Here is a 121,843-nt window from a genome sequence, read left to right as displayed (position 1 = left end):
CATGTACCTTCCCTTTAACATCACAGAGCTGCTCAAATTGCTTAACAAATTCTACAATTCACAAAGCCCCTTTGCAAGAGAAACAATCATAAACATAGTGACCTAAATCCAATCAGATACAATAAATACCAAGGACCAATTTCACAAAAAGCACTAAGCACACCAAATTATGCTCTTTAGAATATGGTTATTGGGCAAAATATGTACCATCCATGATTAGTGTCCTGTATATCTAAGTAAACTTAAATCCTCTTTAAAGTCACACTGGGTTGAAAATATATCCGTGAACCTAAATGTGTTTTAATTGAATCTCTATTCGACCCTGATGATGAATCTATTGGATTATTATAAAGTGCCTGTCCTCTATTTGTACAGGTACATTTTATTACATTATGAATGTAAATGATTAATAAACCCAGTAAACAGGGGTTGGGTTTAGTGTATAAAATTGTAATATTAACTCAAATTGATGAAAGTCTAAAGCTAGTCGCTATTGACCAACTGAGTGCACAATTTGACTTTAACTGCAACTACAGAAACTTGTTTAGATTACTGAGTTGTTCTTGGTATAATGGTTGTATTTGTTACCTCAATGGTAGCTATATCAAGTGTAGCTTAGTTTACAAACAGATTACCGTAAGGGTTTCTACTTTTTTATGTGCTTGGTGTATCCATACGTTGCCCAAACAGTAGCCAATTATTCGAGGCCAGTTATTTGGAAAAGACTATATACATAAGCCAAAGGGTAGTGTTGATACAAAAGTTGTCAGGGGTACCACTGTTGAGTGCCGGTGTGTTGTGAGTCGTCTTGGAGACCTAACAATTTGCCTATAGTCAATCAAGCACAATGTCCCAAAGCTCTCTGTGGGGTCGGTTAGCTGTTGAATATTCATATAGGTACGTCACTCTTACCCGGAGGTATGAATAAATAACAAGTTAATGAGACGTTAAATCGGTTCATTTCCCTTCCTCTATGGGTCAAACGAGACTTGGAAATAAATACATTTTTAAGTACACGAGTTTGTTAAAACCCCAGGCAGGAAATCTAGCCCATTTTAAATCAAATTGTGTGCTCCCCACTCGTATTAGGCCTCCTGTGTAAATGTACATTATAACACGAACCCGTTATGTACCGTAGCTGCTCAGCTATTCATTGGCCAACGAGCTTCCCTAATTTGCATAAGGTGTGATTGGCGTTTACCGTGGCCTGCAAAACAGGCTTCCACTGCGTCGGTTTGCATCGATGTTCGTCGTCAGCGTATGCCTAGCGATATTAGCATTCAGTCGGGAACACTACTGATAAACGGGCTAGCTCTATACAGACATCCTTAGCATTTACCGGTAAGAATTATTTCATTTTCATATATTTTTTTCCGAAATGATAAAATGCAGCAGATAAGGCTATGTTTAATCTCAATGTGGGTGAGAATTTACGGAGAATATTGAACCTTGCACATGAGTGACGTTACATCGTATGGCAAGCGGCGTACAGAATAACACATTGATTGATGTTAATATTTCACGAGTTCGGCGAATCTTACACCTCAAAGGAATACATCTTAATCTTGTTAATCACTAAGAAAGAAACATGATTACATCTTCCTGTTGATGACATATTATTCGAAATAATGTAAGACGATAACATTTTCAGCTGTCATCGGTGCAGAACATTGTGTAGGAGTAGGAAATACTAGATTTAGTAGACGTGGAACTATTGGATTATGGCTTTCTACGCACACAGCAGACTACGCCAGCGCTGAATAGAGGAAGCGTTGGCCAGCTTGCATTCTCTTTCTTATTATTGATCTCGAAGAATTCCATCTTGAACAGCCGAAAGGTCTCGGCATAATGTGATGTTGTCGCGTATAGCGTGCTATGGTTGTTTCAGTCGGCCAGTTTCATCTTTACATCGCCAAGTGCATAGTATTATAATCAATGGAGTGTGAGTTGTTGTTGGTTACTTCTCTGTTCGCATTCCTCTACACAGAATAACGGTGTTGTGGTGAAATTCTTGAAAAGACGATGTCACCTTGGCGTTTTTGAAAAGACCGCCATTTACAATCCTAGAGCAAAACATAATTTTATTACCTCGTTAAGTTAATGTTTGTCGGGTCATAAAAAGTGAGAGACGGTGTTGGAATATAGAATTATGCCTATACAGTCTACAGTTTTTAAATTGTAAAACAAATGGTTAATGTCCTGACGTTTCGACCCTAGCAGAGTCTTTCTCAAAGGAACAGTTTAATGGCCTGACGTTTCGCCGTCTAGTGTTTAAATTGCTGGCTTTTGGGCGAGTGTTTTTCGTAACGTATTGATTGGTTTTACATCCAATATTTTTTCTCTTGCTAGAAGCATTTAAAATTCCCGTTTAGTCTAGCTCAATGGTTTTTAATTGCTGAAGTATTATTCTGAAAATAATGTGTGTATTATTTCAGTCTCGCATTTGTTTTACATTTTGATTCATTTTTTCTGCTCAGAACTTTTAAAATCCCCGTATATTCTAGCTGAATGATTTTTAAGGTTGCAGTATTATTCATTTGTACAAAATTTGTGAAGTGTGAGAGCCTTCTATTTGGGTGTTTTACGTCTAGTTGAGCTATTTTTAATTTGCAATTTTTTTGGTGTCAATCTGCACCGGTGACCTGTAAGGGTCCAGTTTCACCCTTGACGCCATTTAAGCGTCTCATATCCATGGAAACACAATAACGCTTAGAGGTCAAGTTGGATCCTCATATTGTCGGTCACAAAATAGCTTGGTTTGGACTCAATCTGGGTTGGCTATGACCGAACGAATTATAAAATGTTAATTCGACGTATAACCGAGTTGGAAACAAAATGATTTGAAGAACAAGAATTTGCGGCATAAGTTATCGATTTACTCATTGCCACAGGTTTTTGTCAGTTTGGGTATTTGTTTGTCTGTTCTATAAAACATTGGAAGAGAAATTTATATCTACTATAATGTTATGCCTTTTTACTTCGTTCTGCTCTGCTGTCTGCAGTTGCGCGGCCATAAAACAAAATCACTATTGTTTTTATATTTTCACAATTGGATACGAGAGATAAAATGTATGTATTCTTCATGTGTAACCTACTTCACCTGTATCCATTCGTACTGAATTTACTATTTTAGTTTATTGTGAAAGAGACTCGACTAAACACGGCTAGTGCGTGTTCAATGCTTCATTCACAACGTGTTTAGACAGTCAATAGTGTTAAATAGCCAGAAGCCAAATTGGGACAATAACAGGGTCACTATGGGTGCGTTCGTTTAGCTACCCTGGGTCGACCCCGGTGTGTGGCGAGGTTTTTTTCCAGGACGAACGTGGGTAATTATCTGCCCACTTTCGTCCTGGGGAGAAAAAACGCCACACGACGGGGTCGACCCAGGGAAGCCAAACGAACGCACCCTATGTGATCTCTCAATGGGTATTCTTATGGTAAACGGGCATGGCTTGTAGGTCAACAGTGTATTATTCATCACAATCATGAAGCATGTGGAGTCGATGCATTGACGAGCAGTGTAAATCGACGTTTTTTGAGATATTGCCAATTCAATTGAACCCAAGGACGTGTTTTCTTAACGTGGTTTGCTGGTTTAATTTCGCACTGGTGAACAATAGGTTTGTAATGTGATGATTGATTATGACTTTCTCTATGTGTTGGAAGGAGCATCGTTGAGTAGAGAGGGGAACACGTTTATTTCAGCCACACTCAACAACGCAAGCGCCAAAAACAGGATGGATAAAAACGGTTAATAACATGAAATAGCACAAAAACATTATTTAAACAGAAAAACACGATCAGCGAACATACAACTGACTTAAATAAAAATGCTGAATGATAACCGAATTCCTTCTTGAAATTTATAGTCAGACCTATCTCTGAACTGAAAATCACTTGGTCGGGAGTGGCCCTTTTATGCGAGTTCCAGAATTACAAAATTCGTATTTCGAAAACAACAGCTGGTTAAAAAAGATAACGCGGTAGACAGTAACGTTAATTTTCCGTAACATTGTTGATGTTTTCAACCTCATCAATAGTGTCTGAATTAATTGATTATTCCACTCTCTGACGTATGCTTGACTTGCAACTTGATGAGCACTATGGTTAGATCAATCGAAATAATCAGTAATTCTGGCTAATTGCCGCAAAAAGATCCGGGGAACAAAGCATGTTTTTCTGAATTAATTTCAATCAGAAATAAGTGTGGCTCTTTCGAAACCATGGCTTTAGCTTAGCTCAGGCTCGATAGTTATTGTTAAAACCTGTGATTTCGATGGCCGGCTTCAAGCACAGACGAAGCCTGGGCGCAAGCCACAACTGTATTGCTAAAAGGCCCCAAGTTCCCAAACCCTTAAACAGCGCCCTCCTGATTGTCACGCCTCAACGAATCCACGCAAGCGCACTGCGTTGAAAATAATTTCGAATGGTCAAACCGGCCACGTGTGTAGCATGCACAGATTCATACAACGTGCGTGCAGTTCACTTCGCTAAAGTTAGCTCTCGAGCTCAGCTGGCATTCTAGCTGGGTGACAGAAAGTAAGTAGGTAAATTAACTCTCTCACAAAGTTCTGTCTATAACGTGAATGTTTTTAAAAACCCTGTGCATCGTTTGTGAAAGTACAACAACTCTGGATATACGGGCATTGTTTTACTGTCGATCGTCTTCTCTGTCGTTGAAACGACTGCGGACGGAACGAACAGTTCTATAGAAGTAGGTTTGTTTCTCAATCTGCGTCATGCAACCATGCTGTTCCCGGCAGTCTCGACGAAGAAAATCCTTTATTATTTGAGTTCACATAATTCTTGGGAGTCGTGAGGGTTAAAAGATTGTGTTTCCGACCTGGCTCTATGCTTCAGTTCGTCGTTTTCAAGTTGCCTGTAAAAATATTTGGCACTAAATCTTAGCTAGCTAGCCTCGATCCAAAATGTATTTGGAGGAGGGCGGCGCGCGCGCGCGATAATGAATATTATTATTTTGATACAATGTTGTTTTTTGTAATGGCGTGCACCATGTTCAGCGATGTTGACTAATGGCGTGCACCATGTTCAACGATCAACACCACCTGCAAACAATCTATGTTATGGGTTTTCAAACGGTACGAAAAGAATGTTTTGACCTGGAGATTGCTGGCGGGGTCTTTATCAAATTGTTCAAACTTCAATGATGAACATTCCCTCTTACTAAAACAAGTTCATTTTGGGGGCAATGTCAAAACGTTGGACAGACAATTATTATTTGTTTTCTTCTATTTGTTTTACTTGATATTTATTTGTTATTTAGTTAACTCAAAATGTAATTGTACCACTCTAAACATTTAAAGCTTGCCATGGTTTGTATATTTTCCTGTTCATTACTTATTCCCTTTCTCTTTATGTAGAGGAACCTCAACTACATCATCCGTCATGGCAAGCCTTTTCCAGAAGAATTTTGATGCCGAGAAAGACTACCCAAACTTTACAGGACACAAATCTCTGTTGTCTACACATCTAACAAAGGAATTGTACACTAAGCTTCGTGATGTACAAACTGAGAGTGGATTCACCATTGATAGAGCCATCCAAAATGGAGTCGACAATGCTGGTGAGTTTTAGGTCTAAACAAGAAGAAGGAACAAAACTTGGCCATGAGTGTAAAAACAGTCAACTAAACTATCTATCTACTTATCTATCTAACATTGGGATGACTTCATCTTATTAGTTGTCTGCTGTTTATATAAAATTATAGGGTACGGTATCTTATATTATTATTTGGTTTGCGATAACACCATGTGTGTATCTACTTGCCAGGTACAGTTGTACTTAAGAGAACTGTCTTGCTATGTATTCTACTACAACCGCAAGGAAAATTTTTCAGAATTAATTTTGAACTGGTGTTTTGTGTTCTTTCTTCCCTTTTTCCTTTTACCCAGCACCTTTTTCTGGTAGTTACACAAGAAACCTTTATATTGTTCATTTTTCAGAAACGAAAAAATAAACAACACAAAGTATTATATTTTAAAGTGTGTTTATAGGAAGTTGTTTTGTCCGACCTACAGATTTCCACTTGGGAGTTCTAGCTGGTGATGAGCAAACATACACAGTGTACAAGGAGCTTTTCGACCCCATCATCCAAGACTACCACAATGGATTCAAACCCTCAGGTATGGAGACACATTGTAGCTTGCTGATGGTATATATTTAATAAACTGTTTCTTTTCTGTACTTTGGTGTCTCTTTGCTGCTTTGTGTCCTTAAAAAAGGCAGTGGACACCATTGGTAATTACTCAACATAATAACTAGCATAAAACCTTACTTGGTAACAATCAATGGGGAGAGGTTGATAGTATAAAACATTGTGAGAAACAGCTCCCTCTGAAGTGACGTAGTTTTCGAGAAAGAAGTAATTTTCCACGAATTTGATTTTGAGACCTCAGATTTAGAACTTGGGGTCTCGAAATCAAGCATCTGAAAGCACACAACTTCGTGTGACAAGGGTCTTTTTTCTTTCATAATTATCTCGCAACTTCGACGACCGATTGAGCTAAAATTTTCACAGGTTTGTTATTTTATGCATATGTTGAGATACACCAAGTGAGATGACTAGTCTTTGACAGTTACCAATAGTAACCAGAGTCTTTAAGCAAACATGTCAGTGGCGTATCTATACATTTTCATTTGGGGGAGGTGAGGGAGGCAAGAGGGAGAGGTCAAGCATTCTGGAGGCTTCCATTTTTGCTCTCCCCCTTTCACCTCGCCCCCTTCCCAACTCAGGATGTTCATGCTATCTATTGAAAGATGGATGATAAAGAAAGCTTGTTCATGAACATGTATACATGTCAGATGTAAAGCATATCCTGCTGCCATTTGATTGCAATTTTTGTGTGTGTCTTTTAATGTACAATTCTGTGTACAGATTTGCTATGAAGTGCAATACAATGTTTGTACTGAGGGCCTCCATGGAAAGCAGTGCTGGGCACTGAAAGGAGTTTACACTCATTAAAGATGATGTAAAATTTTGATGATGAGACTCTCTGAATCTCAATGTGTGAAACAAGATTCAGTCACAAGTTAAATTGTTTTGATTTGGGTTGAATTGCAGATAACCACGTCAAGGATTTGGACCCAGCAAAGCTTGAGGGAGGCCAGCTGGATGAGAAATACGTCATCAGTTCTCGCATCAGGACTGGACGTAATGTCCGAGGCTACGCACTTTCACCCTTTGTTTGCCGTGCTGAGAGACGGCAGGTTGAAAACATTGCTGAACAAGGTGAGTCCATTTATTGTATTTTCTTTTTTGGGGGGTTAAGTGCCTTGCTCGAGGGTGCTGGTGTCATGATCGGGATTCCAACCCACACTCTGCTAATGACAATGCCAGAGCTCGGGTCTTTGAACCTAGACTGCTCGCCCACTACAAGCCACGCCACAAGTTAAGTTCTCACTTGAATATTTGGAAATCAAACATTGATTAGGTTATGATTATTACAACCGAAAATGTATATAAAAAAAGTGAGCTCTAAGGCAAGTAGGATTTGAAACTCTGATTGGTGGAAATACGAAATAGTAAAGGTTTGCGGTAACACCATATAATGATAATCTCTAAATGTGTTGAGGTAATAGTTCTGAAAAGAAACGTTGGTTTCAACTCGACATTTCGATCAGTATGCTCTGATTGCTTCTGGAGAAAGCTGGACTCTGATGCTGCATGCTGCAGCTCTAAGGTGCTTAAAAGCTGTTCGTACACCACAACTAATCTAAAATATTCAACCCATTCCTATTCATTTACAGCTCTTGCTAAGCTTGATGGAGAGCTATCAGGCAAATACTATTCCCTGCAGACACTGGGTGAAGCTGACAAACAACAACTGATTGATGATCACTTCTTGTTTGAGAGACCAATCTCCCGCCATTTCACAAGCGGTGGTATGGCTCGTGACTTCCCTGATGGCCGTGGCATCTGGTAAGAATTCAATTATGATATTCCAACCTCTATCCCTGGACCTAATTTCTTCCCAACTTTAGTAAATTTTGAAATAACATTTGGAACAAGTTTCAAGTCAAAAGAGTACTTTAATTATAACAAAAATAATAGAACAAAATTAGTTAAACTGAGAGTAACTCGAGGTTTGTTAAGGTTTCTCCCAGAGTTATTCAGGGTTCAACCTCTAGTTACCTGGAGTTTAACCTGCTAGTTTAACTCTCTAGACGGCTAGACTTGCAATGACAAGGTTGTGGATTCGATTACTACCAAGCTTATCACTAATTACAATGACTAGAACAAATGTTACTGAATCTAGTTACTGAATTACAATTTCTTGATTTGTACAATTCATAATCATAGACGTTAAACCAATGTTTGTATGAAAGAGATCGGCTATTGCCGGCTTGGTGTTTATGTCCCCTTGTGAGAGTTCTCTTGATGGGAAGAACTTCTAAACAAACAAACTAACAAACAATCAATTCTCTCTTATCAAAGCCTGTATGAAGCTATAGTAATGTTCCTAAGTTCAGAATTTAACTTCTATAATTGGTTTGTATCTTGTTTTCAGGCATACCAATGACAAGCGTTTCTTGGTGTGGGTGAATGAGGAGGATCATCTTCGCATCATCTCCATGAGACAAGGAGGAGACATGAAGGCTGTCTTTGAGCTCTTCTGTGAGGGACTTAGCAAGGTAAGAACTAGGTCAGATCTTTCGGTCTGCAATTCTGGAGGGCCCCAATAGATCTATATACTTGTAGTTTATGTTTATGTCTCATAAAGGCAATTTTGTGAATGCCTTTCTTCTAGGTGATTAATTGGAACTGGTTGCCTGAAAATTGCCTCATGTGACATGGACCTTGGCAATGTTTTTGGTTCTCATAATGTATGATCAATGTATATCTATTTTCCTTTTTTCTTTTGCTGTGGCCATGAGTAATGTGTTGTATAAATATTTATATTGTATTATAGATGTTAGACCTACTTCGCATTTTAAAGTGTTCACTAAAATGATTAACTAAATATGCTGTATTTGTATCACCCAGCTTTCCCCCAAAAAATCAAAGGAAGTTATGAAACTCACCAGTTGTCATTTATAATGTTTAAGATCTTTAAAGACTATTGTATTTTGTTACAGTTTGAGGGTCAAATGGGCAACCTCGCTGAGCCCAGAGAGTTCATGAGGAATGACCATCTTGGTTTCATTCTGACCTGTCCATCCAACTTGGGTACCGGTGTCCGATGCAGCGTCCACGCTCGCTTCCCACTTCTTGCCAGCGATAAACGCTACGACCTGGACAAGATATGCCTTGCTCTTAGATTGCAGAAGCGTGGAACAAGTAAGTTGATTCAATTTAACTAAGGTTGGGAAGGTAGTGCATTCTGCTCTACCAGCCAGGCTCCTAGTGGATGATACCCATGCCTACATCCTTACAGACTATGAAGGGGATAACCCCTTTTTCAGCCCCAGGAGTAGGTGGCAATGTTCCCCTGGTGGAAGTTGATAGTTTTTTTATAACTACTTTCTCTTGTGAGCAAAGAAGATAAACTAAAGTTCATTGACTTTAACTTGATTGATTTCGCTTGTGCATTTATATCTTTATTTATGTGTTCCTTCATTGTTTTCATTAATTGTTCTTACTTTACTTTTACTGTGTATGATTCAATTGACATCACATTGACTGTATTTATTTTGTGCAATTTTCTCATTTTCTTATTCAATATATCTTGTATTTGAATTCTACATTGTTGCTCTGTTTGACTTATGATTAATGTTTCTTCTTTTAAAGTTCTTTTCTTGATGACTTGTTTCAGATTGCATATTTTGTATTGTCCTAAATGTTATTGGTTGTTTTTATGCAAAAGGGCTTCTTAGTTGAATCAGGCCTAGTTGATATGTTTAAGTAATTCAATATCTCTTGTACTTTGATTCTACAGTATTATTATGCTTGTTGTTCTGTACGACTTATATTTAAGGTTTCTTCTTTTAAAGTTGTTTTCTTGAACTGATTTTATCTTTTTGTATTGTTCAAAATGTTATTGGTTGTTTTTATGCAAAATGGCTCCTTCATTGAAACAGCCTAGGTTGAATGGGTTACCATGTAGGCCTATAAATAAGTTTAAGTTAATTAATTAGTAAAATGACCTAAGGATTTTCATTATTTGTCTCATCGTTTAATTAACATCTCCTAGAGATGATAAGTTTATTCATGTCACATCGTCTTTGTAAGCCAACTCCTAATTCATCAATTTGCTTTGTTTTTCAGGCGGTGAATTCACCGAAGCCGTTGGCGGAGTTTACGATATCTCCAACTTGGATCGTCTTGGCACCACTGAGGTTCAACAAGTCCAGTGTGTGATCACCGGTATCAACCTCCTCGTCAAGATGGAGAAATGTCTGGAGAAGGGGGAGCCAATTGATGAACTCCTACCCATGTAAGTAATGTAAGTATAGCTCTTTGGTCATCTACCTGCATGGATGGATCAATGGCGTGACGTCGTGTTCTTGGTGTACGTTGTAGAGGAAGCAAGCTGGTGGTGGTGTCGCACATCTTAGTTTGCATGGTATTAACTACACCCTGGTCTAGTTGGTTGTTATGTTGGTACTTATGTGGCTTTTATAGTGTGTAGTTTTTATTCTTGTATAGTTTAGCACTAGCGTAGGGTACAGTAGCAAAATAATGAACTGGGTCCTATATGAGGATCTGCATACCTGGCCTGTGCTTACACCCATAGCACTATGTGCTTTATATTACAGGCAGAATTCCATGGTAAGCAATGAAATAGGAACTTTTGAGACGTTGGTGGCAGCAGACAAAACGGTCCTTTTGTGCAGTTCTGAGCATGCTCGCGCCAGCTCAGTATTGCGCATGTAGGACTGAGCCTCCGCATTACTGTGAAAAAAGACCGTCTAAAAGTCTCCCATTGGACCCTGGCCTGACAGAAACAAATCGTTGCAGTCAAAATGATTTTAATCTAAAAAATTTACAATCACACACCATACACTTCAAATTCAAGTATGGTAACCTTCTCATCACAGGCCAAGAATGATGTTCATTTATTTAGACTGATAGTCATTCAGTACATTTCAGTGGCAACTGGTTTCATCTTGGACCATTCTACAACACCCCCCGAGACACAGCGCGTATAGTCAAATATTAAACACCCAACCCGTGTTAGGTTTGTTTAACGATTTTCTAATACAGATTTCTAGTGGGATTTAGTTTGGTGTTCTTCTATACTCCCTGCATGTGTATAAATCCCTTTTGAATATTGTGATTCAAGTTGAATAACAAATCTTTGATTTGCGGTTTGGTTTAACAAATCTTTGATTTGCGGTTTGGTTTCCACTGATTCCAGAGTATTCAACCCTAATGAGGGAGTTTTCTCCCTCATATGATCCTTTTTTTTTGCATACTAAACTGTTGATCAACTCGATAACATTTAGTTTTGCTCTTGACCAAGCCTTGGTTCACAGAGTGAGGGATAAAATGTAAAAATCACATTAGTATCTCAGTGATTTTGACTGATTATGATTTACTTCATTCGTGAGGACCAACAGAACAGTTTATCAGATCATTAATGAAAGATTCCCACAGCTTTTCTTGCTAATCTAAAAGGAAACTGTTTTGGGTTTTATCTTTTACCATTCTACAAGATTTCAAATCTAGTATAAATAGTAATAAGGAATAGTGTAGAAGGCATGCTAGATATAAATTATTAGATGCATAATAGATATTATTAATCATGCTCAATATGAATAATGCAAATAAATATTTCAAATTCTGTCAATTGTTGTTTGTGATTAAAAAGAGAGATATGACTCTTTTTTTTTAGTGTTGTCGAACCATTCAGCTTGGTATTTCAGGCCTTTAACAAAACAAATCCATTTTCATTTTGCAAAGTGCACTTTTGTAGGGGCACCAAGGCCAAGACCAGGGCAACATAGACCATCCTCTGTTGCCTCTGTGTATAATTCCATATCTGGGCAGTGAAGATACTTAGGTTCCACACATAGGGCACTTCCTCTGGAACATCTTAAATATGATGGGAAACACCAAGGTCAAGACCAGGGCAATAGAGGCCAAAGGGGGGGTAGCCATTTTAGCCGTGGCTGGGTGCCCATTTTACTCTTTGATAATTACTATTACTTCTTTAAGGCACTGTATACTGTCCTTGTTGTTTTAGTTTTTCCCTCTTGTCTTTGTTGATTCTCATAACCTATAGACTAATGTATTTTATTCCTTCTGGTTTTCTAGGGGTATGACAGCTGAAGAAAACACCAACACCAACAACAGCAGCCGAGCAAAGAGCGGTCAAAAAAAAACAGGAGTCTGCGTAGCACTGTGATCCAAATTTAAATACACTATCCTTAATGACACAGACTGGTAGAGGGCATGAGACTCATAAACGCTAAGCAGCCAGGATGCTGCTTAGCGCAAATGGCTAGACTATATATTTGATAATATCTAATGCTTAGTAACTTTATCCACACACTTTGTTTTGGATGAGACGTTGCAGCATGACCTTTCCCAGTCTGTGATGTCCATTCTGCTTCCACTGTTAGATTATTATGACCTGGCTTAAAACTAAGTTTGACCCGAGTTTGACCTTAATTTTCGTTCAAGAAAACAACTACAAACTATTTTTAAGACAATTCAAGCTCAGATTTGAACTATGTCTCTTAAGTCGGGTTATAATACTGACCCACCTCATTGGATTTTTATACTTTTTGACAATACAGCAAAGACAAGAAAATATCCCCAACTTTCTTTAAGAAGTTTCGTTGTATATAATATTGCTATCAGTTTTTATTTTTTATTACAGAGTGACCCTTTATACGAACTCGTTTGTGTGAATATTAATACTTTAATATATACTTTTCTCATTTGTTGCTTTCTGATAAGGGTCAAACCGAAAACAAAATTTGTTGATTTTGTTCCAATTTAAAAAATAACAATACAGCTGAAAAATTGTATAGGTTAAAATGATAAAAGGTGAAATTGTAACCCAGATTATGGAATCTGAACTGTAAGCAATATGGTTTTCCTCTATCTTAAAGTGTGTCTAAAATAAAGCAAATTTGAGTTCCAGTGCTATGCAAAAAAAAGATCTTCAACTAGATTAGAATATTCATGAATATTTATGAGTTAATGATCACAAACTAAAAAACTGACAAAGACTAAGGCTGTTGCTTTGTTTGGCTGTAATTGGTATGCTTAATTCATGGGATGATGATAATTTGGGGTTATTTCAGTTAGCTCTAGAAGTGTGTACAAATTGTGTGTTGTCCTTGATATAAATTATAGATGGTCAGTATTTGCTGTGTGTTCCATCATTTTACCATCTCGGGGTTATGAAGTTTTGTCATTAAACATGGCAAGTAATTGCAGACTCTCTATTCGTTATGTAGACTTAAAACCACACAATGTCCATGAGTTGTTTTAATTAAGTTGTCATTGAGAAGGAATGTTTTTTGAATGGATAGAAACCTGGAGAATTTGCCATTCTCAAACAGGATGAAATAATTTCTGATACAAATCTTTTCTAACTCACATAAAGCTGCCGTTTGGTAACCAAAAGAAGATGATGTCCTTCATGCCATAAACAAGTACATTCCTGTAATTATACATGTGTCCCAAGCTGATAGACCATTGTACAAATAGGATAACCCATGGCTCAACATAAACCATTAGGCTTTGGTTTCGAAAAACTTTAATTAATTTATCCCGATATATGCCGACTAGTTGTACTGATAACTTAAAAATCATGGTTCACGTGATCTTTAAGTAAAATATACACAGATTCGTCTGTAATGCATCTATCTTACGGTTGGATACATACATGACGTACATTTGTTAACTAGAATTCCTCTTGCAATGTAAGCATGTGTGATTATAATAAAGTAAGCAACGTTAAACAAAATCTGTTTGGTCCTTGGCTAATGGTACTATTGTGTGACTTCTCACTTGGACTTGATTGTAAGGCTGTCTGGAGCGTGTATCATCTTAATAATACTACACGTACTAGGCTCTCATAAAGTGCTTTATCACACCCCAGGGGCGTTTCAAAGTGCTCGGTAATGTGTCCTGCAAGGTATGTGGAGCTATGTTTTGAAGTATGAGGCCTTTACCTTAGTAGTGGTTTACGAGGTGCTGTGGCGCGATATACAGCACTGAAGCGAACCCTCTCTCTTTTCAATAAGTGCACTGGGTTCTTTTGTTTGCATTATGAACAAGCGAAACCAACGGCTTTACGTATTCCTACCGAAGGACGCAGCAATAATGGTCAACAGGACTCGAACCCCACACTGCTGCTGAACAGAAACACCAGACTTTGAGTCTGATGCTCTTATCCACTTAGCCTCGACACGCCAGGTTATTATGCTTCTTTAGGTGTGCCAATTATTCGCTAATATATCATAGGACCTGATGTAGTTTTTCCCCCAAAGTATTACTTTGAATGATCACTGCGAGTAGAACAAATTAGTTTACTGATATTCCAAATGGAATGAAACCAAAAACAATATTTACTAAGCATTTTCTTAAATTCCTCTAATTTAAACTGGAAATAAACAAAATTCAAGATTCATATTGCTACTGTTTCTTTTATTCCAGCACCCATGATTGATCACAAATAATATTTAACCACTAGGCCGAAGCCTAGACCTTCGAAAGCAAATGCCAAACAACGACATGCGATGCGAACAATCCATACACATCGTTTTTAAAATTGTGAATACCCGGCTGTGGCAGTTCGCATGCAGTTATGAACTGTATTTTTGGCACGGTTAAATAAATACATGTATGTACATTAAGATACAGGTGATATATCAAATTACACATTACTAATTAATACATGAACCACACGTAAGGTATTATTTCATCTTTACAGAAGCTTCTTTCTGTTTTATTTGAAGAATCATATTCATTATTGCTTTGACAATTAAAACAGAAAATATATGCGGACAATCTGTTCAATTAGAAACAGTAGAAACACTGCACTAGCTTACCTTTTTATAATCCTCCTACTCTTAGTACCATTTTTCAACAAATTGACCGAGCATTTTGAAACCATTCACCAGCAAAGACTATCTTAAGTTGAACAACTGCATACTATGCATGCATTTACCACATGATATCAGTAGGCAGCCTATCATGAAAAATCAAATCGAATGGTCGGAAAGTAGGAGGGTTGACCTTGTACAGTGTAGTTTAAAATTCACCTATGACATCACATTACAGGCTAGTATATCTATCATTCAAAACCCTAGTGAATGACATTGAATGGTTACACAGTAGGAGGGTTAAGTTTGTACAGTCTAGTTTCATTCACAATATGATATATATCATTCAAAAACCTAGTAGATGACATTTAACGGTCAAACAGTAGGAGGGTTATAAAAGCTCCAAGTCTACTTAGACCAGAGCAGTACAATTATCATTAGTTTCACACAATGGCTGGCTCCCTAAGACTAATACGTTAATCTGCAGCTAATTCATTGCTCTGTGCAATCGCTACACATTTCAAGTTATGAGGTAATTTATTGTACTTTACATTGCAATTTGTTGGGAATAGTTTAGCGTCGAACATTGCGGATTAGAATTGTACACATTAACATAACTGTACTGAATTTCATGTTTAGACATTACATGACGATGTCATCTTACAATGACCGAGGCAAATTATAAAGTACTGTAAAGTTATACAACTAACAAGACTTAAGACCCATGTAGTCAACAAATGGACAATTCCAAAAACTTGCATTGGTAAGGCTGATATACTATTAGGAAAAAAACACACATTTATCTAGATATGGTTCAGGAGACCTACTGGAAGTTTTTAATACAAAAAAATGTGAAAGGAGGTAAAGATGTTAGTGAAAATTAATTTATTGGAAGAGAGGCTAAAAAAAGACAAAACCCTGGTAAAAAAAAACTATCATGAAAGGAACCCTTAAGAATCTAGTACAGAGATTGTATATAACTTGTCCCCAGATTTTCCAAGGAAATTTGTATAGTTTAAAAGGAGCTTTTATGTTGTATGTATCCCATACATGTAAAGCCGTACTTACTATTGGTTGAACTTGTTATGTGCCTATCTACTTTGCCATATTTCATAGGTGCATTAACTTAAAACAACATCAAGGTTTATTCTTGCTCCTGTTTTGCGTCATCTGCACCAACATAACTTTATACCCTGGAACATTTAGATTACCATTCTACAAGCAAAGTTGCGAAACCAACTTTAGTTTGTTTCACCAGCTATCATTGCTAAATATCCATCCATTCATACTTAAAAACGAAATAGTCAACTGGCACTGAGTTTTAAAACACCGGAGGAGTGTATAATTTGAAGACTGATGTTGGGAAACAAAATAACTTATCCGCGACTAAAACAGGCAGATAGTATTAAATATTCTTTTTCTCAATCTTACTTACTTACTGCAGACCAAGATTCACTACTTTATACTCACTAGCATCAGCCCACAACACATTTTCACACAAAAAAATGAACAATTTTAATTGCTAAGCAAAGTGTAATGTCATAGCCCAAATCACTAAGGTGATATTGACAGCACATCTTTACGGTAAATCTTAGTGCTTTTTGAAATAGCTGAAGATTTGTAACTTATGCTAATTGACATAATTTCATAACACAACCAACAATAACCATAAAAATATATCTTGTATTGCTATGTCGAAACTAAAACTTTAGGTAGTCAAATTTACAAAATATAACTATTTCATTCCAAATAAAAGTTTCTTGGATTCCAGAAATGTTTACAAGTATAAAGAAGCAAGATGAAAACATTGTATGTTGGGCGTAAGATAGATTTATTTTAAAAGCACGATTTCCTTCCGAGTGTAAAAACATCTACCTGCATTATCTCTCACCTTCAACTTTAATGTGAACTAATTCAGGAGGTTTAATTTTTTTTAGTCATAATCTCTGCTTTAGTTTTGAAGCATTTTAAAGATTCAAAACTCCTAATTTTTTTTAGGTCCGATTTAAATTGTCCTTTTCGGTCTATTTTTTTTTACACTGGCCAAATTCTCTGATTTACATTTTTCACAATGTAAATATTTCAATAATATACAAACAACATGAAGTACTAAGAAAATAACATGCCTTGAAATAACCCTCGGCCCCTGCCGTGGTGCCCTGTGCTTCTTCTGTGGTGCTCTTTGCAAAGTTCCAAAACAAATTTCCATTTTCCCCATATTTCCATTTCCATTTTCCCCTTTCAAGAGCAAAGTTCAAGGCCTAAACATGTAGTACTGGGGTTCGCTCGTCCCCAGCGCCTTGCCTTAACCAAAGGCGTTGGGATGGGCAAACGTATCAAGCACGCTCATTTGTAAATGCTCAGTCCCATCATGCAGCACACTCACATTGAGCCAAGCACGCATGACGTACTTCCTGAACAAGAATCTGTGCAAGCTGATTAGACCATCCCAGCCGTCCTGGTTAGATCTGGCTGCTGGGGCCGAGCGAAATACTGAGGTTGATGCGTTCTACTCAATCTCAACCAAGAGATCATCTCCTTGCACAGCTAAACCTTTCCTTGCATGAATATTCTTGACTGTTCCAGCAATAGGTGCCCTTACTACCATCTCCATCTTCATAGCACTCAGAACTACAATAGGGGCATCTTTCTCTACTTGGTCTCCTACTTGTACCCTAACATCAATCACTTCACCAGGCATTGGAGCTCCAATGGATCCCTTCACACCCTGCTGGGCTTTGGGATGGATGTTAATCTCCTAAAACAAAAATCATAGATTAAATTTAAAAAGTAAGAACTACGTCCTGATAACAAAAACCCTGCTTGGCTACCTTTAAATTTGTATTCATAACCTGTTTAGAATAATTAAGCACATACATACTACACAACATAAATAAATATCAAAGACCAGTATCTGAACTTCATGTGATCAAACATTTCAAATGGCATTTTGGCTGGTGACATATTCCGGTAATCACAATTTTATTGTGCTTAGCTACTTTTTGTGCTTAAGTAGCTCTATGAAATTGGCCCAAGGGGAGTTGGATCTGTACTTATATGACATCTTACCTTGGTAGCTATTGTATCCTTGATCAGCAATGATCTGAGTTGACCGTTGAGTTCAAAGAAGACTTCTCTTTCTCCAGTCTTTTCATCCATATCTCCCATAGCGAGCATCTTCACATGGAGTCTCTTTCCCTTCTCAATTTGAATCTAACGGAAAAAAAAACACACACAAAGATAAATTCCACTGCTAAGCTAGATTGTGAATCTACCAGTAGTGAAATTGAAGAGACATGTGTACTTTTTTTGCTGCTACGCTTCATGTCAAAACTGCGCTTCAATTTGCGCACACCACAGCAACAACAGTCCTAAAGGAATTGACAAATGCGATGAAGTGTCCTCTCATAAAGTAAGAGAGCTATATGTATTAGTAGTAAACAGAATCTCTGGTCCTAGTTGAAACTGTGTCATTAATGAGGAGACAAAAAGATAATTTAGAGTGAGAGAGAGTGTACAGCCAACTTTTATAAACATTTGCATAATTGGAGTCTGAACAATGCACCAGGCATTGCATAACAAAACGAATGCATGTTTTTAATGGAACTAAGAAATGAACTGTATGGTCAATTGCAACGCAAAAACTTACATCAAATTCTTCTGCAATATTAGGTCCAACAAAGAACAATCTCGTTGATATTGTCTCTACAGGACCATACAGTTTCCTGAAGTTGCGGAAGTCGTCATAGACCTTTGGGTACAGTGCTGATGTGACAATGTTCTGCTCAGTCACATCTGAGCCATGTTTCTCAACCAACTCCTCCTTGAGTTTGTCAAAGTCCATTGGGGGAAGCATTTCTCCTGGACGCTTATCAATCCTTGGCCCATCTTTAATGATCTGTTTGAAGAAATAACAGATTGTTTGATTAACCCTTGATCATAGCAAAGTGACTCATACTTTCCATCTCATGCCAATCATGATTGACATTCATAAAACTCAAGCACAGTCTAACTTCAAATAATTCTGATGCACTGCTTTGCTCTATACAACTCCATCCAGCTCTGGCAAATATAATTGAAATCTAATATGTAAAAGGAAATGGAAATTGATAAACCACTGGTTCTTTTTAAAACACAAATCATAACAAAAAATTTATGAACATGGTGTTACAGCAAACCTTACTAGATTGTATCTCCACTATGCAAAGTTTCAAATCCTACCCATGTATATTGTGTTACTGTAAACCTTACTAGATTGTATCTCCACTATGCAAGGTTTCAAATCCTACTCATGTACATGGTTTTTATTTTTATTTTATTTTGGGTTTTTTACCCATACACCGATGTGTGTTAGCACTGTATACTCAGTACTTTCCCGAGTCCTGTGAAAAAATATCACAGGCATGTTACTCGGGTGGGATTGAACCCACGACCCTTGCACTTCTAGAGCAGTGTCTTACCAACTAGACTACCGAGGTTGCCCGGTAGCTAGAGGCAGTTCGAATCCTATGTTTTGGCAGCGGGATGCTAAATTTGCATCGGGGATAAAGAATATTTATTTTGGTTTTTGACCATGTACATGGTGTTACTGCAAACCTTACTAGATTGTATCTCCACCATGCAAAGTTTCAAATCCTACTCATGTACATGGTGTTACTGCAAACCTTACTAGATTGTATCTCCACCATGCAAAGTTTCAAATCCTACTCATGTACATGGTGTTACTGCAAACCTTACTAGATTGTATCTCCACCATGCAACGTTTCAAATCCTACTCATGTACATGGTGTTACCCCAAACTTTGATGTTACCCCAAACCCTACTAGATTGTATCTCCACCCTGCAAAGTTTCAAATTCTACTAGTGTCAATGGTGTTACTGCAAACCTTACTAGATTTAACTGTTGTGGGGCAACTAATAACTGTATACAATGTACCTTTGATCTGAGTGGTTCAGGAAAGCCCCCATAAGGTTGACCCAAGTATCCCTGCATGAATTCTACCACTGAGGTCGGGAAAGACAATTCTTCTGCTTTCTCTAGAAGCGTTGCACCGTCCATCTTATTCTGCACCATGAACTGAGCCAAGTCGCCCACTACTTTAGACGAGGGAGTCACCTTCAAAAATCAAAGCAATTCTTATTAAAATGAATAATCAAAAAGACAGATGACTAAAAATACAATACAATGTAGATTGAATAAAGAGTAGACATTGTTATTTAAAGATTTCTCATAGCAAGCTAAATCATCAACAAAAATGTTGACCAATAGCTAAAACAAAAAATGTTAAAAACTTAACCTGTATTCCATAAGACTAAAGCTGTGTAAATAGCAGAAAACGTATCAAAGTCATAGATCAGTGATATCAGAAACTAAAAAAAAAAGAAAATATATCAGAGGTATAGATTGATCAGTTATATCAGAAACTAAATACCACAAATTATATCAAAGGTTTAGATCAGTGATTTAACAAAATAAATAATAGAAAATACATCAAAGGTATAGATCAGTGGCATCATCAATTAAATAACACAAAATGTATCAGAGTAAAGATCAGTGGTATTAGAAACTACATAACACAAATTATACAAGAGGTATAGATAAGTAATATAAGAAAACAAATAACAGAAAATATATCAAAGGTATAGAACAGGCTAAAAATATCACAAGCTAAAAAAGAGAATCATTATTAACATTATGTCATATCAGAGGTATAAAACAGTTATATCAAAAACTAAATACGAGAAAATATATCAGATGTACAGATCAGTGACATCAAAAATTGAATAACAGAAAATATATCAGAGGTATAGAACAGTTATACACTAAAAATGGAAAATATATCAAGTACACGTAGAACAGCACTATCATAAACTAAATAACAGAAAATATATCAGATAGTATTATTTCATGGAAAGTTACCTTGATAAGATCCCCCAGCAACTGATTGGCTTCTACATAAGCTTTCTTGACTTCCTTAAACTGAGACCCAAGTCCGAGAGTGAAAGCCTGGAATTGTAGATTTGTGTATTGACCACCAGGGATTTCATTCTTATAGATGTCTGCATTACCACTCTTCATTGTTACTGCACATTCAAATGGACCATAGAACTGACGTACAACCTCCCAATAAGCACTGTAGTTAAACACCTCTTCCAATGGGATTCCTGTTAGAGGGACAATCAAGTATTCAAATAGTTTATAAAATATATGCAAACATACAAAGTTGAATTTTTCTCAAAGTACTTTATACTATCGAAAGCTGCTGTTACAAATTTTTGTTTATTGCCCCTATTTTTGAGAGTGATTATCAAACGTATACCTCCCCTTTAAGTGAATAGAAAACCTATCTTAGAGGTATGCAAAGGCACCAATTATTATTGTTCATGTTAGTCCATTGTGTTTTTGTTTGTTTGTCTGGGCGTGCCTACCACAAGCTTTGGCTTTTCTGGTTATGCCCCCATTTCCAATTCTCCTCAAAACTGTTCTTTGTTATTCCTATTTTGATTATCTGTTGGAATGGAAATAAATGTCTTCAAATGAAATACAATGAAATCCTTTGGGACAAAAAAACAGATCTTGTTTCTGAGTCACCTGTATCCAATTCAGTGCCTTCCAGCGCTGCAACAACAGCTCCCATACTCGGCTGTGATGTCATCCCAGACATAGTATCCACTGCAACATCCACAGCATCAGCACCAGCATGAGCAGCAGCTAACAAAGAAGCCACACCTCCACCTGAGGTATCATGAGTGTGGATGTGGATCGGCATATCGGGATATTTATTACGTAAAGCTCCAACGAGCATTGAAGCTGCACGAGGGCGCAACAGACCAGCCATGTCCTGTTATTAATAAAAACACATAGATTTCATGAGTAAGACATCTCAATCTTATATCTCTCTCTCTTTCTAGTAGACCTAAGCATTTGCCCGTGGTCTCCTCCTCAGATTGTACCCCCTTGAGTCACTGGTACAGCTCCAATCACAGTCTGACTTTCCAGTGCTGCTGCTTGGAGTTTGGTGGTATCACAACCTAACAATGTTAAGATGTTGTCTTGGCCCACCTAGCGCATTTTTGGTCGGCCCAAGGAACGATAACTTTCCTTCCAAGCTGTTTTTCTTTCTATCATTGTTATTATATATTCCTGGTGATGAGACTAAGAAGGACCACTTTAGCTTGCAAGCCTGAGGAAACCTGTAATCAAGGGTGCTTGCTATGTGAACCAGAAAACACCAGGGCTAGCCCCTACTCTTCCATGATAAGTGTTCTGGGTTCTTTTACATGCACTACCAATCCTTGTACACAGGACCTGCAGCTAAATGTCTAATCTGAAGAACAAAGCAATGATGCTCAAGAACCAAGACCAACCGAGATTTCTAAAGAAAAACAAAGTATTACCTTGATGCACAAGATGTGTGTGCCAGCCTTCACTAACTCATCAGCTAGTTTCATATAATACTCCATAGTATACTTGGTTTTACTTGGATCAGAAACATCTCCACTGTAGCTCATAGAAGCTTCAACCACACCTCCTGAGGCTCCCGCTGCCTCAATACCAAGAATCATGTTCGGAAGATAGTTCAGACAGTCAAAGACACGGAAGATATCCATGCCGGACTTCTGGGCCAACTCACAGAATCTGACAAATTGAAAACAAACGAATCAATTTTATTCAATATTTCATCACAAGGTCGTGGGTTCAATCCTGCCAAGCTAACTGCCGACTTCACATTGACTAGAATAAAGAGGGGTCGTCTAAGTACTGAATCACAATTTCTTGATTTGTGCAACTCATAATCATAGACGTTTTAAACCAGTGTTTGTATGAGAGAGATTGGCTGTTGCTTGGCATTTATATCCCCTTGTGGGAGTTTGCAGAGTTCTCTTGATGGGGTTGATTGATTGGTTTGGAAATAAAGTGAATTTAATTGAATCGAATTGAATAAATTAAAGATCATCTAAACATACAGAGGTAACTCCCCTAAAATCCTCTAGAGATTTCCAAAGATTACCAGAACACATTAAGGGGGTGTTGACTCTTCCATTTATTCGTATCTAAAATACAATTCACAATGGCGTCACTCTACATGCACATGACCTATGACCTAATGGAAGTTAGACTAGCACTGCTAGTCTCTTGTAAACACAACAGGGAGGGGTATCATACTTGAATACGACGTTATCCGGATAGCTTGTATATCCGACAGCATTAGCACCTCGTAACAGCATCTGGAATGGTATGTTGGGGATGAGCTTACGTAGAGTTTCTAATCTCTCCCATGGACATTCATGAAGAAACCGCATAGCAACATCAAATGTAGCACCTACAGGATAACAAGAACACAAAAAGATTGGGTCTTAGTTTTATAGAGTTAACCCTCCTACTCTTGGTACCATTTCCAAAGAGTTGAACTACCGTGTATGCTGGCACAAGTGTGCTGGACCCAGATGCTGGAACTTGCTACCCTTCAACATTTGTACTTGCAACTCTATTCATCAATTCAAACGTAAACTCAAGTCATACCCATTTTTTTCATCTGAAGGATCCTGTTCAATTACATTGTGTCCTCTCTGGAACTACTGCCTCTGAATAATTTGCTTTATATATGCTTGTTTTATAATTAGTATTAAACTAACCCATAGCGCTTACCTCCCCAATTCTCAACGCTGCACAAGTTATTGAAGTTGTGAGAAACAAACGGAGATATGTTCTTGAGGTCAAATGTCCGAACTCTTGTAGCAAGAAGGGACTGGTGAGCATCTCTAAATGTTGTATCAGTCAGCAATAGTCCTTTGTGTTCTCTTATTGCCTTAGCAAAAGCTTCAGGTCCTTGCTTGATGAGGACGTCTCTAAATCCAAGTGGGGGAGCCACTCCTATTTATTAACAGGAATCAAGGTTAAATGTTTCTAGCTATTTTGAATGAAAGCTACAACCAGCACTTTGTAAAACCAAGACGAGAATTTAAGAATCTTATTCAATACATTATTGGTTTGTGGTAACACCACGTGTGTATCTACTTGCCAGGTAGAGTTTGTTCCTTAGAGAACTGTCTTGCTATATATTCTACTACTGAGAGTAGATTTATCGCATTGTTTGGGAGATTTTTTGGATTGTTTATAATCTTATTCAAGTCCGAATCAAAAGAAGACATGAAGTTCTATCTTGAAGCTCTTTATTTCTATCATTGATTGAATCGTTATTTAAAAGCATAATCATAGTCGTTAAACCAATGTTTGTATGAGACAGCTTGGTGTTTATAAACCCCTGTGGGAGTTTGCCGAGTTCCCTTTATGGAAAGATTATCTAACCAAGTCATTGCTTGAGGATGAAATGTCTGGACCTACCAAATGGTGTACTAGGAATAGGTGCCTCCACTGACGTTGGTCTCAATCCTGTAGCCAGCGGTGTAGACGGTCCATTAATCAAGGTATTACCAAAGTAACGTAAGAGTTTCTGGGCTCTGTTCTGACTGCGCTTAAAGTGTGTAGTCAGAGCTGGGTTGTCATCAATGAAGTATGTGTCGACCTTACCAATGATGAATTGATCGTGAGTCAAGACATTCTGTAAGAAGGGTATGTTTGTCTGGAGAAAAAGAATTATGAGAGAGTTATTCTTAATAAAGTGTCTTGTTCAAAATGCTCCAACAATCATCTACCTCTTAATTAGTACAGGACCCAGTTCATGGGTTGTACTTAAACAAGAATTGGTAACAATCTAATTTACATTTACAGTCACTGACAAATCCAAGCTAAGTGAAATCCATAAGTCAGCAAAGACTTTTTGATTATGATGTACGTACTTCACATTATTAATCATTTCTCACTTGCACACCTAGCTAAACATAATTGGTGCTAAGCATGTAAACGACTTTTTTAACGAAGTATATAATAACAGAATTCTGTGACAATTTATATTCTTCAAGTAGGTAGTTAAAAACATTATCGATAAATAATAAGCTTAAGACTTGAATTGTCCGACTACTACCCAGTTGAAGACTTTATCTAAAGCATGAATTACTCTCTCGTCTCGTCTGACAAACTTTGTTCTGCACATTCATTCCACCCTTCTTATGAAATGAATCGAATTGACACCTGTACTAACTTTCAACACAGCATCAATTACAATTAGTGAATGCTTAAACTTTCAAGTAATTTTCATGCAACTCCCCTCCCTAGTTGAAAGTAACCTCTACATGTACTTACTTTGACACCCCTAACACGGATCTCAGCGAGTGCCCTAAGCATCTTAGCAACAGCACTCTGATGATCTCTAGCGCTGGCAATAATCTTGACTAGCAGAGAGTCGTAATGGGGCGACACCCAGGCACCAGCGAATGCGGAGGCACTGTCTATACGGATCCCCATACCTTCACCACTACGGAACACCTATAAATAATACAAACAGAGACATTATACCCACATGGTTATCGCACACAAGCTTATGTACTTCTTAAACCAGGCAAAGCTTCAACTCTTTAGTAATAAACTTTCTTAGTTTGGGGGAAAAGAGAGGAAAACAAACATCAGCCTTAAAAAAAAACTTTAAGGAAGGAAGAGTATCAGAATATAATACTGGTGATATAGCACTAACCTCTATTCTCCCCATATCTGGTTGGAAGTTCTTAGCCGGATCTTCTGTTGTAATCCTACATTGCATGGCACTGCATTGTATCTTGACATCATCTTGAGCTAAGCCAAGGCTAGGGAGGGAGCTTCCCTCAGCAATCTTGATCTGAGATTGAACCAAGTCAATTCTGGAGGAGAACAAATCAAAATTAAACCCTTCAAAATCCAAATGTTTTGTTTGAGTCTGTTAGAATGAGGACTGCACTAGTTAACTAATAAATGCTTTACATGGGATCAAGCATACCACCGTCATCAGAGTCCAACAGTTTGGGTGTTGAGTAACTGAATAGTGTGGGACTGAGGACCGCACTAATAAACTGATTATGATTTTCATTGGATCAGGCGTACCACCAGTTTGGGTGGAATGGTGTTGAATTTTGTTAGAGTTAGGAAGGATCCTAGTAAATAACTCAAGGGAATTCATGTTAAAGGCAGTGGACACTCTTGGTAACTGTTAAAGACTAGCCGTTACAGTTGTTGTATATCAACATAAGCATAAAATAAAAAACCTGTGAAAATTTGAGCTCAATCGGTCATCGATCTTGCGAGATAATAATGAAAGAAAAAACACCCTTGTCACACGAAGTTGTATTTCGAGACCTCAAGTTCTAAACTTGAGGTCTCGAAATCAAATGCGTGGAAAATTACTTCTTTCTCGAAAACTATGGCACTTCAGAGGGAGCCGTTCTGTCAATGTTTTATACTATCAACCTCTCCCCATTACTCGTCCCCAAGAAAGGTTTTATGCTAATAAATATTTTGAGTAATTACCAATAGTGTCCACTGCCTTTAATTAGTAATAGTCTGAAGCAAATAAACTTCAAAATTGCTCAGCATACTTGTTATAATACATTCAGAGGTATTGGTCTTAATATCAAAAGCTGTCATCTTTAAAAGAAAATATAATAAAATAAAGAAACTTTTCCCAAGTCTTAAAAGGCTTGTATAGGCTTAGAAAAAAAAAATTGAATCCTTGACAGTGACAAAATATTTTACAGACACATTTTAGCCTTTGAGAAAGACTCTGCTAGGGTTGAAACATCAGGCCTTTATACATTCTTTGCACAATTTAATGTAATAAACTCACCCTGTTACTTCCTCTGTCACAGTATGTTCAACTTGCAATCGAGCATTGACCTCAATGAAATAATGCTCAGCATTTTGATCCACTAAGAACTCCACAGTCCCTGCATTCTCATAGCCAACATAGTTAGCCAGCTTAACGGCATCTGATGTGATGCGATCTCTTAACTCTGCATCCAATAGAGGTGCAGGAGCTATTTCTATCAGTTTCTGATGACGACGTTGGACGGAACAATCGCGCTCAAACAGATGAATCACATTCCCATACTTATCACCTTGAAGACAAGATATCAAACTAAATTAAATAAGTTTCTACTTTGACAACACAATCCTCAGGTTGGAGTACTCCTCCATCTTTGATTTGTATTGGTTGTTGAATGACTAGCAAATGACAAAATACTTTTTTTCCCCAGGAAATTTAAAAACATTTTGGATCACCTTTTCCAACCTAAGTTGCCTACCCTGGCAAACTCCCAATAGGCATTTCTCAGGATATAACTAACCCTCTTGAAGAAATCTCAGTTTTAGATGAAAACCTAAACTGGGGAAAACCATTTATCCCCAGGTATGCCCATTTGGCTTTGCCGTACCGGGGGCAGACCAGAGGTAAAGTAATAATAGTATGAAAGCCATCCGTTATCCACGGGCAGGATTAGTGTGAATAGGACTCTTTTAGGTTTTATTATGAGATAAGAACTCACCCAGTATCTGCACTTCAATATGTCTTGGTCTTTCAATGAATCTCTCAATGAACATTGAGCCATCACCGAATGCTGCTTTGGCTTCAGATGATGCACGCTGGAAATCTTCTTCTACATCCTACGTAATAAATCAAGCAAAATTAACAAATATCAATCGTACACAACCTGAAAATGTAAAATTCTCAACAGAAACTGTTTGGGTTTTGAAAACCCATAGAGTATTAAGGTAGAGACTGAAAACCTGATCCACTGGCGTGATTTGAATCGGGGTCCTAGAGGTTGAAGGCTAGGAAAGATGCAACTATCCCAACCCGACCACCCGCTCAGAACCACACACTGACTAAACAGATTTAATACTTTGTGTCACTCCAATCTTTGAAACTCATAGGAAAGACTGTGTACAAGAGGAGTCTAGGTACTAGTCCTTATCTTACCTCCATGTTACGCACTACTCTCATTCCTCGACCCCCACCACCATACGCAGCCTTCAACATGATAGGGAGACCAAACTTCTCTACAAATTGCCTCACATCTTCCTTGCTATGTACAGGGCCATCCGTGCCTGGAACTACAGGTACACCTAGGGAAATGAAATAAGAAGAAATATAATGACAAACTGCAGAAAATGTATTATGAATACACCTATTGACAATAACTCATTTGAATAATCCTATGGTTTACATGGTAATTACCCTTGCTTAACGGTTTCCTCAGGCTTGCAAGCTACAGTGATTAAGTTCACTTATAAGGCATCCTTGGTTTCATTACCAGAAATATATAATAATAAATAATACTTGATGAGCTGGTGCCCTTCTATACACTACTGTCGCGTGTCATGGCCTAGCAGTAAAGAGCATCGGACTCAAGCTCTGGTGTTCCTGATCAGAAGAATGAGGGTTCAAGTCCAAGTCAAGACACCTGACTAAAAATATTACCAACGTCCTTAAGCAAGACACTTAACCATGATGCTTCATCCTTCGGAAGGGACATAAAGTCGTTGGTCCCTTGTGTTGTGTAACATGTGTAATGCAGGTTAAAAAAACAGTGCACTTATCAAAAAGAGAAGGGGTTTGCCCCCGGTGTTCCTAGTTTGATGGGCAGCATATTGCGCCACAGCACCTTGTACACCATTACATGGTATAAATTAAAGGCACTGTGTGAGGGATATGATATGAGCGATATATAAGATGCCACAATTACCAATCACCCACCTGCAGCAATAGCGATTGCTCTTGCCTCAACCTTGTCTCCCATCTTGTGTACTACCTCAGGAGAAGGTCCAATGAATCTTAAACCAGCATCTACAACGGCTTGAGCAAAGTCTGCCCTCTCGGATAGGAACCCATAACCAGGATGAATGGCCTCTACATCATTCTCCTGCAAAGGGTATTAAGAAACATGTTTCAAAAGTACACAAAAATAAACAGCACAACGACAAAAAAAACTTTAACAAATAAGTCAAGTATCGATTAGAACTTAATGGAGAGAAGACAAGGAAATGAGGTTGTACTAGAAAAAGCTTATTGATGAATATTGAAATCCAGTTCATGCATATTCATAATCTTCTCACCCTTGCAATGCGGATAATATCAGGTATATCTAGGTATGCTTTGTACTGGTGGCAGTCCAGCTCCTACTAGATAAGCTTATTGATGAATATTGAAATCCAGTTCATGCATATTCAATAATCTTCTCACCCTTGCAATGCGGATAATATCTGGTATATCTAGGTATGCTTGTACGGGTGGCAGTCCAGCTCCTACTAGATAAGCTTCATCAGCCTTCCCTCGATGCATATTGCCTTTATCTTGATGGGAGTATATAGCTACTGTCCTGATACCAAGCTCAGTACATGCTCGGAATACTCGGATAGCAATCTCACCTGGTCAATCAAAACAACAATCAGTGTTAGAGACTCTTTTCTTTGGGTTTTAACAAATTTGGCATTGAACACTGTTGAACCAGACAACACTCTTCCCATTTGAGGACTCATTTGAGAACTTATGATTTATCACATATTTGTTCATCCACAAGCCAATCACAAAATGTGAAAGTTTGGCCCGAAATTTTGACCCTAGAAACTTGTTCTCAAAGACTAAATGACAACACTACACACAAGTAGACAGTAATTGCATTAATTCCTCACCTCTGTTGGCCACCATGACTTTATTAATTGGCACTCTGTTTGGATCCAGTTTCTCCGGAGCGAGAGTTGAGTAGGAGTGACTTGCACCCGACGAGGTCGAGTCACTGACTGAGTTGTTACTACCGCCATGATGACTCGCTGAGGTTCTCAATGAGACATAATGGTGACTCAGTGAGTTTGAGGTAGAAGTTACACGACTGATAGATTGGATTGAAGTACGGCTTGGTAGACGCCTCAAGCACAAGGCTAGAGATGCTTGAGCCTTCAGCATGGTGACTGTGGAGTTGGAGAACCCTTAGAGATTCTGTAAAAGGAAATAAATTTGTCTTTAATATAGTGCTTTATTTCAATCAAACAATGATTGAATATGGGATTTGAGGCATTGCATGGTGAGGTATCAATGTAATAAGTAGATATACACATGGTGTTACCGCCAACCAAAAAAGGAATATTCAAGGTTTTAACAAAAATTATAAAGAATTTGGAAAGTTTAAAAGGTCTCATTAATTTGTTACTGTGAGGTAGTGCAAGATACACTCTTTAAAATGTGATTTCTTTTCTTTGGAAGAATTAAATACAAGACTGATAACTGAGTGTTTCAAATCAATGCATTTGATGCCAAGAGGGAAAGAATTAAATCATTAAAAGAAATAAAAGAATGACTGAACCTCAACCTTGCTGTCTCTACAGACATGAGCCCAGTTTTATATCGTTGTTTGTTGTAGAAAATGTCATTTAATATTGCCACCATTTTCCTTGCATACACAACACACAGAGTAATACTTGAGATTAATTTGTCTGTAGTTTGAGCAATAATCTGTTACAAAATATGCTAAAAATAATGCCAGAATAAATTTGCAATGTGCAAGTTCAATGTTATCAAGTATTAAAATACAGTTAATCATTACACGATAGTCATCAGTGAGTCTGTTGATGCTGAATAAAAACATGTACAAAGGTCAGACATAGTCAAGTCTACGAGTTGATAATTTACCCCATCTAATAATAGTCAGTGTGGATAGACCACGCTCTGTGTTGGTTTGATCAAGTCTATGTTTTGATCTTTGCCAATGTACAGCAACCGTTGAATACTGCACAGTATCCCAAACCTATGTTGAAGACAGGATTGGTTCAATGCCATTAACCTATGCAGTCTGATGATCTGTAACTCAATACATGTTTGGGTTCTGAGCTGGACAAATAGCTATGGCCAACTCAGCCATACCATTTCACTGGAGGGAGGGGTTGGGATGTCAAATTACAAAAGAGGTGACATACTACATGCTGTAGTCTAATGGAATCCACTGAGCTTGGAAAGAATAGCCTGCATACATGATCAAATCGATGCTCTAAGAGCAGTTACAATGTATGATTCTCTTACAGCTAGAGGCTGCTATTTGAGTGGGGCTTATAGAAGCCTGTTTTTGCTTTCAGGGGAATGTGAGGTCATGGTATATTTCACATCAACTAATAGCTTTATGGGCATGTAGCAAATCAAGCTTCAGGCCTGTATGCTTCATTTATGAAAGGGAAAGGGCACCAAGGCATTTTCTCCTTGGTATGAGGAAATTGTAAATTTCAATTGAAGGGCACCGGGGCAATGACCAAGGGGCATGGAGGCAATCGCCCTTGTTGCCTCCGTGAAGTCTCAAGCCTGAAGCTTATTGAGCTATAAATGCAAATTCATCGTCCGAAGAAGGAAACCTGCAGAGTCATGTACACTGATCTTATATCCGTGGTAATACATCAAAAGAAAAATGAATTTTGGAAAACACTCAGGTGATAGAAAACGAGACCCTTTAAATCTCAAACGCAAATTTTAATTAAGAACCAGTATAGCGCTAATTGAGATTAATTATACCATTGATGTATTCATGACCCAGTCTTACATCTATAGCTAGAGGATGAACCTTACACAGTCACCAAGCACGGATTACGTAGCTTGATGCCTAACACTTCCGTCTTAGTAATTATGCGACATTGTAAATGCGCTATCAAGCCGTCCCATCATCCTGCCCCATCTTCAATAATCCTAGTAAGGACCCCATGGGAAATAAATTGTATATTAAGTAGTGTCTGTTATTGTGCAGGAGGCACTGATCAAACCATGTAGGTGCATGGAGGTTGTAATGAATTCAGTATTATAAAGAAAGGACCAGTCTTTGGTTTTTAATGAAGCTGTGAGAATCAAACTGTTTGTATGCATAATGCGACTACCTCCCAGCCTCAAATTTACCTACGACACCCCCGGCAATTGCCCTGTGCTTTAGCTGTGGAACCCTTTACATTTTCCTCATCGAGGCGCCCCCTTTCCTGAGAGAAATTGTTGCACCCCTTCAAGAGGGAAGTTCAAGGACCATACCTCTCCATAAATAAACTGGAAATAATGATGATGAAAAATGTCATCCATCTTCTGTATCTGTAACATATTGCTTCATCAATCTTCCGATTGATTGTTTGTAAAAGAAATAAACATAAATTATCTAAAAGGAATTCACTATGCTTAGTAGCTTTACTTTCGACATCCTTTTAAAACAAATATTTAAAATAAATAAAATAAGTACAAGGAAACTGAAAGGAAAAACATTTCCCTCGAAAAGGCAATCCCAAAACAACCAAAGCATCAACAAACATAAACACAACATAACATGTTTAGTTTCTAAATGTGTTTAAAAAATACTTACTTTTCATAAACTCATCCACCTTTCAGTTTTCCATTTTATCTAAAACCTCCAAAATTGTTATCCAAAACAACAATCCAGACCTTTATAGAGAAAAAAAAGAGAGCAATATTTTACAATCATTTCAATGGGTCAAGGTCATTGATTAGCAATAAAGCCTTGTCAGGGAAACAACAACAACAAACAGTTTGACCCAGCAGCTGTTTATGTTTACAATTGGAATGATGCAATCACTGCACACGCCCACTTTTTAAACCCACAATATTCACCCAGTTGGGCCACTCAGTTGGGGTAGGACCATGGGGAGCAGGAGTTGAGGTTGTTGTTTACATACTAGGGACAGGATTTGTTTCTTTAGTGTTCAGTGACCCTCCATTGGTAAACAGTGTACATTGTATCTCTTTATACTCAGTAGACACAATAATTGAATTGGCCTTTAAGAAACCCTGGTTTTACTCTGGCTCTGGCTCTACTATGGTCCCCCATCAGCCTCTCTGAACCCCCTGCTGAAAGTGTCATTTTACAAGTGGTGACAGAGCATAAAAAAAAGGTTAGAGACCAAACTGTAGCCCTGGTTTCGGAAATACCTTTTGTCCTTTACCCACAGAGCTGTTGTATCATAATCTGCTCTACCTAAACAGTTTCCGTTTTTGTTTGACAGGGTTTTTCGCTGAGTATAAACTGTGGCATCTTATATCTTCAAGAGTACAACAAGCTGGTTTATAAATTCATGGGTCTTATTTCATTGCATATTTCTGCAAGTCTTGCAGTTTCTCATGACTGTCCACTCATGGTGCAAGTCACAGTGATTGTGCAGTTTAGTAGTTAGTGGCCTCTACATGCAGGCCATGGTCACAGCATTATAAGGGTTGAGAGTGCTCAAATACAAACTAAAACCATCCCTATGAACGTTTATAGGAATTACAATTATACATCAAGGTCTAACACATGTAGTCATGGTAGTCTACTGCAACCTGTGGGCGAAGCTACTTGAGCGTTGAAGACATGGTATCTTGTGTTGCAATCCATTTCAATCAATCCGGTTCTGAAACCTATAATGTGATTGTTGATATTCTGCTGGTAGTATGTTTGTTTGCAATGCGCACTATTATAGAGGTCATCAAAGATTAAGATAATGCGGTTCATATTTACATCCAAATTTAACATGTAGCTTAGGAGATCAAAGAAGTCAACTCCAACCTCATGGTTCATTTTACCGGATATGTTTACAATGTTTTGTTTGTAGTCCTTGTGTTGAAGGGAGGTATGGTCACACTATTGTCAATGTCAATGGTTTTTTTTATTACTTTTTCATACAATTTAGTAAGATTTTTTTAATTATTTTTTTTGGTCAGTTGTTGCTTTGTATTTCTAACTTAACTTATTTTGTAATTTTTGTTGTTTTTATATTGTTTGTGTATTATTGTATTTGGCCAGTGGATGTCAAGTTTCTATGTTTTTAACGTGGACAAATAAATAAATCTAATCTAATCTAATCTAATCTGATTTACATCAGCACCAAGATGAATTTATTTAACTCAAAATGACAATCTTCTTCTTAGAAAACAAGCTTTCCCTGTCGTTTAACTGTCATTAAAAGGTAGTAACATGCACAATACTCAAAGATTTTATGTTTTTCTTGTAGCATATCATACTTGAATCCAGCTCAGTAAATTCAATATTTTTCAGCAAGAAAACGTTTGTAAACACAATAACTCATTAATTTCAAACTGCCAATGAAAAGTCAATTTTTAAACAACTTTCCTTTTCTGTTATCATGAGCAAAAATCTCACAGTAGAAACTCAATAAAGAAATAAATAGTTTGAACAAATCAACCAAGATCATATCAGTATACTGTATAAGTTAGACACTGCAGATTTTCCAAGCTCAAATAACATACCTGCAGCTGACACTTCCCGTCCATAAACCTTTCCTGTTGTAGCACATACGAGTATATAAAAGCAGGAATTAGTAGCTGGTTTTACAGCATGAGCGTTCAGTGAGATTCTATTTGTGTGTACGTGTAAGTGTGCATGTATGCACAGTGAGCTCTGTGCTTAATGCCAGCATAAATGCAAATCACTTGCCGGTACACGCCTTTAACACACCCCCACAGTGAACCAATCAAATGGCCACAAACCAATGACCTGTGGTTTTGTTAGGTCTATAAAGGTTATATCAACAGTAATTATTCATTTATCATGTCTGTATTGCAGTGTTGTCTGAAGGAGTTGCATTTTCTTTACAGCGAAACACAGGTATAACTGAATACAGTTATAGATAAGCACAGGTGCACAATAATAAACCACAGTAAACATAATGTTATCGTTGAAGTCTTATATTCCCAAGATATTAAAATGAAGTGAAAATTATTAACTGTAGGTTTACAATAAGCTAATGTGAAATATGGTGGACCTAATATTATGACACTTTTAGTTTTTTATTTCTACATCTATGATAATTCTTGTCGAAGCCTGTTCGGCATCTATACAAGGTGAGAAGACAACATTGACAAAATTTAAGTTTCAACTGTGGTACCAAAACCCCAGAGAATTGTTCCAGGGAAACCCACGAAGTCAGTTAGGGACTTAAAAACCCAATCCACATAGTCCACCCCCACTCCCACCTCCGGGATTGGAAATGACAGAATTCACAGTGTCCCTTCATTTTCCTTCAGAACCCTTCAAAACACAAACAATAATGACCACAAGTTCTGAGAAAATTCAATATTGAATTCTGCCGTGTCTAGAAACACACACTATGTAATTGAATCAGGTTTGGAATGCAGTGGTCTGCCTCACAGACCAAAATAGTTAACAGACATAATGACATTTGAAAAATGTACGCAGGAACTTCAAGTACAGGACAACACTCGGCTTATCTCCGCAAAGACTTTAGCATGTCTAGCTTAATGCGTACATGGAAATTATTGTGGACAATAACACTGGGTGCTGGCAGACTGTAGGTGAAATGTAACTAAATGTACATTATGCTAATTGTGATTTTTTGACTGGAGTTTTCATTGGGTTGAGGAAACTAGAATCTTTGATTGCATTAATATCGGAGAGGTAGAGAGTGGAGAGTAATTGACTGTGAATAAGAAATGCTGTAGTGCGTCACTACCTTAGACAACAAGGCTCTTAAGACCACAAGGCTACGGACACACAGTGTAAGTACACCATGTTTTAAAGTGCTCTGTACAATTTCAATTATGAAAAATAATCAAATTTAACTAATGGCTTGCACTAATTATTAATTTTGTAGAAAATAATTCTTGTCATTAACTTTTCCATAGCATATGCATTCATTTGGCAAACCGCATTTGGTTAGATCTGTATAATAAAAAGCATATAGTACGACCATTTTTTTTCCATGGCATTATACATATCCTGACTTACGGACATTATCGAGGAGAAGTAAAAGTACTAATGTCGGTAAAAGAAAACATTGAAATTAATTGGCTTGTATGTTTTTTATTCCAGAAATACTGAAAAGGGGCTAGTAGGTTATCAAGTTAACAAACAATTGATAACAAAGTAGGAAAAAGTAGCTCAGTTGGTTGAGCGTCGGCATGCAGATCCAAAGGTTACAGGTTCAAATCCCACTCTGAACACTGTGAAAAATTTATTAAATTTTGTTCACGTTTTTAAGGGAACTGTGAATGTTGTTACATAAATGTAGATGCTCAATTGTGTTTAGCATTCTATGTACATTTTATTTGTGTTTTTATTGTTTAAGTAGATTTTCTTTATTATTGTGAAGTGGGGGGGGGGGGGTCAATACAATGTTATGACAATGTATTATTTATTATACACTTCTTAGAAAAATTAAGGTGAAAATGTATCAGGTTTTTGTTTTAAGTACTATGTAGATACTTGACAGAATCCAAAATTTAATGTGTTTCTATATTTACCAATCAGAGATAAACTAGCTGAATGGAAGAGCTAGGTGTGAAACTGCCAAGTTGAGCACCATTGACTGTGGTCAGTAGTTAGATGGGAGACCTTTCTATGTTTTTTTCTGGGACAACAAATGGTAAATGTCACTTGACTCAATTGATTTTTTGAATACTTATACGCCTCTTGCAACAAAATGTTCTGATACTCCACAGACTTTTTTTGTAATGAGGTTTTTAAAATATATTTTCTTCTAGAATTTGTAGTAGGTCTTGCATCACTTTTATTCTTTTCATTATTGGGTCTTGGAAGACAGTTTGGAGTCAAACTTTTGGCTTGGGTGTGCCAAAGTAAACGACTACTACCAGTATTGATAAACAAATTCAATGAGATGAGCCAATCAAACTTTGTCAGTGTTCACCCTCATTTGAATTTAACTAACCATTGCTCTTTGTCATGAAAATTCATCAACCAGTCTTTCCCCATGAATAAAAAGCACCACGAAGTGCTAACACACATCGGTGTATGGGTAAAAACCAAAATTAATATTCTTTATCCCCGATGCAAATTTAACATCTATTACACCACGAAGTGCTTTGAGCACTTTGGGCACTTTGAAGGGGCACCAAGGCCAAGACCAGGAGCAACAGAGGCCATTAGCAACAGAGGTCATGACCTCTATGACCTCCATATATTAAGATGTAAATGATTTTACCAGTGTGACTCGGTTCTTTTCAATCAATTATGGAGTTCTGGAAGGGATTGGTATAGAGAATACAAATGATTTGCACAAAGGATTAGGAACATCAAACTATTTGATAGGTTTGGGGGAGAAGGGTGTGGTTGACCAACCCCGGGTCCAATTTCATAGAGCTGCTTAAGCTCAAAAAGACGCTAAGCACAACACAATTCTGCTTACAAGAATTAAGGTTACCTGCCTAACTGTTTTGTCACATACATATAATTTGTGACTGGTATCATGTTATTTCTCAGCGGAAATGTTTTAAGCAATGTTTTCTGCTTAGGCAGCTCAATGAAATTGGGCCCTGAAGTCAGTCTAGTTGTGTCTAAGACAGAGATGAGATGAATTTGGAGTTTTTGCCGGATCCTCATTGTTCCGTACTGCGGCTGGCATACGCGTGTTCCTTACAATGATTATTTGTATGTTGGACAAACACTGATGATGAAACAGCAGACAGATACTAGATAGGTTGAGGTTCAGTCCTTGTGATGATCATTACAAAGTAAACGATCAAAGACCGATATGTAGTCCCTAGCCCACCTTGTTGAGCTGTTAATGGCTCCGCTTTTAACATCGGTCTCATCACTGTCACCATTACTTACAGCCCACCTTCAATACATGTCTTAAACGCTACGTTTTCAAAGGTCGCAAAATGCGTGGTAGTTTGATTGCAATGTTCTCCCATTTAAAAAAGTCCTATACTACTCCAACATACCTCATTTTATTCCTTACATTTGTGGAATTACTATGACACATAACAGGGCTTACTAAATGTTGAATTTGTCCAGATGTGATGATTTGAAAATTCGCCAAAAAATCGTGTACAAAAATTACATTTAACGTGACATGTTCTTGGGACTATGTTATTATAGACTAATCACAACTTATAACTAACACATCAGTACAACTTGAACTACTTTTTGACAAAGCTCCATGAAGAAGCAATATTTTAGGCTTACTACCTAGTAACCAGACTACAGTACCAGTATGTTATTGTTAGAAACTGCCCTGGAAGCAAAGACAGAGATGCTTCATTGTAAATGCAAGTGAAGATTAAGTTTGCTGTTCAGCAGGGAGGCCTAGCCTCCTACAACAGACTACGTACATTTTTATAATGTGATCTGGAGATCGAGAACTACACACCTCGATGGACAGATTAAATGGATTAGATGGATGAAGGATTGCAAACACCCACCACAGAGAGCTCAAAGAAAGTTTCGAATTTGGGTACTCCTAGTCCTAGAACTATGAGGTTTCGCTCCGCTATCGTCTCACGCTCCTGTTACGGGAGACGATACGATAGCGGAACGAAGCCTCATAAAAGAGTCATATTCTACTCCTATCCTAGTGTAGAACTCAGTCATCTCATAGTTCTACACTACCCACTAGGTCTAGGATACGAGTAGAATTTGGGCAAGAAAGTGTAGCCGTTAAATACAAAGCATAAGGGTAAGACTACAGAGAAGGCCTAACCATTTATATTATGAGCTAGCCCCACTTGTGTGGCCAAGGATAGCTGATTCAGCTATTCTTGGCCACACAAGTGGAGCTAATTATGAGCAAGGACAGGAATGGCTAGCTGACTCTGTGCACTACTCGTACTCAACACCCCCCCCCCCCCCTTACACTACAGAATTGCATTACAAAACGAGCTATCATTCAATACAACACTATAATTATAATATTCATGCACGCCCACAATTTCTACCTCTTTCTTCTTCAGATTCTTCGTACAGTTACTGTTTAACTTAATTAATTTAACTGTAATCTTAAATTTTTTAGATCAAAGAAGCAAAACGAATTTAACTGCCCTTACCTGAATGCTTGCTGATGAGTGCTATTAGTAAAGTGCACTGGATTAGCATACTGAGAACGTACACGTACTGATCTACTCGTTTCTAGATAAACATCAGGTTATTTTCACGTGTAGTTCACGCGCGCTACGCGTGAATACACAGCGCCCTCCTGAGTTATAATTTGTCCAGTCAATATCAGAAAGCTGAGCATCGGTATTTTGGTTACAACGCGCCAAATCCGTAATTTAAGGTAGTAAATTTGACTTTTTAGAGAATGTGTTTACTGGAGGGGGAGGTTAATCTTTATAGTAGGCAGAGGCTTTTTATCTTTCTGCAAATATTTCAATTTTAAGTCTTGCAATGTAGCATTAGAATTAGATTTTTTAGCATTAGTTAGTTAGTTGAGATTGCATGGTTGTCAAGTTCGGAAGCTTTTTTTTACACAGCACAACAAATTTATCATGCTTTATTTCAGACTACCATTGAGACAGTTTTGAAGAATTCCCATCATAGGCCCCCTAATACTTTAATTCAAACATCAAACATTTTGAAGAACCATCAACTCCTTTGTAATCAAAAAGCAATTATCCCTGGGAGTGCTTTCTATTCTACTTAGTACTAGCTACTGCTCATGGTCATTCATTATGGCCCTCCACTGGAGGTCCACATACCGGGTGGCTAGAAGGACACTTAAACTATGTGCTGTAGTTGCAATTATTTTAGACTATTGCTTTGCAAGCTTTTTAGTGCAAGGAGTTCTGAAGTGACAAAATGACAAGTATTTATCAATTTCTTTATAGTCCTAAGACATGGATCCTGAACCCGATGAAGCTGCAGACCTTGGAGCCGGAGGTGATAACATGTTCAGTCTTTCAACAACGTCATCATCATACCCTGCTGCGTCTTCAAAACCCTCCCAAGATGACAATGACATTGTGATTGACGAAGAAGACTCATTTGAAAAGGTCAACATCAACAACTCAAACACAGCTTCAGATGTTACTGGTGGATTTATCTTGGATGACCAGGCTGAAGAAAGTAATCTAGTAGACATGGAAATGGCAGATAAAGAACCAACAAGCGACCCCTATGAAGAGAAACCTGTGGAAGATTTAAGTCACATCGCGGCAGAGAATCTTGAAGATTCATCTGAGGTGCCTTCCCTGAATGATTTAGGGGAGGATGAGATGGTCATGGCTGGGTATACAGATGTAGGAGGGACTGAGGATGCTGAAAAGGACGGTGTTGAAGAAATGGATGGGTTTGAATACACGGAAGTAGGAGAGGCTGAAGAAGCAGAAACGGGTGGGGCTGAATATGCAGAAATAGGCGGGGATGAGTATACAGAAACGGGCGTGGCTGAATATACAGAAATGGAAGAAGATGAGGATATTGAAACTTTTAAACCTGAATCTACTGAGTTGGGAGAAGCTGAGGATGCTGAAATGGGTGTGGCTAATGATGCACAGCTTGAAGATGCTAAGGATGTAGAAGAGTTGGGTGAAACGTCTCAAGATGGAGCCAAAGATGAAAGCTTCTTAGAAGGTTATGAGGAGGAGCAGAATGTCACTGAAGGAAAGGATGCAAATGCGGAAAGCAAAAATGAAGCAGAACAAGATCCAACTGTAGAGCAGGATGAAGCAAAGGAGCCTTCAGGTAAATAACTAAAGAGTGTAAAATGCATTTGGTTTGGAGTTTTCCTGAAATTGTTTTTTTTTCTATACCTCCTTGACCTTGTGTCTTCAAATTTTCTTGAAAGGGGTAAAACAGTCACCAAAGGGAGAAATAGTCCACATTGTATCCAAACCAAACTTTGTATTTCTGTTAATTCACAGGTTCCTTATACTTCGTGAATGGTGATGTTCCAGGTCTAAATAAGGGGAATTGAGGCCCAAAAGCCATGTTTATAAATTTTCACATTCGGCAATTCTCATCCCTGGTAGGAACAACTCAGTCTTCAAGTGTAATTTATTTCTCAGCTCTCGTCCTGTTAAATTTTTTACTCATGTTACAAAACGAAATTCTAAATTCAATATTATTTTTCTTTTAAAAAATGTGTTCAACCACATTTCTTTCGGATAAAATGTAATGTGATGTTATTGTTAGTCTAGCCTGCCACGATACATGGCTGGCTAGTGAAATTTCTTCTCTAAAATCCAATTCTGTACATTGATCGTACATTGTAACTATTACTTTTTTTTCGCATTTAAAAGTTGTTCTTCTTGTAGCCCCTTACAAAGAGTGGCTTTTAGCCTTGTTTGTGGTGAACTTGCATTAAAATACATTTAAACAAAAATTCTCAACTCTCCACAGCTCAAGAAGATCCAACAGATGACAGTCCACAGAACCTGAAGAAACTTCAGAGAGTCTCTTTATACAAGAAAGGTTTGAAGCTCCGAGAGGAAGACGACAAGGTAGATGAGGCTCTTCAGAGCTTCCTTGCAGCTATAACGGGTCTTACAGAGAGTGAAGCATTCACAGATCTTCCACTATGTCTTCATGAGGTACGAAACAAATACAACAAAACTAATGATCTAAATATTTTTTCCAGAAAAGCACTTTGTACTACATGTACTTTTCTGTGAATGACTGTAGAGCCCCAGGTAAACATGTGCTGCCACAATATGCTGCCGATCAGACCAGAAACCCCAGGGCGAAACCCCTTCTCTTTATGTTAAGTGTACTTGGTTCTTTTATGTGTGTTACACAACACAAGTGACCAATTACTTTACGTCCCATACAAAGGACACAGCTTTAAAAGTCAAGTGTCTTGCTTAAGGACACAAGTGTCACAACTGGGACTCGAAACACACACTCTGCTGAACAGAAACACCAGAGTTTGAGTCTGGTTTGAGTCTGGTGCTCTTATCAACTGTGGCAGTGTCATGGCCGAGCGGTTCAGAGCACTGGATTCAAGCACTGGTGTTTGATCAGCAGGGTGTGGGTTCAAATCCCGGTCGTGACACTTGCTACATAAAATTGGGGAGGTAGTGCTTTCTGCTCTACTGGCCAGACTTCGAATTGATGATACCCAAGCCTACATTCGTATGGACTGTAAAAGGGGTAACCCTGTTTCAGCCCTAGGAGTAGGTGGCAATGGCCTCTGGAAAAAATAGTTGTAGCCCACACCTTGAAGTGGCCTTCCGGCCTTGGGTGTCAGGCGATTTGCATAAGCAAAAACGGGAAAAAATTCGCCCATGACACGCCACAAGAACATCAATGACAAGTGCCACTGTGACTGTTTTTGAGCCTGCCTGTACACTGGCTTTCTTTGCTTGATCAACATTCAGAACAATCCAACAAGGAAGCATTCGGAACATCAATGTACATCAGTGTTCGAGAAAGACTCTGCTAGAGTTGAAACCTCAGGCCATTAACTATCTTTTGCATTTAAACCACCATTCCTTTTGGTTGGTAAATTATTTGCAACAGATAATTCTATTTTCTTCTTTTTATCTACACAGATTTCCAATATCTACTTTGAGAAGAATGAATGTATCCTTTTGAAAAGAGTTTTGAAGAGGTTTAAAATGTGTCCTTGAGCAAGACACTAAACTATAATCGCTTCACCCAGGAGTAAATGGGCACCTGTGAGAGATGGTTCTTAGTTTGGTGCACGACATATTTGGCAACACAGGCTGTATACTCCCCAGTAAGCTGAGATGGTTTAAGTAAAATTAAAGTCTGTCCCGAGCCAATATCAGGCCAGTATTTATATCCGGTTTCCTTGGCATCAAATGACTGAAAATATTTCTATCCCCCTGGACCGGATGCCAGTCCATCGCAGGTTACTCCCAAGCTCTCTCATCGGTGCCCATTTGTACTCCTGGGTGGAGAGAAGCCATGCATACACGTGTGTCTCCGGTCCGCACTTGGGGGTCAAAATGTACACCAAACGATGGTACACAATGCATGTGTAAACACATGTACCATCCTTTTGTGCATGTTTTTACCCCCAAAGCGACGTGCATGCAAGTGCACTGCACGTTGTGCAATGGATAGCAATTAGCTCTATGTATTTTGCTAATGTAGCAAAGCTCTTCCTTGACTGACGTGTGAATGCTTAGATGAGAAAGCCGTTCACTTTATACAAGCGGAGAAGATGTACTACGAGACAGCTCTCATTGACATCGTCAACCTGCAGAAGGAACTTGGTAAGAAGATTTCTGATAACTTCACAAGCATCAATAAATTAACCTCACAACTTAAAGAAACAATACAAGTTTTCTTAAGCCAAGCAGTTTCATTAACCATTCATAAGCACCTTGGATAGTTTATCCATTCTGATTGGCCGATAGGACAAGGCCTTGTCGTAACCAATAATTCTTTCTGTCATTGGCCATTGATTAACCAATGGCATTTCAACTGAAACAGTCAATGGTTTTAACCACTGCACCCCATGTTTAAGAGTGCCACGTAAATACGACTAGGGGTGTATAAACATGGCATAATGACTTGGAGTCAAAAGAGGGCACTATCAGATGATCGCGCAGAATGCACAAATTTCACAGCTCCATTTAAGTTAGTAGGTCGCGTGCCTTGGCTCGGTTCTTTACTACACAGCCAACACCCTTGCAGGTTTTACACTGCTGTTAAAGACCCTGTCGGCACTATTTTATTCCCTTATTTAAAAAACATGAATCCATTTGTAGCGTATACCCACACCTCTGGAGGTATTTATCAAAGAGTCTTGAAAATTGTCTTGTGGATGTTTTTTTATCTTTTGATGATCCAGAAATCAAACGAGAGGAGAAAGGAGATGAGGGATCAGAAGATGTTGAGAGATTGAAGACAGAAGGACCTGACTCACCAGAAGTCATTAAAGCTAAGGAGTATGAAGACTTAGCCAAACTGTGCCTCAAAGAATCCAAGTAAGAATCACCTTAGGGTCTTGTCAAACGCGACCACCTTTGAAGACAACTTCAAGGCAACCAGTTGCAGTGCAAGACCACATTGGTAGCACATAAGTACTTTTTCAATCAATGTCTTACGATTCCAAAGAAAATGTGTGAACATTCAAATGTGAAAGGGTTCTCTTGGAGATTGCCTGGAATTGTTTGTCTTAGGAAGTATGAACCTGAGGTCATGTTTAAACGAGAGACAATGTTTCATTAGACAACCCATTCCAAAGATTTATTCATATTCTTTTCTAGACTGTTGCGGCAAATGAATAGAAATCAATTTAAGAGTGATATATGAGTGAACCACAGTGGTTTGGTCTATTTGATTGAGTAAATGCTGATCAACTTGTAACATTGTTACCCCCATTCTACAAGAACTCAATTGGGTTCCTGTCAATGCTCGCATACAGTACAAAGTCCTGCTCCTCACTTTCAATGCTGTCCATGGTCTCTCCCCTCGTTACATTTCTGAACTGATAACGCCACACACGCCGACAAGGTCACTTAGATCCTCTTCACAGCTTCTCCTTCAAGTTCCCCCATACAGAACAAAAACGTACTGTAAAAGAGCCTTTGCTTTCAGCGCACCCACCCTTTGGAACTCTCTTCCTGCTACCCTCCGTTCCCAGATAAACCCGGACCTCTTCAAATCCCATCTCAAAACTCACTGGTTCACTCAATCTTTTTTGTAATATTGTATTGTTTAGTTTATTTGTTGCTTTCTATTGTATAAATGTGTTTATTTGTTTGTTTTGTAAAGCGCATTGTGAGTACTTGCAGTACTGAAATTCGCTATATAAGCATTTCTTATTGCTATTATTATTATTACTATTAGATTGTGAGATTTTTACTTTGACCTCTTCTATTTTGAATTACTATGTGACTTCACTTTGTGCCCTAAATTTAAGAGTTTTCTTTTTGTAAAACCTTTTTTTTGTTTTTCCTTTTCAGACCACAACTAGCCCTTGAGTACTGTGGCAAGGTAATTTGTTTGTTTTCAAATGTGTCCAGATCTAAACTTGTTTTCTCTGAGTGATAGTAAGCTTGTAAAAGCACTAGAACCAACTGAGCATTGCTAATTGTCATGGACAGGTATCTGCATTTTGTGTGTCCCAACAATACATGAAATAATGACCCAGGTTCAATCATTCAATAGAGTCACAAGACAATAGCGAAACACTCCCATCACAATTTTCAAATATCAGGTTTGCAAGATCAAAACTAATTGTTTTACTCATCTCTTAAAAGCTATAGCATTTCAGGCAATGTTTTATGGGTTGGTAATAAATAGTAAAAGTTATGCTTCACAAATTAGTTTGGATTACTCACAACTTATTAAGATAGTTACAGGTACCCATTTTAATTCATGTCTAAGGTCTGTGATCTTGGAATTATAAAGTGTGTTTGCCCATGCTGCTATTGAACTCATGCATTAGGCTTGGGTTTGCATAGGCACCATCTGCCTGTTTGATTCCCTGCTGTTGAAAGGGTACCTTTACCAAGTGAAGCCACTGAGGGTAGAGGGTGATATTGTATATGGAAAAGCCACTTGAACACCATGGCATCTCAGGGCTGGATATTAGGGCGCTGAGAAAGATTAAAGGAACGATATTGGCCAAATGGCCAGTGCACTAATGTAAAGCACATTGAGACGTTAGTGGGAAATGCTCTATATCAGAACAAGTTATTATTATTTAGACATGGCTGGAGCCATGGTTTTGAAGAAGGCCTCTGTCGTGTTACACCTCCCTCTAATTCTACATTGAAACTGATTTCTAATTTTTGTTTTCAGGCAACCAAAGCATACAGAGAATTGTACGGTGATGATCATCCCATCACTGTAGGCTCATTGGATCTTTTCACCATGATCTACGCAGATGTGGGCAAGAAGCTGTATACAGGTTAGTTCCTCAAGACATAGGTTTCCACGTCAGTGATATTTGGCTCCCACTTTTACCTACTATGGATCTTCTATCCAAGATCACATCCCCACCTACTTGGACTTGGGTCACCTATACCATCAGGGGTACGTTCCACTCGCGGAAACGTTGCCAACGTTTGCGCACGTTCGTCAACAATTTCCAGTGGAACAAGTTGTGCGCCGCGACCTTTGGCGAACGTTGGCAACTTTACGCGAACATACTTCTGAGGTGTTGGCGAGTGGTTTTTAAAATGGAGGACAAGCATACAGTCATATTTTTTTAGTCACAAACATAATAACAGTGTATATTCGGTGGTTTATAATGCAGATTTTCATTAGTTGATGTTAGGATGTACAGAAGAGGATATACATACAGCAAAAAGTTTTTTAAAAACTCTTACGGTGTCGCCATCTTCATTTCAGGGCGTCGCCATATCGCGTAGTGCGCACCAATCGTTCCAAAGATAAACAACGTTTACGCGAACAGTTGCGATTCATTTGCGGGAGTGGAACGCACCCCAGTCTCCTCTAGGTTCCCACTCTCGTTCTCTGTGCTTGTCACCAACTGATTCAGTTCAGGGGTAGATTTCACAAAGAGGTAAGACTAGTCTTATCTCGTCTTAGGACGACTTACTTGTCCTAACTTAGGACTAGTCTTAAGTTTTTAATATCTCCTAGGACTAGTTCTTAGTTAGGACTAGTCCTAAATCTTTGTGAAATCGACCCCATTGAGCACACACTCCCAACCACCTCCTAGTGGGTTTCAATTTAGGTTTCAGTTCCAGCTCCAGCCTACATGCTCCATTGTGCTACATCAATCATCATCATCAAGTCGAGTGCCATGTAGGAGCTCAGTGATTTTAGTCTAGATGTTCCGATCCAGCATGCAGGAGCATGCTAAGCCCAACAACAGAGTCCAGCATCCTCCTGAGGACATGAACCTTCAAGATTAGTAATCAATCTGACATTGTATACTCCTTTTTGTAGATGCAATGGAAAAGTTTGGTGTGGAAGAAAAAGATCTCAAAGCGAAAGCAGCTGATAAATCTGAAGTGGAAGGCAGCGCTGAGGTATTAGCGGCTGGAGAAGAGACTACTAATGAACTCAGACAAAGGTAATACTATGCATTTGACTCAATAAATCTAGAGCTGTTAAATAATGTGAAACATTTGTTTAATGTTTACCCCAGTCAAGCTTACCCCACATCCTCAAGCTTACCATAACTGCTTTGTCCTTCGGATGATACATTAAGCTTGGTAGCTCAATTGTTAAATGCCAGTTTGTTAATCTGGATGCTGGTTCAAAACATTAAGCTTCATGTCCATGTGGGTTCACATCCTCCTGGTGGCACTTGTGGCCTCCAGGTGGCACTTGTGTCTGAAGCAAGATAATTTACCATCACTGCCGTTTCCTTCGGATGAAACATTAAGCTGTATGTCCATGTGTTAGCCATAGGATTGGAAGTGCATACAAAAGAACCTAGATTTTAGATTAGTAGAGGGTTAACCCCTGTGTTTCTAGTGTTTCCTTTTTGTTTGGTTTGCAAATTCTTAATCTTCCTTTTGTTTCTTTTAATCTCTCATATCTTGCCCAGACATAAACCAGAAACACAGCAACCTGCAAGCGCCTCATCAGCTGAAGCAGTTAATCCAACAGAACAATCTGCAGAGACTGAGTTTGAACCAGCACCACCTCCCCAAGAGCAAGGTAATATAGTTCATAAAAAATACTTGTTATTCTTTTCACTGAAGTAGAACAGGGGTCAATTTCACAAAGAGTTAGGACTCGTCATATCTCGAGTTAGGACGAGTAACTCGTCTTAAGTCTTAACTTAGGATTAATCTTAAGGTCTGCATGCTACAGTGCAGGGTTGGGACTCGTCCTAAGTCCTAAGATTAGTCTTAAGTTAGGAAGAGTTTTGTGAAATAGCAGCAATGTTATAACCCTTGTATCAAAATTACCAACAGCCTCCAGATTAACGTGTCGGCGCTATTTCAACTGGGCTATCTAGCCCTATGTTGGCGGCCTCCCTATTGTCAATTTGTTTATTCGAGGGTTGGTAGCTCAGTTGGTAAATGTAAGGTTTGTTAATCTGGAGGCTGGTTCAAGTCCCACTCTGGTCGATTTTTCTTTGTTCAACTCAAAATTCTTTAAAAGTTTACCCAGTCAGTTTCCCTTTTGATTTATATTGAAGCTAAATCTATTGAAACTTTAAAGCCATTGGATACTTTCTGAACAGAACAAAAATTAAAAGTTCACAGATTTACAAATAACTTACAGGGTTTACAAAGGGAAATAGTGAAAGACTTCCCTTGAAATATTATTCCATGAAATGCTTCACTTTTTGAGACAACATTAAAACAATAACGGATTTGTTTTAAACACATGGCATGACACGGCGAAATGTGGGGAAACAAGGGTGGGTTTTTCCGTTATTTTCTCCCGACTCTGATGACCGATTGAGCCTAAATTTTCACAGGTTTGTTATTTTATATATAAGTTGTGATACACCAAGTGTGGGCCATACTGTTTACCGATGTTGTGCGATTGCTTTAAGTTCCCATTCAATATTATTCTCTGATCTGATTGGTCCACAGATGACTGGGTCACAACTTGTCTCCTTATGTTGCTCTTCTTCCTCATCACGGTTCTTGTCATCCTCGTCATGTCTTACTTCTACTGCAAGGATAATGAACGTTCCTCACTCTGTCATGATCTCAAAGGGGACCTCAGCTACTGGTATATGAAGATTAAACATTACTACCTGGGTTCTGGAAGACGCTGATCAACATAATCAAAGTGTCATTCTTTAACCATTTAGAGACCATAGCTGCAAGCAACTTTACTTAAAGGTAGTGGACACGATTGGTAATTACTCAAAACAATTATTAGCATAAACTTTACTTGGTAACGAGTAATAGGGAGCTGTTGATAGTATACAACATTGTGAGAAACGGCTCCCTCAGAATTAAATTTCGAGGTCTTGAAATCAAGCATCTGAAAGCACACAACTGCGTGTGACAAGGGTGTTTTCTCTTTTATTATTATCTCCCAACTGAGCTCAAATTTTTACAGGTTTGTCATTTTATGCATATGTTGAGATACACCAAGTGAGACCTGGTCTTTGACAATCACCAATAGTTTCCAGTGTCTTTAAACTCCAAATGCCATAGCAGCAGTCAATGCATGTAGTGATTAATCTATTAGTTTTTTCTGATAGACCCCTTGCATAACACAAAAAAGACACAGCGGCACTGAGGGCGTGTGAGGGCGCTTTTTAGCTTCAGTGAGGGCGCTATTTAGACCTCAGTGAGGGTGCTTTTTGAGAGTGTGATTAACTTATGCAAGGGTTTAACTAAACTATATCTTGATAGAAGACGTCAAAAACGTACACCCCCTTGCAAAGACTCTTTCACTAATACTTGGTAAGCACGTGTTAGGCGTGGAATGGTGCCTGCTTGTATGGTTTTTTACAATTTTGATCACTTACTAGACTAGCATGCCCATCATTCCCCGGTCAACACAAGCAGAGCTATGAAATTGGGCCCTGATTTGCTAACCAGCACGCAGCGCTTTTCTGCTCTTATAAAAAAAAAAATACATCTGCAGAACAGATTCTTATATTCCAAAATGTTTTCAGAATTACTCATAATTGTTTGGTGAATTAAATTTTATAAGGTGCCACTTACAATGTTATTGATGTTTGTTGCTTAATTAAATGAATTTTATTACAAATATGTGGAAAGTTGACAATTAATTAAAATGCCTTGATCAGTTCACGTAACATTTTAGATAAAAAAACTTATTTTATTTAGGGTGTTCAAAAGATTTTGAAGTAAGCTGTTCTTTTTAACTCGAGCAGTCTGTATTTATAAATTGTAAAGTTTTGCAATAGTTCCGTCCTCTTAGATTTATTTTTCTCTTGATGATCAAGTAACTGATCGTGTATATATATTTAGAAGTTTTATTTTTATTTTCCGTCCAGTTCGTAATGTTTTAATTACTAAATTAAACAAAAATGCAATCGCCTTAATGAATTTGTGAATTGGCTGGTGTTCATGAATGGGTGTTGTAAATTATTTATTGAGAACATAACCTTAAATATGAAAAATGTTTTCTGAATAAAATATTGTTGAAGTTGCTTGATTTAATAAAGTGCATGTCAGAATTAGATAATAAACTATTCCTTGTAAATTTGTGTGCGAGTTGTCATCAATTTAAGTAATAATGATTTGAAAATGCTTTGACCACAAGTTTTTGATTTAAAAATCGGTTTTTTTTTGTTCAGCATTTTTTATCCACAAACATTTGAGGAATGCTACTGTCAGAAAAGTTTCTCAGGTTTTGTATTCCAGTTTGTTAATTATTATGAATTATTCTTCCTGCGCTGACTAAACCGCTCTGGATTTCTGGTGCTACCACCTTTTGAACTCAAAATTGTTATTGTCTATATCTACATTTCTGTAGGATTAAAATAATCAAATGTTTCAAAAAAACAAAGACGTTCCCTTTAAGGGAAATACTTGCACGCTTGGGGAAAGGGGGCGTGGTCGACAGCCGTACAAGTTTTAGCTTGCCCCGTGTTTGTTGTTTATTATGCAAATCAAGCTGATGACGTAGCACCCGTCAGTGGGGTTGCCGTTCATGTTGGATCTTGTTTTGCGTTTCTCGTGTACAAAATGAAGGCGAGCAGCAGTATTTATAAAGCAAGGGCAGCATATGTTCTTTACGAGTAAGCATTTTATCAACGTGTTGGTGAGAAGGTATCCTGTGAGCAATATTTGAGGGTATCATGCCTAGCAAGCCGAAGAGAAGGGGTGCTGGAGTGAGCCCTCCACCACCACCACCTTCGAAGAGAGTGGTGGGTCCTGGCAGTGGTAGCAAGCGATCAGCCAAAACACCATTGTTAAAGGTATTTGTTTGATAAAACCCCGGGCCCTTTTGACTAGGGTAGTTTGCTCAATTAGTTTGAGCTTTTAAGGGTAGAAATGAGTTGGTCTCTTGTCGAAAAAGCGAAGTTTGTTTTGTCCTTCCCTCGACTTGGCCCCTCGACTTTTATAGTTTGTTTTATTAATTTGGCGAGAGTCGAAAGGGGCGTAGGCCAGGGGGCCGTAGGTTTGACACAGACATTGTGATGATTGAGGCTTTTTATGTGGACACCAATGACCTAAATTACAACTTATCGTTCAAACAAACCTCTATGCTGAAGTACAAAACAACATTTTGTGAGTAAAGCCTGATTTTGACGTTTTAAAACCTTCACTTTTGTGGTCTATTTAATGTTCGTGTACAGTTGTTTGGTTCCTTGACTTCTACCGTTATCCCATTTCATTGTGCATTGCAAGATTGAACTCGTGCTTCCCCTTAATATTGTGTACAAATAGTCAGGTCTCTGTTTCCCAATCGAGCAGGAACTTTAAACGGAAGTAGTTTACAACACAATTTATTTATTTTTCGTTTTGAAATTGATGGTAATGGCTTCGTAGCTGGGTGATAACTTTGTAACTGTTGTTATGGGTCACTATGTTCAGATTGGTTTGCAGACTTTGCACTGAGATGTTGAGCACTGTTTTGTTTGAGGAAGTGGAAAAGTTTCCGTATGGCGCCACCACTTTCGATATGAAAAAATTTAGTATCTTATTTAGGCTACCTCAATGAGATATCTCTTTTTGTAAAAATGAGTGAAAAGGTGGTGGCGCCATATGGAAAATTATCCCAAACCAACACATACCCCCAGAACTAAAGTTCATTCCACTATCATCTCCATGAACGTGGAGGCAATAGCAGAATGAACCTCATCATATAGTTCTAGGTAGGAGTATGTACCACCTAGTACAACTCAAGAGCACCTAGAATTATTTTTGAAGAAGTCTTTAAAATTGCTCAGTGCCTATTGACTGAATATTTCCAGATAAGACAAGTAAGAAAAAGTAGGGTATGATTAAACTTTTGGGGCATACATGAATTACTCGGGCTTTCGACCTCTAATATAGAAAATGGGAAGCCGAAGCAATACTTTTCTGTATTCCACTCACTACTGTGTGATAACTATGCGACCACTGCTAGATGTTTATTTTGTTCTTTTTCTTTTTGATGTAACTGAAGAACAAGAAACATGTTGCAATTGCAACCAAGAGCCTCATTATCCAACAGAGTGTATCAGTAAAGAGAGTCCAATCTACCATGAAAGGTAAGTTTTGATGTCACAAAAATATTGTAGGTATAGGGTCATCGTTGGAATTTACTGTGTGAGTGAAGCATCCCCAGTTGTACTAGCCACCCCTCCCAGAACTATTTATAGCTTTTTGTGAACGGATTTGAAACTTAGGACTAGTCAAGAGATATCATAAAATGTATAGCTAGTCCTAAGTTAGGACGAGTTACTCGTCAGAAAACTGTGTAACTCGTCCTAACTCGAGATGAGACTAGTCTTAACTCTTTGTAAAATCCAGCACTGGGCTCTGTGTTGTTTTTAAAAAGAACTGTGTTTCCAACCACTTGTGATACTACCAGTCCCTCCCCTCTGCTCCCCCCACCCTCTTCAAGTTCAATACTTATTCCCTGCTTTTTCTGTGTGCTTTCTTCCCTGTCATTCCAATGACTGGTTTTGTTTCAGCAGTATAGTGCATTGCGTTATCATTTAGCCTTCAAGAGAGACTCTGCTAGGGTTGAAATGTCAGGCCTTTAACTATTTTTGTTTTGCTTTTAAAACTAGTTGCAAACTTACACAGTCCAGTCCAGTGAGCACACTCCACTACCTTTTCCAATAGAATGAGATTGATATTAAGTTGTTTTTGTTTTGTAAACGGTACCTTTGTTGTTTTGTTTCTTTTGTTAGGAGGAAAGATAATGAAGAAGAATGATGACCAAAGAGACAAAGCGAGAAAAGCCCTCAAAAGATCTTCATCTACTAAGATCTTGCTATCATCGCCTAAAAAGTCAAAATCTCAGAACGCAAACACGAGTACAGGTAAAAAGGCCATCAAAGTAACCCCTAAAAAGGCAATCAAAGTTACTATTAAAAGGGCAATCAAAGTAACTACTAAAAAGCCAGTCAAAATCATTCCTCAAAAAGGAACAAAGGGAAGTTTGAAAACCGTTTCCAAGATCAAATTCAAGAAGGTCAACAAAGCTAGTCCCAGAAAGATTGTCAAGTCGAGTCCTAAAAAGTTGACAAAGTTTCAAAATGCTACTAAACCGAGCCCATCCAGGGCTGTCTCCAAAGTCAAGTCCAAACAGCGAGGGAGTTCACCTCAGAAGGCTAAGTCTAAAACCAAGACGGTGGGTCGTGGTGTTGCTTCAAAGATGAAACGAGGAGTGGCATCCAAGACTAAGGAGACAACAAGTAAGAAAGGTTAGTGTCTTATTGGGCTTCTACACCCACCATATTCAAAGGACACTCAACGGCATTAAAGATTTGGTGACAAATTACTTATCTTTCTTAATATCTGTTATAGAAAGTAATTTTTGAAACCAAGTCACTCATACTTCTCTTTGTTGTACTTTGTTCCCATTCACATCACTGTAGTTAAAATTCACAATGTACGCTCAGTTTAAACTTCAACTAAAACTCATGATTAACTTTTAGATGATTCGTTGCCATTAAACAAATTTTAAAAGAAAAATTAAAGACTTCAATTGCAGCATCTAGTTGTATTTAATAAAGTATAGCAAAATTGGATTTCCACAAATTGTTTACTTCTTATTTTCAGTCAAGAAGCAAAAACAAACCACCAAGCCCAAAGCGACTAGCAAAGGAAAAGACAGTGCAGCAAAAGCTAAACCACGAACTAAAAAGCCTGCAAGTAAAGACAAGAAAAGAGGCAAAGGAAGTGGTAAAGGTGGAGTCAAGACCAAGAGAGTGATTGGAGGCAAGACGTCTCCCCAGATGGGCAAGAAAGTAGCGAGGCATCCAAACAGCAAGCTGGTTCCAAATACAAACATTACAGTTGTCTCAAAAGATCCAATGTTTGAAGTCAAGTAAGTAAGAGTAATGTCCTTTTGTTTAGTAAGCAGTGTGCAACATAACAACTGTATTTTAGCCTACATAAGGGGCCTACAACGAATTGAACAGAACTGTTTTGAGAAGACTCTTGAAATGTGAGATAGTGGTAGTGGTAGCTAGTTGATGGTGTAGAGGGAGATTGTTCCATAAATGAGGTCCAGCTAACTTAAAACTACACTCACCATATGTTTTGGTGGCAATAGGTGGCATTACAATGGTGTGTTTGATTGCTGAATGAAGGTTTCTTGCAGGAATGTTTGCGGTGAGCAGATCTTTCACATAAAATGGACGGCTTCCATGACAGCATTGAAATGTTTGGAGGAGAATCTTGGAAGAAAATATGAGCACATGTAAATCTATTTTCTGACAAATTTTATTTGTCTTTCACAGAAATCCACCCCGGATGCCTATAGTATCTGTATATGTCGGTAGCAAACGTGTAATCTGTGCTGTCATCACTAAAGATATTCCTCTTCTTAAGAAACTGATTGCCAATAAAGATATACCGTCTGTATTCACCAATCGAAGTGTAGACTTAAGATACAATGCTCTAGAGTATGCTGTCAAGACGGAGAATACTGATGCTATAAAGCTTCTTATAAAAGAGTATGAGCAGGTGGACAATAGTCAGAGAGCGGTCATGCCTCGAACATTGATGCAACATCAAGGTACTGGAAGGTTAGTGTCTCATGGTTTCATTTTAGCACTCTAAAACTTCAAGCCTATATTTCTTTCATAAAGTGTAATTAATGCAATCTCAAAGTAAGTGACAATTGAAGCTTTGTATGGCAGACAATAAGAGGTCAGTATTTCTTATAAACCCTGCAGGGGTACAAACATGTGTAAAATCCCTTTGTACACAGTGTTGGCTCTGACAAGAGTCATTGTTTTGGTCATGACAACATGAACAGTGTACTCCGAGCTTTCTACTCTGCCTGTAGCCGAATTCACAAAACGCTAGGATTAATCCTAACTCGAGTTAGGATGAGTAATTAATCCTAACTCAAGTTAGGATGAGTAACCTGTCCTAACTGAGGATGGGTTCAATGCGTCCTACGTATTTGGATATGGAACTGAACCCGTCCTAAGTCCTAAGATTAATTCTAAGTTAGGAAGAGTTTGGTGAAATCGATGGCTGTTCTCTTATCGATTAGAGAACAAGCAGAGTTCATCCTGTGTAAGATGTAGCATTCCTCGTGTAGACGCCAATCATTTTTGTTTCTTGCAGTTCTGGTCCATGCTGTTCCTGCATACACCCTGATGTCATCTCTCCATCTTCTTCTCTGTCTACCTCTTTTCCTTTTCCCTGTCCTTGGTTGCCAGTCCATAATTCTTGTTTAGCTTGTTTTATTGTCCTTTATGATGTCTCTTACTCGTGATAACTTGTATTATTTGATTTGTCCACTAGTTATAACTACCGTAGTCTAGGGCATGCTGTGAGAGCCATCAATATGGGAAGAGGCTGTAGAGAAGGAGACAATGCATTTACAAAGGTCAGTCAAATAAACAAAATTTATATTAATTTGTGAAATAAAATATATCAAATTGAGATCAGGCCTGTATGCCTCATTTTTGAAAGGGCAAGGGCACCAAGGCATTTTCTCCTTGGTAAAAGGGCACCCTGTGAATAACCAAGAGGCATGGAGGCAATCGCCTTCATTGGGTGACATATGGTTGGCTTGTGCGTAAAGCGCTCGCCTCACACCAATGTGACCCTGGTTCGATTCCCGACTGGGGCCATATGTGAGTTGAGTTGTGCGTTGGTTCTCTGCTGTGCCTTGAGGGTTTTCCAGACCATCTGGTTTTCCTCCCTCGGGAAAAAAATCAAACACTTTCGATATTTGGCTGTGCTCCGTGGTCATAATGAGTTGATGTGGCTGGCAGCCAAAGGCACCCTTGCATGCCTGCTTCTTGAACACGCTGTAGCCGCGTCCTACACAATTCATCTCTTAGCTGCGAGTAAGGATGATTAGCCCCCCAAATTATTATTATATATTGCCTCTGTGAAGTATCGGGCCTGTAAGGTTTCAAATCTCTGTTGGTGATGATGTAGTATCAGATGTGGTATTTCCTTTGTGAAGTTGCTATCCAGTAATTAATTTGGCAGTCAGAAATGAAGTTGTGTGAGTTGTTGTTTAACATAACTGAAGTAATGACCAGAGAATACTGATTAAAATCTGGTGCCTAATAAGTTGTTCATGTGAGAACTACCAACAAGTTATCCCATTTCGTTACCATTATAAAACTCACTTGATTGGTACCTTTATGTTGGTGAGATATGTTGACGCTGTGTATTTTTTTGTAGGATCTTGAATTTTATGAGGCAGGTCCAGAGCTGAATCGGTTGGCTGACATTGCATTCACTGAAGGTGTTTCCTTAAACACATTGGATGTACTTAGTAATTGCCAAGACTCATTCAAGGTATGTTTTCAAGACAAATTATCCATGGCTGAAACTTTGGCTGAAAACAACATTACAAAATGGGCAGTGACTTTAAGATCATTGACAGTTGTTTTGTGGGGATATTTTGTGCTTTATTGAGGAGGGACCAGGTTGGATCAAGGTTTGTTTCCCTGCCTTTTATATCTGTGGACCCTGGTTCGACTCTCACGTCTGACCAGAGCCTTACCATGTGGATTGGGTTTTCATTCCCTGCCTGATTGTGTGGGTTTCCCTTATAGGGGGTTTTCCCTCCCACAAAAATCTGAGTTTTTCTTCTTGGTTTCTATCCATCCTGTCATTGATTATAATTATGCTGTTGAGTGTGTTAGAGATGTTAAATTTGCATCGGGGATAAAGAATATTAATTTTGGTTTTTACACGTACACCGATGTGTGTTAGCACTGTATGCTCAGTACTTTCCCGAGTCCTGTGAAAAAAAATATCACAGGAATGTTACTCGGGTATACAGTGCTAACACACATTGGTGTATGGATAAAAACCAAAAACTAATGTTGAGTGTGTTATAAAACAAAATAAAAAATAAAGAAATAAATTATCAAATAAATGAATAATTTAAAGCATGCTGTTGTTGTTCTCTTTTTAAATGAAGGATACATATCTACACAAGATCTCTGTAGCAGTGAGAGCTGGACAACAGAAGCTCGCAGGACACTTTGTAAAACAAGCCAACGTTAGAGGGGGATTCGGCTTCAATACTCTTCATCAACAGGTGATTTTTACCTCTATCGTGTTAATGTAATTTCCAAAGGACTTTTCAGTTGATGATTTATGAAAATGATCACCAACGAAATAACTACAGGTTGGCGATTGTTGTTTGCTTGTTTTTCTTATTTCTTTTATTTTATTGTTACAATTGTATTTTTTTTAACAGGCTTTGCTTGCAAAAAAACCTGAAGACTTGGGCAACGTCAAAGGAGTCTCGGTCATGAAGAAATGCCTTGAGAATAATAAGGTAAGTAGACTAGAAGAGAATCATTTCAACATACTCTATTATCCAACTGGCTGTAGAACATCAGGCATTCAAGGACCTGAAGTTTTGATTCATCTTAAGGATGGAATGACAAGAATTTTTCATTGTAGAACACTATGTAACTTTCACTTTCCGAGGGTGGTCGGGTTGGTGTAGTGGTGTGTTGCCTCACCTTCCACCTCCAGGACCCCGATTCAAATTCCTACGGGGTACTATGTGGATTGGGTTTTCATTCCCTCATCAAAGAATCTTCTATAAAGTTATGATCATGATGTATAAAGCGTACCATAAACAAGCTCCTGGATATTTCATGGACATGCTCAAACTGAGAGTCCTTGGCTTCATATTCAGAATAACTGAAATGAGTTGAAATTGAAACTGAATGGTTTTGTTGATGTCATTGTAGATCACGCCACTCCACTGTGCAGCAATCAACCCTAATCCTAAGATCTTAGCCCATCTGTTGATGTTTGCTTCCAATCCTTCATGTACGGACAGTCAGGGTTATGAGCTCATCCATTATGCAGCGGCTTGTACAAGCAGTGGCCCTCTTCTACTTCTACTAGACAGGTAACCTAGTCAACTAGTTTTGAATTCTTTAATTGAGCTCACAGCCCCTGATGTATAGCTGTTTTTACACTGTATCTCTCATAAAAAAAAAAAGGGAGGTCCCGGGACTTTTCTTACCCCATGGTTACCCCGGCACACTTTCACACTGTGTCCCTATTTCATGGGGTTCAGGTTTGCCTTACGCCAGGCCTTACCCCTACTCCAGAGCAGGGGTTGCTATTCCATTTGCTGGAGTAGACTGGTGGTTAACCTGGGGTAAAGCGATGATAGTATGAAAAGGCCTGCCAGTATTCCCCAGGCAACTCCAGGAATAGAGAAGTGTGACACAAGGGCTATAGTGTAGTTGAGCACGAGACCAACTCCTTGAAATACTGTGATGAAACCTAAAGAGCATGCAGTGAGCATTGAACTCAAGTTAAATCCTGGTTGTGTCACTAGTATTTTGGGGTGAGACACTTGGCTTTGATTGGGTCTCATCGCCCAGGAGTAAGTGGGTACCTGCGAGGGTAGAGATTGTTTATGTGAGTTATTAGTGACCGTTGCGTTGTTGGGGGTATATGCAATGTTGTTGTTTCTCATTTTGATTGTTGTTGTTGTGTATTAGGGGGATTTCCGCTGATCAGCTTGTTCCAAAGAAGTTAATTACACCATTGATGATAGCAGCTATGTATGGAAGAACTCATAACATTGAAGTTCTTCTCAAGAATCTCAAGTCTGGTAAGCTTTCTTATATTAACTGTCCTCATAATACAACTGTCTTGATGATATTTTTTAAAACAAATTCAATCCACTGAAATACTTTTTCGGTTTTTCTTATACGTTTTTACTTTAGTCTACCTCCAGAAGTATTTTGTTCTCACCAAAGATTACATTTAATCTGCCGTTACTATTTTAAAAATTCAGGTTGGCGTAGTGGTAACTTTCCTTGTCTTCCACATCTGGGACATAGTTCGATTCTCATCGGGGGCATTATGCCGATTGGGTTTGTGGTCGATTTTCCCGCTTGAATAATTCTCTGGGATTTTCCTCCCACATCTAGAACTTATGAAACTTCTTCATTGTCTTCTCCCCTCGTCCAGATGCTAAACAAGCTTTGACGAGAATTATCATAGATGTTTTTATATTATTGTGTTAGATAATAATAATAATAAATAATATTTATAGAGCGCCTTTTACAAAAGTTACAAAGCGCTGTACAATAACTACGAATAAACACAAATTATAATAACTAAGCTTAGCAAAGAAGTAAATGCGTCTTTAACATGGCTTTGAAGGATTCAAGAGATGAAGCCTGATGGATGTGAAGAGGGAGATTGTTCCATAATGTAGGTGCGCTAACTGTGAAGGCTCGTTGGCCATACCGGGTGTAGGTGCGGGGTGCAGGAGACAAGCACAAATGGGAAGTAGAAGAGGAACGAAGATTGCGAGAACTGTGGGCTTTGGTGAAAATAAGGTTCAGAAGATAAGTAGGAGCGAAACCATTCACTCTAAAGCCACAGGTTGTATGGTCCCTAGGAGTTGAGAAAGTTAGAGGAATGGTCTAAAAGTACGCCTAATAAACAGAGATTATAATGCCTTGATCTAGTCACTTACTGGTATTTTTGTATAATGACTGATTGATACTATTGTTGTTGTTTTGATTGTAATTAGTTTCTGATCAGGAAGATGGTCCAACAGGATTGTCAGGTGTCAACTTAAAGGACAAGACTGGTTACTTTGCAATCCACTATGCTGCTGAAAAAGGACATGTGGTATGTAGGAAAGTCACTTTAATAATATGTTTAACAGACTGTAGGAAAACAGTTATGCCTTTAATGTTTATTCATAAATACCCCAGACAGTTTCGCTACTCCTATTGGTGGAGAGTGCGTCACATGGGAGTGTTTAACTGGTTGATAATGACCAGCTGGAGCTGTTTATAACCGGCTGGCTTCCGCGTTTAGGGTGCATGCGTACGCCAATATTATCACGGGGAACGCCCAATTAATAGCTAATAGTAACAGCGCATAATCTATTTCTAAGCGCGCGCTACACACAACCCACGCGCACCAAACAGATTATTCACAAAGTTTTTGAAAAAATACTTCAAACCTCGAATTTTCAACTATCAAAGTGTCTTTAATTGTATTTTTTTTAAACGTTTTTTAACAAAAGGGCATTTATGAATGGGAATAAAAGAGTAGTGACTCATTCTTAAACGTCCGTTTAAAACCTTGCAGGATCGTTGCCATGCGATAAAGACCCTCGCCTTCGGCTCGGGCCTTTATCACATGGCAATGCCCCTGCTGGTTTTAAACGGCCGTTAAAGAACTCGTTTGGTACCCTTTTATTCCCTTAGTAATAAATTGGGTTTTGTCATTGTTATGCTGATTTATAGGCAAAATTATCAAGAAAGGTACAATAAAAGTTGCATGTGAAAGTGTCAGCTGAATGCAGTGTCTACATACTGAGAATACAGCAAAAAACTGTTACAGTATGTTCACAAGCACGTCAAATCCATCCACACTTTTTGTGAAAGTGGGTACCAACTGCATCTGTGGCTGCAGTATTCCCACACAGCACCAGCCTTTAGAAATCTCCTAGAAATTCCACTTTTTAAAAAAAATTTTTATGCAAGTGGCCGGCAAACAAGGCCTGAAGGCCACTTCAAGGTGTGCGCTACGATCACCTATTTTGCCAGGGGCCGTTGCCACCTACTCATGGGGCTGAAACAGGGTTGCATCCCTCACAGTCCATACGGATGTAGGCTTGGGTATCATCCATCAGAAGCCTGGCTGGTAGATCAGAGAGCACTCCTCCCTAACCCAACTTTACGAAGCAATCATGGTTAAGTGTCTTGCTGAAGGACACAAGTATCACGACTGGGACTCGAACCCACACTCTGCTGATCAAACACCAGAACTTCTTGAATCCGGTGCTCTTAACCGTTAGGGCCATGACACGCCACATCATGAGCAACGAATTACTTTAATATTAAACCTTGTGGCTATTTCTATTTTTTATTGTCACAGGATGCTGTGAGAAGTCTGTTGAAACATGGAGCTAGTGTTGAAACAATGATGTCTGCAGTTCATAACAAACTAACCCCCCTGATGCTTGCAGCTAGACAGGGACACTTTGATTTAGCTCAGATTCTTATTGAAGAGATGGAAGCTATCATTGAGAAAAGAGGTAATTAAGATAACTCACTCCCCCCTTAAACTAAAATGGAACATCTTGAATTAGCTAAGATTCTTATTGAAGAGATGGAAGCTATCATTGAGAAAAGAGGTTATTAAGATAACTCACTCCCCCCTTAAACTAAAATGGAACATCTTGAATTAGCTAAGATTCTTATTGAGGAGATGGAAGCTATCATTGAGAAAAGAGGTAAGTAAGATAACTCACTCCACCCTTAAACTTAAATGGAACATCTTGATTTAGCTAAGATTCTTATTGAGGAGATGGAAGCTATCGTTAAACTCCATTTTTGTTATTTAACAGATAAGATCAAGCGTACTGCGTTGATGTTAGCGTGCATGAATGGCCACTATCCAATAGTGACTCTACTAAGTCAAATCACTGAGTCTGTTTCTTTGATATAACAGATAAGATCAAGCGTACTGCGCTGATGTTAGCGTGTATGAATGGCCACTATCCAATAGTGACTCTACTAAGTCAAATCACTGAGTCTGTTTCTTTGATTTAACAGATAAGATCAAGCGTACTGCGTTGATTTTAGCGTGCATGAATGGCCACTTTCTAAGTCAAATCACTGAGTCTGTTTCTTTGATATAACAGATAAGATCAAGCGTACTGCATTGATGTTAGCGTGCATGAATGGCCACTTTCTAAGTCAAATCACTGAGTCTGTTTCTTTGATTTAACAGATAAGATCAAGCGTACTGCGCTGATGTTAGCGTGCATGAAGGGCCACTATCCAATAGTGACTCTACTAAGTCAAATCACTGAGTCTGTTTCTTTGATATAACAGATAAGATCAAGCGTACTGCGCTGATGTCAGCGTGTATGAATGGCCACTATCCAATAGTGACTCTACTAAGTCAAATCACTGAGTCGGTTTCTTTGATATAACAGATAAGATCAAGCGTACTGCGCTGATGTTAGCATGCATGAATGGCCACTATCCAATAGTGACTCTACTAAGTCAAATCACTGAGTCTGTTTCTTTGATTTAACAGATAAGATCAAGCGTACTGCGCTGATGTTAGCGTGCATGAATGGCCACTATCCAATAGTGACTCTACTAAGTCAAATCACTGAGTCTGTTTCTTTGATATAACAGATAAGATCAAGCGTACTGCGCTGATGTTAGCGTGCATGAATGGCCACTATCCAATAGTGACTCTACTAAGTCAAATCACTGAGTCTGTTTCTTTGATTTAACAGATAAGATCAAGCGTACTGCGCTGATGTTAGCGTGCATGAATGGCCACTATCCAATAGTGACTCTCCTACTAAGGAAAGGAGCTGATCCTAACACTAAGGACTCTTCAGGGAACACACCTATCCACTATGCAGCTGCTTATGGCTGGTGGCACTGCCTCAAACTACTCCTCAAAGCTGGTGGAGATCCTAACATCTTGAATGATTGGAAGGTAAAACAGATTTATCTGAATATTCAGAGTCTTGAAGACTTCCAATATTGTACAAATAGTATTAAATGCTGATGAGTTTTAATAATTTATACTTTAAGTGAAATTTAATAACTTTATGGTTCTGAAAAGAACCTGTGGTTATTGACTCAACGTTTCGATCAGTATACTCTGATCATCTTCAGGAGAATGCTGGTCTCTGTTGCTTGATCCTGCTAATGTACTGTCTTGTGAACAAGTTCCACACATTGTATTCATATAACAATCAGAGAACATCATAAGCCTGTATGCTTTGTTTTTGAAAGGGCAATTGGCATCAGGGCGTTTTCTCCTCAGTGAGGAAACTGTAAATTTTTACTGCATTATTTCAAGGGCACCAAGGCAATGACCAGGAGGCATGGAGGCAATTTGCCTTAGTTGTTTCCATGAAGTATCAGACCAGACAACATGAAATACATTTTCCCTTTGTTTGCCAGAATCCCCCATTGGGCATAGCTTACTTGAAGGGCCATCTAGGCTGTACAGATCTACTACTAGATCAACCCAATGTCAATGTCAACTTCCGTGATGATAATGGCTCAACATTACTTCTGAGGACTTGTAACCAAAAGATGTATATGGACACTGTCAAATCATTCATGTACCTCATCAAGAAAGGAGCGGATGTCAAGGCTGTCGACTTAGATGGAGATAATGCGGTTAGTCTTTCAGTATTTCATTAGGTAATCTTTTGTGTCATCTTTTGATTACTTTGTTAAGGTGCTTTCTTTGCTTTGTATAAAATCTTTCAGAACCTTGTGTATTTTTGCCTTGTTTTGAGCCTTTAAGACACTGGTTACCTTCGGTAATTGTCAAAGACCAGTCTTCTCACTTGGTGAATCTCAACATATGCACAGAATACCTAACCTGTGAAAATTTCAACTTAATTGGTTGTCGAAGTTGCGAGATAATAACAAAAGAAAAAACACCCTTGTCACATGAAGTTGTGTGCTTTCATGCTTGATTTTGAGAGCTCACGCGTGAGGACTCAAAATCAATTTAAATGTTTTACTGGAGAAATTACTTCTTTCTCAAAAACTATGTTACTTCAGAGGGAGCCGTTTCTCACAATGTATTATACTATCAACAGCTCTCCATTGCCTGTTACCAAGTAAGATTTTATGCTAACAATTATTTTTCTTCCTCCTTCCATAGCTCCATTTGATAATGAGTGCGACAAGTGAGGTATGAACTAAACACAAGTATTACAAAGCAAACTTTAAGATATTATCAAAATATATTAAATTTGGCAAAAAATGAAACTAATACAAATTCGTCTGTTTCTGTAAGTGGATCAACAAATAAGGACTTAATTCAGCCATGTACATACTTCATCTGATTGCGAAGTAGAATTCGACTGCTCAAATACGCAGATCATGATTTGCATCAAGTTGAATGTGCTCAACTCTTGCAAAACATTCGCTGCGAATAGAAAATTGCGATGTCAAAATTTACTTGGCATTTGGCATGAAGTATGAACCAGTCAAGTTATAAAAGTGAATGGGGCTTGGTTTACAACGCGAAAAGATTTACTTAAGATGTGTAGCAATCTTAGCTAAGCAAAGTGTGATGTCACAATACAAGTCACTTTGGTGATGTTGAAGACTCATCTTAAGATCTTATGTGTGTATATATAATAATTGTGCCTACTGGGTTTTTTTGACAATGTGTATATATAATAATAATTTTTTTTTTTAAATATCCTTATTGTTAATTTCTATTCGATGTATTTTTTAAACATATTTGATGTTGGCATGTGCAATTCAGTTTTTAACTGCGAGACATGTTTTAAAAAACCATTTTTGAATTGAAGTGAATTGAACTGAAGATGAATTTAAGTGCTTTGTGAATCGAGCTCTGGAGTAAGACATAAGGAAACTTTATTAATCTGCAAAATGAAGAAATTACATTGCTCCCTCAAGTTTAAAAAGCACCACAAATTTATAAAGGTAACACAAAAATTGACATTTGTAGTTGATTTTTGTCTTTGCTTCATTCCTACAGCCAAATTACTATTCTGCTCCTGAAGTGGTGAAGTTCTTGATGGAGAAAGGATGTGACCCGACAGCTAAGAATAAATCTGGGAAGACTCCAATCTTCATCGCCCTTGAAAAGGTAATACTCTGGAGGATTGACTCTGTGTATTGTAGTCTTTGCACATAAGGATCTGGTGGGCCCAATTTCATAAAGCCTGTAAGCACAAACATGTGCCCAGCACATACAAAATTTGCTTAGCAGAAACTGGATACCAGCTAAAATTCAATAATATTTACACTGTTGAAACTGGTGCTTCACTCAACTTTCGCTTAGCAGAGAAATTTGTCAAGCAGAATTTGTTGCTAAACAGCCCTATGAAGTTTGGCCATGGTGTGTGGTTAACTCTGCGCGCTGTCCTATAATGACACTGCCCATGTGTTACACAACACGGGACCAACGGCTTTGCGTCCCATCCGAAGGACGTAGCAATGGTTTTAAAAGTGTTGCTTAAGGACACAGGGTGTCACGGCTGGGGGATTCGAACCCACACTTTGCTGATCAGAAACACCAGAATTTGAATTCAGTGCCCTTAACCGCTGGGCCACGACACTTCCACTTGATGTGATTTTATTTGATGAGTTTTTCTTTGGTGTATTTCATTTGATGAGTTTTCTTTTATTTCCTTAAAGGGAATGACTGGGTTATTGAAGCTACTTGTCAGTAAAGGTGATCGCATACCACTAGATGTTGGTGTTAGGCAGTTTGGTGATAATACTTTACATCATCTTGCAACTAACTGTAAGACTCAAGACCAGAGCAGTCTAATTCAACTCATTGCAGACATGGTAAGTTAGCATCAAACATCACTGGTTCATTTTATGATTGTTAAGACACATTTATTTGTAGTTTTGGTGGTTTTTATCTTATTCTAGTGTGTCTTGGCCGAGTGGTTAAGAGAATCGAATTCAAGTTCTGGTGGTTAAGTCATTGGTGTGTGGGTTCGAATCCTGGTCGTGACACTTGTGTCCTTGAGCAAGATACCTTACTATAATCACTTCTCTTCACCCAGGGGTATAAATGGGTACATGCGAGGGTAGAGGTTGATATTGTGTATGAAAAAGGCTTTGGAGTGCTACGGATGCCCAGGTCGTATACTCCCCAGGGAGCTGAGAAAGATAATGGGATGTTATTGGCCCTATGAACAGGGCATTAATGTTAAGTGCATTGATACGATTATTGTGAAATGTGCAATAAAAGAGTTTTTTATTATTCTACCAGGAACAGGAAAATGGTCCAATACCCATGGATACAGATGATGACCAAGGGTCAAAGGTTACGACCTTAGAGGAGGCAGCCAAGATGAAAAATCACTACCGATGTACTCCACTTCTCAGATGCATTGTGGTCAATAGACAGGTCAGGTTTTAGTTATTACATAAGAAGGAGGTACTAGAAGTATTTAGAAACTACAAAGTTCAAACAAGTGAGAATTTTGGATAAAACTGAAAAGAAAGAGAAAGCTAAATCTGTCACACACAAAAAATAATTTCTCAAAAGTTAGGCTGTGGGTTGATTTCACAAAGAGTTTGGACTAGTCTTATCTTAGGAGTTGCCTTGCCCCGTTGCCACGCCTCTAAAAGGATGTTGCTACGCCCCTATGAGGATGTTGCCACACCCCAAGGATAGTGTTTATAATGAAGGAAATAAATTAATTACTGGGTAACTAAGGAACACAAAGAATTCTAGACATTAGCTGGGCATGTAAAGATGTAATGTGGAAATGCACAGAAAATGTTAATTGATATTCCTTAGTTTGTGCCACAATCAAAATGTTAATTGATATTCCTTAGTTTGTGCAACAATCAAAATGTTAATTGATATTCCTTAGTTTGTGCCACAATCAAAATGTTAATTGATATTCTTTAGTTTGTGCCACAATCAAAATGTTAATTGATATTCCTTAGTTTGTGCCACAATCAAAATGTTAATTGATATTCCTTAGTTTGTGCCACAATCAAAATGTTAATTGATATTCCTTAGTTTGTGCCACAATCAAAATGTTAATTGATATTCCATAGTTTGTGCCACAATCAAAATGTTAATTGATATTCCTTAGTTTGTGCCACAATCAAAATGTTAATTGATATTCCTTAGTTTGTGCCACAATCAAAATGTTAATTGATATTCCTTAGTTTGTGCCACAATCAAAATGTTAGTTGATATTCCTTAGTTTGTGCCACAATCAAAATGTTAGTTGATATTCCTTAGTTTGTGCCACAATCAAAATGTTAATTGATATTCATTAGTTTGTGCCACAATCAAAATGTTTGAGACTTCAATCTTAAAAATAGAATGTGTTGTTAATCAGTGGATATTATTCTTTTGATCTATTTTAGGATCTCTCTAACGAAAATGTGTGCAAGACTCTGCAGGTAAGAACAGTCCTCTTAGCTCAACTTGATCTGTTTTGTAATAATTAAGGATGACTCCTGATATAATGAGACAATCACTGTTTATTTATTTATTTGTTTGCTATTGAAATTTTTGTTCAATGTCATTATTTATTGATTTGTTTCCCCAAATTATGTCCCAGGATAAAATTCTGCTTCAGACAATTTTTCTTTCTCATCCGATAATGTTGTGTATTTACTTTGCAAACTGACTATTCCCTATTATTGTCTGCCTTATTAGGCCCTGATTACACTGTGTAAGTCTGACATTAACACATATGAAACTGTGCAGGATGAACCTACTAAAGGTAAGTAGTTCAATATCGGTTCACCTCTACTCATCAAAATAATAGGGAATGAGCCACTTGCGAGTTAGATTTGAATGATGTCTGGTACAATGACGTGCTTAGTCACAAGTTACCACTTACGTTTGAATTCCTCAGACTATCGAGACAGTTGCTATCTGCATCACATCATTGTACCAGACAATATTAAAATCTAACACGCAAATGGCTTATTGTAAACTCACAAAGTTATGGCACAAAAAGCACTTTAATTTAAAGTGTGGATCAAGGGGTCGTTATCTCTTTTGTGTGTAATTTGATTGAACTTGAAGAGAGTAATTCAATAATAAGAGTAATAATTTAGTGAGGAGACACAGCGCGTGCCAATCGCATCTTTGTCCGTGCTGAGGGCAGCAATTGAACACCACATAAGTTCCCTAAAGTCACCTTCAGGCAATCTCTGGAGATTTAAAATTTTTGTCATACTTTAACTTGATTTTGAATAACCAGGGGGCATTTAGACTAAGTAATTTTAACGGATGTTAACTGATTTTACTATTTTTTAATAAGTGGGTTTTTCTTACATACTTTACTTACATACATGTCAGCATTTATATGAGGCGCCCCTTTTACCGTCCCAAGGTTTCAAAGTGCCTACAGAAGATGCAACCTGGTAGTCCGAACTCAAGATGTTCCAATGTAAAGTGAATTAAAACAGTCAAGTACTTCTGTATAAATGAGTCTTGAATAGTTTCTTGAAATGTCCAAGTGTAGTTTCATGGCGAAGATGTGACGGTAATGAGTGCCATAGATAAATATTACAAATCTTCATTTAAAATATCACTTTGTTTGGTCATAAAATGCATGAGGTTATTTGTTTGATATCTGTGTGATAATTTTGGTAATACTGAAATGCTTGCCTTTTGACAGTGCAGTGCTATCCATTAAACATCTTGGTGAAAGAGAGACCCAGCACGGCGCTGTCAATGATTCTGGAGTGTAACCCCAAACTGGATGTACGTTGCTTTGATGGCAACACTCCATTGATACATGCTATCCAATCCAACCAATGTGCTAATGCTAAAACACTGGTATGTATGGTTTAGTTTGAGACATTCTTAATTTACAAGTCAGTATTGCAATTTTTTTGCAATTATTTGAATGAGATATCTCCTAATATCACAAGGGCGGACAGCCACTTCCAGGTGAGGGCTACCACTGAACTGATTTGGGCAGTCAACCCAAATCAACTATCACCTGGGGCACATTGTCACCTACTCCTGGGGCTGAAACAGGGTTACTCCCTTCACAGTCTGTAAGGATGTAGGCATGGGTATCATCCACTAGGAGCCACCTACTCCTGGGACTGAAACAGGGTTACTCCCTTCACAGTCTGTAAGGATGTTGGCATGGGTATCGTCCACTAGGAGCCACCTACTCCCTTCACAGTCTGTAAAGATGTAGGCATGGGTATCATCCACTAGGAGCCACCTACTCCTGGGACTGAAACAGGGTTACTCCCTTCACAGTCTGTAAGGATGTTGGCATGGGTATCGTCCACTAGGAGCCACCTACTCCTAGGGCTGAAACAGGGTCACCCCCTTCACAGTCCATAAGGACGTAGGCATGGGTATCATCCACTAGGAGCCACCTACTCCTGGGGATGAAACAGGGTTACCCCCTTCACAGTCCGTAAGGATGTAGGCATGGGTATCATTCACTAGGAGCCTGGCTGGTAGATCAGATCATTTTAAATATTCAAAATTAGGTTTACATTTATCTGGTTTATTGAGTTTATGTAATTACAATTCATTGCGATAGTGTCATGTTAACGGTCTAGTGGTCAAGTGGTAGAAGGTTCAACCCCTGTCATTCACAGAGTGTGGGCTCACATCCTGGCCTGGCTTGTGTCCTTGAGAAAGATACTTTATACCATAATTGCTTTGTCTCTTAGATGGAACATTAAGCTGTAGGTCTGTGTACTAGTATTGGTAGTGCCTACCATCCAGAACACTTATCATGGAAAAGTAGGGGTCAACCCATGGGGTGTGTTTTCGTCTGTTTCGTTGAATTTGCTATTGGTTGAGCAATGACCAGTGACCCAAACAGTTAGTGGTGATGACGACAAAAAACGCCCCCAAGTGTTTCTGGTTTATTGCAAGCACTTTTGTCTGTAGTTTTCTCAAGCCTTCTAGTTTCAGTTTTCACTTTGGAGGCATCCTTGGTTTCATCAGAATTAATTATCAGTTTCACAAAATATTTAGTAATAATAACTTCTGTGGTCTGTGGGTCCCTTTTTCTGTATCTGATCTGATTGTTTGTTTCTTGACTCTGTTTTCAGCTTTCAATGGGAGCTGATCCGAATGCATCAGAAACCAACGCCTTACTGTTGGCCGTCAAGTAAGCAAATCAAGTTGGTTTTTGTTTTATCCTCCTTCGGAGGAATTGTTATTAGAACAATACAAATAAACTGATAGATGATAAATTTGCATCGGGGATAAAGTATGTGTTTTAGTAAATTTTTCTGGCTCTGGCTATGCTCCATATACTATTCCATAGGGAGGGATTTCGCCCTGGAGCTCTATGTGAGTATTGTTTTGTATAAAATCCTCATTTTATTCCCGAAATATATTTTTTAGGGCCGATTGAATCATTGTAAACTTGTGGTTACTGTACTGTGCATTTTGCACTATTTATTGGCAAACTAAAATCAATAAAGTACAGGAGATTGTTGTATAATTTTGACCTCATGGACTTTGCTTTTGTTTTTTTTGGTGAATGCTTGTCCTTTTTAAATAAAGAACCAGCCTCCTTCTTGTGTCGTGGCCGAGCGGATAAAAGCACCAAACTCAAGCTCTGGTGCTTCCGTAGAGTATTGGTTCGTATCCTGGTCGTGACACTTGTGTCCCTGAGCAAGACACTTAACTAATAATTGCTTTTTTACACCCAGGGGAGAAATTGGTACCTGTGAGGGCAGAGATGGTTCTTGTGATTGATTTAGCCGAGTAGCGCATTATTTGTTGCACTGGCTGTATACTCCCATGGAGCTGAGATGGTTTAATGAATTAAATAAATGGCCCATTGACTAGGGGTAATAATGTTTGAGCGCTTTGAGATGCCCTTCGGGTGTGAAAAAGCGCTGTATAAAAACGGGTTATTATTATTATTATTATTATTATTATTATTATTATTATTATTATTATTATTATTATTATTATTATTATTATTATTATTATTATTATTATTATTATTATTATTATTATTATTATTATTATTATTATTATTATTATTATTATTATTATTATTATTATTATTATTATTATTATTATTATTATTATTATTATTATTATTATTATTATTATTATTATTATTATTATTATTATTATTATTGTGTATCTACAGTAACAAACTGATCATTAAGAAGATATTTGTTTTCCTAATATTCTTTATCATTGATTTCTTTGACAGACAGAATATGACAGAGTTGATTCCTGATTTGTTAGCTAAAGGTGCTGATGTGAACGGATCTGGATTTGAGAACAAGCAACCAAGTATTATGCATTATGTCCCAGCCTATATCAGTAAGTTAACTCATTTGGATTTCACCTATTTATTATTTATTTATTCAAAAGTGGTGATGGTCCCTCAAGCTTTGTTGAAGAGTCAATTTTGTGGTGTGTTATGGTTGAGCTTTCTGGTCCTCTAAAGTTCTGCTGTTTAACTCAGAGTGTGAGTTTAGGTCCCAGTTATTACAGTTATGTCAATGAGCAAGACCCATATAACTATAACTGCTTCTCTCAATATGTCCATGCAGGAAGAATACATCCCTAACAGGAGTACACAATCTGCGAAACATTGCCGACAGTGACGCTCCTCAGATTCAAATTTTAGGGCAAACCTTTTTACACAAACGCAATACTTTTTAAGTGAAATCTTTCTCAAATCTGTAGCAGTTATGCCCACACAAAAAGAGTAATCCCCAATGAATACACAATCTGAGAAATGTTACTGTGGTAGCGCTTCTCAGATTCAAATTTGAATCAAATTTGAATCAAACTTGATTCAATTTAAAAACTGTAATTGTTTTATATTACTGCATTTCTTGAAGTGAAACGTATCCCAAAATAATTTATACAATTGAAAGCTGCTGTAGGATTCTAACCCAAACTTTTTAATGCTGTTAATTTTAAGATTGATCACCAAATGTACACCTTCCCTTTTGACTTCTTATTGAAGGCAAGATTCCAGCACGAATCTCAACAGCTAAGAAGCTCTTGGCTGCTGGAGCTTCATTGACCTCCGTGGATGATAACGAGAGAACGGTTCTCCATAATGCTGTCAATATGGAGCAGTCGAATGTAACTACAGAGTTTCTTGAACTCCTACTGGACCATAATGTGGATGTCTTTGCCCTGGATGCAGATGGAAGACTTCCCCTTCATTATGCAATCTACAAGTGCAGGTATCTTAAAATCAGATTGAACTATTATTTGTTAAAAAGTTGCACTACCCTGGGTTATACACACGGGACCAATGGCTTTGCGTCCCATCCAAAGGACATACAGCATTATGGTTATGTGTCTTGCTTAAGGACACAGGTGTCATGACTGGGCCTTGAACCCACACTCTACTGATCAGAAACAACAGAGCTTGAATCCGGTGCTCTTAACCGCTGGACCATGACACGCAACCCTTAAGGTATCCCATGGTTGCTGTTTCCCAGGTTGTATTCAAGACTTGGTTTGATCCCTGGCTACACAGTAGCTAACAGTTAAATGGCTTCTGACTAGATATAAACATAAACATATCAAGTTATTGATGAGGCTTTTTGCATTAGGTGCTTTACAAATGTATTTATTATGATTATTATTATTAATACTAGTGAGACTGCCAACATAGGGCTGGATAGCTCAGAGGTAAACGTTGGTATGTCAATCTGAAGGTCATTGTTTCAAGTCTTGCTCCAGTCAATGTTTCTTTATTCAAACCTCAACTGTTTAAAACCAACCCAGTTAGTTTATCTTGTGATTTGTTACTTGACATCCGATATGCTGTGAAAAAATAACTCAAATTTAAAAAACTATGTTTTTCTTTTAGCATGTATGGGAAACAGGGAGGACAATTTGATATGTCACTTGGCATAGATCCCATAGAGACTGTGTCACTATTGGTAGATGCTATGGAGGGAAAGGAGTTGAATCGAGTGGATAGCATTGGTCGAACTCCTCTACACTACGCTGCATACAGAGGAGCATTGAACTCTGCTATGTACATTGATGAGGTCAAATAACAGTTAATCAATCAAATTCTCTATATTTTGTGAATAAATAAAGTGTTTGTTTTAAAAAGTAACAAAAATGTCAATCACTCACTTAATCAATCAATCAATCAATTAATCAATCAATCAATCAATCAATCAATAAATTCCATTAATTTTGCTTTTACCCATGTGTGTTAGCACTGTAGACTCAGTACTTGCCCGAGTCCTGTGAAAAAAATCACAGCATATTACTCGGGTGGGATTCGAACCCACGACCCTTGCAATTCTAGAGCAGTGTCTTACCTACTAGACTACCGAGGTTGCCCGGTAGCTAGAGGCAATTGAGTCCCATGTTTTGGCAACGTGTACTGCAACGATATATTGGATGTTAAATTTGCATCGGGGATAAAGAATACTATTTTTGTTTTTACCCATTTACACCGAGGTGTACTCAGTACTTTTTCAGTACTTTTAATAACACGCATTTTACTCTGGTGAGATTCGAACCCACGACCCTTGCAATTTTGGAGCAGTGTCTTACATAGCTGGAGGCAGTTCAATTCCTATGTTTTGGCAGCGGTTACCACAATGATATTATAGATCAATTCTAGTTGCCTTTAGAGGGGCTTAGAAGTGAAGGAAAGATTTAAGAAAAAAGAGTTCACAGAATGACATGTGGAGATGACAGTGCAAAGGAGTTAAATTGTGTGTTGTTTTCTGAATGTTTTTGAAAAACTACCGAGGTTTATTGATGTATTAATTTGAAGTTGTTATGATTTATGATTTATGATTTAATTCAGAGGATTGATGACTTTGACATGGAGGATAAATTTGGACATACACCGTTAGCTTTAGCCGTATTAGGCTGTGAAGAAAGGTATGTGTCATTTTGCCGGTTATATCTTGGGAATATTGCCATATCACAGGTCTACCAAGGCTCATACACTGTGTACAAAGCAATGGGTACAGGATATGGCAATATCATGGGTCTACCAAGGCCCATACACTGCGCACAAAGCAATGGGTACAGGATATGGCAACATCATGGGTCTACCAAGGCTCATACACTGCGCACAAAGCAATGGGTACAGGATATGGCAACATCATGGGTCTACCAAGGCTCATACACTGTGTACAAAGCAATGGGTACAGGATATGGCAACATCATGGGTCTACCAAGGCCCATACACTGCGCACAAAGCAATGGGTACAGGATATGGCAACATCATGGGTCTACCAAGGCCCATACACTGCGCACAAAGCAATGGGTACAGGATATGGCAACATCATGGGTCTACCAAGGCTCATACACTGTGTACAAAGCAATGGGTACAGGATATGGCAACATCATGGGTCTACCAAGGCCCATACACTGTGTACAAAGCAATGGGTACAGGATATGGCAACATCATGGGTCTACCAAGGCTCATACACTGTGTACAAAGCAATGGGTACAGGATATGGCAACATCATGGGTCTACCAAGGCTCATACACTGTGTACAAAGCAATGGGTACAGGATATGGCAACATCATGGGTCTACCAAGGCCCATACACTGTGTACAAAGCAATGGGTACAGGATATGGCAACATCATGGGTCTACCAAGGCCCATACACTGTGTACAAAGCAATGAGTACAGGATATGGCAATATCATGGGTCTACCAAGGCCCATACACTGTGTACAAAGCAATGGGTACAGGATATGGCAATATCATGGGTCTACCAAGGCCCATACACTGTGTACAAAGCAATGGGTACAGGATATGGCAACATCATGGGTCTACCAAGGCCCATACACTGTGTACAAAGCAATGGGTACAGGATATGGCAACATCATGGGTCTACCAAGGCCCATACACTGTGTACAAAGCAATGGGTACAGGATATGGCAACATCATGGGTCTACCAAGGCCCATACACTGCGCACAAAGCAATGGGTACAGGATATGGCAACATCATGGGTCTACCAAGGCCCATACACTGTGTACAAAGCAATGGGTACAGGATATGGCAACATCATGGGTCTACCAAGGCTCATACACTGTGTACAAAGCAATGGGTACAGGATATGGCAACATCATGGGTCTACCAAGGCTCATACACTGTGTACAAAGCAATGGGTACAGGATATGGCAACATCATGGGTCTACCAAGGCCCATACACTGTGTACAAAGCAATGGGTACAGGATATGGCAACATCATGGGTCTACCAAGGCCCATACACTGCGCACAAAGCAATGGGTACAGGATATGGCAATATCATGGGTCTACCAAGGCCCATACACTGCGCACAAAGCAATGGGTACAGGATATGGCAATATCATGGGTCTACCAAGGCCCATACACTGTGTACAAAGCAATGGGTACAGGATATGGCAACATCATGGGTCTACCAAGGCCCATACACTGTGTACAAAGCAATGGGTACAGGATATGGCAACATCATGGGTCTACCAAGGCTCATACACTGTGTACAAAGCAATGGGTACAGGATATGGCAACATCATGGGTCTACCAAGGCTCATACACTGTGTACAAAGCAATGGGTACAGGATATGGCAACATCATGGGTCTACCAAGGCCCATACACTGTGTACAAAGCAATGGGTACAGGATATGGCAACATCATGGGTCTACCAAGGCCCATACACTGTGTACAAAGCAATGGGTACAGGATATGGCAACATCATGGGTCTACCAAGGCTCATACACTGTGTACAAAGCAATGGGTACAGGATATGGCAACATCATGGGTCTACCAAGGCCCATACACTGTGTACAAAGCAATGGGTACAGGATATGGCAACATCATGGGTCTACCAAGGCCCATACACTGTGTACAAAGCAATGGGTACAGGATATGGCAACATCATGGGTCTACCAAGGCTCATACACTGCGCACAAAGCAATGGGTACAGGATATGGCAACATCATGGGTCTACCAAGGCCCATACACTGTGCACAAAGCAATGGGTACAGGATATGGCAACATCATGGGTCTACCAAGGCTCATACACTGCGCACAAAGCAATGGGTACAGGATATGGCAACATCATGGGTCTACCAAGGCCCATACACTGTGCACAAAGCAATGGGTACAGGATATGGCAACATCATGGGTCTACCAAGGCTCATACACTGCGCACAAAGCAATGGGTACAGGATATGGCAACATCATGGGTCTACCAAGGCCCATACACTGTGTACAAAGCAATGGGTACAGGATATGGCAATATCATGGGTCTACCAAGGCCCATACACTGTGTACAAAGCAATGGGTACAGGATATGGCAATATCATGGGTCTACCAAGGCCCATACACTGTGTACAAAGCAATGGGTACAGGATATGGCAATATCATGGGTCTACCAAGGCCCATACACTGTGTACAAAGCAATGGGTACAGGATATGGCAATATCATGGGTCTACCAAGGCCCATACACTGTGTACAAAGCAATGGGTACAGGATATGGCAATATCATGGGTCTACCAAGGCCCATACACTGTGTACAAAGCAATGGGTACAGGATATGGCAACATCATGGGTCTACCAAGGCCCATACACTGCGCACAAAGCAATGGGTACAGGATATGGCAATATCATGGGTCTACCAAGGCCCATACACTGCGCACAAAGCAATGGGTACAGGATATGGCAACATCATGGGTCTACCAAGGCTCATACACTGTGTACAAAGCAATGGGTACAGGATATGGCAACATCATGGGTCTACCAAGGCCCATACACTGTGTACAAAGCAATGGGTACAGGATATGGCAACATCATGGGTCTACCAAGGCCCATACACTGTGTACAAAGCAATGGGTACAGGATATGGCAATATCATGGGTCTACCAAGGCCCATACACTGCGCACAAAGCAATGGGTACAGGATATGGCAACATCATGGGTCTACCAAGGCTCATACACTGTGTACAAAGCAATGGGTACAGGATATGGCAACATCATGGGTCTACCAAGGCTCATACACTGTGTACAAAGCAATGGGTACAGGAATATTGGAAATGCTCTGTATATAAAACTTATTATTACTGAATTTTATGTGTTGTATAATAACCGAGTAGTGTTATTCGATTCAATTCAATTCAATTCAAACAACATTTATTTCCATATCACAGAAAGATGAATATACAGAAGTGCATGCAGAAAATAGACAACTAATTAAGAAAACTATCAAAAGATGCGTACTAAATGGCCATATAATAAAAACAAACTTAAAGAGGAAGTGACATGGGGGCAAATCCCAGAAGAGCAGGGCTTAGAGAGGGATGCCTTAAAAGGACAGAAAGACAGACAAACAAGTGGACAATTCAACAATAGAAAAAATGAACAAAAAAATAAATAAACTATTGTATAGAGCAGGGGTTGGCAAAAAGAGAGAACAAAAAAGAGCAATTAGGAAAATATTTAAGTGAAAATAAACAAATTATTATTTCACTAGCATTGCCACATGGTTGATCCACAAAGGAGCTGACATCAACAAGATGTTAAAAATTGATTTGGATGAAAGCAAAACCGCTCCCCAGAAACAGCTCTCAAAAGACTACTGGATATGGAAGCCCCAAGATATTCCTGAGAAGCCTAAATCAAAGATTGAGGCCTCTTTGTTTCATGGTATCGTCCATGAACGTTGGCAAGGTGCTGTGTACGTCATGATGAATAGAATCAACAAGTTTGGCATCTCCTATGTCAATGCTATTGAGGTAGGTCTTAAAGGGATTGGGTCATTTTTGTATGACACGGCACAATTTTACTCCAAGTGAATTCCTCACTCTGAAACGTATATGGCCAGAATAATAGTTGTTCAGAATCTGGTTTGAAATTGTTTTCTTAATATTTTGCTTGAGATGTAAACTTGGAGAACTTTCTTTCTGACCTGATGTAACATTCCTACAGTAAAGGTGTTCATTTTAACAATTCTATGTTATGGGGGGAAAAAGCGCACAAGCTCAAAATTATTTAGTGACGTTTCAAGACTACACTATCGGCTTCATCAGACTGGCAACTCATCTTGACTGGTTTTCTCCTTTTCTAGTTACCAGAGACAACTATAGAGGGTACAATTAGTGTTGACTTTGTTCTTTCCATGCCTTAATAGGCCGTGCTGTCAGATCAGCAGTTTCAACTAGCGTATGAACTCGTACGTAAACAGCGTGATTCAAACAAACTGCAGTCAACGAATAACAAAGATCAGAACCTTCTCCATGTACTGGCAATTCATGCTGATAAAGGAGCTGCATCAGAGACCATCATTACGGTGAGTGCAACAAGAAATACAGTGGGTAGTTTTTTTATAAATTACTCCAATACTTTAGAGTCAAAAGTATGGCTTAATAGTACACTGAAGCATTTCCTTGTTTGTTTAAAGGCATGGTCACTGTTGGTAATTACTCCAAGTAATTGTTAGCATTTAGCTGCCGGTGCTGCTTACTCCTAAGGAGTTGTGATTGTTTTAGGAACCCTTTTGGCTCAATTTTAACAGGAATACTGTAAAGCATACAAATGATTCTGTAACTACATTGTTATAATGTCACTTGTAGATCACAACATCTCTCCTTGATCATGGTGTGAAGTTGTTTGCTAAAGACTACAAGGGATGTACTCCATTGCACTACGCTGCCATTAATCTCAACAAACACGTGTGTCGTATCTTCCAAGGTATGATTCAATATTGGATTCAAAACTGCCTCAAGCCACCTGGGCCCAGTTCCATAAAGCCTGTAAGCACAACAACTTGCTAAGCATAGAATAGTTGTGCTTAACAGAGGAGGTAACCTGCCAAAAATACATTAAGTTTTCATTCTTGTGACTGATTCCCCACCAACTTGTTGTTTAGCAAAGAATTTTGTTTATAAAATTGAGTTTATAAAATTGGGCCCTGCTCTAGCAAGTCAAAGGTCATGGGTTTGAATCCCAACGGGGTGATTTGCCTGTGGATTTTTGTTTCCACTCGACTTGAGGAAAGTACTCAGTGTAGTACTTAGTGTACATCAAATAATCTTCATATTTTTCATCTTTTGCGTAATAGTATTTTGATTGATATTTTCTTTCAGACAAAGTCCCCTCTGATTTTAAGCAATGTTTGACATGCGCTGACGATCAGGGAAGAGTGCCCCTGGTATCGATGTTCTGGGGTCTGACATTTCAAGACAGTTCTAAGACCATAATCGAGTGAGTACCAGGACAAAATTTCATAGAACTGCTCAACGGCCGTTTTTTGTTCTCACTGTATGATTTCCATGTCATAGGATTGCTGACTGTGAGCAAAAGGGGAAAGCCATGGCTAGCCATCCAGCATTTACAAGCAGCAAGTGATATGCTAACTAATTGCATATTTTCCAGCTTAGCAATTGTTTGTGCTAAACCATGTAAACTAAGCAGAAAATATTTGCCAGCGGCTCTTTGAAATTGGCCGCAGATGTTTTCAAGGCAATATGTGCTTGGACTGATGGTAGTAACTGAGTGGGCATTCTTTAACAAACTAACATCATTATCCTTGGGATTTAGACCAAGCCTTCAAGAATGATTCTGCTAGGGATGGAAATGACAGGCAATTAATTAAGGGAAAAAAGGGTAGCGACAAGTTCTTAAACTGCCATGCAGTGCAATAAAGGCCAAAGCTAAAGGCAAGGGCCTTTGCACGGCCACGACACTGCAAGGTTTTAAACGGCAGTTTAACAACGAGTCACTACTCTTTTATTCCCTTTCATAAATGCCTTTTTGGTTAAAATGCGTAATAAAGTAAGACACTCTGTAAATCTTATCCATTTTCTGACGTCCTTGACCTCTGTACATGTGTTGCATTTTTATGACAGAGACAGTTTTCGACTATGCATTCGTGCGCGTAGTAGTATGAAGCTAAACGTATCTGAAAACAACTGGTTATAAACAGCTCCAGCTGGTCATTATCAACCGTTTAAACACCCCCACGTGACGCGCTCTCCACCAATAGGAGTAGCGAAACTGTCTGAGGTATTTATGAATATTTGTTTGTGTTTATTATCAGGATGCTCCAGGAGAATAAGTCAAATATTGATGTTGAGGGACGTCTTCCAGATGTCAGGATCCTCTCCCATGAGAAGAGGCACAAGTGTGACTCCTTAGAGGAGTGGTATCATGATCTACCATTACAGAAAACCATTCATGTAACACCGTTAATCTTCACTATTCACATGAACTCATTTGAAGGATGTCAGTTTCTACTGAAGAAGGGAGCTGATCCAAACCAAGCTGATAAAGATGGTGTGACGCCATTGATGCACGCAATCATACAGGTAAGTAGTTACTATTTGCTTATCAAGGGGTAAATTACATATTGATTGAAATAGCTAGAGAAAGCAACGGCTTGAACAAGGCTTATCATTTCTAAGTTTTTTTTCCTGATGTCAATATTTTCTCAAAAGGAAGAAAGAAATCATCCACTTTTTGTCTGAAGCTGTAGTTTTGTTATTTTGCAGATGCACATAGTCTGTAAAACCCCTCTAAGACCCCTTGCATGTGACGTCACACGCTCAAAAAGCATCCTCACTGGGGTCAAAAAGCCGTTCTTTGTGGGTTAAAACGTGCGCATCAGTGTAGCGTTTGGCGTTATGCAAGGGGTATATATTGTAATATTTGAAAGGTTCTGGTTCTGGCTTTAGAGGGCCAGTCCCACCAGCCTTTTTTATGTAACTTTGGCATTCGTCTGGGTCAAATATCATCCCTGTAATATTACGCATGTAATTAAAGACTGCAGTATTTCAAATCTCTTTGTTTTATTTGTTTGGACAGAATGAGATAGTTCTTGTGAATGTGCTACTGAATCATGAATACGATCCACTTAAAGCAGGGAAAAAGAAGATAAGTGGTGACGACACATCACCACTGTGGATAACAAACACCTTGGATCAAACTAGTAAGATTACTCTCTCAATTTACATGAATCTAATGGTATTATTGATTTTGGTTTTTACCCATTAAACACTGATGTGTGTTTAGCACTGTATACTCAGTACTAACCCGTGTTCTGTGAAAAAAAAAAAACATCACAGGCATATTACTCGGGTGGGATTCAAACCCCTGACCTTTTCAATTCTAGAGCAGTGTCTTACCAACTAGGCTGCCAAGATTGCCAGGTGGCTAGAGGCAGTTCCAATCCTATGTTTAGCATCAGCGGATGCTGCAAACGATTTAATAGATGAATTTTAAATAAGGTAATAAAAGAGTAGTGACTCGTTCTTAAACTGTTGTTCAGCTCGGGCATTTATTGCACGGCCACGACTCTGCAAGGTTTTAAACGGCAGTTTAAGAATGAGTCACTACTCTTTTATTCCCATTCATAAATGCCTTTTTGGTTAAAAGGTGTAATAAAATAAGAAACTCTGTAAAACTGTTTTCCGACGTCCTTGAGCTATGTACGTGTGTTGCATTTTTATGACAGAGACAGTTTTCGGATATGCATTCGTGCGCGTAGTATGCATCTAAACGTATCCGAAAACAACCAGTTATAAACAGCTCCAGCTGGTCATTATCAACCGATTAAACACCCCCACGTGATGTGCTTTCCACCAGTGGGAAAAGTGAAACTGTCTGAGGTATTTATGAATGAATTTAAATCGGGGATAAAGAATATTCATTTTGGTTTTTACCCAAATACACTGATGTGTGTTTAATAACTTTAATTGATCACAAACAAACAGTCCTGCTTATTAAGTCCTACCTGTGGAGGTAGGAAATTAGTCAGGTCTTCTACTTTTGCTTAGTTGATCGTGGGAACTTCTCGTTATTAACTTCAATGCCGTGAAGTGAGTTCTTTAATGGTCTCAACATTTTGACTAGCCTGATCTATTCATCATCAGGAGACTGTAGAATAGAATAGCAAGACACGTTCTCAAGAAAACTCTTGACAAGTAGATACATACACCAAACAAACAAACAATTTGAATATGCATTAATACCTCACAAGTAGATACATACACCAAACAAACAAACAATTTGAATATGCATTAATACCTCACCATACATTGCCTCAAAAACCATATCATGTCATTTTAACACATTTTTGCTCCACAGAGTCTAAAGGGAATAAACAGACCAGAGTATCCATCAACGTGAATGATGCCTATGAAATAGATGGAAAACAAGACCAAAACAAAGGTAAAAATAAGCTACTTGCAGACATTTTGAGGTCAAACAGCACACACAAAGTTCACTCAAAATTTCAACGCAATTTTCATGATGCTCAGAAGAACCAGACCATTATGTGTTGATGGGGCTGCCTGGGGCGCCCTTGCATCCCAGGTCAAAATTCCAGTTGAACCTAGTTAAACTGGGTTTAACTGGAACTAGTTGAAAACCAGTTGATAAACTAGTTAAAAATATTTAAAACCAGTTGGTTTAATATGGAAAATGGACAGAAACCAACTGGTTTATAATTTCAACCTAGTTGAACACAGTTTAACGTAGTCCAAACGAGTTGGTTAATATGGAAAATGGACGTGTTTGGTCACTATCCAGTTGAACCAGTAAACGAAAGGTTGCTTTAAGGCCGGTTTATATTCGGTTGCGCGATGGTCGTGCGATGGAAATCTTGATGCGCGATCCTAAAAAAAACACAGTTTATAGTCATTGCTGAGACCTTATGATTTTTATGATCGCGTGTCAAGATTTCCATGACGTGACCATCACGCGACCGACTATAAACCGGCCTTTATTATATCTTTGCTTCAACTTGAGTTATTTACTTTTAACACATTCTTTGCAGTTCCAAAGCTTCAGAAGACCAGCAAGCTCAATCTAAACGCTGTGGATTCAAAGGGTCGTACAGCCATTCATTACTTGATGAAGTCATGCAACGTTGGGACCTATGAGAATGTAGAGGTACTGGAGCTATTAGCAAGACTAAAAGCCAAGCTGTCAGAGATAGACGCTGATGGGAAAACTCCACTAGATTATGCTATGGAGAGTGGATCTCATAAGATGGCTGAAGCTCTGCAGAAATTGACTAAAGTTGCACCACAAAGAAAGGTCAGTTCTAACAGTCTGTGCAAGTATCACAAGTATTAAAATATATGGACCTGTTGAAGTATGCAAGTTTGTTTTCTTTACGCATTAAAGCAATGAACAAGTGACCAAAGTGGTCCCAGAATCATTTGAATACACGCAAGACTTGCAAGACCTTACAGACACTTTATATCAGGAGGCATTGCAGTGTGACATGTAGTAATAATACCTGGCGCTTTGTATCCTTTGGCAAAAGGCGCGTTATATGTATTATTATTATGTAACGTCACACTATTCAATCTACAGTCAACAAGTTCCAGGCAATCTCCAAGAAGTAAACACAGTCTTCTCGACATGGTGAAATCTTGGCAGCGAAGTGTACTTTTAATGTGTATTTTCTGCTGTGCTGTAGGTTGTGTGTGATGGTGTAATGTGAATGTTTCTTAAACTATCGTGGCATAGCATTGCCAATCGGTTAAGAGCACTGAACTCAAGCTCTTGTGTTTCTGATCAGCAGGGGCCAATTTCATAAAGCTGCTTTAGCATAACATTTGCTTAAAGCACGAAAATAGCTCGCTTGTTACTGGCCAAAATTTCATGCCATATACATTGCTTGTAACTGGTATTTAGCTGTTGTTTACTTAGCATAACAATTGAGTGGAGTCTTGACAGGTAGTCTGATTTTACTAAGCAAGGATTCTTTTGCTTAAGCAAAATTTTTTGCTTAAGCAACTCTATGAAATTGGGCACAGAGTGTGGGTTAACAAGTCCTATACTTGACCATGATTGCTGTCATTCAGATTGGACATTATAAGCTGTATGTCCAGTGCACTAGGATTGGCAGCGCACATCGAGAACCCAGAACACAAGGATTGGTAATAATAATATCCAAGTCTTATATAGCGCACGTATCTACCAAACAAGGTACTCAAGGCGCTGAGTATATACAAACTTTCAGGAGGATAGGTTATTGCAATGATGAATTCTGAGACCCAATTATTTAGCAATAATTACAAGGTGCTACGGGCATGAAGCTGCCACAACCAGGAACACGGGGGCGAACCCCTTCTCTTTTCGATAAGTGCGCTGGGTTCTTTTACATGCGTTACACAACACATGGGACCAACGGCTTTACGTCCCATCCGAAGGACACAGCAATGGTTAAGTGTCTTGCTTAAGGACACAAGTGTCACAGCTCTGGATTCAAACCCACAATGAACCCACACTCTGCTGATCAGAAACACCAGAGCTTGAATTCGGTGCTCTTAACCGCTCGGCCACGACACTTCCATAGCACACTTTAAAGAACCCAGAACACTTGGTGTGGAGAAGTAAGTGTTACTACCCTCCTGTTTAGGTTCACACAACAAGCACCCTTGTTTTCAGGTTTCCTCAGGCTTGGGAGCTACAGTGATTAAGTTCACTTATGAGACATCCTTGGTTTCATTACCAGAAATATTTGATAACATTATTTATGATTTGTGTAGGTGTATCCCAAGCCTGCATGTCCAGTATGGTCGGATGATATAAACTCTCCAATCCCACAGCTGAATGTGGATGAGGATGCCGAGGCCATGATTCAACAACTTGAAGCAGAACGAAGCAAGACTAGAGTAGTGGAGGAGTTCATACCAAAAGTGGATAAGAAATCAGGAATGACTGTTGGAGGGTGTGTAGACATTGAGACTCATTTGCATAATGTATTCATAATTATTTGCATAATGGTGATGTCTTTCATCACGGCCTTCCATAATCATAAATACATTGGACATCTGAAGTCTCCAACTCAATTCAAATATTTCAGTGAGAAATTACTTCTTTCTGAAAAACTACCTTACTTCAGAAGGAGCCGTTTCTCACAATGTTTTATACTATCAAAAGCTCTCCAGTGCTTGTTATCAATTAAGTTTTTATGCTAATAATTATTTGAGACATATTTCTAATCTCATCTGGGAATCTGTCTTTGACTGTTTTTTAATTGATATTAGATTGGTTCTAATGGATGAAGATCAGAACCTTCCCTATGATGTCATCATGACCAAAGTAGAAGCACAATATGGCCGTTATGGGATGAATAACTTCTATAAGATGCAGGTAAAGATTATTTATTTATTTATTTATTTATTTATTTATTTCCACAAAACCTCCAAAAAAGGAGAAGATAAAAAGATTTATAAAAATAACATCAAATAACATTAATTGTAACTGAAAAAATGTAAAGGAATCTCGGTACATACTTGTTTTGTGTGTTGTTTGGGCTTTTAAAAGCAAGATACATAATTTTTGGAACTTTATTCACACCGTGCAAAGCTTCAAACATCACTTGAGGTAAAACATATTTGACCATTTTAAACTTGTGCCTAATTTAAGTGCTATTTGAAAATTAAAAAAGGCTTTTTCTCAAAATGAAATTGGAAGCTCATCAACATGGTCTGTTCAGTGTCTTCCAACTTGGCATAAAATCTACAGTTTCAATTTGAAATCAACTCTGCCTGAAATTAATAAATGCCACTCATTAAACCATTTTTGCATCAATCCTATTTCAGATTATACATCAGGTTGCTAAGGATGTGAATGTTCTGTTTACTCGTTGGGGTCGGATCTGTGATGACGGCCAGTTTCAGAAGACGCCATTTGGCACCAAAGAGGCAGCCATTTCTGAATTCATGAAGATCTTTAAAGCCAAGAGTGGGAATGACTGGACTAGTGTAGCCAAGTAAGTATTAATAATAACAATAACAATAAAAATAACAGGTATTTATAGACGCTCCCCATAGAAAACTATATCACAGCGCTTACAAAAACTGAAAATACACAATAAACAACAAAATGTTTGAACAATGTTTGAAAAGCATAAGAAAAAGAGAAAAGCTTAAACAGGGAAGAGATGTGTTTTCAGAAATTCTTTAAATTGGTCTGTGGATTTAGCAGCATTAAATAAAAGCTTATGGAGAACCTCTGCCTTCAGCAATCTGCGATCCGGTTCGAATCTAAAGCTAAGGCCATCTACCCTACTCGTTATAAAAGAAAAATATATATTCCCATTTCAGTTTCCAGAAGAAGCCCAGTAAGTACATGTTGGTTCAGTCGGACCCTGCAAGAGCTCATCGAAATAAAGCAATCGGTGAATTCCGCTTTAACTTGGAGTCTCCCGTACCATCTAAACTACCAGAAGGAATCCAGAATGTCCTTTTAGAGCTGGTAAGATTATTGGACTCAAGTTTGTTTACATGGTTGTCAGGGGAATTCGGGATTAAAAAAACCTTGAATTAAATATTGTTATTGACAAAATGCGGTGTATTTTGAGCTGATTTATAACTGAAATGGTTTCTTTGGACTCTTAATAATTGATTTTTAAGAGAAGCAAATATAAGGCGTTGAACAAAGAAAAAGTAACTTATTTATTTCTTTGTCAAGTTGTTTGTCACAGCTAATTATATTTTCTCAAAAAAAATTAGAGTGGGATTTAAAGCAATGACCTCAGGATTAGCGTGCCTGCACTCTATCAACTGAGCTACACAAGATATACTTTATCTAATTTTATTTACATATAGAAAGTATAAGTATTTGTAAAACTATTTATATATCAACTTTAAGAATGGGGCTTTTTCATGAGCAGCAACGGCCCTCTTGAATACTCCGCCAATAGGCATTTGCACAGCTTCATCCTCAGACACATTAAATTGTGTTTCTTTTCATCTCCAGCGCCTCGGGAAAGTGTTCTAGGTAGATGGCGCTATATAAATACTCATTATTATTCTTTACTAGGTGTAGTGTTCTTCTGATGCATTTTAATACACAATTTTTTGATTGAATATTTATGGAGGCTGATTTTGGCTTTATGTTTTCCTCTTCAGACGAGACCTCAGACATTGAAGGAAGCCATGATGGACACACACATCGACCATGATGTCATGAACTTCAGTCTCCTTCCTAAGGATGTATTACTGAAGGCACAGGAGATCTTAAAGCAACTCGAGTAATGACTTTTTATTTAATAATAATAATAATAATAATTTATTGGTTTTATATTGTGCTCTCTCCAGGACCAGCTTGTTCGAGGGCGCATAACAGTAGAAATGGCAAAAGATTAAGAAAATTACATACATTAAGTGAACAGTTTTAAGAAAAGTACACCAGTAAAAATATATGCAAAATTGCTCTAACAATTTTACAGGCTAAAAAAGGTGCATGAACACCATAAAACAAAGAAGGTAGAAAAAACAATGCAACTTTGGTGCAAGAAAACATTTAAAAAGTTCACACACAAATATAAACTATAACATTAAAAACCAACGGATACACATTACCAAAGGCTTTCTTATACTGTCATAATAATTTTGGAAATTACTTGGGTGTAATGACTTAGCTACTACTGCAGTGATGTGATGACTGCATGAGTTGTTTGTTCCTTTGTGATTCGGACTAAAAACAAATCCATTTGTAACATAGGTTCTTTTGGTATAAGCAGTTTGCAACAGCTAATTCTATTTTCTTGTGTTTATTTTGGTACAGGGAGAAGATACAGAAAGCTGATAAGGACCGACATACGATTTCTGCTATCGATTATCAAGCTGCTATGGAAGAGGTAAACAGAAACATAGTTTAAGAAGGTCTCCAAGGTTAAATTCAGTTTTGTGATGCACTAATTTTTCCATAAATGGAGACCTCAAAGTGGGAACAATTTACAAGTCTCTTACCTTGCGTTTAAATGGTATAACAATGGTATAATTTTGTTAATGCTCTTCCAGATCTAAATTTTAAATCTGACCTTATATAGGACAGCAAAAACAAATAGATCTGTATTTAAATAAATAGTGCCACCGGTCAAACGGTCACATTCATTGCCATTGATTGAATGTCATCCAAATTCAGTAATGAACTGAAAATTTACATACATACCTTATATTTGAAATGAGATCTCATATCGAACAAGCGTTTTGGGATGTGGACAAAAGTTGCACTTGAAGGGTATCAAACACAGTGGCATTTTACACCATTTTAACATGAGGTAAGTGACTTGCAACTTTTTTCTCTCATTGTAATAAGGACTCTATATATTGTAAAATGAGTGGATCATTAATTGTAGTCCATTTTTAGTGAAAGTGAAGTACTGTTCCATTTGTAATGACCTTAGTTTCTTCTTTCCTAGATTTATGCGTTGAGCAATGAGTATTTCCACTTAATTCCTCAAGAGAATTTTGCTCATGATCGTATGAAGCCACTAACGGACATCTATTCATTACCTGAACACCAGAAGAATCTTCAGAAACTTCTAGAACTTGAGATCACAAACAGGATTCTACTTGGTGCCACGAACAGGAAGGAAGGTAAGTACCACTTGTTCCTGTTTTACAAAAGCCATATATTTGGCGCTTTTAAACAATATATCGAAGCTGCGTTATACTGGGTGCGTTCGATTAGCTTCATTGTGTCGACTCGCGGTGCTCATTCAGTCAAGCCCCTGGACAAGAGCTAATCGAACGATCACTCACCCTCTGTTGGTGAAGTCATGCACCTCGGGCCAGCCCCAAGTGACCCGTTCCACAAGCAGGGCACTTGGGGCTGAACCGGGTGAGCCCCTGGAATGACGCCAAAGCTATTCGAACGTACCGGGGGAAGATCAGGTCGACCCGGGGAAGCTAATCGAATGCACCCAACTACCCCTGGATCAAAGGGCCTTAAAAATTGCAGAAACCATCTCAACTTCTTAGGAGTATGCTGCACCGGCAGCCAAATTAGCGCACAGGTTGCTTATCATTCACATCAATAATCTCTATCTGTGCATCCATTCACTCCTAATGAGAAGTAATTGGAGTCAAGTGTCTTAGCCAAGGACTCTCAGTGTCACAATTGCGATTCAAACCCACACTCTGATGACTCGGTCATCAGAACTTGAGTTCAATGCTCTTTAATATTTCAACTCAACCCAACATTTATTTCACTTGGCCAGTATTACACTATTTGTAATGTTTTATGGTATTTTTACATTGTGAATAAATTTGTTTGACAATTGCTCTTTTCTTTGGTTTTTCAATTTATTTCCAAAAACATTTTATGTGAAGGAAACATTTTTTTGCAAACTTCATGGAAATCTTACTGTGATTTCCTTCACTTTAAGCTATGTTTTGAAGTTTGTCTTCTGGTTTCATTACTTTTTGTTTAAATAGAGATTAAACAGCTAGACTGATCCTATCTCGCCATGGTTTGCAGAGTGTCTTTTTAGTTCCATGTAAATTTATCTTATTTTTTTATTGATTCCCTAGAGATAAATCCTCTAGACTACATCTATCATGCCTTGGGATGCAAAGTCAAATTGATGGACAAAGATGATGTAGAGACACAACTCATCCTTCAAAATATACACAACACATGTGAGTAGTTGGAAATGGTACCCTTTATTGACTAGTATCAAGTAATAAACCATTACTGGGAAGCTGAATCGGGTAAGTTTTTAAATAGTGGGGTTTGAACAAAGAAATACTGACTGAAGCAAGTTATTGAAAGTTATGAGTATGAAAGAGATTGGCTGTTGCCAGCGTGGTGTTTATATCCCCTTGTTGAAGTTTGCCAGGAAGATCACTAAAAGACAGACAGACACACAGACAGAGAGCCATGTTTAGGAGAAAAACATTGTGGGCTTTCCCCAGGTAATGTTCTATGATCCCTTTTTAAAACTTTTCCCTGATAAAAACGTGTTGGGGCTTAGCCGAAAATGTAATATTTATTATGTTTTCATGAAAAAAAACTGCCTACACCGAGCTCTCGTACGCCCAGGCAGACAGCCCGACAGTAAGACAGACAGATATATGTATCGGAATATAGAGTAGTTACCAATGATTTGCATTAACCATTCCCTGTAGGTTGGAACAACCACCCTAAGATTGAAGCCTTCTTCAGGCTATCTCGTCTCGGTGAGGATAAGAGATTGGAATCTTGTAAGATGGACAGACAGACAGACAGACAGACAGCCCGACAGTAAGACAGACAGATATATGTATCGGAATATAGAGTAGTTACCATTGATTTGCATTAACCATTCCCTGTAGGTTGCAACAACCACCCTAAGATTGAAGCCTTCTTCAGGCTATCTCGTCTCGGTGAGGATAAGAGATTGGAATCTTGTAAGATGGACAGACAGACAGACAGACAGACAGCCCGACAGTAAGACAGACAGATATATGTATCGGAATATAGAGTAGTTACCATTGATTTGCATTAACCATTCCCTGTAGGTTGCAAGAACCACCCTAAGATTGAAGCCTTCTTCAGGCTATCTCGTCTCGGTGAGGATAAGAGATTGGAATCTTGTAAGATGGACAGACAGACAGACAGACAGACAGACAGACAGATAGATGTGTCGGAATATAGAGTAGTCACCATTGATTTGCATTAACCATTCCCTGTAGGTTGCAACAACCACCCTAAGATTGAAGCAATCTTCAGGCTATCTCGTCTCGGTGAGGATGAGCGAATAGAATCTTGCAACATGAGGAATCATAGACTCTTATGGCATGGTAGTAGCACAGTTAACCTTCTGAGTATCATGAAGCAAGGGCTGCTTGTATCACCCAGGGAGGCTGCCATCACGGGCAGTAGATTCGGAAAGGTAAGTCCATCTAAGAACATCTCTCAGGGCTTGTAATAATAATAATAATAATAGTAACCAGTTTTTATATAGCGCTTCACACCCAAAGGGCATCTCAAAGTGCTTCATTCCTTAAACCATCTCAGCTCCCTGTGGGGGTATACAGCGCAACAAATATGCGCTACTCGGCTATATCAATAACAAGAACTATCTCTGCCCTTACAGGTACCCATTTACCCCTGTAAGATTATTACAGGTTAGGATTTACCCACTTGTAAGATTATTTGAATAAGAAAATTGCTTTGTCAAGTTAAGGACAGGCTAGATATATGTTCTATTGAGTCTGATTTAAGATTGTTTTGCCCTTGGGAAAAAATGAGAAAAACTGTATTTAAGTAGCCTGAATAAGTCTTCTCAGTGTGTAGCTGTAGTTCAGCCCCGTACTCAATAAGTTCCTTCTACTTTATACCAAGGACCAAAATAATATCATAAGTCCTAAGATTAATCCTAAAAGTTAGGAAGAATTTGGTGAAATATTGAGGTTTTCAATTTACATATGATTGGTGTGATTATTAATTGGTAATCGTATTAATAGTGGTAGTAAAGGCAAGTCAAATAGATGATCCTTTTATATTTGTTGTTAATTCTTTAGTTTATAAGAACAGTCACATTTACTTAGATTTTGATTGAAGTGTTTGTTATTATGTTTAATTCCTACAGGGTCTATACACATCAGATACGTTTACAAAGAGTGACGCTTACTGCAGGAAAGACTACCACCCCTCCTCGGAGAAAAGTCATTTTCTGCTTCTGTGTCAGGTTAGTATACAAAAGGTTACCATTGACCTTATCAAATGGTTTTATATTTGTTGAGAATAGTTATGCAATGGAAGGATTTTCTGAACAAGACAGAACAAGAAGCAATCAACTTTGACTTGTTTTATCAGGCTTTTAAATTTTTGTCAGCAAGGCCCAATTTCATAAAGGTGGTAAGCAAAAAATACTGCTTAGCAACCACTGTAAAGATCATGGAGTTTTGGCTGGTAACCTGCTGGTTTCTGCTAAGCAAGATTTCTCCATATTTCAACTAGCTGTTTCAATTAACTCACTATTTTAATTAACCAGAGACATTTGGTTTTTATTGATTTATTATAGGTTGCACTTGGAGATTTGGGACCATTTATTTATCGTGACAAGGATAATAATGCCTTCAATAGTTTGTTTGCCAACGGTAGGATGTACCCCGATAAGAGGAGGGAGTTGTTACTTCCATCAGGTGAGTTGACTGTTGAACTCTTGTACAATATGGATCAGTAAGATGTTTTAAGGCCATGTCACACAGAGCAATTTACAGGCAACCAATTCCAGGCAACCTCTAAGAGGAGAATTCAATCACATTGGAATGTTCACATATTGTTCTTGGGATTCGTAAGAGGTATTGAATGGGGTGGAGGCGGGCAAAATTTTTGTGGTGACTTGATTGGAAGCTGAACCGAAGTGAAGTTCCGGCACAAATGCACAAATGCAGCGTGGCGACGCTGATGTTTTACGGAACTGCACTTGGTTGGTTGAATATGGAAGCCCCGCCAATTGCAAAAATACAACCCAGGAAAACCCAGGGAAGAATGTGAAAGGGTTTAGCAAGCCCACCCAACATGACAGAACTAGCCAAGGTGGTGTATTGTATCTGCGAGTAATAAAATGAAAAATCCATGTTACCATCATGCATTTTGCTTAGTGCTTTAGCGACAATGTGTAAAAAATAAAATACTCGCCAAGCTTTTCACATAATTCATGTATCAGTATTGCCTACTGAGACATTCTGTAATAATGGCATCAGCAGTAATCATGTGTGAATATCTACTTTTTTCATTTCCCATTTACTAATTTTTATTTGTTTTAATTCTTTTCAGGTGTGTCGTTAAATATTGGGAAACTGATCCAACTAGATCGTTACTGTCAATCCAACAGTACCTATAACGAGTATGTGGTCAAAACTGAGGAGCAAGTTTGCCTGCGTTACTTGATACAATGCAGTAGTAAATAGAACTTCATCCAAATCATTACTGTACGTGCCGATTTTATGATTTCTTAAACTTCTTCATGATTCTATTAAAGGTTGGGTTATAGTTGGTCGTGGGATGGTCGTGCGAATTTGTGTTGACTGTAATGAAATTATTCAAAGGTCTTTAAAGTGAATTAGGTTGAAAGATTTTATAGTAACTGTGATTAAAGGAATATTTTTAATTTTTGGAAAAGCAATGGATTCTTATTAACTGAAATAATGAAAAAAATCTTATCTTAAAATATCTTTATACTTGGAACAGAAACAACTCATAAATATGACTTATTATATATTGTTATATTATTGTTAGTTAGTCTCTTATATTATTAATAATATACATTATATCTTACAAAATAATTAGATGAGGTTTTCGGTAGTTCCATGTGTAAACCTCTTTTAAATAGTGTTGGTTCTGAAAAGAACCTATGGTTGACAACTCAGCATTACAATCAGATTAGTAGCAATTAGATGCTTCAGACAAGCTACCAACTTACTTTTAGCAAAATTAGTAAACAAATTAAATCAAGCTTTCAAATTGTAAGTTTTAGCCTTAAGAATCAATCATGAAATAAACTCATCGTGTATGTAAATTAATCAAAAATAGAGTGACTCCTTATAGGAACATCTTTCCCTCCCACAACACTCTTTGGGATTGATGACGTTTTAATAAAACCACCACTATTATCTAGTTGATATATTATACACCTAGTTGCTATATAATTAAGGGAATCAATGTGTGGTGAAGAGGTTTCAACTAGTGGTTTAATCCCAACGAGGCCTGGTTCTTGATAATTACTAAGGGAATCAATGTGTGGTGAAGATATTTTCAACTAGTGGTTTAATCCCAACGAGGCCTGGTTCTTGATATTTTTACCGAGACGAAGTCGAGGTAAATTATCAAGAACCAGGCCTCTGCGGGTTTAAACCACTAGTTGAAAACCGATTCAACACACTTTGATTCCCATTCATAAATACCTTTTTGGTATGACGTTTTAATAAAACCACCGCTATTATCTAGTTGATATATTATACACCTAGATGCTATATAATTAAGGGAATCAATGTGTGGTGAAGAGGTTTCAACTAGTGGTTTAATCCCAACGAGGCCTGGTTCTTGATAATTACTAAGGGAATCAATGTGTGGTGAAGATGTTTTCAACTAGTGGTTTAATCCCAACGAGGCCTGGTTCTTGATATTTTTACCGAGACGAAGTCGAGGTAAATTATCACGAACCAGGCCTCGGCGGGTTTAAACCACTAGTTGAAAACCGATTCAACACACTTTGATTCCCATTCATAAATACCTTTTCGGTCAAAAACATCATCACTTTTTGGTCAAAAGTTAAATAAATGCACAAATTATAATTGTTAAATGATTTCTTTCAACACAACACCCCTCCAGCTATGAAATGGTAAAGCCCTCCGCCGCCCTCGGGTAAACAACTCCTTATAAGCGAATGCTGTGCGCGTCGCGCATATCGCGTGATGTGGCACAACGGTTTCAGCCGTTGCTCTCGACCAATGGGAATGAAGAAACTGTCTTAAAAGAACAGGTGCAAGGTCGCGTGTCACGCCCATGAATTCCACCAATAGGAATAGCCAAACTGTCTGAGGTATTTATGAATGCTGTATATTGCCAACTATGAATTCTTTTTTAAATATCTCATAAATTGTATTAGTGCAATAATGCTGACACAACTCAAGTCACTCATTTATTTGAGTATTTTAATCAACAACATGCCAACAATACTTTATATATCTATTTTACTGTATATCTTAAAGTTAGAAAAAGAACTATTTAAAATTCAGACTGACTACTATTGCCTAAGATACAATACAGTACAGATGTAAATACTGTTGTTATGTACCAAGGCATGTCTTAATTATTTTCTTTCCACGTAAATTTTGTCTTGTTGTAGACATTATTGATAGTATGTTTACTTGGGGAACACAATAAGTTCTACAATGTTTAAAATGGTCAAAGTTTTTTGTACCATTTTGTTTGGTCTTTAGTTAAGGACCTTTTTGGTTGAATGAATCTTGTGGAGAGGATGTTATGACCATTTTGATACAAGCTACTTAAAGCCATTGGTCTCCACTGGTCTGAATTTTGTAATTTTAAACTCAATAGATTTTAATATGTTTACATGGCAAGGAGGTTGTACTTAATTTCAGTAAAAAGAATTAGTTTATTTAATCATTAACATTTTTCTAATACATAAAGAAATTTATCGTATTAAAAGTCCTGATATACAAAAAAACTTACGAAAAAATTATGTTTAAAATTTACCCTTATAGGGCTTAGAATCTGCTACAAGTCAACCTTCTAGAAATTTGTGCTGTTTAAATTTATTGTAGTAATAAAATTTGGTAAAACAAAAAAAAATACTATTGTACAACTCTGAAAAAGTAACATACTTATTCAGTTTTGTTTTGCATTTGGTTTAGGTACTGCTCATATACATGGCTCAGAAAATTTGATTCTATTGTTCAATGTTAATTTAAATATAAAATTAAGCAAACTTGCAATTTCAAGGTATGGGGTTCAAATCCCCCAGCTAAGATTCCAGAACGTCTAGAAAAAGTATTGTCGTCTAGTTACTGAATCACAATTTCTTGATTTGTTTAATTCATAATCATATACATCAAACCAATGTTTGTGAGAAAGAAATTGGCTGTTGCTAGCTTAATGTTTATATCCCCTTGTGGGAGTTTGCGGAGTTCCCTTGGTGGGAAGATCATCCAAACACAATTTACAGGAGCGAGACTTGAACCAACCAACTGTAGATTAAGCGCCATGAGTGTCACTGCGTGAAAGACCTGAGCGCTAGTATTATTATACCAGCGCTCTTCTAACTCGGCTATCCAGCCCCATTTAGTCTTTGTTTAGGGGTGCCAAAGCTGAAACTGTGAAAACAAGAACACATTATAATCATTGTTTCTCTTCAATATTCATAGCTTGCTGGCGATACATGTTGTCAATGTACATTTACATCATACTAAAGACTAACCCCCAAGCACTGACTCTTCATCAGCATGGAGCTCTGACATTAGTGCCTCAACCTCTTCGCCATCTTCCTCATCTTGTCTTACATCATCATCATCCTCTTCACTACCTGAGGAGGAGGTTGACGATGAGGGAGGTGAGGTACTAAACCATCTTGGAGTGACGGAGTACTTCATTGCTGTCCATAAACTGTCTCCTGTTTTTTCCTGTAGGACTGGATCACTTATCACACCTCTAGCCACATCTTTACCTGTTAATGACAACAATAACAATTTGGATCAGGAATGCTTCAAAACTTGATTACTAGCTCTCTTAGACTCAATAGCTGCTGTTAAAGTGGGGACCGCTTTGTGGTGTGTCTAGGTCAAGCGTCTAGTTCACTGGACTAAAGCTCTTGTGTTGTCGGCAGCAGAGTGTGGGTTCGAATCACAGTCATGACACTATGTCCTTGAGCAAAAAATGTTATGAAGGCGGTGCATTCTGCTCTACCAGCCAGGCTCCTAGTGAGTCTTCTTATTGTTTCCACAGCAATATTTTTGTACTTGCCAAAGTCCTCATGCATTCTTGCTCCGGTAGGGGCATCTACCCACTTGCTCCTGTGAGTGATACCCATACCTTCATCCTTATGGTCTGTGAAGGGGGTAAAAACCCTGTTTCAGCCCAAGGAGTAGGCGGCAACACACCCCTGGTGACAAATGATTTGGGTCAATAGCCCAAATAAGTTTAGTAGCTCTCACCTTGCGAGATGGGCGATACACCTGTGTCATAAAGGGCTACTATAAGAACTTTATATATTGAACTAATACAATCTGTATACATACCAAGTGTAGTTGCCTGACTAACTACTACTTCAGACTTGAGAACATCTTTAAAGAATGATGCAGTCAGATTTTTCACTTCGTCTTCTCCAAAGACATTCCCAAGAAGACTCTTGACTGCATCAATCGTCTCTCGATCCGATAATATAATCTTGAGCATTGACTTCATGATGATCTTTGTGTCTTCTTCATTCAACGCTGTGATTATGACCTGATCGGAATTTTCAAAAGGGACAAAGATACAAAATTCAATTAGAGGAGGGTTGTTGCCAAGCAATCTAGTACACTGTAAGCTCTGCCATTCACAGTGTGGGTTTGATTCGCAGCCTGGCAGGTCGCTATGCTTGTTTCCTCGCGCAAGATACTTTAAATACCATAATTGCTTTGTCCCCTTGATTAGACATAACTCCAACGATTCCTGTGTAACTAGGATTGGTAGTGCACAAAGTACAACCCAGAACATTACCATGAAAGAGTCGGGGTTAACTCCGGTATTTCTGGTTAATCACAAACACCTTTGTTTTCAGGTTTCCTGAAGCTTCTCGGGTACAGTGAATAGGTTCACTTTCGTGGTACCTTGGTTTCAATATCAGAAACTTATAATACTAGAAAGAACACTAACAGAAACCTCTGCAGAAGAAAGTTTAGCATTCATTCTAAGCTTTCTTTTTCAGTAGTTACTATTCCGCATTGTTTTGTTTGACAATCCAAATCGTCACGACAAACGATGCGCGCACGTTGTGTTTGAACTAGACACTCTTTATTCAGCTTTTAGTTTCCTGATTTGTTTGAAAACAGGAAAGACATAATTACCTGTTTGATAGTTGCTGTCAGCTGAGCTTTGGTTTTAGGATCCTGTAATACTCCCATCACTAATGCATTCATAGCTCGTCTAGTTTCACTTCGCTGTAACACCATCGTTACAAACTGACTCGCTAACTCGTGCATTGGTTCATCATTCAGTAGAGCATTCAATAAACCTTTAGCAAACTCTTCTGCTTTATCGGCGACGAGGCGGTCATCCAAAGAACGAGAGGCTACTTGGGATACTTCATCTGCTACATTCTCTCGGATGGATTCACGGAAAGTGTAAACGCTTATTCCTGTAAGACAACCATAAGAATGTTATGCATGGTTTTGTTGATAGAAATTGCGACTGCATCTGCGTAAATGAACTAATGGCAAGACAAACATTTCACAAACTGAAAACATCCAAATAAAAATAAATTAAAGTAATCTTACCTAAAATGACAAGGACAGCAAAGCCGATGCGCACTGTCGAATAACCATGGTAACGAAGTGAATCCTCCAATCTCTGAAGATTAACTAACACTGTGTCATGATGATGAAGTGATGGAGGTTTCTTGCTTTCATCGTTATAAAATCTCTTCAGGACTGCACTACAACTGTTCCTCGTAAAAGTATTGTGGTTAGAATGGAGTAGGCCTATTGAATTAAAAGTTGCTTTGGTCTGTGAACAACCACAAAACCTTGGTGAAGACACAGACTTTTTGAATCCAATCGAACACTGAGGTTTTATTGGTGAATATAAATGTAGCTTCTTGGTTGTGCTGGAGGGTATTTCAGGCTTCCAGCAGAATGTCCTGTTTTGATTTTTGTGTCTACTTTGATTCTGACGGAAGTAGAAGAACATTGCAGGGGAGCATTGCTGTTTGATGAAGTAACAAGGAGAAATTCTTGAGAGAGAAGAAGACATGGCTGACTCCTTGGTTGATGTTTCTAAAAGTAACAAGAAAAATGCTACATCGTGATATTTGACTAAAGAATCTTGAAAAGTACGGAATATCAATATTTAAAGTTTGCTATCAGACCACACCTCGAGTATTGCGTTCAAGCATGGTGCCCATACTTACAGAAAGATATTAAATGTCTGGAGAAAGTGCAGAGAAGAGCCACCAAGCTAGTACCGAGTCTGAGAGAGAAGACATTTGAGGAAAGACTAAGGAAACTTGACCTCTTTCCCCTGGAAGAAAGAAGAGTGCGAGGGGACCTCATAGCAACCTTCAAGATTCTTACTGGGCTAGTGGATGTAGATGCCAGCAGTCTATTCACACTCTCACAAACCAGTAACACAAGAGGCCATGACATGAAGCTCTTCAAAAAAAGGCTAAACAAAGGGCTCAATCTCAGAAAACACTTCTTTACACAACGAGTGGTAGATAACTGGAATAGACTCCCAGCCAAAGTGGTCAAAGCCAAGACAACCAATCAGTTCAAAAACAGCTTCGACAAGTACCAGAATGAAAATGGATATGGGGTGTTAAAAGGCATAAGCCTACAATATTAAAAATCCTATCAAACCTTAAGTGTAAGTGTAAGTGTAAATTAATAAGATTAAGAAACATTGATAATTTGATTACTGTCACTTTTGGAAAACAGAATGCCCATCTATATCTATGACACTCCACACAACAAGAATCTAGGCTCGGTATGTATTTAACCACCGTCCTCAGATTCAGAACAATGTCATGATTACCAAATAATATGACATAAAAAGAGTAACATAACGTTACATATCGACACATGATGATGTTGACTTGGTACTTCTACTTGTCATGTCAGCTTGTAAAATGTAAACAATCATTATTATCAACAAGAACAATCAGTCAGACAGTAAACAAAGTGCCCCCAATATTACTACAAACCTGACTAAAAGTACACTTATACAGTGATTTTCCAGCTACCCAGCCTTACCATGTGTGTCGAAGTATTGTTCCGGTATTCTTGAGCATACAAAATATGAAAACTCTGCTTATGAAAATCATCTAAAAGTAAAATCACACAAACTTCGTACACTGCTGTTGGAAAGCAGACGACAGTCAACAGCGCCCTCAGTTGACAGACACGGTACAGTACATAGACTCGCCGCCCGTCTTACTTTTGTTGATAAACAAACCGCCTTGGGTGGCATGGACGGCCACAATGTTAGTAAAACACTCAATTGTATTAACAGATGTTTTAACCAAATTAAAAATTCCATGCAATCTTTCAATTACATAAAATACCTTCCATCATTATTTAATTTGTTTTCAACAAAATCAACACAATTGTTTTGAATATGCTTGTACATTATTACAACAGACGCGATCTATTTTTGATTTGCATTTATGGCTTTCCGTAGTTTTCCGACCTGTGTTGGCAAAAACTTTAGCTGTCGACTTTCCTTGCCGAGACAAAAATAATCGATTCTTGTCAAGAATCGATTCTAGTTTTTGTTAACTCCATGCAACTTTTGCCTATAGATTAGCGCTGTGTTTTCAAAAATAAGTGTTCTTTAGAATGTCGACTTTAGTAACCGGCTAGTGTTTCGGTTATTATTTGGAAATTGGTATCATTACTTGATACCGCACATTGGGCAAAACAATTCACCTCATCCTAGCTAAAAATGTAGTTTCAAAAATGTTTAAACACTTTTGCATAGTCAAAGTATATTCAAATTACTGCTGCAAATTTTAAAGTTGTCGAAACAAATGCGTTAACTAAGTTAATTCAAAGAGAGCGTCAGACCAAATTATAAAGAGTGAAAGAGCCCATGTCCGAACTAGCCACTACAGCTACGGCTATGGCTAGATTTCCACGCCATGCGTTAAAGTATAGGACATCCTTAGCAACACACTTAATAACAGCCGTAGCCGTCTAGTGAGCCCTTTAAACCTGCGCACGCGCACACTACTGCCTTTTCTGGTGTGATTTTCGACGAGGCGAACACGTGAAGAAAAAAAGTCGAGGTAAATTCCTATTATTTCTTCATTTATCACAGCTTTTACTTCATTTAAATGGACCTAACATATCTTGACCTATTCTTGCATGAAATTATAAACTTTCCTCTTGCATAGCTTCTTAGAGTTCCACAAATTATGAGTTTAATGTTAGGTGTACAGCGGACAAATTTGTTTAAAATGGCGATTTTACCCGCCGTGTTACATTACACCGATTCTTTTTGCGTATGGCGCCACCACTTTTTCACTCATTTTTACGAAAAGGATATCTCATTGAGGTTAATAAGATACTATATTATTTCAAATCGAATGAAAAAGTGGTGGCGCCATACGGAAATTTGTCATTTAACAAATAAATTTGGAAAAGTTTCCGTATGGCGCCACCACTTTTTCATTCGATATGAAATAATATAGTATCTTATTTACCTCAATGAGATATCCCTTTTTGTAAAAATTAGTGAAAAAGTGGTGGCGCCATACGGAAAGTTATCCATAAATTTACAGGTAAATTGTAATTTAAAATGTTAATAAAAATCAACAAATTCTGACTATAAAATTATTATCCGATTCATTCAGGGCCCAATTTCATAGCACTGCTTAACGGTAAGCAAATTTTCGTGCTTAATGTAGCAGAAAAATTTCACAGAGTTAGAAGAAAATTTGGTCGGCCATATTGCACGTTTTCCATGGACCATGGGTTTGCTTTGTGATGTCATTTATTTTCGTGAGGTAAGCACCGGAAGGTTAGCATGCCTTTTTCGTGTGCTAACTGTTAGCAGCGCTATGAAGTGGAAAATTTGACAGTAAGCACAAAATCGGCCGCTAAGCAGCGCTATGAAATTGGGCCCAGATTATTGTTTAGTTTAGGTTACTTATCCAAGTAGCGAGCCCATCGTACACGCCCCTTTTGTTGGGTATCATTTTTTTGTTGGTCCCACAGAAAATCCACAACGGATAAAAACTAATTAAATTGAAGCACCGTTGAATATTACACAAAGTAAGGTTTTTGTGCTAATAATTATTTTGAGTAATTACTATACTAATGGTGTCCCACTGCCTTCATCAACAACTTATTTGTGTAATTAAGATGGGCCTATTGTGTTTCCCAATAAATGATAAAGTTGCAGCTCTATGTTTCTCTGACCCAATTATCCAGCTATGGGGACAGGGCATTCAGTAACATTTCACCCCGCCTCTGGAACTCTCTGCCTCAACATCTCAAGGACACACATGACATCTCTCGATTCCAACATTCTCTCAAAACCCATCTCTTCAGATTAGCCTATCAAGATATCGAGTGAACTTTTCTTCTGGTTCTTGACCAGCGCCTTTGAATGTTGTACGAATAAAGTGCGCTTTAAAAATGCTGTGTTATTATATTGTTATTGTGACATCTGTACACTCAGAACGAATGAACGGCAACTCGTGCTTCACATGTGTTGTGATGTTAGGACTTCTGACCTTTGAGGGGATTTTTGCTATGGGCACCATGTGTCATGTCTAAAGTGCATTCTATCTATGGCTGTTCGCTACATGTTAATAGAATGTTTAGAACTAAGTTTACAATTCGTCAAACTTCGAAGTCCTTCGGCGTAGTATTAAAAGTAATATGCAGGGCGCCTGTGGGATGTATGTGCGCGCTAAAAAAACCCTGTTCTAAACCCCTTTCTCTTTGTTTCAGTTACTCATATCACTTGGTGTTTCTCCTTTCATAACCTTTGAACAAAAGGTTGTATTAATCATGGAGTTTTAAAAGTAGATGATTTATAGAAAAAAAATTACAAGGGTTGACAAACGACTCATTTTGCTTATAGCATCTGTTGGCTGTCAAGTACCATAGAGTTTGTGCACTAGGGAAAAGCGTGAACATATGCCTCATGCCTTGATCAGCCCACATACAAAAAAGCGTGATGTTCCCTCATTTTGCCAACCACTAGCGTTAGTGCACACCCGAGATGTGCAATTCACATATTTAATTGGAAAGGCTAACATGTATTTAATATGCAAAAAACAGTTAATGGCCAGACGTTTCGACCCTAGCAGAGTCTTTCTCAAAGGCTTCGAGAAAGACTCTGCTAGGGTCGAATTGTCAGGCCAGTAACTATTTGTATGCGTTTATACCCTCGGTCCATTTGGTTGGTAAGTTGTTATGCAACAGCTAATTCAATTTTCTCATGTATTAATATGGAATGATCCTTGTGAAGTGTTAGAAAAAAATGTTTTCTTAAAGTCATGATCCCAAAACAATGTTAAATGTAAAATCATTTTGAAGCTTAATGAAATAAATTTGACCTCTGGAAAACTATTACCCCAAACATGTAAACTGGTTTTTATTTTGTGTTATGTCTGTGATGTGTGTTTTGTCGATCAGTGTTTGGTTCTCTTGAGGGTTAACAAAAACAAATCTTATGAATGTCAGCAAGTGTTTTATTGTCTAGTTCAAACAAACACTTTCAAGTTAATTACACATTTGATTGTATCCTACCTGAAATATTGAGTTGTCAAATAAAATTTTCCAAAGATTCCCTCAAACATGTGATATACCTAGTTGTTGCAACGACACATGAGTAATGCAACACTACAGGGTAATGGGTTAAGGCCCTTGGAGGAGAAAACAAAAAGAATAACGTCTTTTATTCTTCACGTGTACATATTTACAGTCATGGTTTTAATACATGTAACCTTACCCCACAAATTCACTTTGTCTGACACGTTTTCTCATACTCATGGTAAAATCAGAGACATTAGATAATTATTGTAAAAGTTGAAAGACAATTTTATTTGCCTGCAGTCAAGACAAAAAAGCAGCCGGTTTTGTGTGATTGTCATTTAAGGAATTTAACACCAGATATTTGTCAAGAAATGTTTCTTGTTGAGCTTTGTTAATCTTTTTTATTAAATTAAGACTAAGGCAATACTTAACTTGCTAATTATTTAGTTGATTATTGTTGATTTGTTGGAGTACTGTTGTTAAAATGGAAATAAATGTTACAAATAACACATCAAATTAAATTGTGGTGTTTGACTTACTTTGAGGGAACAATTCCTTAGCAGCCAACTGCAGCTGGTGAAAGGACGAAGATTCTAGAATGAGATGTTGCAGGACTGGTAGTGAGCCAGCTATGCTGCGGTGTATAGGACTGGTAGTGATCCAGCTACATGTATATGCTGCGGTGTATAGGACTGGTAATGATCCAGCTATAATGCTGAGGTGTATTCAAGCATTTTGCTGGAGTGAACCTAAGCCATTGATGTCATCCAACCAGAGTGGAGATGTATAGGACTGGTAGTGATCCAGCTAATGCTGAGGTGTATTCAAGCATTCACCTGGAGTGAACCTAAGCCACTGATGTCATCCAACCAGAGTGGAGATGTATAGGACTGGTAGTGATCCAGCTAATGCTGAGGTGTATTCAAGCATTCACCTGGAGGTGAACCTAAGCCACTGATAATGCTAAGAGTGATGCGAGGGATGGATGGAGTTGATGATTACACTGTCATCCCACCAGAGTGCTGAAGTAGGACTATCAGACCTGGATGAGATCATCTGAAGGACCGTCTAATGACAACATGTACCATGAACACGGTCACTCTCCAGAAAGAAACACAGCCACAAATCCTGCAGATTGTAGACCAGGGAATACACAATGAATTGATTTGCAAAGATGAGCTACCAGCAGATGATGTGAAGTTCAAGACAGAAACTTGAAGGTTCAGGGCCTAATTTTATTGAACTATTTGTAACTTAATCAGCGTCCAATAACAAAGACCAGCTATCTCCTGAAGACAATCAGAGCAATAACCATGTAGAGCTACAATGTAGAAGTCCTGACATATTCAAGGGCGTCGATCGCTCCTAAAAAGTAGGGGGAACCTGTCCTTCTGATTTGAAGCGTGCGATTGCACTCGAAAGCCTAAAGCTGTCTCAAGAGTGCGAATAATCACAAGCCTGATCCTCTGACAATGCAAACCTGGGCATTAAGTTTTGACGCAATCATGCTACATTATTTGTCTGTTTTTATTTTATTTTTATCTTCAATAAAAAACATTTTCGCAATGCAAATCGAATCACAGTGTAAAGCTTCCCATCTAAAAAAAAATGCATTCAAAAGTTACCAAGGTCGGTCGTCATCGATCAACATCAGCAGGCAGGCAGCATGACCCCCCGCCGTAAGAGCCTCATGCTTAGTCCTTTATTAATCACTGATTATTTTTTCTTGAAACTCCATTCTCATGGCTGATTCTTTAATACTTATGCTATATTCAGCTAGCACATAAATTTGCTTAATCTCAGGAAGAGGATTATGATGACCAAACTACAAAGTAAGCAAAGCCATCAAAGTAGTTCCAGATTTTGTAACCACTAGATCAACAAGCTTGCACAGTGCTATTTATTAAATATACTAAGTATATGATGAGGTTAATTAAAAGGCTGATTTAATTTCATTAATCATTTTTTAAAGACATTGTTTTGTTAGTTACCTTGCAGGCTGTCATCCCTCAGTGTAGTCATGGTGTGGTGAATGCAACGCTGGAGCTGTCGTCTCAGCTAAAGATGTACCCCTCCCCTGATCCTACCATCCCATGACACAGAAGTAATATGAAGGTTTGAATTAATGAAACTGTTTTCAATAGCCAAATAAGTACCATCCACTTAAGCACAGTTCATACTTCCTGCGAATTGGCGTGACGTTTCGACCCTAGCCGAGTCTTTGCTTCCAGAAAGACTCTGCTAGGGTTGAAACATCAGTCCATTAACCTTTTTTTCGCAAGGGTTGATTTAATGTGTTCTTTCAATCGCCTAAAATAGTGCTATCTACTTAAAGTCAAAATACAGGATTGTTCTTTGCTAGGGGAGAAATATTTTCTTCTGCAGTAGATTTGCATGCCTTCAGACAGATGCAAATGTGGCATCCACCAAACAGTTCAGTGTAACTTTATCAACTCTTGCTCTATAGTATTTTTTCTCTTTCAGATGGCAGCCCAGGATATCCACATGTTGTTCTGGCAAGGTGAAGTAGATGAACCATCCATACAGTTGAGATGTCCTCCTACTAGGATGGAAATGATCACCAGATGCATTGGACATGGATCTAGACTTCTCCAGACATTAATGATGACTGCCTTCCACTCAAAACTTTGGTTTGGCTGAGACATAATTTGGAGATATTTGATAGGTAAGGCAGTTTACTAAATTAAGTCAGTGAGTGAATAATGGGATTGTTGCTGTTACTCTCTGTTCTCATGGTATCAATACTCAACAGGTGTTTGTTTGTTTTGTATCTTGTGTTTCATCAAGGGTGCTTAGGTCTGGTCAAACCTGCTTCTTAGGTAGCCCTATAAACTTATCAAACCATTAAGTTACCTCTTTATTTGAAGATTTAATTTCGCGTGAGAATATTACACAAGAGTCATTCAGGTTTGTCAAAATTTATGTAGGACATACATAGCTAAATAACTTGAGGCAATTTGGGGAGTCCAAATTGCTGTACCTTCAATGGTCTATATTTAACAGTTTAAACAAAAACAAAAAGTCTGTTCTTTTTCGTAAGCATTATTCGTACAAGGAATTTCAGCATGTGTGTAATACGCATCATGTTTCTATAGACATTCTTCACTTATATTTCAGCTAATGTAGCGCATAGATTTGGCTTTTACCCTGCAAGAGGATAATGATGACCAACTTATTCTGGAAGCAAAGCAATGCAACTCGGTACAGATTTCATAACCACTTTAACCAACAAGTTTGCCGCATGCAGTGTTATTTGTTTGCAACTTTATACCAAGTATATTATGAGGTTAAAAACTTATTTATTTTCAGTAATCTTTAAAAGACATTGTTTTGTTAGTTACCTTGCAGGCTGTCATCCCTCAGTGCAGTCATGGCGTAGTGAATGCAACGCTGGAGCTGTTGTCTCGGTGGAAGATGTACCCCTCCCCTGATCCTACCGTCCCATGACAGAAGTTTTATGAAGGTTTGAATTAATGCATTCTTTCAATCATCTGAGAGAGTACCATCCACTTAATTTCAAAATTCTTGATCGTTCTTTGCTGTTGGGGAAATAATTCCTTCTGCAGTTCATATCCAACTAAAGGGTAAATGCCCCAGCAAGACAGAGAACACTTCCTGTGTCATGGCCATACCCTAGAGAAGATTGGCTACGTGCGCCTTCTGAATTGACCAAAAGAAAACTGTTCTTTGCTTTGGGAGAAATCATTCCCTAGAAGATCGGCATGCCTTCAGTCAGATGCAAGTGTGGTATCCATCAAACAGTTCAGTGTACCTTTATCAACTCCTACTCTATATTCTTTTTCTTTCAGATGGCTGCCTAGGATATGTCTTGTTCTAGCACAGTGAAGTAGACGAACCATCAATACAGTTGAGATGTCCTCCTACTAGGATGGAAATTACCACCAGGGGCATTAGACATTTTGATTTCTTCAATGTGGAGACCAGACCTTCACTTAGACTGCCTTCCACTTGAAGCCTTTGTTTGGCTGAGACATAATTTGGCAAAGCAGTCCCTAGAGGTAAGACAATCTTTGTAATAATGGTCATGAGATTGTTGTTGAAGTATCTATTCTCTTTGTGACATGGAAGATGCTTAATGCTGCAGGGATAATCTTGCTGGTAGGCAGCCCTGACAGTGAAGATTTCTCAACTAATTGAATACAGATATTGGACTGCTCAGCAAAATTACTTTGAAATTTCGTTTCATTTTGAACTGGAAGGTTGAGTTTGGCGTTATTTTATATGTCATTCCTGATCCACAGAAGCTGAATCAAGACGACTCTCTTTTACCTATGTTTTTTGCATTCATCAGTTGTCTGTATTTTATAAAGACAATGTTGTATGATTCTTTGCAGGGGATAACTGGACAATCTTCAAAGACTGAAATGAGGCAAAGTATTTTTCCTTCTGATGTTTTTGTACCTTATTTGACAATTGTTTGAGAGGGAAATGGCTGGGTTGTAAAGATTTGGGGAAGTCTGTTAGGAATATGATGCTAAAAACATAGGATTCGAACTGCATCTAGCTACCGGCAATCTCAGTGGTCTTGGTAAGACACTGCTCTAGAATTGCAAAGATCGTGGGTTAGAATCCCACCCAAGTAAAGATTGCCATGTGATTTTGTTTTCACAGGACTTTGAAAAACACTGAGTATACAGTGCTTACACATATTAGTTCTAGAGTCTGAGTCGTAATTCTCTGGAAAGAAGACTACCTTGACTAATCATTTACCCTTTTGTTACATTTAACCTGATCCCCATTGCAGCTGAACGTGGGCCATGTGGATGGAGTGGAGACAGAAAGCATATCTACCTCTGATGTCACGTCGTACTCCGGTGGCAGCAGTCAGCCAGCCAGTTGCACTCGAGATGTCTTCCTGATTAGACAGCAAAGCCATGTAATGATGACCACATCTCATTATCAGTGGGTCATGTGGATGGAGTGGAGACAGAAAGCACATCTACCCTGATGTTACGTCGTACTCCGGTGGCGGCAGTCAGCCAGCACTCAAGATGTCTTCCTGATTAGACAGCAAAGCCATGTAATTATGACCACATCTCCTGATGAGTCCAGTGAGTCAAACTATTTATTATTTTTATGCAAACATTCCCAACTCTTTAGCTGATCAGCTGATTGCCTTGTTGTGTCATTGAACCTAGAAAAAACACAGCACAAAATCTGTAACAAAAAACTTTGCTTACCAGTTCCTCTATCGTTAAAAACACTGACTTCTTTTGCTGGACTGAGTCCATAATTATGTGACAAGTCACCACAAAATGAGCCATAAGTCGGAATTTAAAATAACATAGCTATTGGTATTTCTGAATTCTGCAGATCAAGAGCTTTCCAATGGTATATAACACTTTGGGTAACAATAATCCTCTAAGCCGACAGAGCTTGTGGAAACAAGAGAGTTCTCACTTATCTAATGTAAAAAAACTATGACTTTGACTGTCTGTAATGGGAAATAGCACAGTGCGACTTTTAGCTCATTTCAACATGACAGGTCACATATATCTATTAACTAAAAACCTGACTATTCATTTACTTTGATATATTTGACCTTATCTCCACATTGCAGCTGAAGAGTGGGCCATGTGGATGGAGTGGAGACAGAAAGCATATCTACCCTGATGTCACGTCGTACTCCGGTGGCAGCAGTCAGCCAGCCAGTTGCACTCGAGATGTCTTCCTGAGTAGACAACAAAGCCATGTAATAATGACCACATCTCATTATCAGTGGGCTATGTGGATGGAGTGGAGACAGAAAGCACATCTACCCTGATGTCACATCGTACTCCGGTGGCAGCAGTCAGCCAGCCAGTTGCACTCGAGATGTCTTCCTGAGTAGACAGCAAAGCCATGAAATGATGACCACATCTCATTATCAGTGGGCCATGTGGATGGAGTGGAGACAGAAAGCATATCTACCCTGATGTCATGTCGTACTCCAGTGGTGGCAGTCAGCCAGCCAGTTGCACTCGAGATGTCTTCCTGATTAGACAGCAAAGCTATGTAATGATGTTCACATCTCATTATCAGTGGGCTATGTGGATGGCGTGGAGACAGAAAGCACATCTACCCTGATGTCACGTTGTACTCCGGTGGCAGCAGTCAGCCAGCCAGTTGCACTCGAGATGTCTTCCTGATTAGACAGCAAAGCCATGTAATGATAACCACATCTCCTGATGAGTCCAGTGAGTCAAACTATTTATTGTCATCTTTTTATGCAAAATTTCCCAACTCTTTAGCTGATCAGCTGATTGCCTTGTTGTGTCATTGAACCTAGAAAAACACAGCACAAAATCTTTAATAAAACTTTGCTTACCAGTTCCCTCTATAGTTAAAACACTATGGGGGGGCCTTTGCTGTATGACTTCTTTTGCTGGACTGTGTCCATATGTGACCTGTCACCACAAAATGACCCATAAGTCGGAATTTTAAATATACTAGCTATTGGTATTTCTGAATTCTGCAGATCAAGAGGTTTCCAATGGTATATAACACTTGGGGTAACAATAATCCTCCAAGCCGACAGAGCTTGTGGAAGAAAGAGAGTTCTCACTTATCTAATGAGAAATACTTGACTTTGACTGGCTGCACTGGGAAATGGCACATTGCGACTTATAGCTCATTTCGTCATGACAGGTCACATATATCTAAACTAAAAACCTGACTATTCATTTACTTTGTTATATTTGACCTTATCTCCACATTGCAGCTGAACGTGGGCCATGTGGATGGAGTGGAGACAGAAAGCGTATCTACCTCTGATGTCACGTCATACTCCGGTGGCAGCAGTCAGCCAGCCAGTTGCACTCGAGATGTCTTCCTCATTAGACAGCAAAGCCATGTTATGATGACCACATCTCCTGATCAGTCCAGTGAGTCAAACTATTTATTGTCATCTTTTTATGCAGACATTCTCAACTCTTTAGCTGACCAGCTGATTGCCTTTTGTTTCAACAGAACTTAACAAATTTTGCCATCACAGCTTCGTTGTCGCTGCGAATATTTCGTAGGAGTTGAACACAGCTCAACTTTTTAAAGTTGTTTGTTGCGATTTTGAGACGAAGTATGAACCAGGCTTTACAGTCATTTCAGACTTGACAGGCTGGGTTGTGTTTTCTGTGGGGTTTTATCAATAGGTTTTTGAAAATTACCTGTCAAATCTTTTTGTCAAACACAAATATCAAGACAAATTCATAATGTTTCATAGTTTCATTCTGAGAGAGAGAGAGTGGGAGAGAGTGGGAGGGGGAGCTCACTGATGATTAAAGATCATACCAGTAACAATCCTCCAGAGAATTGTTTCAGGCAATTGACATTTCCCAGTTTTACTGTTGCATATTTGGATCGTATGAGCTCCTGGAACAATTTGTTGCTAGCAATTTTGAAACATTGTTTTTTTTACTAAAATATTTTTGTTCAAAGTTTTTTTAACAAATCCAGAGGTGAAGACAAGTTTTCTGTACTTTCTGTTTGATGATGGGGATGTTCTTAAAAACACTATATGTTGCAATTTTTTTGTTTGCAGTCATGCTTAGCATCTTCAAATACATCTTCCCCTCAACAAGTAGATCTCCGAGACCAGCCAATGATGAAGGAGCTTCACTCTCCAATCAAAGGCGAGTTCATAACAAGATTGCTTTTATCATTTACCCATCCCGAATGAAGCTCTGTAAGAATTGTGCGGAATGCATGTTCTTGCTGTTATTTAAAGACACTAGACACTATTGGTAATTGTCAAAGACCAGTCGTCTTTAATATTTGGTGTATCTTACATATGCATAAAAATAACAAACTTGTGAAAATTTGAACACAATTGGTTGTCAAAATTGCGAGATAAAAATGGAAAAAAAACAAAAAACACCCTTGTCACACAAAGCTGTATGCTTTCAGATACTTGATTTCGAGACCTCAAACTTTAATTCTGAGGTTTGAAATCAAATTCGTGGAAAATTACTTCATTTTCGACACTTTGTTCTACAGAGGGAGCCGTTTCTCACAATGTTTTATACTACAAACAGCTCCCCTATACTTGTTACCAAGTGAGGTTTTATGCTAATAATTATTTCGACTAATTATCAATAGTGTCCATTGCCTTTAATAATATAAATTCAAACCAGTCATTTTTGTTAGCCTTACATTTCATCCTAAGATATTTGTATGTTGTTTGGGAATGATTTTTGCCAATCTCGGGCCAAGTCTACTGGATTTGCAGTACTCTCTTTCCAAAGCCATAGCTGTTTGGTTTTTGGTGTAGTAGTTGGACTAGTCCAAGATTCTCTACTGCAGATTTGTCTGTATTTTCCTTGTGATTAGGAAAAGCCACTGCTGTTGACCCTGTCTATGGAGACGTACCTATGGTACTATGGTTGCAGATGTTCATTCACTTTCATTTCTTGAGCGCCAGGCGAATGGTGCTTTGACACTGATCGCCGACGTCTGCTTACTTTCATTTCTTGAGTGATAGGCCTCTGGTGCTATGACACTGGTTGCCCATGTCCGTTCACTTTTGTTTCTTGAGCGACAGGCCTCTGGTGCAAATGTCACTGGTTGCCGATGTCTGATCGCTGTCATGTCTTGAGCGACAGGCCTCTGGTGCTTTGTCACTGGTTGCTGATGTCTGTTTGTTTTCATTTCTTGAGCAACACGCCTCTGGTGCTATGGCACTGGTTATTGATGTCCATTCACTTTCGTTTCTTGAGCGACAGGCCTCTGGTGCAAATGTCACTGGTTGCAGATGTCGGTTCACTTTTACTATTCGAGCGACAGAGCTCTTGTGCCACAGGTTGCCAATGTTGGTTCACTGTCGTTTTTTTTGCGACAGGCCTCTGGAGCGAAGCCAGTGGTTGCCAATGTCGGTTCACTGTCGTTTCTTGGGCGACAGGCCACTGGTGCTATGCCACAGATTGCCGATGTGGGTTCACTGTCGTTTCTTGAGCGACAGGCCTCTGGTGCTATGTCACTGGTTGCCGATGTTCATTCACTTTCAATTTTTGAGCAACAAGCCTCTGGTGCTATGTCACTGGTTGCCGATGTTCGTTCACTTTTATTTCTTGAGCGACAGGCCTCTGGTGCTATGTCACTGGTTGCCGATGTTCATTCACTTTCAATTTTTGAGCAACAGGCCTCTGGTGCTATGTCACTGGTTGCCGATGTTCGTTTACTTTTATTTCTTGAGCGACAGGCCTCTGGTGCTATGTCACTGGTTGCCGATGTTCGTTCACTTTCAATTTTTGAGCAACAGGCCTCTGGTGCTATGTCACTGGTTGCCGATGTTCGTTCACTTTCATTTCTTGAGCGACAGGCATCTGGTGCAAATGTCACTGGTTGCCGATATACGTTCGTTTTCATTTCTTGAGCGACAGGCCTCTGGTGCTTTGTCACTGGTTGCTAATGTATCACTCGTTTCTTGAGCGACAGGCCTCTGGTGCAAATGTCACTGGTTGTCGATATTGGTTCACTGTCGTTTTTTAGCGACAGGCCTCTGGTGCTAAGCCAGTGGTTGCCAATGTCGGTTCATTGTCGTTTCTTGAGCGAAAGGCCTCTGATGCTATGCCACAGGTTGCCGATGTCGGTTCACTGTCGTTTCTTGAGCGAATGGCCTTTGGTTGTATGCCACAGGTTGCCGATGTCGGTTCACTGTCGTTTCTTGAGCGACAGACCTTTGGTTGTATGCACTGGTTGCCAATACTGCTTTGCTTTACTTTCCTTACTTGAGCAACAGACCTTTGGTTAAACGCCACTGGTTGCCAATGTTGCTTTACTTTACTTACTTGAGCAACAGACCTTTGGTTAAACGCCACTGGTTGCCAATGTTGCTTTACTTTCCTTACTTGAGCAACAGACCTTTGGTTAAACGCCACTGGTTGCCAATGTTGCTTTACTTTACTTTCATGAGCAACAGACCTTTGGTTAAACGCCACTGGTTGCCAATGTTGCTTTACTTTCCTTACTTGAGCAACAGACCTTTGGTTAAACGCCACTGGTTGCCAATGTTGCTTTACTTTCCTTACTTGAGCAACAGACCTTTGGTTAAACGCCACTGGTTGCCAATGTTGCTTTACTTTACTTTCTTGAGCAACAGACCTTTGGTTAAACGCCACTGGTTGCCAATGTTGCTTTGTTTTACTGTCTTGAGCAACAGACCTTTGGTTAAACGCCACTGGTTGCCAATGTTGCTTTACTTTACTTACTTGAGCAACAGACCTTTGGTTAAACGCCACTGGTTGCCAATGTTGCTTTACTTTACTTTCTTGAGCAACAGACCTTTGGTTAAACGCCACTGGTTGCCAATGTTGCTTTGCTTTACTGTCTTGAGCAACAGACCTTTGGTTAAACGCCACTGGTTGCCAATGTTGCTTTACTTTACTTACTTGAGCAACAGCCCTTTGGTTAAACGCCACTGGTTGCCAATGTTGCTTTACTTTACTTACTTGAGCGACAGACCTTTGGTTAAATGCCACTGGTTGCCAATGTTGTTTTGCTTTACTTTTCTTACTTGAGCAACAGACCTTTGGTTGTATGCCGCTGGTTGCCAATGTTGCTTTACTTTCCTTACTTGAGCAACAGATTTTTGGTTGTATGGCACTGGTTGCCAATGTTGCTTAACTTTAATTTCTTGAGCGACAGACCTTTGGTTGTATGCCACTGGTTGCCAATGTTGCTTAACTTTACTTTCTTGAGCGACAGACCTTTGGTTGTATGCCACTGGTTGCCAATGTTGCTTTATTTTACTTACTTGAGCAACAGACCTTTCGTTAAACGCCACTGGTTGCCAATGTTGCTTTACTTTCCTTACTTGAGCAACAGACCTTTGGTTGTATGCCACTGGTTGCCAATGTTGCTTTACTTTACTTACTTGAGCAACAGACCTTTGGTTAAACGCCACTGGTTGCCAATGTTGCTTTACTTTACTTTCATGAGCAACAGACCTTTGGTTAACGCCACTGGTTGCCAATGTTGCTTTACTTTACTTACTTGAGCAACAGACCTTTGGTTAAACGCCACTGGTTGCCAATGTTGCTTTACTTTCCTTACTTGAGCAACAGACCTTTGGTTAAATGCCACTGGTTGCCAATGTTGCTTTACTTTACTTTCATGAGCAACAGACCTTTGGTTAAACGCCACTGGTTGCCAATGTTGCTTTACTTTACTTACTTGAGCAACAGACCTTTGGTTGTATGCCACTGGTTGCCAATGTTGCTTTATTTTACTTTCCTTACTTGAGCAACAGACCTTTGGTTAAACGCCACTGGTTGCCAATGTTGCTTTACTTTACTTACTTGAGCAACAGACCTTTGGTTAACGCCACTGGTTGTCAATGTTGCTTTACTTTACTTACTTGAGCAACAGACCTTTGGTTAAACGCCACTGGTTGCCAATGTTGCTTTACTTTACTTACTTGAGCAACAGACCTTTGGTTAAACGCCACTGGTTGCCAATGTTGCTTTACTTTACTTACTTGAGCAACAGACCTTTGGTTAAACGCCACTGGTTGCCAATGTTGCTTTACTTTCCTTACTTGAGCAACAGACCTTTGGTTGTATGCCACTGGTTGCCAATGTTGCTTTACTTTACTTTCTTGAGCAACAGACCTTTGGTTGTATGCCACTGGTTGCCAATGTTGCTTTACTTTCCTTACTTGAGCAACAGACCTTTGGTTAAATGCCACTGGTTGCCAATGTTGCTTTACTTTACTTTCTTGAGCAACAGACCTTTGGTTAAATGCCACTGGTTGCCAATGTTGCTTTACTTTACTTACTTGAGCAACAGACCTTTGGTTAAACGCCACTGGTTGCCAATGTTGCTTTACTTTCCTTACTTGAGCGACAGACCTTTGGTTAACGCCACTGGTTGCCAATGTTGCTTTACTTTACTTTCCGTACCTGAGCAACAGACCTTTGGTTAACGCCACTGGTTGCCAATGTTGCTTTACTTTACTAACTTGAGCAACAGACCTTTGGTTAAACGCCACTGGTTGCCAATGTTGCTTTACTTTACTTTCTTGAGCAACAGACCTTTGGTGGTATGCCACTGGTTGCCAATGTTGCTTTACTTTACTTTCTTGAGCAACAGGCCTTTGGTTAAACGCCACTGGTTGCCAATGTTGCTTAACTTTACTTACTTGAGCAACAGACCTTTGGTTGTATGCCACTGGTTGCCAATGTTGCTTTACTTTACTTACTTGAGCAACAGACCTTTGGTTAAACGCCACTGGTTGCCAATGTTGCTTTGCTTTACTTTTCTTACTTGAGCAACAGACCTTTGGTTAAACGCCACTGGTTGCCAATGTTGCTTTACTTTACTTTCTTGAGCAACAGACCTTTGGTTAAACGCCACTGGTTGCCAATGTTGCTTTACTTTCCTTACTTAAGCAACAGACCTTTGGTTGTATGCCACTGGTTGCCAATGTTGCTTTACTTTACTTACTTGAGCAACAGACCTTTGGTTAAACGCCACTGGTTGCCAATGTTGCTTTACTTTACTTACTTGAGCAACAGACCTTTGGTTGTATGCCACTGGTTGCCAATGTTGCTTTACTTTACTTTTCTTACTTGAGCAACAGACCTTTGGTTAAACGCCACTGGTTGCCAATGTTGCTTTACTTTCCTTACTTGAGCAACAGACCTTTGGTTGTATGCCACTGGTTGCCAATGTTGCTTTACTTTACTTACTTGAGCAACAGACCTTTGGTTAAACGCCACTGGTTGCCAATGTTGCTTTACTTTACTTTCCGTACCTGAGCAACAGACCTTTGGTTAAACGCCACTGGTTGCCAATGTTGCTTTGCTTTACTTTCCTTACTTGAGCAACAGACCTTTGGTTGTATGCCACTGGTTGCCAATGTTGCTTTACTTTACTTTCCGTACCTGAGCAACAGACCTTTGGTTAACGCCACTGGTTGCCAATGTTGCTTTACTTTCCTTACTTGAGCAACAGACCTTTGGTTAACGCCACTGGTTGCCAATGTTGCTTTACTTTCATGAGCAACAGACCTTTGGTTAACGCCACTGGTTGCCAATGTTGCTTTACTTTACTAACTTGAGCAACAGACCTTTGGTTAAACGCCACTGGTTGCCAATGTTGCTTTACTTTACTTTCCTTACTTGAGCGACAGACCTTTGGTTAAACGCCACTGGTTGCCAATGTTGCTTTACTTTCCTTACTTGAGCAACAGACCTTTGGTTAAATGCCACTGGTTGCCAATGTTGCTTTACTTTACTTTCATGAGCAACAGACCTTTGGTTAAACGCCACTGGTTGCCAATGTTGCTTTACTTTACTTACTTGAGCAACAGACCTTTGGTTAAACGCCACTGGTTGCCAATGTTGCTTTACTTTACTTTCATGAGCAACAGGCCTTTGGTTAAACGCCACTGGTTGCCAATGTTGCTTTACTTTTCTTACTTGAGCAACAGACCTTTGGTTAAATGCCACTGGTTGCCAATGTTGCTTTACTTTACTTTCATGAGCAACAGACCTTTGGTTAAACGCCACTGGTTGCCAATGTTGCTTTACTTTCCTTACTTGAGCAACAGACCTTTGGTTAAACGCCACTGGTTGCCAATGTTGCTTTACTTTACTTTCATGAGCAACAGACCTTTGGTTAAACGCCACTGGTTGCCAATGTTGCTTTATTTTACTTTCTTGAGCAACAGACCTTTGGTTGTATGCCACTGGTTGCCAATGTTGCTTTACTTTACTTACTTGAGCAACAGACCTTTGGTTAAACGCCACTGGTTGCCAATGTTGCTTTACTTTACTTTCTTGAGCAACAGACCTTTGGTTAAACGCCACTGGTTGCCAATGTTGCTTTGCTTTACTGTCTTGAGCAACAGACCTTTGGTTAAACGCCACTGGTTGCCAATGTTGCTTTACTTTCCTTACTTGAGCAACAGACCTTTGGTTAAACGCCACTGGTTGCCAATGTTGCTTTACTTTCCTTACTTGAGCAACAGACCTTTGGTTGTATGCCACTGGTTGCCAATGTTGCTTTGCTTTACTTTCCTTACTTGAGCAACAGACCTTTGGTTAAACGCCACTGGTTGCCAATGTTGCTTTACTTTACTTACTTGAGCAACAGACCTTTGGTTGTATGCCACTGGTTGCCAATGTTGCTTTACTTTACTTTCCTTACTTGAGCAACAGACCTTTGGTTAATTGCACTGGTTGCCAATGTTGCTTTGCTTTACTGTCTTGAGCAACAGACCTTTGGTGGTATGCCACTGGTTGCCAATGTTGCTTTACTTTACTTTCTTGAGCTGCAGTCCTTTGGTTGTATGCCGCTGGTTGCCAATGTTGCTTAACTTTACTTACTTGAGCGACAGACCTTTAGTTGTATGCTGCTGGTTGCCAATGTTGCTTTACTTTACTTTCTTGAGTGTCAGCAGCTATGTCACTTGTTGCTGAACTTGGTTCACTGTTGCTTCTTGCTTGTGCTGGTATGTCACTGATTGACGATGTTGTTTTTGAGCGATAAACCTTTGGTTGGACCAATCCGGCACAGGTGATAGTGAGATATCCTTCGTCCCACTACCCTCTACATTTTGGAAAATACCTAGGCAAGCTAGATTTTAAACCTTAATGTCAAGACAAATCTGTCGCTTTTGGTACATGTAGTTTTAAAGTGTGCATTTAAATTTGTTGGCAGATTTTAATTTCTGGTCTTCAAACTTGACCTTTCAGAGACGGAGATAAAGGGAATAGTTTCCTGAAAAGATTTTCAGAATGGAATCACCACTACTGATGTCATCAAGGATACTGGGTATAGAGCGACCCATATTAAAACATCGCTATCGTCAAGACATCTTTTATAGCTTGAAGCAATTATGGATGTAACAATCAGTTTGTTGTCTTCAACAGTAAGGTATTATAAATGTGTTTTTATTAACTGAATAAGTTGCAATGTATTCAGAACACTGCTGCCCGCTTTTGGTACAGTCTCCAAGATATAAGCACATCATCCCTATTCTTCACTGTCTCCGTCCACTAGCTGCCAATCATGGACACTTGTGTTCAAGCTCACTTACAAGTCTCAACATGATCTCGCTCCTGCATGTATCTCCGAACTTAAAAACTTTTATAAACCCCCTCGTCTTCGCTCATCGTCACAGTGTCTACTGCAAGCTCCCCACAGAGTCTGTACTTCGCATTGTGGGGGTTGATGCTGCTCCCATCTTATGGAACAGTTTTCCTCTTATTGTTCGCCAAGCTACTTCGGTGACTTCCTTCAAGAGTCGTCTGAAAACTCATCTGTTTTCAAAATAATGATGCACTTTTTGGGCTTTAAATTCTCGGCTTTAGCTGATCAATTCTACGTTGTTTTTATGGCCAGATGCTGAGGATCTTGGCTAAGGGTGTAAGTGCTGGTAACCTCTCCCCTTTTTTAATATGTTTTTGAGTTAATGTTGCACTTCTTGTGCTTTTAATTATTGTTTTAGCGGATCATTTCTGTGTTGTTGTTTGTATAGCCAGATGCTGAGGATCTTGGCTAAGGGTGTAAGTGCTGGTAACCTCTCCCCTTTTAAATATGTTTTCTTTTAATGGTATGCTTACTTTTGTGTAGAGGTGTGAAGGCACTGGACACTATTGGTAATTACTCAAAATACTTTTTAGCATAAAAATTTACTTTTTAACTTGCAATGGAGAGCTATTGATAGTATTAAACAATGTGAGAAACGGCTCCTACTGAAGTAATGTAGTTTTTGTGAATGAAGTAAATTCTCTGCCAGATAATAAAAGACTTCAGCTGAAGCCTTTTATTATGCATCTGAAAGCACACAAAGTAATGCAACAAGGGTGTTTTTTCTTTTATTATGCTCTTGCAAATTCAATGACCAATTGTGCCAAAATTTTTATTTTATGCATATGTTGGGATACACCAAGTGAGTGTATTGGTCTTTGACAATTACCAAACGTATCCAGTGCCATTAAGAAGTATCTTCATGTGTTATTATCATTTTAATTGACATCTTGTAAATGAGTACACCATTGCAAGCAAGCACAAACGCGATTTTTTTTTTGCGCTATGAAATTGCGATAAATTGTAAAATTGCATAATGCGCTTGCAAGCAAATTTAGCGATCTTGGTGGTGCGGCGGTTAGATTAAAGGGACCTGGACACGTGCACGTGGCATGTGGGGTCCTACTTCCGGCTCGGGCCACTGGGTGGTTGATCTTAAAGGTGCATTTGGGCTCCTCATCTGTCAGGATGGTGCCGGTGTTATCACAAATGGTTGACCAACGGAAGTAGTCCCTAGTCCTTTCAACTAGGGACCGCGTTACTAAGAGTAGGGAGGCTGTCCTGGCGCCGAAGTTGGGACAGTGGACCGGACCCATCCCCTTAAGGGATGGTGCAATGGCTCTTACGATCTCAGAAAGCGCGTGGGGCTGGTATCCTGGAACCTGCACGTTGGTAGCCCTGCTAATTGAACAAAGCTTACCAGGATGACAATCAGCAAAATCTGATGACAAAAAATACTTGCGATGGTGTACTTATGTATAATGTTGTACTTAAATAGTTTTATAATTATGAGCTTTTATGTGAAAGAAGTTTAGTTCTGGAATATGTTGTGCATCACAAACAAGGATTTGAAACAAAAATGTGGGAGACTATACAGCGTTTTGAAGGCATGTCACCCCAGTATGATGTCTTGCAGTGTATCCCATTATAGTCTGTCTCTTATCATGGGAGTATCAGCTCCTATAATGGTGACATTGTGAGATTGCACTTATCATGCGAAGGTGCGTGCCACTTCTGCATTGATGCAGAGGTGTGTGCCACTTCTGCCTTGTGCGGAGGTGCGTGCTGCTTCTTCACTGTCAAACTCCCTTAGTCTCAAGCAAAGATAGCCCATCAATTTACTATGTTGAAGAAATCCCCTAGAAAGAAATGTTAAATATAGAATAGAATAGAATAACCCTTAACCTAATCTCAGCCAAAAAGAATACATAAGCAATGGGAGGCGACAGCGTTGAAGGCGTGTCACCCCAGTATGATGTCTTGCAGTGTATCCCATTATAGTCTGTCTCTTATCATGGGAGTATCAGCTCCTATAATGGTGACATTGTGAGATTGCACTTATCATGCGAAGGTGCATGCCGCTTCTGCATTGATGCGGAGGTGTGTGCTACTTCTGCCTTGTGCGGAGGTGTGTGCTGCTTCACGGTCAAACTCCCTTAGTCTCAAGCAAAGATAGCTTATCAATTTACTATGTTGAAGAAATCCCCCTGAAAGAAATGTTAAATATAGAATAGAATAACCCTTAACCTAATCTCAGCCAAAAAGAATACATAAGCAATGGGAGGCGACAGCGTTGAAGGCGTGTCACCCCAGTATGATGTCTTGCAGTGTATCCCATTATAGTCTGTCTCTTATCATGGGAGTATCAGCTCCTATAATGGTGACATTGTGAGATTGCACTTATCATGCGAAGGTGCGTGCCACTTCTGCATTGATGCGGAGGTGTGTGCTGCTTCTGCCTTGTGCGGAGGTGTGTGCTGCTTCACGGTCAAACTCCCTTAGGCTCAGGCAAAGACAACCCATCAATTTACTATGTTGAAGAAATCCTCCCCCCCCCCCAACCCGGTGTACCATGCATTGCTATTTGTGAATTGTGATGTTAAACTTTATCATGGGTGTTTATATAAGTTTATGTTTAACTATACTATGCATTACTATTTCTGAATTGTGCTGTTAAACTTTATCATGGGTGTTTACATAAGTTTATGTTTAACTATACTATGCATTACTATTTCTGAATTGTGATGTTAAACTTTATCATGGGTGTTTTAAGACCCAAAATAAGTATGCACTGGTTAAATTTGTTTGTTTAGAAACGAGGTTGCTGCTGATAGGTTTGAGTGTGAGTCGTGCGATCTTTACGTTGTTGCGCGTCGAAAATATTGCTTAAATGTCACATTTTTTTCGTCATAAAAGTCTTGTTTGTCTTGTTTGTGTATTCACAGACAAATTATAATACAAAATTAAACAAATAAATGAGTAAATCATGAAACTTACTATTAATGATTTGGGCTTTGTAAAAAACAGTCTGAACATTTGATAAAATCACTTAGAAAATAACATTGAATTAGATCTTACCACTAACATCTGAAAATAAACTAAATAATTTGTATAATTAACAATCTACCATATTACAAAGTAACGTTATGAAATGTTAATCATTAGAGAAAATGACAGTTTATAAAAATTATAATTTATAAGAATGCTCTTTGTCTTATTCATAAATTTAACAATATATAATGAAAGGTAGTGTCTTCTACTAACATTCCACAATTAAATTAGAACTAACATTTATCAATGTTATTCAAATAAAATAAAATAGACACTTATTAACATATCCTATGACAACATGTTTATGACAGTTTAAAAATTACATTAACAACAGGGGGAAGGACACAATTATTTCACTAAAATTAAAACAATAATTACAGTTTTAATTTAAATTATCACAGGTATGAACTTTATATATGATCAGTGGGGGATGCCAGGCCTACATGTAGATTAATATTATGGGTTAGTTTTAATGAAACGGTTTAATTGGGAAATTAAATATATCAAATTATGTGCATTACAAAAAAAATAATCTAACAAGAGCTGAATGTGTACATTATTCTTTCAAATTCATGCGCAACATTAAATCAAATTCAAAACGTTTATGCTATAGTAAATGCTATAATATGAAATAAGTAATAAACAATTTTTTTTTTATATAAATGGAAAGTGAGACTAAAAGAGTTTCACAAAAGTGTAAGATAAATTGTCGCGTAATGTCGGCAAAAGAAAATATTGCTTGTTTTTTATAAACGTGCGCTGCGAATATCGGACATTAATATGCATTTAAAACGCAGTCGGTGCATCTATTAACTCGGGCAAAAAAATCTTATGATAACCTTAGGACAAAAGGGTGAAGGACACAATTATTTAACTAAAGTTAAAATAATAAATAATTATGAACTTAGGTATGAACTTTATGTACAGTCAGTGGGGGATGCCAGGCCTACATGTATATTACTATTATGAAGCAGTTTAATTTAAACAGTTTAATTTAAACAGTTTAATTTAAACAGTTTAATTACTAAAAACAATCCAACAGAGCTAAATGTGTTCATTATTATTTCCAATTTATGCACCACATTTAATCGTATTAAAAAAAATGATGCTTTAATATGAAATATATAATAAATGCAAATTTATTTCAATAATTAGAAAGTGAAACTGAAATATAGTGTAAGATAGGCTTTGAGGAGTTCATAAAATTGTGGGTAGCGTCGGTAAAAGAAAATATTGCTGTTTTTTATGATTGCGCGATGCAGATATCAGACATTAGTAAGCTTTTTAATCGTGGTCGATACATCTATTATGTCGGGTCAAAAAAGCAGCCTCGCTTCTGTAATGGTATCATGTAACACATAAACTATGATAAGGAAAAGAAGAAATGATGTTAATAAATGCTATGAATATTTAATGTTTAAATGACAACATTATCCTACATTTGACTTTAAGGACTAAGGAATAAAGTTTAAGTAAGCTTTGAAATTATAAACATTATTTTATTGTTTGATTGTATGAGACATTACTTTTAAAAGTGTTTTATTAATGAAGCATGTGTAGGAGGGTGCTGTTAGCAAAAACAAATAAAATGGCAGCGAGACAGCAGAGCACGCTCTATGCAGTAACCAAATTAAATTTCCAATATATTTTTGCTATGAATATTGAAGTTTGTATAAAACGCTTGCAGTGCAAGCTCTGTGTAGTTCTCAATATGAAATAAAATAAAATTGTCTGCATTAATGTTATGCATCAAAACAGGAAACTCTGTCGTTACATTTAATCAAATTTAAAAATTGATGTTATAATATGAAATAAGTAATAAACTAATTTGTTATTTATAAATAGAAAGTGAGACTGAAAGAGTGTCACAAAAGTGTAAGATAAAATCTTGTGTAACGTCGGTAAAATAAAAGATTGCTTAACGTGCGCTGCAGATATCGGACAATAAT

At 38.5% G+C, this 121,843-nt stretch overlaps 6 protein-coding genes across 15 annotated transcripts; 4 read left to right on the top strand and 2 right to left on the bottom strand.

The window, feature by feature from the left end:
- The first annotated feature begins 1,214 nt into the window (after positions 1-1,214).
- LOC117295161 (arginine kinase-like) lies at positions 1,215-13,886 on the top strand. Of its 5 annotated transcripts, none has more exons than XM_033777749.1 (9): positions 1,215-1,341; positions 5,385-5,587; positions 6,042-6,146; positions 7,085-7,252; positions 7,771-7,942; positions 8,532-8,655; positions 9,100-9,301; positions 10,229-10,397; positions 12,221-13,886. In XM_033777749.1, exons 2-9 carry the CDS (start codon positions 5,410-5,412, stop codon positions 12,309-12,311), a joined length of 1,209 nt encoding a protein of 402 aa, XP_033633640.1. In that variant the 5' UTR covers positions 1,215-1,341; positions 5,385-5,409; the 3' UTR covers positions 12,312-13,886. The 5 variants fall into 5 exon arrangements, with proteins under 5 accessions (XP_033633640.1, XP_033633626.1, XP_033633633.1 ...); XM_033777735.1 differs by lacking the exon at positions 1,215-1,341 and adding an exon at positions 1,799-1,942; XM_033777742.1 differs by lacking the exon at positions 1,215-1,341 and adding an exon at positions 1,802-1,942 and having other exon boundaries at positions 10,229-10,406; positions 12,221-12,278.
- Positions 13,887-14,548: 662 nt separating this feature from the next.
- LOC117295129 (pyruvate carboxylase, mitochondrial-like) lies at positions 14,549-38,724 on the bottom strand. Of its 2 annotated transcripts, none has more exons than XM_033777703.1 (20): positions 38,661-38,724; positions 32,209-32,288; positions 29,525-29,828; positions 29,076-29,260; positions 28,590-28,755; positions 27,813-27,958; positions 27,379-27,496; positions 26,682-26,952; positions 25,560-25,722; positions 25,172-25,354; positions 24,314-24,551; positions 23,618-23,842; positions 23,135-23,291; positions 22,366-22,606; positions 21,560-21,809; positions 20,888-21,132; positions 19,904-20,083; positions 18,617-18,865; positions 18,037-18,180; positions 14,549-17,725 (listed from the first exon to the last, which is right to left on the bottom strand). In XM_033777703.1, exons 3-20 carry the CDS (start codon positions 29,793-29,795, stop codon positions 17,477-17,479), a joined length of 3,681 nt encoding a protein of 1,226 aa, XP_033633594.1. In that variant the 5' UTR covers positions 29,796-29,828; positions 32,209-32,288; positions 38,661-38,724; the 3' UTR covers positions 14,549-17,476. The 2 variants fall into 2 exon arrangements, with proteins under 2 accessions (XP_033633594.1, XP_033633588.1); XM_033777697.1 differs by lacking the exon at positions 38,661-38,724 and adding an exon at positions 34,107-34,250.
- On the top strand, positions 35,060-48,382 carry LOC117295147 (titin homolog). 2 transcript variants are annotated; one of them, XM_033777715.1, is made up of 11 exons: positions 35,060-35,375; positions 39,441-40,296; positions 40,954-41,144; positions 42,105-42,135; positions 42,708-42,794; positions 43,376-43,511; positions 44,493-44,523; positions 45,334-45,442; positions 46,450-46,576; positions 47,057-47,169; positions 48,060-48,382. In XM_033777715.1, the coding sequence occupies exons 2-11, from the start codon at positions 39,450-39,452 to the stop codon at positions 48,245-48,247; spliced, it is 1,860 nt and encodes a 619-aa protein (XP_033633606.1). In that variant the 5' UTR covers positions 35,060-35,375; positions 39,441-39,449; the 3' UTR covers positions 48,248-48,382. The 2 variants fall into 2 exon arrangements, with proteins under 2 accessions (XP_033633606.1, XP_033633613.1); XM_033777722.1 differs by lacking the exon at positions 35,060-35,375 and adding an exon at positions 38,831-38,890.
- Positions 48,383-50,107: 1,725 nt separating this feature from the next.
- LOC117288923 (poly [ADP-ribose] polymerase tankyrase-like) lies at positions 50,108-92,530 on the top strand. Its single transcript, XM_033769800.1, has 47 exons — positions 50,108-50,374; positions 51,568-51,652; positions 52,301-52,816; positions 53,175-53,442; positions 53,858-54,145; positions 54,876-54,960; positions 55,773-55,889; positions 56,521-56,640; positions 56,803-56,883; positions 57,308-57,471; positions 58,076-58,188; positions 59,122-59,222; positions 60,483-60,642; positions 61,861-62,069; positions 62,543-62,764; positions 63,261-63,290; positions 64,110-64,220; positions 64,772-64,927; positions 65,361-65,498; positions 66,479-66,514; positions 66,774-66,840; positions 67,747-67,907; positions 69,158-69,216; positions 70,285-70,397; positions 71,053-71,278; positions 71,914-72,097; positions 72,877-72,953; positions 76,544-76,805; positions 77,201-77,359; positions 77,643-77,760; positions 78,156-78,273; positions 79,109-79,376; positions 79,873-79,996; positions 81,154-81,237; positions 81,845-82,107; positions 83,571-83,752; positions 84,072-84,177; positions 84,630-84,799; positions 85,134-85,284; positions 85,941-86,062; positions 86,599-86,671; positions 87,236-87,413; positions 88,350-88,457; positions 89,493-89,692; positions 90,392-90,490; positions 90,827-90,947; positions 91,585-92,530. Exons 1-47 carry the CDS (start codon positions 50,255-50,257, stop codon positions 91,716-91,718), a joined length of 7,047 nt encoding a protein of 2,348 aa, XP_033625691.1. The 5' UTR covers positions 50,108-50,254; the 3' UTR covers positions 91,719-92,530.
- Positions 92,531-93,325: 795 nt separating this feature from the next.
- LOC117298429 lies at positions 93,326-105,453 on the bottom strand. 3 transcript variants are annotated; one of them, XM_033781691.1, is made up of 7 exons: positions 105,155-105,453; positions 103,784-103,875; positions 96,804-97,301; positions 96,375-96,664; positions 95,565-95,772; positions 94,709-94,993; positions 93,326-94,556 (listed from the first exon to the last, which is right to left on the bottom strand). In XM_033781691.1, exons 2-6 carry the CDS (start codon positions 103,812-103,814, stop codon positions 94,743-94,745), a joined length of 1,278 nt encoding a protein of 425 aa, XP_033637582.1. In that variant the 5' UTR covers positions 103,815-103,875; positions 105,155-105,453; the 3' UTR covers positions 93,326-94,556; positions 94,709-94,742. The 3 variants fall into 3 exon arrangements, with proteins under 3 accessions (XP_033637582.1, XP_033637590.1, XP_033637599.1); XM_033781699.1 differs by lacking the exon at positions 105,155-105,453 and having other exon boundaries at positions 103,784-103,885; XM_033781708.1 differs by lacking the exons at positions 103,784-103,875; positions 105,155-105,453 and adding an exon at positions 98,277-98,381.
- A 1,421-nt stretch (positions 105,454-106,874) lies between these two features.
- LOC117299515 lies at positions 106,875-109,562 on the top strand. Of its 2 annotated transcripts, none has more exons than XM_033783099.1 (3): positions 106,875-106,885; positions 108,535-108,697; positions 109,351-109,562. In XM_033783099.1, exons 1-3 carry the CDS (start codon positions 106,877-106,879, stop codon positions 109,554-109,556), a joined length of 378 nt encoding a protein of 125 aa, XP_033638990.1. In that variant the 5' UTR covers positions 106,875-106,876; the 3' UTR covers positions 109,557-109,562. The 2 variants fall into 2 exon arrangements, with proteins under 2 accessions (XP_033638990.1, XP_033639060.1); XM_033783169.1 differs by lacking the exon at positions 106,875-106,885 and adding an exon at positions 107,929-108,010.
- The last annotated feature ends 12,281 nt before the right edge of the window (positions 109,563-121,843 follow it).

Source organism: Asterias rubens, chromosome 1, assembly GCF_902459465.1.
Source record: "Asterias rubens chromosome 1, eAstRub1.3, whole genome shotgun sequence".
Taxonomy (NCBI): domain Eukaryota; kingdom Metazoa; phylum Echinodermata; class Asteroidea; order Forcipulatida; family Asteriidae; genus Asterias; species Asterias rubens.
The sequence above is the reverse complement of the archived record's forward strand: the minus strand, read 5'-3'. Positions and strand labels throughout refer to the sequence as shown.

Excerpts from the sequence above, each read along its gene's own strand:
- LOC117299515 (XM_033783099.1), top strand. Across the intron at positions 108,698-109,350 it reads CACATCTCCTGATCAGTCCA|TCATGCTTAGCATCTTCAAA; the intron begins GTGAGTCAAACT and ends TTTTGTTTGCAG.
- LOC117288923 (XM_033769800.1), top strand. The coding sequence starts at position 50,255 with ATGCCTAGCAAGCCGAAGAGAAGGGGTGCTGGAGTGAGCCCTCCACCA. Across the intron at positions 55,890-56,520 it reads ATTGCCAAGACTCATTCAAG|GATACATATCTACACAAGAT; the intron begins GTATGTTTTCAA and ends TTTTAAATGAAG. Across the intron at positions 82,108-83,570 it reads AAGTTGCACCACAAAGAAAG|GTGTATCCCAAGCCTGCATG; the intron begins GTCAGTTCTAAC and ends TGATTTGTGTAG.
- LOC117295147 (XM_033777715.1), top strand. The coding sequence starts at position 39,450 with ATGGATCCTGAACCCGATGAAGCTGCAGACCTTGGAGCCGGAGGTGAT. Across the intron at positions 42,795-43,375 it reads CAACCTGCAGAAGGAACTTG|AAATCAAACGAGAGGAGAAA; the intron begins GTAAGAAGATTT and ends TTGATGATCCAG. Across the intron at positions 47,170-48,059 it reads ACCACCTCCCCAAGAGCAAG|ATGACTGGGTCACAACTTGT; the intron begins GTAATATAGTTC and ends ATTGGTCCACAG.
- LOC117295161 (XM_033777735.1), top strand. The coding sequence starts at position 1,854 with ATGTTGTCGCGTATAGCGTGCTATGGTTGTTTCAGTCGGCCAGTTTCA. Across the intron at positions 1,943-5,384 it reads AGTATTATAATCAATGGAGT|AGGAACCTCAACTACATCAT; the intron begins GTGAGTTGTTGT and ends CTCTTTATGTAG. Across the intron at positions 9,302-10,228 it reads ATTGCAGAAGCGTGGAACAA|GCGGTGAATTCACCGAAGCC; the intron begins GTAAGTTGATTC and ends TTTGTTTTTCAG.
- LOC117298429 (XM_033781691.1), bottom strand. The coding sequence starts at position 103,814 with ATGACTACACTGAGGGATGACAGCCTGCAAG. Across the intron at positions 97,302-103,783 it reads GAGGGATGACAGCCTGCAAG|AAACATCAACCAAGGAGTCA; the intron begins GTAACTAACAAA and ends TGTTACTTTTAG. Across the intron at positions 94,994-95,564 it reads TAGTCAGGCAACTACACTTG|GTAAAGATGTGGCTAGAGGT; the intron begins GTATGTATACAG and ends TGTCATTAACAG.
- LOC117295129 (XM_033777703.1), bottom strand. The coding sequence starts at position 29,795 with ATGCTGAAGGCTCAAGCATCTCTAGCCTTGTGCTTGAGGCGTCTACCA. Across the intron at positions 26,953-27,378 it reads TATTGAAGTGCAGATACTGG|GTGATAAGTATGGGAATGTG; the intron begins GTGAGTTCTTAT and ends CTTGTCTTCAAG. Across the intron at positions 22,607-23,134 it reads CCGGATAACGTCGTATTCAA|ATTCTGTGAGTTGGCCCAGA; the intron begins GTATGATACCCC and ends TCAATTTGTCAG.